Below are 144,179 nucleotides of genomic sequence, written 5' to 3'. Positions count from 1 at the left end.
AGTCATTTGAAGAGAATGGGTATTTGGGGAGTACCATGACGGGTTTAACTTGGATTTGGGAGTGACTCCACTGCTGCTCAACCGCCTGATCGACAACCAGTTCATAATCCAGAGAGACCATTTGGGAATTTTCCCGTCCACCTCTTGAATCCCACAATTGACGGTCACTACACTCACGGAAGGGAAACCAAACACCTTTTCATTTTCGTATGAGCACATTCTGAGCCGAATAGTGCTGTCTCCTAACCTCGAAGAAGCTCTAGGCCTAAGAGCCATCATAGAGGTGAAACCCATGTTGGCTGATTCAGTGGAACCTGCATATTAAAGACTGATGCCTGACATTCATTAAACATCGACACTAATCACACATGACTTTGAGAACATGTCTTTCGATTATATCTGTTCATGAATGGACGAAAGCATAAGGTACTTCATAGACACACATCTGTGGGATATGCATCACCTGTGCTCTCAGCATTGTCTCTTGCTAGATGTTAGAGCTCCCCTAACCTAGATCGGATGTACAGTCAACCACTAATACACAACACTTAGTACTGGGTGTTAAGTGAGGGTACCTCTGTGGCCAATAGCCCTTCTCCTCCTTAGAATACCCCTGCACATACAGCACAATCATGCGGACGGTAGAGGTACTTGGATGTTTCTGGGTAGACAAAAGTACCTTTCCAGTAAGAAACAACATATAACATAAACAGAACACACCAGAGAGAATACACAGCAAACGTTCAGCAAGAATAACATAGTCTAGAGATAGTCAGCTATCGACGAGTTAACTGAACTCTGACAGCACTGACAGGTCATACTAATGTTTATACAGACCTCTTCGTCATTATACTACAAATAGATCTGTTCAGTGTGACTGGAATTTAATTTTGTATTATGTTTATTTTGGTGATTATGAGATGAGTTCTCTGTAAATCTCTCGAACTCTCGTGATACTGCTAAAGCGCTAAGTGTAATACACTCGCCGATATTCTGCATCTGAAAAGCCACCTTAGTATTATAGAATACTGAATGACTCTAAATTGTTTAAAAATTAACACGATGAGCGCAGAATAATTACAGTTTGCTCCCTGTCACTTTTCAGTATTACTTTCAGGATGGGGTCTCAGCGTTGCCTTCTGACTGACTGATCGTTTCAATCATTAGGTTTAAAGTTTGAATCAGCTCAAAATTGTAACCGAAAACACGTCAATAAACTGGTTACTGGTTAGTAATTTTCTGCAGCTTTTAATATAAAACTAAAATGTAACTTTTTGCAAGTTACTTTATGCTATTCGACCAGGTATTGATTTGTGTCACAGCTGGAATATGAAAGCCTTTCTTTTCGGATCCACTTGCCGCCACTCTCCAACCTTTTAAAAACAACTTTACGTGCTGCTGCTGGATTGATCTCTGGACCATGCATACATTACATGGCCCAAATACTGCGTACTCTCTGAAAGAAAGTGGCTCCCTCTGGAGATCAGACTTGCTTTTAAATCATTTTGTATTTTTTCAAAGAGTTGACATTTCTTCTACCTAGCTATTCAGATGACCCGCTTGCTGTCTTTGGTGAATCTGGCGAATCCCAAGTTATCATGAGCAAAGGCGTGTTCCCTTCAGATATTTGGATTTTAAAAAGACCAAAGCCACGCCTCGGGCCTTCCAAGCGAATGCTGTTCGCATATGGATTTTGCTTCTTGTTGCCTTGCGCCGGCTTCCACATCTCGTGTAACTAAATTAATTGTTGAAACCTCACTTATGCAAACATTCGTATCCCCAAATGTCTTATGTGTTGAAGTGAAGTATTTCTGTTATGGAAATCAATTTACTTTGTACTTAAGGTACACAACTTCTTACTTATGGACCTTCGTTTTGATAAATGTACAATACTTTGCCACACAATCACGATTTAATTTTTAAGGTGTAATATAAATCGAGTAACAGGTGTCGATAGATTTTTACTGTTCGACTGTGAAAAAATATGTTTTGAAGCTTTTTTAATTACAATGTACCGATTTGTGGATTCAATTTGTAATGCTTTTAGGGATATTTTTCTTTCCCCCAAATAAAGATTTTTACACAATCACGATGCACTTCATACATATTTTAAAATAAAATAAAAAAAACACAATTCTGAACGCCAAATATTAGTCACTGATATGAATAGGAAACTTTCTAGGTGCTAGGGGCTTGACTCAAAATACCACAGGGAGAGCTTGTTTACAAACGTGTCCACTATCTGCAGCAGAAATCTGAAATAAAGGACAAATATTTCCGACGTTGTTAATCTTCGAGGACAAGGTTTGACAGCATTGCGAATCCCCTGCTAATTGTGTTCTTAATGATGGGCGCGCCCAGAAGATGGAATGAACAAATTACAAACATTGACTTTGTGTAGCCCTCAAACTAGTGCCAGACTGGCAGAGTCTTTCAGTGGCTTCGTTGCAGGCTCACATTTTACCAAATGCCCTCACTTAGGTTCAAGCTGATTCTTCCAAAGGGCCCCTTGCGATCACCGTAGCCTATGAACAGACATTACACTCCAGTGCCTTACGGGTGATTTTTATATGTAAGTGTGCTGTCTACTTTCACATGCCCCAACATGCTTTCTACATAATACTTGAGAGGAGGCATTATTCTATTCCTGAATGGCTACAGTGGTGTACCATATCCCCATCTGACCCCATCTGATAAACAGTGCAGGGGAAGGGGAAAGTGGACATGATAAGGGACAGTCTTAGAGAGAGCACCTTCCCAAAAGCATCAACTGGACTTCTCTGTAGTGGAGTGGTTGAGAAGACAAACCGTATATATATTTGTTACTAATACCATCACATTACAGTGCATTTCCCCCCACCCCCCAGCGCTTTGAGACCCTCACGGGTGTAGTGCCCTTACAATCCCCCTGATTGATTGATTGATATATTTGCAATATCAATCCCAAACAGTGCCTGTTATACCATCTGAACTTGCACATCTTCAAAATGCAACAATTTCTTTCAGTTTGTATAATTTTAAATATTGATTCAAAACGGATTCTTACTGGTTAAGAAACTTCTTTTACCTGCTCATATATTTTTATTCTTTTGAAGATAATATTTCATAACCACTAAAGGCATTCCTTTCAGAAAAGGTTGCAAGGACAGAGAACTAACCACAATGCCACCCTGATTAGGAAAGAAGCACTGAGGCGTAGGAGTACATCCGGATTGTTCAAAGGACTTGAATCCCCGAAGACATGAGCGACTCCATAACTCATAGGCTGACTTTCTCGGACACACACTGACTTTCACTTCCTGTTGCACAGATTGCTTCAGAGCCCTGCACACAAGATAGAGAGTCTAAATGCTATGCTGTCATCATACATATGTGTCTTGTACAATGACGTTCTATGCATTGGGATGGCACTTCTCCATGATGCCATGGCGCAGACACTTAACAAATCTTTGGCGCAACACCTGCGTCCATCTTTTTACTGCTTCCAGTTTGAGCCACACAAACCCATAGTTCTATTAGCCCTGACTTTCACAGGAAGGGTACTGAGAACGGCTTATGTATTGACAGTGACAAGGCCACTTGATCAGAAAGTAATTTTGAGGTGGATTGGCTTTCAAGTGTGATATACTGTGTACAGTGACAAGCGACAACCAATGAGATGCCATCTTCTGGTGCCAATTTTGGGATTCTGTCAATTATACCCAGCAGCACAATGTTGCGACATACATATTAAGACCCACAATGAATTAGAGCCCACTTAGGATTTTGATGCTAGTTTAAATCAATCAATCAATCAGGCTTTTGTAGAATAGAATGCACTACTCACCCCTGAGGGTCTCAAGGCACTGTGGGGGCGGGGGGAAGTTGAGCAGCTCCATTGGGGTCATTCGAAGAGCCAGGTCTTGAGGTCCTTTCTGAATATGGTGCAGTGTCGGGCTACGCCGGAGGTGAATGGGGAGTTCGTTCCAGGTCTTGGCTGCGAGGTAGGAGAAGGATCTTCACTGGCTCTGGTCCTTTAGAAACGAGGGACAGTGGCTAGTGCGAGGTCGGCTGAGCGAAGGTTTCTCTTGGGAGCGTGGAAGGAGATTCGGTCATTGAGGTATTGGGGTCCGGTGTTGTGGAGGGCTTTGTAGTCGTGTGTGAGCAGGTTGAAGGTTATTCTTCTTTCGGCGGGGAGCCAGTGGAGCTCGCGGAGGTAATGGCTGTTGTGATCATATTATGTTATCAGTTTATATTTTCTCTGTTTCCTATAAATCCTCAGGTAGTTTTCTAAACTGTAAATGAACAAACATTTGTCAGGATTATATAGTGTGTATTCACACTAATAAATTCTTCTCTTAAGCAGATATCCCTATCTGATACCAATATATACATCATACATCATAATATATCAAACATCTCTAAATATGTTGAGAATCCTTCCCCTCCTCAAATAGTTGTAATTGTTAACATGTAGAATTTATTCTCCATCATGTTTGTTTGGAGAAGTTCTTTAACTCAAGTTCAGTTTTAAAATATGACTTAATTTCTTGGAATACTTTATGCATTGAGCTTTAAGTTCTTTGTCATGGCTTCAAGAGAAAGACAAATTCCAAGGTTTTCCAAAGCTGAATGCTGAGTAGCACACAAAGCACCAATGAAAAGTATCAGTTTGTGGTTGACATGAACCTAGGTGTGGTTTGAGGCTGACAATGATGGAAAGTTGGCCTGGTAAGCCAAGCAGATTGCACTGGTAAACATGTTTACCTTATGATATACTATCTTTTTTTAAAGATCTAAATCCTCCAGCAAGGGATTGGGTAGGGTCCCTCAAAGTTTGTTATACTTTTGCAAGCTACTAGGGCAGAGCTGGATTCTGTAGTTGCTGAGGTTGCTGGGATTGTTTTGCCACCTCCCCATTTAAGCGTTGCCAAGGACCAGCTATGAAGGCCATCTATTGTAAGCCCTTCTAGATTGCCAGAGGAAAATACAATGCCTCCTACTAGTTACAATACCACCTAACAGTTTTCAAAAACCTTCTAAATAAATTACTTTGAACAAATCCAAGTATATGTTGACAGGATCCAAACATTCTACTTTTTTCTGTATATGAACCCCATTGTGTTGTACAAAAACTTCTGAAATACATAGGGTGAGGTTCCTACAAAGCATATACTTGTCATATCAAACATAAACAAGGGAAACAGGATCTGGGACTATTAAGCAGTATGCATCACAGATGATACATTTTCCAAGAGTAGACACCCAGGGCCAATCAATAGAACACAATTTGTTGTGGGTTAGAGCCTGCTGCTGAAAAACACGAACCAGCAATTTCTTTTGACCTGATTCAGGCTAAATTTGATCCATTGCCTACTGGTGGTTCTGAGTTGTTGGCATGAGGCCTCTAGTTTATCCCCTTGTGAGTGCGATTTCACTTTTGTACAAGACACACTGCATTTTATATTCTTTTGTAAGTTCTTTTCACACTTGAGGAGCAAATTCATAGCCCCACTTTCAAAGGATTTAGATTTTACTCAAGCAACACCAGCGTTAGTTTTTCTACAATTGTTACCCAGACATCATATCTGTTTTCATGGCTTATATCGTAAACACAAATATTGGAAACAAAAATATCGCTATATTTAAAAAAACGTATAGTTAAAAAATATTGCCTCACACAATAGCAATGACAATAATATCATCAAAATAGTTAATTATCACTAATAAACATAAAAATACCTTTTGCGTTAAACAAATAATTGCAATAACACGTTTGAATAATATAACATTACATTCTGTCTTATAACATGACAGGGCTTTTTATGGTATATGGTTTATTGACCATGTTAACAGTATTTTTGGCATGCATCTTTTTTTCTAATTGTGTCGCGAATACTGCATTATAGGACACAATAGTTTAAATAAATATTTTAAACTTCCTTTGTGTTTCTCGTTTATCTTATTGTGGACGAGTACGAGAGAGTATGCCAAAGTGTGTGTTACCGCAATACCTGAGAGGGACAGGAGTGTTGTGTTCTGGGGTGCCAATTCACTTGCCTTTTTGGTAAGGTTTGGAGGTAAAGTAAGGCACTATAGCTAGTCAGACTTGGGCTCATAGGTAATGAGGTGGATGGTGACATAGTCCCTAAACAAAAGACGTTGGGTGCGCACCCAATTATTGACAATAGTTTTGTAAAGTTGGTGCGTGCTCCTGGGGTATCACCCCCTGACTGGGGTGTCCTTAACTAGTAATGAAGCTGCGACACCTGATTAGGCATCGGCCCCCTGGGCACAGCGTGTGGATACACAAATGCAGTGTATTAAATAATCGTTCCAGACTGAATCACGAGTCCTCCAAAAGATGATCAAGGCAAATTAAAGGCATTTATTCATGCTTTTCCAATCGGAATGATCCAAATCATAATCCAATACTTCAAAAGATCACGGTGTTATCATCACAGCATCTTGACAACCATTTACATTCCCTGTGCATTTCGGGCGTGTAGCCCATCATCAAGGAAGTGATCTGTAAACAATAACATGCATAAGATGCCAAACAGTATGCACACACCTAAAAGCTAACTGTGTAAGATTTAGTCTGTGTATAGAAAAATAGACACATCAGAACTAAACAAACAAACAAGATTCCATATGTGAAGAAACCATGTGTTTCGAAAATAATCGGTGTAACTCAGACAAGTGCAAGTAACCGTCAGCAACAGTATGAAGGCGGACAAAAGATCCCCTATATCTCTTACAACAAGAGAATCATTGGATCACATATTTGAACTCCATTGTATTGTATTGTATTGTATATTGTTCTTGTATAGCGCAGCTGTCACCCTGCGGGTATCCTGGCGCTTTGTAAAGAAAACTAGTCAGATGGAATTGACAGATTGAAAAGCTGGATGATAGACGCCGAGATTTCAGACTTTGGCAAATAGCCACGTCTTTAGGCTCTTCCTGAAGCCTATCAAGGAGTCGGCTTGCTTAATGTTCTGAGGCAGCTCATTCCATAGTCGGGACGCTACTGTACAGAAAGCTCTGCCTCCCATCCTGGAGCGTCTGACTCTGGTGGTGGCTGCCAGGCTTAGGCTGGAGGAGCGCAGAGACCTAGTGGGCTTATACCACGTAAGTCTTTCCTGCAATGGAAGAGGACCCGTACTGTGTAGCGCTCTATAAACAATACATAAGGATTTGAAAGTGACTCTATCTCTTATTGGTAGCCAATGTAGATCTCTCAACGCCATTGTGGAAGAAGAGCCACGGGGTCTGTTAAGTGCCAACTTGGCCGCAAACGACTGGACTCTCTGGAGCCTCTGCTAGATGTATAAAGGGGCACCCAGGTATAGCGAGTTACAGTAATTGAGTCTAGCCAAGATTACACTCCTTACCACCAGAGGTCGGGTCTCTTCCGGCAGAAGAGGGAGAATCTGTCTGAGCGCTTTTAGCAGGCCGAAACAGACACTGATTGTTTTATTAGTTTGCGATACCAATTGAAGGTTTTCGTCAAACAATACTCCCAGATTGCGCACGGTCTTTACTGGGATGCAGGGGTCGGCTCCCGGCGAGAGCCTGATCTCACAAAATGGTTGCTGACTCAATTTAGCCGGTGAGCAATAAACTACCTCTGTTTTCCCCTCGTTGAATTGGAGGGAATTTGCATTAAGCCAGCCAGAGACCTTTCCCATGCATCGCTGGAGAGTATCCATGGTCACCGCATGCTTCCCTTCCAGGGAGAACACCAACTGGGTGTCATCAGCATAGTTAATTAAATCGATCCCATATGATTTTATTATAGGGATCTGGGGCCGCAGATAAATATTAAAAAGGATTGGGCTGATCGACGAACCCTGTGGCACTCCATGGTGGACCTGGGATTTAGGGGAAGCAAACGGACCCAAAGTCACTACCTGTTGTCTGCCTAGCAGGTAAGATTGTAGCCATTTCTGAGCCTTACCTTTCACGCCCTGATTCTCTAACCTCCTTAACAGAACTGCATGGCTAACCGTGTTGAATGCGACCGACATATCCAGCAGTTCTAGTACTGATGAATTGCCACTGTCGGCTCGCATTCTCAAGGTGTCCAGCATGGTTGCCAATGCAGTTTCTGTCCCATGGCCTGGGCGGAATCCAAACTGGTCCTTATCCAGTAGGCAGTTCTCTTCTAGGTAGCTTGACAGAGATCTACTGACAGCCTTTTCCAGAATTTTTATGGGATAGGGCAGCAGAGATATGGGCCTAAAGTGGGCCGGAATTGTTGGATCCAACGAGGGCTTCTTTAGTAGGGGGGTTACCACTGCCTGTTTCCATATCTCTGGTACCACTCCTTCCTCCAGGGATTGGCGGCAGATCAAATGCAGCCAGGGGAAAAGTCCCGGGCCATGCTCCTTCCAGATCCTATGAGGGAGCGGATCTAGCGGGGACCCTGAGGATATACCAAGCGCCAAGCTAGTAAAGAGCTCCTCTGTAAGAGATGGAAAGCTCTCCAAAGATGGTACTGCCCGTGGTTCCTCCTCAGCCATCTGAGATGATAAATCATGGCTGCTAGCCTTACCCTGGGCAAGTCCCCCTACAATTTTAGCAATATTTTCTTCAAAAAAGACGGCGATATCGTCGCACAGTTTTGGGTTGCGACCACCTCATTGCTCATGCAGGCCGGGTTAGACAGGTCTCTTATGATGTTAAAGAGCATTTTAGTGCTATTGAGTGATTGAAGTATGGTAGTGGCATAAAAGAGCGCCTTTGTTTTAGCAATGGCCCCTTTTATATATAGCCTGCTCTATCTTTAGCAGCCGTTTATCAGACTCTAGATAGTGTCTTTGCCACTTCCTTTCTGCCTGTCTGCACCGGTTGCGCAGGGTTTTCAGCTCTTCGCTAAACCAGGGGGCTGAGGGTTTCCTTCTGTTCTTTATATTTTTCAGAGGAGCAATCTTATCCAGGGTGTCTATGATATGGTTGCAGTAGACCTGATAGTTCTGGTCCACAGAGCCCTCGGGATCAAAGGGAGTTTTACTGGTGAAAGTTGGATTTATTCTATTTATAGATAGTTTAGACCAGTCCCGTCCCTCCATGAAACCCCATGGTCTCAATGAACGAATGGAGTTTTCTTGCTATCTTTAATTTTTCATCTTTTAGCTTTACTCTTTTTCACCCTCTCTGACATATGTTTCCTTCCCCCTCCTCTGTTTCACATTTTATTTAGATTTGTTTTACTTTATTACACATCCACTTCCCCCCTATTCTGTTTTACATTTTATTTAGCTTTGTTTAACTTTTTACCTTGTTTACTTCCCATGGTACACTTTCCCTGTCCCTCAATTTTACTGCCTCTATTCCTCTCAATGCATTTCTTTTTTGCTATTTTGCATCGTTTTAATATGGCGCCCAATCTTGCAATGTTATATGCTTGAGTTTACACAGTCCGTTATTTGTGTTTCACTCCTTATGGACTCCTATTGGGACACAACGTCACCCGTTTACTAACCACATCGCACTACGAGATCTATGAGATTCGGTTTTACCACAGCATTCAGTAAGTTTAAAACTTGTCATCCGCCGCTTTATACGGCGCGTTAGTGCTGCACGTTTCTTATATTTGTGATCACATTCCGAATGGAGTTGTTAACTGTGCTCTTTCTATACTCAGTTAATTGCACCTTTCCTTTTGGTTTTACCGACCGTTGACGGTCACGCTGCTTTTACCTTTTAATACGCATGCCGCAAGCACGTTTCCGATTCCCAGCACCTTTAACGTTCACACTATAGGGGATCTTTTGTCCACCTTCATACTGTTGCTGACGGATACTTGCACTTGTCTGAGTTACAACGATTATTTTCGAAACACATGGTTTCTTCACATATGGAATCTTGTTTGTTCGTTTAGTTCTGATGCCTCTATTTTTCTATACACCGACTAAATCTTACACAGTTAGCTTTTAGGTGTGTGCATACTGTTTGGCATCTTATGCATTTTATTGTTTACAGATCACACCCCTGATGAAGGGCCACCCGCCCGAAATGCATAGGGAATGTAAATGATTGTCTAGATGCTGTGATGATTACACCGGGATCTTTTGAAGTATTAGATTATAATGTGGATCATTCCAATTGGAAAAGCATGAATAAATGCCTTTAATTTGCCTTGATCATCTTTTGGAGAACTCGTGATTCCGTTTGGAATGATTATTTAATACACAGCATTTGTGTATCCACAAGCTGTGCCCAGGGGTCCGATGCCTAATCAGGTGTCGCAGCTTCATTACAGTTCCTAAACACCAATGTTCTATGGTCTCAAGCATAGTTCTGTTCCTGAGGAGAATCACTGCAACATGGCGGTGTCAACGTTTTGGTCAGATGTTTGCAGGAACTGTCAGTAGTACTTGTGCTTGTCCTTGCACCATTTATTGGAGACGTCCATGGTGTAAGAGATACGTCCTCCATAGTTTGTAGGGAACACCTAGATCTGTTGGTTTTTCAAGCTTATATATTAAAAGGTTTACATCCTGTTTGTTCTACACATTGAATCCATTGCAAATTAATTATGGCTCCATCCATTGCTATTGCTGTTAACTGCCGCCCTGCTGTACCTCAACATTTGACACAACATGGAGTCCTCACAGTGGGAGCACCTGTGAATTTTGTTGAAAAAGGCGACACAGCATTCTGATTTGAGGTTTTTTATTAATGAGTCACATTTCCGGCTCTGGACGCTAATGATAATGCTTTTCATGAGTATACAAACCCCGAGGCACCTGCAGCATATCGCCCATATGCACTTGTTGAAATTCCTCTTATCGTCTAGGAACACCGGACTTGGTTCAATGGCACCCTTCCCCATATGCCTGAGACTGTTCAAATAGGCCCCCTTAGTGAAGAAAGGGCCACATGGCCGGCATTAGAAGGTTATACCCTAAATCCAGATCTAGGTAATTTGAATTTGGTACACATTTGTGCTTTGAAAAATATTCTTGTCATCCTATATAGAAGTCTTACTCAGTATATTTCATCTACTTTGCTGGCTGGTCCAGCTACACTTGGCCTGCATGCGCAAGCCCCGTTGCCTGCAGCCCTTGATTAATGTCCTGAAATTGTTTATTCAACTATGGGCAAAAGACTCACAAATTCTGAAGAAATTCCATTTTGAGTTGCCCAAAAAATTGATCATCTTGAAGCTGTATTTTCCCTTACAGGACCACAAGATAAGCACAGAATTCTCACCATGTACTTACCCACTTGACTGATTCACACTCTAACCCTAAAAAAAAACAATGAACATGGGGCAGGTCCTGCCCTAGATTTGGGGGGGATGAACTAATGGGTAATTGTCCCGTTGTCTCCAAAATTATTCTTACTAATGTTAAGGGGGAAGCAGTGTCTTTGGCTATATGCCAGCAACTTGTTGTGGTGGCTGTAGCCAACTGCAAACGCGAGTTGCCTGTCATAATTGCTACTGTATATACGTCTTAAGAGCATAATAGTTTCGGATCGTCATTGGCACTCCATCAGATGCTGTTTTTTACCCCCAAACGACTCCCACACAGTCTCTTGGAGACTGCACTGCACAGTTGGCTTAAATGAAGGCTTTACTTCTTGCACTTGAAAATACGAATCTTGAATTCCCCACACTTATTGTATGTGCTTCGTTTAATGACCTTTTACATTTCTGGTGACAAAATGACTTCAGAGATTCAAAGGGTAGCACAATCATGCATAAACTGCTTTGGGTTAAAGTGGCAAATCTTAAGCATAGGTTACCACAAACTCATGTTATACATACATTGAATCATTGACATGTGGTAGCACATTCTGTAGGGAATTCTCTGGCTGAAGAAGCAGCCAAATATGTAGTAGCCACAGCTAGAATAGCACTGGTGACCAGCTCTAAAACTCATATCAACATTGATATCTTGGCTTCCGTGAATGCTTTAAAGAATGCCCCCCCTTTACCGAAGGGCTTATCTTCTAAATATTCTTATCACTGAAATGACCAGAATGTTCCTTTTGTCACTATTTCAGGTGTTGGCAATTGTGTGATACCCAATGCAGATCACAGACATGATCTGATTGTAGCTGCGTACGAAGGTGTAGCTCCAGCTTCCGCGGGAGTGGCTGCCACTATTTCACTCCTACAGAAGCCTTATTGGTGGCGGGTTTTAAACCAACAAATTAGAAAATATATTTTCTGTTTTGATATCTGTCAACAGATTAAAAGCTATACTGTGTCTTGTCTACCTCAAAGACATCTTTTTTTATTTTTAATAAACCTTTTGGTTGCATTTATCTGGATCATTGTGGCCCAATGATTTCATATACTGCATTCACCTTTATTTTGGTTGCAATTAATTTATGCTCTTGATTCCTTTGGGTGTGGCCTCAGCACTCAGCTTACGCTCTCACCGTTATTATTGACTTGCAGGTCTTCATCTGAACTCATGCCTGCTGTGCATTCCACTCAGCCCAAGGTCTGGCTTTTGCTTTTAAAGCGTAAGATGATTCGATGAAATCCATGGGTGTACACATGAAATGTTCTTCACCATATAGGCCCAAGGCAATTCTGTTGTGGAAAGAATAACTGTAACTTAAAGTTGTCCTTAACAGCAAGGGTATTTGGTACAGGGTGTGGATGGTTGGACCATCTACATGGGGTTCAACAAGCATTAATCCCTAGGTGGGTGGACCCCGTTCAAAGTGTTTTTGGCATCTAGATGTATGTTCCAGACCTTGACGGTCCAGACATTGGGGCGGCATCCTCATCCATTGACATAGATAACCATTGTGCTGTCTTACAGGATCTACAAAAGTGTTGTGAATCTCAATCTTATAAATATTTGCCTCCATCTCTTTCGTGAAGTACTAAAGATCAACTCCCGGTTTCCGGCTGACTTCCAAAAGTTAGAGATCTTGTTTGGGAATTAAAAAAGAATTTGGCCCAGAGTACAGTGCTCCTGTTCCAGTACTTGGTGGACAAGGTGCACACACTGTGGTGGTTTTGCCACCACTTTCGGGCTATAAAGATATATGCTTTGTCTCCATTGAACATGTCAAATTACACTGTGTGCCCCAGGACACTCCTTGGAGTAGCTGTGTGCCGTACCGTGTGGCCGATTCTCAATAGGATACCACAGAGTGGTCCACTGACAACTTAACTAACAAGGTACCTGTTTCTATCATCACGTCTTTTACAAGGCATGTCATTTATATGGATCCAAAATTGCTGAAACCTTCTGAATGGGATTTTTCAAGTCCTACTACTGAGTCACAGCCTCCTGTTTTCCAGCTGAGTACCTCTGGGTTCTATAAGGATCAAGATAATTTTTCTTCAGGCAGTTCTTCTGTTTTACACCCACCTCCAGCATGGATTTGTGTTTTAATTTCATTGGTAAAACACACTTATCTGGCCTTGCCTTGGATCTATATGTGGATCATCTTCATGTGGATTGGATTTGTGACTGTTTTCTTCTTGTTAATCAATGACCATTACCCCCGGAATGTTCTGCTATAAAACTAGTCGAAGGGTGTTGGCCCCCCATTCTTCATCGCATAAACTGAAAAGAGACTTGATCGCCGTCAACATTTCAGCCATTCCAATGACTCATGGAATTGTTTGGGATAAGGTTGCTTTCAACATATTTGGCCCTATGAAGATCCTGCAGGTACCCTGTGTTCAAAGTTTCTAGGGGTGATGTGAGAGTACCGGGGTTACATTTGGATGATTGGGATGTTGACACTGTAAATTCTATGCTTTCTGAACTAGAGTAATATACTGTCTTTGAATCAGAGGATCTATATCTTAATTCTGCTAATTATGCTGATAAGTTCTGTTATCATCGATAAAGACATTCTTTCCTGCACAGCGCCAGCGGTCAACATCCACATTCTAATTATATACAGTTAGAACATTGTCCAATTCCCCCACAAGGGAGTTGCAAAAAACAAGTTCACATATTTTACGGGATATGACACTTCAGATCCCACGTCATATTATTTCATATTAGTTCCAACCCCACCAAAAGAAAATATGCTTACTCAGATTAAGCTCATTTACACAGCTTCGTTTGTCAACCAGTTAGCCCTTAAAGGCTATGATTACTGGAAGAACAACATTGATTTGAAATCGATTTGGGGGACAAAGTCCTGGCAGGTTCTGGGCACAGAAACCATATTTTGAGCCTGTGTAAATTCCACACAAATGATTTTCTTGAATGAAATGATCTAACAGATTACTTGTCTGGGATTAGTAAAAATGTAAGAAATGAATGCCCCATCATTCCCTCTATTGCCTGCTTTGATAATTGGCAGAATTTGACAAACTACATTGAAGAATAATAGCATGGTACAAAGTGGTACATATAATTCTTCATTTTCGGGTACTTGCAGGAGGTTGCTGTGACCAGTGGACAAAAAATTGTCATGCTCATTTTCTTAATCCCACACCTGGGTTCAAATCAAGCAGACCTGATCCCCGACACTCACAGTCAACACATTCTGGTATCATTATCACCTTTTCGGTGGGACACTTTTGTCAACATTGGTTGGAACAGTCCACACTGTCTGCATTAAAACAACATCCTTCTCTCCTGTCTGAAGACATACATTTACCAGATCTTTTAGGTCCCCAATCCTCATGCTCTAAAACAGATTTATAGATCATTCCCATAATGAAATTTAGAAATGATCCCAGATGGAAGCTGCTGCGTTTTTAGGACAAATTGACCAAGACAATTTGGATAAAGTGCTTGCTGTTGTTGACAATAGTATTAATACGCTGTTGCCTTGTATTTACAATTTAGACAATGTTGTATCATCTGTCATCATTATTGTGCAAAGTGACATGTCAATGTTGTATCAAGGGCAAAGTCAGTTGAGATCTATTATGCTCTTTGGCTCAAGGCTTTAAACACAAAAATAAATGGTGCGCTCCATGGCATTACTTGAACTGCATTGAGTTGTTCCTGGGTTTTAATTTAACACACAAATAACAATTGATGGCCATGAAGGATGCAACATACACAATGCTGCATTGAGAGAAATTAGTACAACTCCCATTCACTATGGCTGAAATGCCTTCGGTGCTGTGGTTAGTACACAGTGTTATTTCACTGCCCATTTTGACATTTCAATTCACAGCTTGCATTAAACATTTCCCTGTTGGTTGATATGAACCCCTTGGAAGCAGCTTAATTCATGAATTATGGTCACTTCCCTTTACATATTGTTGTGAATGTACTCAGAAGGAAGTTGTATTACCAGAGAAGAATGTGACTCTACTATTGGACATTCACTTGTTTGTAAACAAGTTAAAATTAATTGCGCATGTAATACTTCAGTACCTAATTTAGCTTGTTATTTGAAAGCAATTTTGGTCCCCGCAATTCTCTCTTTCATTATGGTACTCTGATAGTTATCTCATGCCTAGCGATCAAGACTGTTGCGGAATAGTCACTTTTTGCAACAACGTCTTATTTCCCCTCCGCATGGGATTGTAGATAGCTCATTGTGGTTTTCCATTCCAATTCTGAAGGCAGATTTGAATAAGCTAAGCAGACTCAAAGCCTTATTGTTCTAACAAGAAGCAGCACTTACATCTGCAGTGAGACCTTCGAATTGCAGGTGCATAGAACTTCTAGTGAGATACAGTCACAGTTAAATACAAATCTTCCTCTGCATTTCAGAGAATTAGAGCATCACATCTTTAATGCCTACAGTACAGCTGGCGTGGCCCACTTTTTGTTTAAGGTTGTAGGCTCCGGCCTCGTTAATTCTTTTCAAATCATCTTTGGAGTAATACTGGCTTTTGGAAACTTATTTTTTTCTATTTTGGAAGATTCCTGTAGCTGTTATTCCTCATTTGCAGCATTTTCATCCTGTTCCTGCTTCTTCACAATCGAGGCTTCTTTTGAGGGTGCTCTGGAGCGGGCACCACTCCAACATTACTGTGAGCATTTGCTTCAGATATTTGGAATGTCTCTACTGCAGGAATTGGATCTTGATTGGTGCTTAACATTTCAACCTCCCTGATTTACCTGTGTACAACCCATGTTCCACTGTATCTGGTGCCCCATTGAAAGGGCACTGGGCATTTGCCTGGCTTCACAGACATTCATAACCTTGGACATTGAACTGCAAATGAGTCCCTTAGTGACCCATTTTCAGGACTGTCCTTTGGGCTTGTGATTTGCTGGATCAAGTATTCTCCAATGTCACTTCGGACCCCATTCCTCAAGTATGGACGGATCATTACCTGATTAATTTCTCTTGGTAGGCCCTAAAAAAAGTACATCCTCATACGGCCAGGGCGCCTTACACTGTGAAAGCCTTTCATAAAGTCCAGTCAGTGGAGTTTATGAACTCCCTGGAAGAAAGTGGCCAGTCTTTCTCAGGCTTGGTTGAGGGTGATGTCAACCTCCTTCATAATTGGATTCAAACTACTACCAATAAGCTAGCCCTGGTCATCCAACGGAAACCTGGCAGAAATAAGCCATCCAGCCCAAGGTATACAGACAGCCACAAGGTAGAAAAGAAACAATGTAAAACAGTGGAAAGACAATGGAGAAGAAGCTCTTACAACAAACATATCAAGAAGGCAAAATTTAACTTTTTCGGAAGCCAACTAGATAATGCTAGGAACAGACCCCAAAAACTTTTTGAACTGATCAAACTCCAATCCAACCATATTGCCAACCTTCTGCCATCGCAGGTGCCTACGCAGCCAACTTGTGAAGTGTTCTTCCTTCAAAAAACTATTAAGATTGAAAATGATCTACGATCTCTACAAAGCAAACAACCTACTTTCCTTCGCCTGACTAACCCTACTTCCCCTCTTCCACCTCATTCTCTGCCCGCCATTGTTCCCTCATCCAAAACTATCTTCTGCTGGAGCCAACCCACCCCACTCCAGCCTCTGCCTGACATAGGACTTTCATCCAAAAATAACACCTGCTGGAGCCAATTCACTCCCTAAGATGAATGCTCTATTCTCAACTTGCTTATGACTCTCAAACCCTTAACCACTTCAGTGACCCTCTACCCTCAAGATTCTTCAATGAGGTAAAAGGGCCCTTAGTCCTCCTCTGAACCAAAATAGTAAACGCCTCCCTATATCAAGGTATGATTTATGACTGTCTGAAGGCAGTGCAGGTTTCGCCCATTTTCAAAAAACCCGCGGCTGACCAAGAGGACCTTAATAACTTTCGTCATATCACTAGCATCCCAACTCTAGCGAATCTCCTTGAGAAATGTGTTCTTGTCCAACTCTGTAACCACATTGATCAATTCCAGCTCTTGGATGAATTCCAATCAGGTTTTTGCCAGGGCCATATTACTGAAACGGCTATTATTCATATAGTAGATGACGCCCTAAAAATGCTCAATCGGAACGAAGCTTTCCTTCTAATCCTACTTGACTTATCTTCAGCGTTTGATACGGTCAAGCATGATAAACTCCTTGACTTACTAGAACGAAGGATAGTGCTCTCTGGCCAAGTTATGAACTAGTTTGCCTCCTTTCTCAACAACAGAACGCGAAGATTTAAAGCCAATCACTCGCTTTCCAACTCCCTGCCATCCACTCATGGGTTTCCTCAGGGATCTGCTCTCTCTCCCATGCTCTTCAACTTGTTCATGGAGCCTCTTACGATTTTACTAAATTCTTCCAACATTCAGTATCACATGTATGTCGATGACACCCAACTTTACATGAAAATCTCTTCCCCAGACAATATCAATTCACTGAACTCTACCCTTCTCAAAACTCAGCATTGGCTGACTACCCAACATCTTAAGCTCAACTCCTCCAAAACGGAATTCCTCCTGATAGCACCAACCAAAAAGACAGCCATCATCGCTGAGTACTTGAAACACTTAACAGCTCTCAACTGGATCCCTCACATTATTGACTATGCTAGATCTCTTGGAATTACACTTGACAAGTCATTGAGCATACAGGAACACATTAGCTCAGCCACCAAAGGGGCCAACTTCCACATGAGTATTCTAAGAAAGATAAAACCCTTCCTCCCCCCGGACGACTTCAGGTCTGGTGTTCAAGCTCTAGTAATCTCCAGGCTAGATTATGGCTGTGCAACTCTATGTGGGCTACCCAGTTACAAGTTGGCTCTGCTCAGGGCTTCCCTGAATTCAGCTTCAAGGCTCATCACTGGTTGCAGAAGAAATAGCCACATCACGCCGATACTGAAATCCTTAAACTGGCTACTTTTGGAGGCAAGTTTGATCTCAAGATTGCTTGCATGACGCACAAGGCCCTTCACTTTGACACCTCGATGTACCTAGCCCAAAAGCTGGAACTCTCTGGTGGGAGCCAATCTTCCACCACTCTGCTGCGGAAACCCCAAAAATTCCAGAAAAGAAATCTTATAACCGAGCGTTCTTGGGTATTGCCCCAAGAATCTGGAATTCCTTGCCTCTGCACATCAGACTGATGCCCTCCATGGCGTCTTTCAAAAAAGAAGTGAAAGCCCTGTGGATGAATGCTCTTGTTTGACAGTACCTACCTCCATTGACTCTGCCCACTCCGCTGGTTTATGTTCAACCCCACTATTTGTTTGTTGCACTTATATGCTACACTATTTCCTCTTGCATATTTTACTTCTCCTCTATCATCTACATTACCTTGCTTATCATTGTTGTTTTACCTGCAACCCTGTTTGTACCTCTGTACATCTGTAAAGCGCCCTGATACCCGCTTGGGTCACGTTTGCGCTATAAAAAAACGTTATAAATAAATAAAAAAAAAATGAAGGAAAGAATATAATAATAATAATAATATTCCACATTTGTATAGCGCACAATCACCCGTAAGGGTCTCTAGGCTTGGGGCCGTCGGGAAGATTAAGCAAGCGATTGCCCAGAGTCACATGGTGCTGGGCTAACCTGCCGCGGAGCCGGGGATCGAACCGTGAACCCCAGATTCCAGCATCAGTCGCCCTGGCCGCGGCGCCACACCTCTCCCCTCACCTCTAATAGTAATGACAAGAAAGTTTACAAGGCAGACCTCAAGAAATATTATGCTGAAGTTAAAACAGCTAATCAATCTCATTTAGAGGATAGGATTGAGGGAGCAGGGAATAAAGCAAGGGAATTTTTCAGTCATTAAAAGCGGTTTACTGACACAACATCGATTCCATAAATATCGACTTAAAATATTTGGGTAAAAAATATAGATGTACAAACTATTGATTTATACACATGTTAATAAATAAATACAATAATATATGTTAATTATATTAAATATTATAATTAATTTTAACAAAATAAATTACATTTAATATACATTTTAACAAAATATAACAAATAAACTTAATTTAAAATAAGATGAACCCAAAAACATAATAAATTACACACATATATTGTTGCAGGGATTCTGCACATAAACAGAACTATGCGCAGGAAAACAGGGCCTTAGTGTATAGGTGGGTACCAACCTACCACATTAGTACCCAATGCATTTCAGCAGCAGTGTATAAATGTGATTTGTATGCACTAGGTATTGTGTCTCCCTCATTGAACGTCAAGTAAGTGAAACCCCCCGTCCCTGGAACTATATGTATCACCAGGTTTGTGGTGTTATCACACGTCAACAAGTAATTAGTTGCAAGCATGTCAGATTGCAAAGAATGAGGATAGAGGCATGTTACGGAAGCCAGCTGGCAGAAGAATATGTGGGTTGTATCAATGTAGAAAGTGGTTTGAAATGCTGGGCATAATCGGGAATATTTGTCCTCCCGAAATTAAAAAACCCCACCATAGACTGAGTTTCTTCAATTGCAATTGTGCAATTTTCTCCAAGAAGCAGGGGGCTAGCCCCTTTCCTTCATTATTGAGCTCATAGCCCAAAAAGAGCACCGCTAAATGGTCGATGTGTGATTTAGCAAAATTGAACTTGTATCCATAGTCGGCAAAGGATGAAATAATTCTGTTGACTTCGACAAGATGCGGCATAAGTTTGTTGTCCATTAGATACATGTCATCAATGTACGAGAACGCATCTGGGTCAAAGCAAAGCAAAGAGACAACACGTGCCGCAAATGCCCTGGGGCCATTCTTAAACCCGATAGGCAAACACGTAAGTTTTACTGATTTCCGACAGCAGTAAATGCTGTCAAGTCACAGCTCTCAGGTGTGAGATTATGACTGTAGAAACCATTGGAAATATCCAGAGTAGTTTCATATTTTTTATGAAAAAGATTGTTCACCAGCGCAGAGCTGTGTGTGAGCAGAGCTGTGTGTGTTCTGCACTGCAAAAGTGCGACAACGACTATTGAAATTTCAGTAATCCAATATGAACCATCAGGTTTTGATACCGTAAAGAGAGGAATATTCACTGGTGATGTACATAGTTCAATCACTCCTTGATACTCCAACTGTGTTAGAATGTCACAAATGTGATCTTTCGCTTCACATCTTATTGGATATTGCAGTTGTGGCTGTAGCACAGAGCCCAAAGGTATTTCATGAGCCGGTGAATCAACATCCCAACCCACCTGATTAGGGTACACAGTCAGGCCTAGGGCCAAAGCCCACTCTGCTGCGAGAGTCTTTGCATGCTCCTCAGGGACGAAATGGGAAAAACTCTGAAGTATTACATCCTCCCCTCTAGAAGCGGCTAACACAAAGGGTGGAGGCCAATCTGCCTCCGCTAACAAAATGTCATAGGGGGAGGTTAGATTCTCCCAGAAAACAGCCTTGATTGGACGCAGTATATCACATTCAATTTGGAAAATAATCTTATAGAGCCTATCTGGGGGGGGGGGGCAACCCGGGTGACTGCCGTCCCTACTGTAATGAATGTATTAGTCGCTGTCACCTCCAGACAGGGACCCTGAGCCTCCCGCAATATGGTGACCTCCACCACGCTGTCGACCAGAGTCACTGCCCATCTTCAATCCAGGAGTCGCGTTCTCATCATCTGAGGCATATCTCGCTGTGAAAGCGGCAACCATTTGCTTTTGAAACTGGGGTTGAAAACGAGGCAAATCCTCTTGTTTTCCTTTAACGTCAAACTGTTGTTGACTTCTGCCACTATCCTAACGTTCTCCTCCACTGACTTGAGCGTCTGATGTGTCCTGTAAAGAAAGAGGAGAGCGCTGATCAGGGATTTGAAATCTATCAGGAGTCTTAATTTTCACGCGATCGCGCAAGCCATAAGTACGCTCGGAAGACTCAGGTGTCGGTGAACCAGCACGCGAACCTTGCTTCTGCTTTTGCTGCCCTTGTTTTTATTTTTCCAGTTCTTTTTAGGAAAGGACGGTCACCTGTATTTATCAGACTGGGCTTTTTGTTGAGGCTGCGTTTGCATTTGAGCAAAAGGCTTAACTCCCAGACTATTGTGGCCTATGGTCTTATAAGCCTTGGCAAAAACCTTTGGTAATTTGCGTGGCCTGTCTGCATCTGGGATAGCCTCCAAGCGGTTTGCCACTTGAAAGTTTACTGCATCACCCTTGACATTGCCAAGGATCATATCAGCAACCATGTGGAACACCCCTAACAGTCTCATCCCCAGCTCTACAGCCGCTTCGGCTCCGTGTTCATCTTGAACACGCTTTACAACGGAGTATGGTCATGGAGGGAATGCTGAAACATTTTGAATATACCGCTGCAAACACCTTGCCCCAGGTGTCACAATTAGCTAATTCGGGAAGCAAAACCACCGCGATGCTAAAAAGTGCATGTTGTGCATTTCACTGCACTACTTGGCAGGCACTACACTGTGACTGCCACTTGGTGCAGTGAAATGTTGGGGGGTACCATGGATACCCCCCAGTGCACCCTCACCCCGCCAACACAAGGGGGGCCAGCAACGGGCCCCCAAAACCAAACTCCGCATGCCTTTCAACGGCGTTTGCACCGCCGCGGAAAGGCTGGCCGAAGACCTCATCATAACTTGGCAGACGGTACTTGCTAGGCACTGTTACCATTTTACGGATGCAAATCGCTCCGCAGGGCAATCGTGATGTTGCCTGTGGCTGTTCCGTGGTAGACGGGCTTTCCCTCCGCCGCAGTCGTGGTCTGGATCCCACCGTCATCATAATCAGGCGGTGGGAGAATTAGCGGTCCACAGGGCTGGCTGACCTCACCGCTGGCCCGGCAGTGCTTCCGCCATCGTAATGGGCCCCAAAGTCTTTAGGCAAACTTATACTTAAGATTCAGTGTTTCTCGAAAGGAGAGATATTTGGAAAACAGCCTCTAGTTGGCAACATTTTTAAGCAAGCCAATAAGGGAACTCATCCTTATTCTATGGACGCTTGCCCATCACTGAATTAAGGGAAATGATGGTCAACCCACCAGGTCCAGCAGGTTGCACAGCAACACCAGGTGGTCCCACCTGGAAGTTGCGCAACATGAACTGTATAACAGCCCTATGCATGCGTATTAGAATCGTATGTAACACATGGAGTTCTGCAAGCGTTGCTGTTGTCAGCCAACATGGGTGAGGGCGATACCCAGCCAAAAGGGGCCAAGTGGCTCCATCTATCGATAAAGGACCTATACTGACCGGCGTCATTGGGTGAGGAAGTGCGCCATTAAACCAAATTTGGTGTTGCCAAGTTGTGGGTGGAATTTTGAGAGCCCTATAAGGCTGATAAACTTGAGGAAGGGCAGTGGCAATATATTCATGAAACAGATTATCCATTCTATCCACCGCTGGAAAAGGTGATCCAAGAATAAAATACCTCGAACCGGTAAGCAGCATCCACTTCAACTACAAAAATGAGCAAAACAAATCATTAGGGACTCCATTTTGAGTCAAATTAGCCGTGAGTGCAGCCCGACTAGGTGCGACCGCCATAATAAACAAGAGAGTATGACAACTTAAATGGCCGCAGCGAAAAAACGGGGGGTTAAAAGAAAGAAAAATAACCTTTTAAAATTTCAATCTTGAAAGAACCTATAATACATCAATATAGGAAGTTACACTGTTACAGCTGTCTCCGGAAACAGAAGTGAGGGGATTGTGGACACGCAAAAGCACTACTCAAGAGTCTCTCAGATAAGAACCGAACAAAATGTTGGTGGTGCCATGTTGCAGGGACTCTGCACATACACAGAACGATGTGCAGGAAAACAGGACCTCAGAGTAAAGGGGTGTACCAACCTACCACATTAGTACCCAAATTCCGAAAACTGACTAGCTATAGTGTCTCATTCGTTCTCCTCCAAATATTACGAAGCTACAAATGATTAGACAACCCAGACCACAACACTCCCGACTGTCCCAGGAATCGCAAGAGCAAGACATACTCTTTTGCTCTCTCACTCGTACTTGTCCACAGTAAAATTTGGCAGAGTCACTGAAATAGTTCAAAATGTTTATTTTAACTTTTGTGCTCTACAATACTGTATATGAGCCACTACCAGCAGCAAAATGCATAAACTTAAATCAGTTAGCATTGTTACAATGCCATAGAGTACAAATGGGGAAGCCATTATGTAAAGACTGTGGAAAAAGGACCATCAGGCCTAACCACCCTCCCCTTGACTGAAAAGAGTTTAATTATATAAAGGAAGCTCTCTGGGCTTTGACAGCAGACCCAATGCCTTAAAGCCTGGATGTAAGGTTTACATTATAGGAACAGCGGAGCTCTTCTCCATGGAAAGGCTTTCTCCAAGTGTGTTAAAACAACATGCATCCCCGTAATATCAAAGCAGTAGTCTTCAGCATTGCAGCTGTGTTTAGCATGTTATGTCTAGGTGCTACGGACTGACCAGAACAGAATAACAAGGGGCATTGTTTATCAACCTTGCAAATCGTGTTCAGACTAAAATCCAGGAAAGGCAGAGACCGTGAAAAGCAGCCCGTTCTCATGTGAAAGGCACAAACAGAGTCTTGCAAAAACAAAGTCATGTAGAAACATGCGCAAAAGCAGCATCATGGCAGCAAAACTCATGCTAACTTAGCACTGGTGACAATGTCCCTAAGGGCCATATAACCATATATATTTACTTTAAAACAATTAATATATTATTTTTATTCTATTTTAAAACTTTAAAATTATATTAAAAAATATATAACAATAATTTAAAATATAAGAAAAAAACATTCTATAATAGATTAAAACATTAAATACTAAAAAAAATGTACATTTACATTTCCCCAATGCAGTAAGTGCAAAAGTAGGGAAAGTGTTGGATAGCAAAAAGATAAACATTACTATTCCAACTCCAATGAGTGCAACAGTAAAGTATTTGTTTGACAGCAGAGAGATTACATTAACTATTCCAACTCCTGTTAGTGCAACAATACTGAAAGTATTGGATAACGGAGGGGTAAAATGTACTATTCCCACTCCAGTGAGTGCACCAGTAGGGAAAGTCTTGAATGGCGGAGGCTCAAAAAATATTATTACCACGCCAATACCTACAACAGAAGGGAAAGTGTTGAATAGTGAAAGGGTAAACATTACTATTCCAACACCAATCAATGCAACAGTAGGTCAAATGTTGGATAATGGAGGGATTACATTTACTATTTCAACTCCAGTCAGTGTAACAGTAAGGAACGTGTTAGATAGCGGAATACTAAAATGTACAATTCCCACTCCAGTGATGCAACAGTAGGGAAAGTGTTGGATAGCGGATGGGTACAAATTACTATTCCAGCTCCAATGAGTACAACAATAGGGAAAGTGCAGGATAGTGAAGGGGTAAAAATGACTATTCCCACTCCAGTGAGTGCAACAGTAGGATAAGTCCTGGATAGCGAAGGGATTACATTTACTAATCCAACTCCAGTGAGTGCAATAGTAAGGAAAGTGTTGGATAGTGGAGGGGTAAAAATTACTATTGCCACTCCAATGACTGCAACAGTAGGGAAAGTATTGGATAGCGGAGGGGTAACAATTACTATTCCAACTCCAATGAGTACAACAATAGGGAATATTGAATAGCGAAGGGATAAAAATTACTATTCCCACTCCAGTGAGTGCAACAGTAGCGTAAGTATTAGATAGCGGACGGATTACATTTACTATTCCAACTCCAGTGCCTGCAACAGTGGGGAAAGTGTTGGAGAGCGGAGCTGTAGAAAATTACTATTTCAACTCCAATAAGTGCAACAGTAGGAAAAGCGTTGGATAGCGAACAGATACAATTACTATTCACACTCCAATCAGTTGAAAAAATAATAAAAGAAAAAAGAAAAATATATTTTTATAAAAATGAATAAATGAATACATCTAGAATTAAGTTAAAAACTAAAATACCAATATATTTAATATATAAAATAAAAACATACTATAATATTAATTGCAAATAATAAATACCTACAAACGTTATATAAAATAATATAAAAAAATAAACTTCCCAAAAATAAATATATTATACCAGAAAATAATTACTATCTAAAACATTATTATATAAATGTATTTTCTTAATTTGCTACCCTCTAAAATCACACAAATCACAACAAATTGTAAATTTTGAAACAAAATATACTTCCATAATTGACATAATGAATTACCAATTAAAAAATATTACTAATAAAAAATAATTAATAACAATTACTTAACTACCCACACTTTAACCCTAAAATTTCCATAACACACACCTAAATTAAACTGTAAAATAATAAATTACACAATTAAAACTTATTTTAAAATTACAAACTATTACTATTAAACAACTTATTATAAAGTAAATAAAATGTATTTAATATCCACCCTACACCCCTTTAAAAGTGAAAAGAACACACCAAAAAATAAACAATTACACAAAATAAATATACAATTAACATTAATTAACAACTATATATTAATTCATTAAACACAAAATACTTCACACCCTTTACCCCTATAAACACCACAACACACACCAGAAATTAATTTCACAATGACCATAATTAATTTGTAAAAGAATTAATAACAATTAACAAATAAATAATTATTTAAATCCAAACAGAGCACATGTCATTTTATGTTATCCTGTAACTTTTATACTTCTTTTAGGACATTTTGTCTGAAACCCATCTTTTTAAAATACAATACGCGTGATATACAAACAGCGATGCAACTGATGTTTAATTTAGAGACCCCGGATGTATGTTTTCATGTGACAACTTATATTTTAAAATGTATTTCTGTACGAAAATCAATCATCGTATGAATTCAATCAATGATGCTTTTTTTTAACTTTTTATTACGTTGAAATTGAACACTTTTACCACTTATACCATTACAGCTAATAGAACGTGGTGAGTTAGATTGTTAAAGTATTCGGACTTGTACTGTCTAATGCATATTACACTTTAGGAAGGATGGTATTGTCACTCGCACTTTATTATGCTAATTTGCACATCTACTAATGCCGGACAAATGCTGCTATTGTATATTGCAGACAGAAAGAACTGTATAGTTGCTTTGCACTTTATCTTGCTATTTTGCACATGTTCTAGTGGAAGTATACCCAAATGGAAGCTATGCATCTGTAAGGATGACATAACTATCTTTGCACTTTAATATTGCTAAATTTGCACAGACATTAGTAGACAAGTGTACATGTATTGGTAGAAATTCGCCCTAATGTAAGTTATACATCTGTAATTGTCCTGCACTTTGATATTGCTAAATTTTGCACATACATTAGTTGACAAATGTACCAAAAAGCACTTTAAAGGTTGTCGGATATGTGTCGTAAATGTATAATGTATTCAAGCAACCACAGTATTTGGCAAACCATATTGATACATATGTATGTTGTATTTATTTTTTATGTATGTTGCTATATGGTTGTATTTCTACATACCGAATAAAGCATCTTTGAACGAACGAACAAATAAATAATTAATTAACATTAATTATTATCCATTAATTAATTAATAATACATTAATTTACACATTTAACACTTTAATATTTCAATTAAATAGATATTAATATGTACAAAATAATCTTTAATTTAAAATCATTAAATTACTTCCCAACCTATTCCCCTTTAAACCCACAACCTGCTACGGAAGTAAAAAATGCAAAATTCAAATAAAAAAATGAATAACTACTAAATATTCAATACATATATTCAAAAATATAAACAATTCCTATACAAAAAATGATATCCCACACATTTAAAATATATATGAAAAACACATAACATTAATTAAAAAATAGGTATTTTTAACAACTATATTTTTACAAACGATATTAAGCACTTCAATATTTTTTAAATGGATATTACTTACCTTAACTCAATATTCTTGACCACAATATTCTTGCTGTCGATATTGCTCACTCACGATATTTGTGACCAAATATTTTTTCCACTCAATATTATTTACTCGATATTCTGTCTCATTACCATTAAAAGCCTTATTTGTCCCCGAAAGCCTGCACTAGATCCCATGATCCTTCAGTGGATAGCTGGCAACTAAATTTCATAACAAGATTTTATTCATTCAAACCAGCGTGTCCACTGGCTCCCAGCTGTAAGAGGATCTGCTGGATAATATGCAATCCAGTACTAATAACTCACTCAAAGCTATACTCTCTAGCTTCCAACATATTTTTCTGGAGAGCTCTTTTAGAGCCATGTGTAACCTTTAATCAGGGCCTACATCAGACCTTTGTCTGCCCAATTTGCTAGCTAAAGGGGCATCAACCATTAACACTCTAGCTAATAAGGTACTCATTGCTTCTCTATTGACAGATAATGTACCCACCCCTGGAAACCAGCCAAAATCCTGCCCCTGTTTAAGAAACAATCCGTGGACCCAGGAGACCAGACTAAGTACAAGCCTATATCGCTACTTCTGGCCCTGTCTAAAGTTCTGTAAAAGCATGTTAATCAGCAGATTTCCCTATATTCAGCAACCAACAAACTGCTCCATCCTAGCCAGTCTGGCTTTAGACCTAACTTTAGTACAGAGACAGTGCTAATGGAGGTGGCAGAATTCTTTAGAGGCACCATTTACGCCAGGGGGAAGGCAGTGCTGATCATGTTAGATCTATCAGTGGCCTTTGACAAGGTCCCTCACTCCAAACGTTTAGCGCAACTCCATTAAATCGGAAGAGTGGGTGTTAGAAACGGGGTCTCCAGTTAGCAGGGGTAAGTTACCCTAGTCCAAGTAGGGACCACCAGTTCCGACAGGGTAGGTCCAAGAGCACCCAGAACCACCCTCGGGTAGCTTGGCACAGAGCAGTAAGGCCTAACTTCGGGAGACAATGTGTAAAGTACCATCCACCCACCATAACACAGTAAAACCCCACAAATGGACAGCACACCGGTTGCTTATAAAAATATAAAATCATGATCTATATTTTAGGCAATGTCAAATCAATAACAATTGCACGTATATCATGAGTTTCCTTTTAGGGGTGTCTTTGATGGGGAAAAGAAGAATAAACTTGTAGCTCCAGTAGGAATACAACCTTAGTCCCAGGCATTATAGGAAGTCACTTGCAAAGGCAAATTAATTTTTTTGTAATGTTGGGCACGTGTCCCTGGGGCGTGGAATTCCTCTCACCCCTTGATAGGGTTTAGGCCAAGTAGGGTGTTTCTTAGTTGAAATATGGCTGCAAAGGTTTGGGCTTCCAGGACTACTATGCCCCTGCTGTGCCAAATGCTACTGCCAGAAAACTGGTGTGCTCAATGCTGTTATGCCTCCGATGCGCTATTTCAAAGTTCGACAGTCCCTGGGGGCCCGGTATCGGCTTGAGGCAGTCTCCGGCAGTCCCACCGAAGGGAGACTTCCCCACAGCCTCCGTCCTGCAACCCGTTCAAGGCAAAGCCTAGGCACAGCAACCCAGCGTGCAATGCAGAGCTTGTACCAGGGGGGAGAAGACCGAGGCCGATAGCGGCTCAAAGTTCCATACACAGCGCTTCCCCTGCAGTGCTTTTAAATAATGCAGTGCTACACGCAGGTCCCCAATGGGGTGCAGATACCCTTGCGCACAGCATTACAGGGACAGTCCGGGTAGACTTTGTGGTTCTTGTGAACCCCCCAGTGACCAGGGGATTAGTTAGTCTTTTTGTGGAGACACTCTGGAGGGGATTTCTTTAGTTTCCCTCCGGCAGGGCAAGATCAGCAGGCAGGCAGGGGAACTCAGCTAGCTTGGGGCAGCAGTTCCTGGGAGCAGTCAGCCTCAGTTGATAGTGGCAATCCTCCTGGCACAACTGTTATCACTCCAGCAGAGTTTCTTCTTGATCCAGTAGTGTAACAGAGATGTGTGGCGAGGACCCTCCCTTTTATACCCTGGCACCCAGTCCCTAGAAGGCGGTAGAAGCATCTGGAAGGGTCTAGGGGTTTCTAGGGTGTTCCCTGTCATCCCGGATCTGGCTCCTGGCTCCTGGCTGTCTACAGTGACAAAGGCAGGCTTGTTAAGCCTATTGTGGGGCAGCCAAGCCCAGCTTATTCATGTGTAAAAGGTGTGAAGCTCCACTCCCTCCTCACAGCCCAGGAAGGCTATCAGCATGCAGATGGGAACGGGGAGTCTGCAGTGCACAAACTAAGTTCAGGCAGGAAATTGTCCACTTTATAAAAGTGGGATTTCTAAAGTAGTAGTGCCCAAACCCCATATATCACTAAAAAGGGTTCCCCGCCACGATTCTAACTATACCAAACATGACATACCTATGAAGTCCCAGTTAGAAGTTATCCCATAGGAGGGGTACCCAATGTTAGCCTACAGAGGGGTAGGCCTCACTGCGGTAGCAGGGGCCTGTGTCAGGTATGTCAATGTCACCATGTTTTTAGGGGAGAGCACCTGCACCTTAGAACTGTTTAGCAGTGGTAAGATGCCCAGATTCCTAATTCCAACAAAAATGTGCGGTCAAGTGGGAGGCAGAAAGGGCAAAAATATAGGGGGAGACAGCCCTTAAGCTGACAAGTCTAACACATGTCCCCCCCAGCTGAAAGTTGGGAGAACAACCCAACCTCTAGGGAGTTCTCGTCACTATGGCGGAAGAACCTAAACAGACCGTCAGCATTGGCATGGTCTACTCCAGGTCGGTGTTCCACCCTGAAGTCCATACCCTGTAGGGAAATGGACCACCTCAACAATTTGGGATTCTCGTACCTCATTTGCATGAGCCACCTGAGCGGCCGGTGGTCGGTCTGAATCAGGAAGTGGGAGCCAAACAGGTATGGCCTCAGCTTCTTCAGAGCCCAGACCACCGCTAAAGCTTCTCTCTCTATCGCACTCCACTGCTGTTCCTGGGGGAGTAGCTTCCTGAAGATGACTTGCGAAAGTACTGCCCCTATGCATACTCTGAGGCGTCTGTTTGAACAATGAATTCTTTGGAGAAGTCAGAGCCCCTTAGCACAGGAGCTTTGCACATGGCCTGCTTGAGGGAGGCAAAGGCTTTCTGGCAAGCCTCAGTCCAGATCACTTCTCTAGGTTGTTTCTTGGAGGTTAGCTCGGTCAAGGGGGCCACAATGGTGCCATACCCCTTGACAAATCTGCGGTAGTATCCTGTGAGGCCCAGGAAAGCCCTGACCTCAGCATGGGTTTTGGGGGGCTTCCAGGCCAGGATGGTTTCTATCTTGGCCTGGAGGGGCTGCACCTTACCCCTACCCACCGTGTTTCCTAAGTACCCTACTGATGCCTGCCCTATCTGGCATTTGCTGGCCTTGATCGTCAGGCCTGCCTGCTGCAGGGCCTCAAGGACTTCCCTGAGGTGACACAGATGGTCTTGCCAACTGCTGCTGAGGATGGCTGTGTCGTCCAGGTAGGCAGCGGAAAAGGCCTCTAAACCGGAGAGTACCCAGTTCACCAGCCGCTGGAAGGTGGCTGGAGCGTTTTTTTAGTCCAAAGGGCATCCCCCTAAACTGATAGTGGCCCTCTGGGGTGGAAAAGGTGGACCTCTCCTTAGCTCCATCCGTTAGGGCGATCTGCCAGTACCCTGATGTGAGGTCAAAGGTACTCAGGTATTGGGCAGCCCCCAGCCGGTCAATAAGCTCATCTGCCCTAGGGATGGGATGAGCATCAGTCTTGGTCACAGAATTTAGTCCTCTGTCGTCCACACAGAACCTAAGTCCAGGTGTGGTGCCCGTGGGGCAGCATTTGGTACCAGAACCACCGGACTGGACCAGGAGCTGTTGGAGGGCTCTATCACTCCTAACTCCAGCATCTTAGCGACTTCGCTCTGGATGCTGGCCTTCACCTTATCTGACAGCCTGCAAGACTTGGTCTTGACAGGGAAGCTGTCCTCTGTGTCTACAACGTGGGTACACAGGCGGGTAATCCTAGGGATAAGGGAGAACACAGAGGAGTCCTTTGTTGCTCAGGCATCAAGGATGGAGAGAGGACCACTCCCTCCACAGATCTATCCTTCTTTTGGGAAACAAAGAGGTCCGGGAAAGGTTTGTTTTCTTCTTCCTCGGCCCTATCAGTCACCATCAGTAAGGTGAGCTCAGACCTCTCATGGTGGGGTTTGAGGCTGTTTGCTTGTAGTACCCTGTGGGGTTGCCCTTCTTCTTAAGTATCTCATAGGGGCCCGTCCAGCGGTCCTGGAGGACACTGAGCTCTCCAGGCTCCTTGACCCATACCTTCTGCCCAGGCTCTAGCTCCACAGGGTGAGAATTCTGATTGTACCATTCCTTCATTACCGCCTGACTGACCTCCAACTTGTCAGAAGCCTGCTTACACAACTTAGTCATTTGGCTGCGGAAGGCCAGCATGTAGCTCACTACATCTTGGGGAAGCCTCCTCGGAGTCTTCTCCCACCCATCCTTCATTAAGCTGAGCGTTCCCCTGACAGGGTGACCTTATAGAAGCTCAAAGGGGCTGAAGCCCACCCCCTTCTGCAGTACCTCCCTGTAGGCATAAAGTAAACAGGGCAAGAGGACGTCACACTTTTTCCTCAGGCCCTCAGGCAGACTCCTGATCACGCATTTTAGGGTCTTGTTAAATCTTTCCACAAGCCCATTTGTCTGGGGCTGGTAAGGGGTAGAGAACTTATAAGTAATTCCACACTCCTTCCACATGGCCTGCATATATGCAGACATAAAGTTGGTGCCCCTGTCAGACACAACTTCTTTGAGGAAACCCACTCTGGTAAAAATCCCCATCAGGGCCCAGGCCACCGCAGGTGCAGTGATGGTCCTCAGAGGGATAGCCTTTGTGTACCGGGTGGCGTGGTCCATCAGAACCAGGATAAACCTGTGACCAGAAGAGGTCGGCGAATCGATAGGCCCAACAATGTCAATGGCCACATTTTCAAAGGGGGTGCTAACCACAGGTAGTCGTTCCACGGGAGCCTTCAACTTGGTCCCGGTCTTCCCACTAGCTTGGCAGGTCACACAGGTCCTGTAGAAATACTCATCCTGGGCCAATAGAAATGTGGGACAAGTCTAGCAAAGGTTTTGTCTTGGTCCAAGTGTCCTGCCAAGGGGATCCTGTGAGCCAACTCCAAAAAGAAAGGCCCTGTATGATTGGGGTACCACTAAGACCCTTGATGACCCATGCACAGGAGCCCTGGGCTCACTGTAAAGGAGGCTGTCCTCCCAGTAAATGTGATAGTTCCTGGAGGTACTGCCTGCTGCCTGGGCTTCTGCCTGTTGCCTCATGCCCTCATGGGTGGGGCACTCCTTCTGTGCCTGACAAAACACCTCCCTGGTGGGTCCTCTTTCCATCTGCCACTCTGCAGGGGTAGGTAAGTCCCCCAAGGGAGCAATGTTCCCCTCCATGGACTCCGGTGCCCCATCCATTTCACGGGATGTGCTTTCCGGTGCAGGTTCCCCACGCCCTCGGGCTTTTCCCTTTTTAGCGGCTGGCTGGGCCCTTGTTCCAGGCTCCAGCCCTGGTTGACTCCCTTTCCAGGCAGCCATGGACCGTGTGGTAGCACAGACCCACTCTGGTAACCCCATCGTCTCCACATGTGCTTTGAGCTCTACCTCCTTCCAGGCAGTGTGCTCATGGTCATTCCCCAACAGACAGCTGACTGGCATGACATGGCTTACAACAACTCTTAGAAGGCCTAAAACCCCTCCCCACTCAAAGGGAACCTGGGCCATGGGATAGTGAGCCTCCCTGTTGTCAGACATCACAACTGGATGGAGTGCATCGGGAATTACTTGCCCTGGGGACACCAGCTGACTCCTTACCATAGTCACGGTGGCACCTGTGTCCCGCAGGGCTTCCACGCCTTGACCATTGATGGTGACCCACTGCCTATACTTGGTAGTATTTGAGGGCACATGGATCTTTGGAACCATCTCACTGTCTCCCAGGGACACTAGGGTCAGCCCTGCACACTCACCCTCATTATCTAGGGACAGCTCCTCTACCAATGCTACACTAGCCACCCCAGGGTTTTTACGTCCAGTAGGAGGGGGTGCTCTCTTTTGACACTTGGGATCCCCCTTTTAGTGTCCAGTTTTACCACACTCGTAGCACCGGACAGTTTTAGGTAGCTGACCGTTGTCAGGATAAGTAGGCTTTTGGTGGCCAGATTGGGTCTGGCACCCAGACTCTTTCCCTTGTGAATTGTTTTGGGGGCCTTTGGAGAACTCCTTTTTATCTCCCACTCTCTTTCTTCTGGTTGGAACCCTGACCACTCTTTTGGGAGTCCCCCCTGATCCCTTGGTGGACACCCTGGTACTAACCCAGGTGTCCGCCTCCTCTGCAAGCTTTCTAGGATTAGTCAACTTGCGGTCAACCAGGTGTTGGCGCAGCTCTGGAAAACATTTCTCTATAAGGTGCTCTCTCAAGAACAAGTCATACAACCCTTCATAATCATTTACATTGCTGCCCCTCACCCAGCCTTCCAATGCTTTACTAGCATAATCCAGGAAATCTACCCAGTTCTGTGTGGGAAGCTTGCAGCTATTCCTAAACTTCTGCCTATACCTTTCTGGGTTAAGACCAAACCCTTTGTGTAACGCTGCTTTCATAACAGAATAGTTGGTCTAGTCTGCCTTCTCTAGGTAAGGGACTGTATCCCTAACGTCTAGAGGTATGTACTTGTACAACCCCCCACCCCCAGTAACTCTCTGGGACCCCATGGGCTCTTAAGGACACCTCATAGGTTGCCAACCACTTATAAATATTATCCCCCACCTTAAAACTGACCATCACATCTTTAGGCATAAAGACCTTGAACTCACTTGAAGCTTCAGTAGGTATGCTGCCACCATTCGTGTTGCTGTTGGCCCCTATTTGTTAGGGCTCGGATTTCCAGTTTCGTCCAGGCTGAGCTCATGGGCAAGTTTCCTTTCCTCCATGGCCAACCTTTCCTTCTCACGATTCCGCTCCATAGCCATCCTTTCTTTCCCACGCTCTCTCTCCAACTTTGCAAGCTCTTGTCTAAACTGTCTTTTCTCTCTCCTGTCCTCCAATTCCTCTAAGGACAGGCTCCTTGCTGAAACCTACTGCCTGCCCTGGAAGGTACTCTTGTACCTGGTAACAAATTGCTATTTTCCACTGTGGGCAGTAGTTCAAGATCTCCTGTGGCGTCATGCTCTAATCCCTCTTGTCCGCTTCTCCTTCTGGGTGGGCCAGTGCCAATGCTCTCAAGGTTTTTTGAAGCTTTGCCTTCATGGCATTTCGCTTGAAGAACACCCCTTTCTCCGGGCAGAAATCTTTGAGGTGCGCCACTGTGTAAGCTTACAGGTTGGCCAGCTCAAACTCCTAGGACCTCAGATGTTCGCAGAGAAAACCGGCGGGACTTAAGGACTTTGAAAAAGAGCTACTCACAATCGCCAGTCAAGGAGAATTTTGGAAAAAAACAAAAATGCCAATTAGGAGAGGACAGGAAAAGAAAACTCCAGTTTAAGATGCGTCAGGTGTAGGATTGTGGCACTGTAGGGTGTTACACAAGCACAAGTCCTATCCCACCGTTGATCACCAGTGTTAGAAACGGGGTCTCTAGTTGGCAGGGGTAAGTTACACTAGTCCAAGTAGGGACCACCGGTTCTGACAGGGTAGGTCCAAAAGCATCCATGACCACCCTCTGGTAGCTTGGCGCAGAGTGGTAAGGCCTAACTTCGGGAGAAAAATGTGTAAGGTATTTGTGTAACACCCGTAGAAGAGTAGGGTCTGCTTCCTATGGTCACACCCACTTTTTGCTGTGATTCTCTGTTTTTTTTACTTTAATGTGGCTGTGGGCCTGCTAATCAGACCCACAGCCCAGCTGTTCTCTCTGTAAATTGATACCTTGTACTTTAGGTACATACCAGATTGGGTATTGGGTCACCTTTGTGAGTCCCTGCATAGTGTACCATAGGTGCCCAGGGCATAGGTGCATCCAAAGCCTACCAGGGGCTGCAGCATGTATTATGCCACCCCTGGCTGGCCCTTCAAACAGACACCACAGGTCTGTTCACACAGCCTGGGTAAGGTGGTGTAATCACCCCTTACTTACATATAGTACATCTATATCTACCTTATATATAGACACATATGCACCTATAAGTCACTCCTATGGTAGGCCTCGACAATCCTAGAGGCAGAGTGCTTGGTTTTATGTGAGAGGGTGCACTAGCATGAGCTGAGCCCCTCTGCAGCTTTCGGATCCATCTCCTTATAGCTGTTCTATGATATAGCCATACCATATACTCTTAAGTGCATCATAATCCTCGGAGTTAATGCTAACTTTGGTTTGGCTTTATCAAAACATGTTGTGTAAGGTGTCAAACACTTTGGAATACTACCCCCGCCAATTCTGGCGGCGGGGGTAGCATTCCACCCTTTTACTTGGCTTTTTATTACATAGAGGGCTAATGGTAGTAGCTGGTCCCATTCTTTGCCATTCACCTCCAACACTTTCTTGAGGGTGGTCTTCAATGTCCCATTGTATCGCTTCACCAGTCCGTCTGTCTGGGGGTGATATACAGACGTCCTGATGTGCCGCAGGTTCAGGTTTGGCAGACCTCTGTCATTAACCGAGACACGAAGGGGGTGCCTTGGTCTGTTAGGACCTCTTTAGGGAAGCCTACTCGGGAGAACAGCTCCAGGAACCTCTCCGCTATGTTGCGAGTAGAGGGTGCACTTAATGGATAGGCTTGGGGAAACCGAGTGGCATAGTCCACGATCACGAGCGCATATGCATTCCCCTTCTTGGTACGGGGTAAAGGACCTATCAGGTCCATACCGACCCGTTCAAATGGGACTCGTATTACAGGCAAGGGCTGTAATGGGAAGGCTTGGGGCCTATGGGTGTTCTTCTTTTGACAGATCATACATGTCTGAGAGTGTATTTTTATGTCTTTGTAGACCCTGGCCAATAAAAATGCCTCAACACATTCTGAGTGGTTTTCTCTGCCCCTTTGTGCCAAGCTGTGAGGTTTGAATGTGAGAAAAACATGACTTGTTCCCTGAATGACATGGGTAATAGGAGTTGCAGGGGTTCAGAAGGGGCGGCTTGCCGGTGCAATAATGAATCGATAATAATTAATCTGGGGTAGGTGGGGTTGGGGTTGTCCTGAGAGCTATGGGCCTGTTCCCACGCATTGTAGAGGGAGGTATCATTGGCTTGGGCGAATTTAAAACTACGATTGAGAAGCCATGGCCTTGAGGTGATCAGGGCGGGGGATTCAGGGGGTTGGTTGTTATCCTGTTGATAAACCTTTTCTCCCGTACCATTCAATAGCACATGGAACAGGTCAAGAAAGTCAGGGTTGTCTGTCCCGATAATAAGATCTTCTGGGAGGTTATCTAGGACTCCTACTTTTATGAAACTCCTCTTACCCGGGGTGTGAATAAGGGGAATGACTGCTGTGGGATAGGGTTTCACATGCCCATGCACACATCTAATGTGTACCTGGGCCTCAGGCACTATTTGCTCGCGGTTGACCCACGTAGTCTGTACTACTGATTGTTTGCAGCCCGCGTCTAGGAGGGCTAGTATTGTCTTACCATTCACCTGCACACTTACATGGAACGCTGACCCCATCACAGCAGTGTACAAAATAGATTTGGGGATGTACCCCTCCTCCATTGGTTCCTCCATTGGTCTTTTCCTAGGACAGGCATGGGCGATATGTCCCCACTCCCCACATTCGAAGCACTGTGGGCCTTTTACATTGGGTAGCTCATATTTTGGTTATCGGGGCTTCAGTATATCGATGGGCTTGGGTTTTTTATCCCCTCAATTGATTTGGGGTCGTAGTTTCTCTGTTTCCCATCCACCCAATTTTGGCTGGGCACGCGAAAAGGTAGTCGCCATTTCTATGGCCTGTTGGGCGGTCAAGTTAGTGTGCAGTCGTAGCAACTTCTGGGTGTTGTACGGTAGCGTGTCTAGGTACTGCTCCAGATAGATCTTTTCCATTATCTCCTCTTTGGAGCTTGTACCAGGGGTTAGCCATTTATCAGCCGCCATCTTGAGTCGCAAGAACAATATTTTGGTTTTTTTTCCAGGTGCGCCCCTCTCCTCCTTAGGAAGCGCACCCGGTAAGCCTCAGAGTCCAGGCCTAGGTGGTCTAAGATAACCATTTTTATCTCGTTATACGGCGTATCTCCATTGGCGTTGGCCACCTGGTATGCCACCTGTGCCTCTCCCGTCAAGAGAGGAGCCAAGAAATATGGCCACATTTCTAGAGGCCAACTGCATTCCCTGGCTACCCTTTCGAAGTTGGTGTGGAAGGCATCAGGATCTTCCCTGCTTATATATTTCTGCAGAGAGACACCAGCCGGGGTGGGGTGACTGGGGCCTCTGACTTCATGTAACAGCTGGAAGGAATTTTTGTTACTGCCTTCAGAAGGCCTTCCAATTGCGCTGCCATTGTGTCCTTGAAAACGTCCCTGTCCGCTTTGGCAGAGGCCATCTGATGCTCGACTGCCCATTCAAGCTTTTCCTACCCCTTAATAATGTGTTGAATTAGTGCATCCATCTTGGTATCACAGATGGGGGTACCTATGCCCGCATTCTCCACCAGTGTAGCGGGGTCCGAAGGAAAATGAAGTATACTGCGTCGGGGTAGAGATGGTTTCATTTTTAAATAGTCTCATCTTTTGTGAGTAGCCAGTTTTACCCCTCAGTACTTGTGGTTAGATTAAGGGTGAAGGAAAACAAACAAGAAAAAATAAACAAGAATGCCACGAGGAATCCTCCTCTTCTTCTGGGCTGGTTTCGTCCTGTACTACACGTCTGGTCAAGGCAGGGAAAGTTCTCCGATTACCCAAAAAAAACCACAAACAAATCTGGATCAGTATCTCCTCCCGGTCGTCTTAGCACTCACGGGGGAGGGGTGTGAGGAATCACTCTCCTGTACCGGTGAATAGGCAGCGAGGACGCAAGGGTGACAGAAGTGATGGTGAGGGAGGGATATATTTACAAAATATGTGCACAGGGATCTTAACCCTCTGGTTTTTCCCGCCTCCCGACCCAGCCTGAGAATCTGTCCCGTACCTGGGTCAGCCACGCTCCTCCGGGGGCGTGGCTCGGCGATACGTGTTCCCATTGGCCTTTTGGCTTCAGCTCCCAGTCTTGTTGCGGGTCTTCTCCCTCCCGGCTGGATACCTTCTCCGGTCGTCTCGGGTTCACTTCGGCTGTACTATTCCAACGTCCTTCTCCTTCCGCACTCTCCAGACTTCCTCCGGTGTCGACGCACCCCGCGTTCTGTATTCTGGGACTCCTTATTGGGCTGCAACTCATGACATCACAGGAGGGGGCGGCATCTTCCCAGTTAAAGGACCGTCCTCATAAGTAGAGAGCTCCGTATTTGAGGCTGGCCATGTTTCTTCCTGGCGTGGAGAAAACAAAGGGGTTGAAAGTTACTGGGCTTCCCACCAGTCACCCCATTGGTTTTTCGCTTCCCTTCTGCCCTTGTGACACATGAGTACTCCGGTGCTCCCATGGGTCTTGACTCTCGAAGTGTCCTAGTTTAAAAGGGTTCCATCCTAGTCCATCCGGAAGTGTCCTTAAACATTAACTTTGTAACTTCTTCGTTTCCCATTATAAGTCAATGGTAACTCGCGACTGTGTTTAGGCACTGCACGCATCTCCCGTGGGCCTCCTACTTCCTAACCTTCGGTTGTTTAGTGTAGCCCCAGCGATTCCCTAGGCCCTAGGCCTTCTCTCTATTTCCAACATCGTTCTTATACCACTTTCTTAGTATATGGTTCGTGAGGCCCCTAAGGCATTACTGTATATTGTGCAACTTATCGTATGCTAATTGAGTAACTTGTGATGTACTTTTACCTCTGACCTCATAAAGAGTGCAGTGGGGTTGTGTTTGGAATAAATACATATATATTTGATATATACCTTGTGTCGTGTCCTTTCATTTGGTATTCAAGGAATTATAATTGGTCAAACAGCTGGCTTCACTTGCTCTCTGAAGTCTTAGCCTATTGACTGCTGGTCCATGCTACCACTAGGATAGCTTTCTATAAGGTTGACTTTACAACCACCTTCAATAAAGGCGATTAGGCTGGTGCAAGGTGCCCACTAGAACTAGTGGACATCATATGCCAGGCTAACTTCTCACATTGGTTTGCAGTGGATGGGATAAGAGCTTGCTCTTGTTGTACCATATAATCTTGAGCTATCATTTGAAAGATCACATTAAGGTACCTGTAGGTACCTATAAATCAAGTTCTTATAATATATAAGTTCTACTAAACTTAGCATTTATAGGTGGTAACCCTGACTACAACTCCTGGTGAGGTTCTAGTAGGAAAAAAGTAGTGTAGGTAGGTGCTCACACCACACCTCACTAGCAATGTCCTCGGAAGCAGGGCTTAGTGGGCCTCTGCCAGAAGAGAACCTAAGGGTATCTTCTAAATATGACACATTCACTTTTCAGGAACTGAGAAATTTGTGTTCAGTCAGGAAACTGAGACAAAGACAGAGGCCAACCTGTAACCACCTGGTAGATATACTAGTGGCTCATGATGTAGATAATGCATCAGACCCGGGTAACCAAGGTAGTAGAGAGGGGGGCCATCCTTCTACTGAAGAGGATAACAATGGGCAAGACCCATTGGACACTGAAGGATAGGATGTGAACCAGGTAGAGGTCAGGGAACTGAACCAGGTTAACCTAGGACTACATGGGACTGGAGAAGGAAGGATCCAATCCAGACCCCCAAGTAGGCCTAATGGTGAGTACCGAAGACCCAGATCACTTTCCAGTGCATCTGACCATTCTGATTCATCAGTGGGGTCCAATGCCTCTGCTCTGAGGAGATTGCCTTCACCTCAGAGAAGGGAGCATAAAGCTAGGATGAGAGAAGCCAAGCTTAGGATCAAGAGGCAAGAAGTTGCCCTTTCAAAAGAGACCCTAGCTCTTGATAGAGAGAAAAAGTTGAGTGGGTTAGAACCCACTGGTGGCAGCATAATTCCTAGAGATAGGGAAAGGTCTTATGACCATAAATACCTGAACAAAATTGTCCCTCCCTACAAGAGTGGGGATGACATCCAAAAGAGGAAAACTGCGTTGGAGAGGGCCTGCAAAGTACAGCAGGTACCCCAGAGTCAGTGGACAGCAATTTGTGTGGCTCTCCTATGCAGACAAAGGCAGAGATAAGCTCCTGGCAGTTAGTGAACAGTCCTGAAGAGTGCTCTGATAGATGGATTTGGCTTAACCACTGAGCAGTACAGGTTGCTGTTCAGAGATACCCAGAAGACACAGACTCAGGACTGGACTGACTTTGTAGATCGTGCTACTAAGGCTCTAGAAGGCTGGTGACTATACAGGATTGTATAAATTGATTATGAGAGAACACATTCTTAACAACTGTCACAACCAGTTATTGCATCAGCACCTGGTTGACTCTGATCTGACCTCTCCCCAAGAATTGGGAAAGAAGGCATACAAATGGATCAGAACCAGGGTAAAGCAGAAGGTACAGAACCAAGGTGGTGATCAGAAGAAGCAAGACCAAAAGGGTGGGGGGAAAGCAAAAGACCAGAAGCCTTCTCAAGGTCCCCAAAAAACGTCTAATGGTGGGGGTCCCCAACAATCAAAAAGGAAAGAAGGTCCTAAGAAATCATGGTGCAAAGTATGTAAGGTAAATACTCACTGGACCAGTGATTGCACCAAGAAGGAGGCAGCTTCAGCCACCATTGCCCCTAAGGCAACTGTTCCCCCTAGTACAGCTAATAGTGGTGGTTCTCAACAGAAGGGTGTAGTAGGGTTAACCCTGGGAACTGAGATGGATTCTGGCCTAGTCAGAATACCAACTCTAGCTGTTCTTGTCTGTGATGTGGACATGGCTATCAGCTAGATTCATCAAAGTCCTGTTTTGCGAGTCTGTAATAGCGATTCATAAGGAATGGCTATTACAGACTCGCAAAACGGGATTCATGTAGGAATCGCAATTGAATTTGCGATTCCCACTGATTCCTTATTTGCGATTAGCTAATATGCTAATCGCCAATAAGGAATGGGGAGTCATTCCTTATTTGCGATTAGCAATTAGCTAATCGCAAATAAGATTGCGATTTCAAGGGTGCCAGGGTGTCCAAAGGACACCCTGTAGCACCCCTGAAATGTAATCTACATTGGTGTTGCGCACACACATGTCCTAAGGACATGTGTGTGTGTAACATGCAACTTAGAAAAATGCATTTAAATGCATTTTTCTAAGTTTTTGCTATTTACCACTAGGTTTGACCTCGCGGTAAATAGTGGCCCAAAATTGCGATTTCGCAATTTTAAAATGGTTCATGAATTGCATTTAAGGCATCTCAAATAGAGATTCCTTAAATGCAGTTCCTCGCAAATGTGCAAATTCTTTAATAGCGAATTTTGCATTTGGGATGATGAATCCCAAATGCAAAAATTGCACTTGCAAAGGGCAAGATTCTGAGAATCTTGCCCTTTGCGAGTGCAATTTAGCTTGATGAATCTGGCTGTATGTCCTCTATTGTGAGTCCTAATAACTTGGGCAAGTACAGACAGACTCCTTTAATTAAGGACAAAGTGGCTCAGGCCTACAGGGACACATGTGCTAGTGTCACAATGGTGACGCCTGGCTTTGTGGACCCTGGACAGATCATTCTAGGTGAAAATTACCTAGTGACCAATGCTAGCAATGTCACTACCACTCACAGTATGGCAATTGTTAATTTCTCTTGGGAAGGGGTAACTGGCCTCAAAAAGGTTGTGGTTAGCTCAGACCTCCCTGTAGAATGTTTGCTTGGCAATGACCTGGAAACTTCAGCTTGGGCTGAAGTGGAGTATACGACCCATGCAGAAATGTTAGGGATATCAGCACGTCCTTGCTGTGACCAGGTCACAGGTCAGAAATAGCAACACTGAACAGGCACTGGATTCTGGAACAATGGACCAGTTGCCTATCAGGAGGAGAAGCAGTAGGGTTAAGGCAGTGCCTTCCCCCTTGCCTCAGAATGAGGATCAGACTTCTCAGGAAGCTGATTGTGAGACCCAGGGGGAAACTGTCCTAGAAGTGCTTGAGCCTGATCAGGTTGAGTTTCTTGGGACAGGGGGACCCTCCAGGGCAGATCTGAACCCCTCAGACAGAAAGCTGCTGCTGAGGCTGCTGGGAATGCTAGTGGGACCCACAAAGACTATTGGGATGGTGGGCTCTGGTATTCAGAGGCTAGAGACTCCAAGCCTTTTGCTTCCAGGAGGTTGGTCATACCATTGGCATTCAGGGGTTTCCTTCTCACACTAGCCCATGATATTCCCCTTGCAGGACATCTTGGCCGAACAAGACTTGGGACAGGCTTGTACCTCACTTTCACTGGCCTCATATGTCAGAGGATACAAAGGAGTTTTGTCGCTCCTGTGTCACCTGCCAAGCCAGTGGCAAACCAGGTGGCACCACAAAGGCCCCCCTAATACCACTACCTGTGGTGGGGGTTCCCTTTGAACATGTAGGGATTGACATTGTTGGACCAATGGATCCCCAAACAGCCTCTGGGCTCAGGTTTATTCTGGTGGTAGTGGATCATGCCACCAGATACCCAAAAGCTATTCCCCAAAGGACCGCAACAGCACCTGTTGTGCCAAGAGCCCTCCTGGGAGTATTCTCAAGAGTGGGTTTCCCAAAGGAGGTTGTCTCAGACAGAGGTGAAAACTTCATGTCTGGATATCTGACTGCTATGTGGAAAGAGTGTGGAGTGAACTACAAGTTCACCACACCCTGTCATCCACAATGCAATTGTCTAGTTGAGAGATTCAACAAGACCTTAAAGGGCACGATTAAGGGTCTCCCTGAAAAGCATAGGTGGAGATGGGACATTCTGCTTCCCTGCCTTTTGTTTGCTTATAGAGAGGTCCCACAGAAGGGGGTTGGCTACAGCCCTTTTGAACTTCTGTTTGGGCCTCCTGTAAGAGGACCCATTTGTCTGGTGAAGGAGGGATGGGAGTTACCTCTCAAACCTCCCAAACAAGACATTGTGACTATGTATTTGGTCTCCGCTCCAGGATGGCCGAGTACATGAAAAAGGCATCAGGCAACCTGAAGAATATTTTGGAGGCCCTGCAAAAGGCAGGCCTAACTATCAAGGCTACCAAGTGCCAGATAAGGCAGAGTCAGGTTGTATACCTGGGCCACCTTCTAGGTGGAGGTCAGTTTCAACCATTGGAGAGCAAGATCGAGACCATAAAGGACTGGACTGCTCCCACCACCCAGACACAGGTCAGAGATTTCTTGGGCCTGGCTGGGTACTACAGGAAATTTGTCAAGGGGCATGGTTCCATAGTGACACCCCTTAATGACTTAACTTCCAAGAAAATGCCAAAGAAAGTTCAGTGGACAGTAAGCTGTCAAAAGTCATTTGATGACCTGAAGCAGGCCATGTGCACTGCTCCTATTCTGCAAAGTCCAGACTACTCCAAAGAATTCATTGTTCAAACTGATGCTACTGAGTTGGGGGTAGGTGCTGTTCTTTCACAACTAAATAAAGATGGTCAAGACCAACCAGTAGCTTTTATTAGCAGAAGACTGACCCCTAGAGAGAAACGTTGGTCAGCTATTGAGAGGGAGGCCTTTGCTGTGGTTTGGGCACTGAAGAAGCTGAGGCCATACTTGTTTGGTACTCACTTCAGGATTCAGACAGACCATACGCCCCTCTTGAGGCTAAATCAGATGAAGGGTGAAAATCCCAAACAGTTTAGGTGGTCCATTTCCCTACAGGGGATGGACTTTACAGTGGAACATAGACCTGGGACTGACCATGCCAATGCAGATGGACTCTCCAGATATTTCCACTTAGAACATGAAGACTCAACTGGTCAAGGTTAGTTTAATGTCCCTGCGTTTGGGGGGGGGGGGGGGTTGTGTAGGAGAGTAGGGTCTGCATCCTATGGTCACCCCCACTTTTTGCTGTGATTCTCTGTTTTTTTTACTTTAATGTGGCTGTGGGCCTGCTAATCAGACCCACAGCCCAGCTGTTCTCTCTCTAAATTGATACCATGTACTTTAGGTACATACCAGATTGGGTATTGGGTCACCTTTGTGAGTCCCTGTGTAGTGTACCATAGATACCCAGGGCATAGGTGCATCCAAGGCCTACCAGGGGCTGCAGCATGTATTATGCCACCCCTGGCTGGCCCTCCAAACAGACAACTGTAGGAGCGAAGATACGCCCCAGCCTAATGCACATTAGCAATCGCCCGATAGGGTGTCATTCTTTTAAACCAATATATCACGTTATTGCAATGTGATCCATATTTCCAACGCCATGCTTTTACACTTTCACCACAATTATCTCAATCCACAGGCGGAAAGATGTTTGTCAATTTTCAAAGTTTCTAATGTTGGTGCTGGGCCATCCGAACCTCTTTGCACAAACACGACAGAAGCAAATTCGTCTGTAGGCAATGTTGTTTATTTTAGAAGAAACTCAATGCATTTCGGGCATTAAAGTGCCCTTCGTCGGGGGTTACTATAATAACAAGTACAAAAAAACGGTATTACCATTGGCATATTTTCACATTAAATCTCATCAATATCAATTAATTTAATTTCTGTACATAACTACAATAATTTAACATAGTTCATTGAGGTTCGGACATAAACAGTAAGAATACCGTCAACCCAACAACTATAAACTAACAGGAATCTTGACCTTTAATCTATTCTGTGCTCACTCCAAAACACCCCCAGCCCTTGTACCCCACTCACTCATCCCTTGTATTAACACAGCCACCATTCAACTTTTCATTCATTCACTGTGTCTTTCACTCATAACTCCATTCACAAGCCGCTCAGTGCGCTCTTTATCCACAACCCGCAAATACCCCTGTACGACACCACTCACCTCTTCCTCTCCCATTTCCTTACTCGCTCACATCAACCTCCAAACACCCCATCATTCAGCATTTTACTCTGTTATAATATTGCTTCGTACCTGCCATAACCAGGAACTCTCAAACATCCTCAGTTTCACTTCACACAGATGGTAATCCCCTCCCTGTACCCAGCCCTTCGCATAAATACAGAAGTCTCTTCCTATTGGTCTAGAGATTTACATTTCCCGCCAGCAACATAACGCAAAAACTTACTGATTATCTGCAAAAACTCTGTTAACCATAATCCATTAACATTGCAAAACCTCAATCTGCATGTTATAAACCAATGGTACTCTAGTAACTCGTAGTCTATTTGACACCACAGGTCTGTTCACACAGCCTGGGTAAGGTGATGTAATCACCCCTTACTTAGATATAGTATACCTATATCTACCTTACATATAGACAAATATGCACCTATAAGTCACCCCTATGGTAGGCCTCGACAATCCTGGAGGCAGAGTGCTTGGTTTTATGTGAGAGGGTGCCCTAGCATGAGCAGAGCCCCTCTGCTGCTTTCGGAACCATCTCCTTATTGCAGTTCTATGATATAGCCATACCATATACTCTTAAGTGCATTATAATCCTCGGAGTTAATGCTAACTTTGGTTTGGCTTTATCAAAACATGTCGTGTAAGGTGTCAAACACTTTGGAATACTAGCGCCCCCCCCTGCCAATTCTGGTGGCGGGGGTAGCATTCCACCCTTCTAGAGGGAAAAGACATGTATGTTTTACCAGGTTAAAGTTAAATAGAGCCTCAGCATCACAAAATGGATGCTGCTGCCACAGACACGAGTCTGACCTCCTGTTGCTGGGGGAAACTCCAGCAAGGGCGGCCTGGACAATAGGTTTACTGTCCAGGGGTTTTGTGTATTGGGGCAGGGAGGGCTGCATTCAGTGAATGCATCTAGACACTGCCTGGGGCACACAAGGTGCCCAGTTCAAACCAGTTGCTGGTTCACTCCAGCCCCAGCTCTGGCGTGAAACTGGACAAAGGGAAAGGGGTGTAACCACCCCCTTCTCAGGTCCACCCATAGGAGGGACCTAGTCAGGTAATCCAGCCCCCAACCTTAGTATAAGTATAGGAGCTGTATCCCCAGGACTTTAGATTATCCTGAATGAATCTTTGAAAGACATATCTTGGACCTTCGACATTCCATTCTGACTGGAAGACGGAAGACATCTCCTTTGTGGTCAAGGAGTGACCACCCTGTACAAACAGGCACCAACAGCAACTTCGCCGGTCTGCAGTTTCAAGGCTCCCGTCGGAACCCGAAGACTCTGCGACTCAAGAACTGGACTTCCAGACTTCTCTGACCCCGATCCACATCCACAGCAAAGCTGAGACCCATGGCAGACATGAGAGACTTGGGACCGGACATCTTGGACATCCTGCAGTTTGCTACCTGCACTCCTCTCCTGAAGCCTCAGTAAGTTGTGCATTGGGTTATGAGAAGCCCTAGCCCGAGCACCATTTGAACCAAAGCTCAGGCCCCCACACTCCGTGAGTGTCCCGTGGGCCACGCCTTTACATTTGTGCTCGACGCGTCTTCCCAGTTCCTTGCCCATTCGCTAGTGAGCCCCCCTGAAGATGCCATCTTGAATCTAACTTGCAATCCTGGTTGCTCCAGGATTGCTCTGGCTTCCCTGAAAAGGAGAAGCGCCAACAACCTTGTTGGTCTAAAACAGAGCCAATCTCGACATCCTGCGTGAGTTGCGGTTGCCAAGGCTTGTTGGGTCCAATCCGGATACCGACACCGCAGTCATCTAGATCCTTTGTGGGACAGCTTGAATCCAGTGCCTGGTCATCGTTGATGACTCGTGGACCTCGTGGCTGAAGAGACAAACTCACCTTCTTCACCTTCAAGCACGCAACATCGCCTGGTTCCTTCCTGGTCACTGGCTAGTGACCCAGACTCTGTCCCCTCTGCTTTCCGGTTCTTCACATCACCGATCCACCCTTGGATCCACCCGGACACTTTTCCTCTGGTCGCCTGCAGCATTTCTTTGCAGATCTCCATAGAAAACAACGATGAAAGCCGACACGAAAAGACACCTATGCACCCGGTTTCCCTGGGTGAGGTAACACGAGTACTCCGGTGCTCCCGTGGGTCTTGACTCTCGAAGTGTCCTAGTTTAAAAGGGTTCCATCCTAGTCCATCCGGAAGTGTCCTTAAACAGTAACTTCTTTGTTTCGTAACCTTTGGTTGTTTAGTTTAGCCCCAGCGATTCCCTAGGCCCTAGGCCTACTCTCTATTTCCAACGTGGTTCTTCTACCAGTTTCTTAGTATGTGGTTTGTGAGGCCCCTAGGGCATTACTGTATATTGTGCAACTTATTCATATGCTAATTGAGTAACTTGTGATGTACTTTTACCTCTGACCTCATAAAGAGTGCAGACGGGTTGTGTTTAGAAAAAATACATATATATTTGATATATACCTTGTGTGGTGTCCTTTCATTTGGTGTTCAAGGGATTACAATTGGTAAAACAGCTGGCTTCACATGCTTTCTGAAGTCTTAGCCTATTGACTGCTGGTCCATGCTACCAGTAGGATAGCTTTCTATAAGGTTGACTTACAACCACCATCAATAAGGGTCGATTAGACTGGTGCAAGGTGCCCACTAGAACTAGTGGACATCATATGCCAGGTTAACTTCTCACAACTCCCACCCACCGTAACACAGTAAAACACCACAAATGGACACCACACCAGTTGCTTATAAAAATATAAAAATGTTATCTATGTTTTAGGCAAGGTCAAATCAATAAAAAATCTACATATATCATGAGTTTCCTTTTAGGGGAAAAGAAGAATAAACTTGTAGCGCCAGTAGGAATACAACATTAGTCCCAGGCTTTATAGGAAGTCACTTGCAAACGCGAATGAGATTTTTAGTAATGTTGGGCACGTGTCCCTCGGGCGTGGAATCTCTCTGACCCCTTGATAGGGTTTAGGTCAAGTAGGGCATTTCTTAGTTGAAATATGGCTGCAAAGGTTTGGGCTTCCAGGGTTGCTATGCCTCAGCTGTACTTACAGCCAAATGCTACTGCCAGAAAACTGGTGTGCTCAATGCTGATATGCCCCGATGCGCTATTTCAAACTTCGACAGTCCCTGGGGGCCCAGTATCGGCTTGACGCAGTCCCCGGCAGTCCCACCGAAGGGAGTTTTCCCCACAGCCTCCTTCCCGCAGCCCATCCAAGGCAACGCCTAGGCACAGCAACCCGGCGCGCAATGCAGAGCTTGTACCTGGGGGGAGAAGGACGAGGCCAATACCGGCTCGAGGTTTCTTCTGTCTACGGGGCTTCCTACTTTGGGACAACGGTGCATGGAGGGTGGGCCAGCCCTCACAGAGGTGAGCATAGCTCCTCTCCTTCTTCAGCGATGACGCGTCTCGGCGGAGCCGTGGTCGCTAGGCGACGCCTCCTGCCAGCACCAATCCCAGCGCGGTGCTCTCCTGACGTCGCTGGGGATTCTTCACAGTGCTTCCTGAGGTTCCCGGGCCGGCGGCAGTGATTTTTGGGCAAACAGTGCTTTGGGTTATAATGCGGTTGGGTGCCCGGGCCAGCAGCGGTGAAATTCACTAATGGCACTTCCCTTCCAGCGCTTCCAGGTCACAGGCACACAGCACTTTCCTTTGCAGCTCGTACTGGTCACAATGCAGTTAGGTGCAGGGTCTGACAGCTGTGACTTCGGCAAACAGCGCTTCCCTTTCAGCGCTTCCTGGTCACGGGCACACAGCACCTGGCAAAATTGGCATACATTGCGCGATGTGTAGATCTCGAGTCTGCGACGGTGATTTTGGCATACACAGCGCTTCCTATGCAGTGCTTTTAAATAATGCAGTTCTACATGCAGGTCCCCCAATGGGGTGCAGATACCCTTGTGCACAGCGTTACAGGGGCAGTCTTTGTGGTTCTTGTGATCCCCCAGTGACCAGGGGATTAGTTAGTCTTTTTCTGGAGACACTCTGGAGGTGATATCTTTAGTTTCTGGCAGGGCAAGATCAGCAGGCAGGCAGGGCAACTCAGCTGGCTTGTGGCAGCATTTCCTGGGAGCAGTCAGCCTCAGTAGATAGTGGCAATCCTCCTGGCGCTGCAGTCTTCACTCCAGCAGAGTTTCTTCTTGATCCAGTGGTGTAACAGAGATGTGTGGCCAGGACCCTCCCTTTTATACCATGGCGCCCAGTCACTAGAAGGGGGTGAAAGCTTCTGGAAGGTTCTAGGGGTTTCTGGGGTGTTCCCTGTCTTCTCTTCCCTGGCTCTTGGCTGTCTATAGTGACAAAGCCAGGGACGGTAAGCCTATTGTAGGGCGGGCCAGGCCCAGCCTATTCATGTGTAAAAGGTGTGAATCACCACTCCCTCCTAACAGCCCAGGAAGGCTTTCAGCATGCAGATGGGAGGGGGGAGTCTGCAGTGCACAAACTAAGTGTAGGCTGGAAAATGTCCACTTTCTAAAAGTGGGATTTCTAAAGTAGTAGTGCCCAAACCCCATATATCACTAAAAAGGGTCCCCACGATTCTAACTATACCAAACATGACATACCTATTAGGTCCCACTCAGAAGTAATCTCATAGGAGGGGTTCCCAATGTTAGCCTATGGAGGGGTAGGCCACACTGAAGTAGTAGGGGCCTGTGGCAGGTATACCAATGTCACCATGGACATGGGGAGAACACCTGCACCTTAGCACTGTTTAGCAGTGGTAAGGTGCTCAGAGTCCTAAGTCCAATATAAAATGTGCGATCAAGTGGGAGGCAGAAAGGGCAAAAATGTAGGGGCTGACAGGTCCAACAGTGGGTCAGGCATTTGACTGTCTTGCCTCCTTTCTGGAAGGTAGAACTCAGCAGATTTGGATTCCTCCTTTCTCCTTAAAGTTACTTGAGCTGACAGCAGGGGCCTCCAGAGCTCGGTCCTGAGCCCAACACTGTGTACCTCATTCCACTTACCCAGATAGCTGAAGCCTAAGGGGGCAAAAGTTAGATCTTATGCTGACAGAAGTTAGCTGTTGCTCTCGTGTGGCAAGGGAGAAGAGATCTGTGACAACTCTAGTAAGGCCTGAAATTCAGTTCTTTGGTAATCCTCCCCCTGAATCTTGATTGAACTTTTGGCCTCAAGATGCCCATCTCCAGGCCAGCAGGGGGGCACAGTTAAGAGCTTGAAGGTCAAATTTGATAATTGTCTGTCATTTAAACCACAAACTAAATCAGTGGTTGGCACATGCTTTAGAATACTGCGCTCTCTAAAATAGTTCCTGCAGTAACTCTCATTAGGGCTAAAAAATGGTTATCCAGGCCCGATAACCCCAAGACTCGACTACAGTAATGCCCTCTACCTTGGACTTCCTGAATACTTACTTGACAGACTGCAGGTGGTCCAGAATGTGGCAGCCCATTTTCTATTCAACCTACCTTGAAGAACGCATATGTCCCCTCACCTACGAACCCTACACAGGCTCCCAATAAGGAAAAGAATCACGTTCATGCGGCACTTTAAAATACAGGTGTGAACTATCTCAGAGCTAGGTTCAGCTTCTACACCCGTTAGAGAAATCTCCCTACAGTTGACAGCCTTATTGCTAGATTACCAGAATCTTCCACTCTGGAGCTGGGGGATGGTCCTTCTCCTATCCAGGACATGCGGCTTGCATATGATGATATGATATGATAGATAGATTTATAAAGCCCAAACTGTCACTCTGTGGAGCATCATGGCGCTATAGTGGGAAAACAGAGAGGCACAGAGCGGAGGGGATTCTGAAAAGTCAGATGAGTGAGAGGACTAAAGTGTCTGAAACTCTGAAGATCCAAGTTTTCAAGGATTTCCTGAAGATAGATTCTGTCTGAGAGAACTGGAGATGGATAGGTAGGGAATTCCAGGCTTTTGCTCCCTAGGACTGCCACTTGCTTGCCTCCTCTGGAGATGAGATTAAAGCTAGGTGGCGTAAGGAGGTTTGCTGATGAGGATCCTAGGACCGTTGCGCCACATACAGTTTGACTCTGACTCTAAGGTACTTAGGTCCTGATGACCTAAATGCTCTGTAGTTGACAACCAACATCTTGAAGAGGACTCTTTTATGTATGGGTAGCCAGTGTGAAGATTTTAGCGCTGCTGAAGCTGAGGAGCCTCGAGGTAATTTTAGGACAAGGCGAGCTGTCGCATGTTGAACTATCTGTAGTTTCTTCAGGACAGAGTTATTGGCCCCTGCATATAGGCTGTTACAGTAGTCTAGTCTAGATGTGATCAGTGCGACTAAAACTGCCTCTTTCGCCATACTAGGTGGTAGGTCAAAAAAAGTTTTTCGAGATTTTATCAGTTGGAGCATGTGCCGGACACAGGGAGAGCTTGTTGGTGGAAGGATTGTGCAGTATCGAATTTTACTCCTAGATTCCACACTACTTCCACTGTGTTTGGCGGAGGGGGAGTGTCATTAGGCCACCAACGACTGGGCAGGAAGGTGTTAGATTTTCCAAGCTGGTTGGATTGAATCCAATGAAAGAGGGCAATGAGGCAGAGTTTGCAATTGTCTTCCGCATTGGTGGAATCTTTGTCTAGTACTAGGATTAACTGAGTATAATCTGCGTAGGAGATAGCTTCAATGATAAATGAGGATATCAGATTTATCAGGGGGACTATGTATACTTTAAACAATGTAGGGCTTAATGCCAAGCCCTGTGGGACCCCAGAGAGCAAGGGTTTCTCCACTGATTGATAGTGGCCAAGGGTGACTTTTTTTTCTATTGGATAAAAAAGATTTTAGCCAAGCCAGAGCCAGGTGGGAAATGCCATTTGATTTGAGTCGGTTTCCCATGAAAAACAACTCAAATGCGGCCAATGGATCCAACATAATCAGCACTGTGTTTTTCCCTGGATCTAGGGCAAATGTAAGCATTTAAGTGGTGTATAGTAGTGCTGGTTCTGTGGAGTGCATGGTCCTAAAACCTGATTGACTTGGATGCAGGATATTAGCCTCTTCTGGGAAGGAGGTTAGTTGAGTGTTGACTAATTTTTCAGTGATTTTACTGAGGCAGGGTGAGAGGGAGATAGGATGCAGATTTGAGAGAATTGAAGGGTCAGCTGATTGTTTTGGAGGGGTTTGACTGCTGTGATTTTCCTGGTTGATGGTACTTCTGCTCGCTTATTTATTTATTTTTTATTATATTTTTATTTGTTTATATCAGCAAGCAGGCAATACATCAATAGTAATGGCATTTGACAATCAAGATACATCATACATCGATAAATAAACCTTCTTATAAAAGAAAAGAAAGACACAAACTGTCAATTCCCACTAGTACTACCTCTTAGATTCATAACCAATTAGTAATAGGAGCCCACAGTTTCAAACCCTGCGTTTTTCTTTTCATACTTTTTGCCTTATAGACTGCAATCTCAAGATGGTATATAGACAGTAATCTTGATTGCCAATTAATAAAATTAGGTGGCTCAGCATCTAGCCATTGGGATGTAATACATAGACGAAAAATAGACATACAAATAAAAATAAATCAGTTTTCAGCCTCTGATCGAAAACTAACGGGGTTGTCTTGGCAACCGAACAGAACCAAATCTACTGACAATTGCTGTCGAATACCAAAACTATTTGCCAACATTTTTTCCACTTCCTTGATAAACTTGGAAAGTTTGGGACAGAAAAAGAACATGTGGGGGGCATCAGCTAGCTGTAATCCACAACGATTACACGTATTCCCCCTTGTGGAGTTCCATTTAGCGAGTTTCCCAGGCGTATAATATAAATCAAACATCGCCATAAAATGTTGACTCCTTAAAGGGCCATTAAATAAGACATCAGAAGCTATTTCAATACTCTTGCCCAAATTAATTTGATCTATCATCAATTTATTCTACCATTTAGCCTCCCACATTTTAAGATCATCCTCCGCCTTTTCCATAAACAACAAATATAAAGACCCCATTTTAGATCTTACTTTAATTGCTTCGAGGATTTCCACTCTTTTTAATGTAATCTGATTCTGAATTATTTTCTGTTCAAGGAAGCTACGTAGCTGAAGATATTTTAAAAAATCAGTACGAGGTAACTTAAATATGTTCTGCAGGAAGTCAAAGGAAACCATCTGGTCCCCTTGGAACAAATCTCCTATCTTACAGATTCCAGCTTCATGCCACCTATCCATCATGAGATCCCTAAAAATTACTGGAAGTAGGGGGCAGTTCTTAAATGGGGTATAACAATTCAGGTAAGGGCCAATACACATCCTCTTTTTGGTTCTCTTCCATATTTCATAAGCAGCTAAAATAACTTTGAATTTTGTTTACTTGTAGTAACTGGGTTCTATCATTCGATTTAAGCATTGCCTAGCCTCTGCACCCAATAACATCTCATATATTGAGAGAGCGGCGAAATCTTCAGTTGGATCGTCTTGCAGGGTTAAGACCCCCATATGTTGTAGTATAGCAATCCAATGATATAGTTGGAAATTAGGAATGCCCCAGCCTCCTCTTTCTCTGGGCATCATGCACCATTTGAGAGCTCTCCTAGAGCGTTGATAACTCCACAGAAATCTCGAGCACATTCTCTCTATCCGAGAGAAAAAGGAGGCTGGGATAAGCAGTGGAATGGAGCGGAAAATGTACAAACATTTCGGGAAAATAAGCATCTTTAAAACATTGCTGCGACCATAAAGAGATAGATGCAGGTTATTAATTCTTTCTAGTGTTTTATTAGAGGCGGCAATGATTGGGTCCAAATTCAGGGATATTATGTCCTCTACTTTAGATGTTATCTTGATACCTAAGTAGGTAGCCTCTGCTTGAAGGTTGACCTCAACTGGGCACCCTGCTTCCGAGTGAATCAGTTGCGTCTTAGAGATGTTCAATTTATAGCCCGAGAAACATCCAAATTCCTCGGCTGCTTCAATAATCGCAGGTAGGGCCCTACTAAGATCAGACGTAGCCACCGCGATGTCGTCGGCATACGCGAATACCTTATATGCCCCATTATTTATCTCAACTGGTTTTATTGCCGTGTTATTCTCCAGGGCGATTATAAAAGGTTCTATACAGAGAGCAAATAACAAAGGGAGATGATTCTTTTAATATGGTCTGTGGTATCTCTACGTTGTATAAATCCGTGTTGTCTATGTGAGACCAGGCCAGGCATGACGTCATTAAGCCTGTTAGCAATTACCTTTGAATATATCTTACTATCTGTGTTCAAAAGCGAGATAGGCCTATAGGACCCCATATCTGTTTCTTTTTTCCCTTTTTTTTTAAAAACCACAATCGTTGCTTTTGACCATGACTCAGGAATATTACAGAGAAAGGCTTGTTGGCAAACTTCTAATAATTCATCCTTCAAAATACTCCGAAAAATTAGATAGAATTCAAGCAGAATATTGTCGGGACCCATAGCCTTTCCTTGAGCTAGAGCTAACAGGGCCGTCTCGATTTCTTCCCAAACCAATGGAGCAGATAGCGTCGTTTTCTGAGTGTCTGACATTTCATCGAGGGGCAGAGTTTTCAAGTATTCACCCTCTACCCCTACATGAGACTCTGCCCCAGAGGTACTATATAACGTTTGATAAAAACCTTGAAAGGCTTCCAAAACCCCCTCTTTAGTTTCTCGCAGCACCCCATTTAAATCAGTAATTTTGACAATATCATTAAAAACTGCTTTCTCCTTTAGCCTTTTTGCCAGAATTTTACCTGGCATTTCGCTAAATTCACAAGCTTCTTCCTTATACTGTAGATATTTCTCCCCTATCTGGTCAGCAATGTTGGAGTACGCGATCGCCCTCTTGGTGACAAGGTCCCTTTGAGCTACAGTGGGATCCAGACCCAGACTCATCATTTCTGCTAGTTTCCGATCTGCTCTTATAACCAAACGAAAATCCTTCTTATGCTTGGCCCATATCTTTTTGCATCTGTAGTTGGAAAAACTAAGCGTTTCCCCTCTAACAACTGTCTTAAAAGTATCCCAGACCACTTTCTGTTCAGCTGTTCCTTTATTAAGTTAAAAAAATTCCTGAGTGACCTTAGTCATAAATTGACAGTACTCTTCTTCCATTAATAATTTCCTCTCGAAGGTCCAAACCTGGATACCAGCTTTTACCTCGGGCCGAGAGTTAGCTCCAAAATTAGTGTATTCTGATCAGATACCAATTTTTCAAATAGCCCCTATTGGCCCAGGAGATATGCGTTTCCTGTAAACATAGTAAATCAATACGTAACAGTTGAACTAATCTCGCCAATACCTGTCTTTTCCTAGGAACGTTAAGGCCACATATGTTCAAAGTGCAGATTTTTATTTTCTTATCCATTCTTGGAATCAGAATTCAGAACTTGAAAAAAAAAAACCTGATCTCCGAGACATTTTTGCATACATCCTATCAATATTAAACATCTTCTAGACAGAGAAAGCCACCTTACCATAAATCTTGCCTTCTGCTGATTTTTCACCCCCCACCACCTACACATCAACACCAACACCTTAACCCAGAATCCCAACCCCGAAACCCACCCAACCACCCCCCCTCCCGGGCTACCCTTCCCACCAAATGAGGCCCAGGGGTTATCAGTCCCTGCAAATTATGGAATGCTGTGCCCCCCCTCCCCAGAGCTCAGAGGAGAGAATATGCCAAGCCAGAAAGAAAAAGAAGAAAGAAAGAGAGATCCCCTATACACAGGCTACTTATTCCAGATATACCCCTCTAATAACAAATCATTTCCTATAAAGATCCCAAAAACTCTTTGGCCTCGATTTCAGAGAGGAAAAACCTTGTTTGCCCTTTTATAATCACTTTAAGTTTTTCCGGATTCTGTAAAATATACTGTGGCCCCTTTATTTTGAAAGCCAGGTATCAGGTGGCGTAAATGCCAGCGTTTAGACACAGTGGCCTGGCAAACATCCGGCCTAACGAAAAAAGAACAGTCCTTGGCAAATGCTTTTTTATCTGGCCTGGCTAGAGAGAATATGGATTCCCTTGCTAGAAAGTTATTAAAGCACACCAGGATTGCTCTAGGATGTTCTTCCTCTCCTTGCCAAGGTCTTCTAACCGTGAACGGGAATCGATGAGCTCTTTGAATTTCCCTAGACCAGTCCCATAATGTCAGTTCTGGAAAGGCTTCAGCAAGCATTTCAGCAACAAATTTCCGCACATCAGACCCCTCCTTTTTCTCAGGAATTCCCAAAAAACGTAGATTATTTCTCCGTGCGTGATTCTCTAATTCAGATAGTTTATGAGAGAGATCATCGCGATTAGCTTTTATAGAGTCAAGCTCTTCTTTTCGGATAACAGCCTCGTCTTCTAACACGGAGATTCTAGCCTCCGCTTCCGTGACTCTATCAGCTGTATGGGAACTGATTTTTATCACTTTACGCACAGCATTCTTAACTCTGCTACAAGTTGCCTGAGTGCGGACATTTTCGGCTTTGCTTTCCGCTCTATGAGTCATCATGGTATGATAAATTGTAGCCAATGTAATCTCCTGCGCAACAACTGTTTGGTTTTCCTCGGTTTCAGGATTTGTGTTCATGGGCACAGCTAACTCTGAGCCTGACGCTCCATTTACATTCTCTGATATTAGTTCTTCCGTTTTAGATTAGCGGTGTGATCCTCTTTTTTAGTCTCTTAACTGTGGACACACTCGAATTTGGTGAAATTGGATTAAGCCTTTCCTCCCCTTGTGAGCTGCTTCCATCACTAAGGTCAGCCCATTCTTTACTTAAATTGGTGCTCCCATCTGAGGATGGATCTGAAAAAGAAAAAAAAATATCGGCAGCCTCTTGCGCTCCAGTTACGTTTGGTTGAGGAGCCCCCTCCGTCAGATCCATCATATCTATCTCTGCTGCGAGATTATCCGAGCTGCCAGTCAGTAACCCATTCTGAGCGCTGACCCCGTTGTCAGGGACTCCATTTCCCAGGATACCCCTACTTCTGCTCGCTTAAGTGATGAGTTTATTAATTCATTGATGGTTGGATTAATGGTGTCAATGATTGCATGAAGTAGTAACAAGTAGGGGTGCACAGTTCACAAAGTCCAACAGGCCACTGTAGGTAGAAAAGTCACTTCTTTATTTGAAAATATTTCTCTTAAAAAACATTCATTTGAGATAATCCAGCCAACGCGTTTCGCTCCCACATAGGGAGCTTCCTCAGGGCTGTAAAGATACAATGAAAACACACATAACTGACAAATACAAGAAACCAAAACACGTAGAAAGCACAGAAAAGGCACAAGAGCACACAACACAAAGTAAATATTAATTCACAAATCACATACACAATACTAGGCCACAAATACACAAATGGGCTACAGGAACACAAAAGAGTAAATTACTTTTTACACAAAAGAACAAAATATATTAAACATCTTGACTACACACCCTTACATAAAGAAGATTAAAAAAACAACACATCATCTGTTAAAACCGAATGAGCACTTATTTTACAACAATGATAACACTGAAGTTCAACAATTTTAACTCATGCACCATAAAAGTGATGTTGTTTTAACAATATGCATATACATTTCATACATCATGATAGCGATATTGTTCAACCTAAAGCGGGCATGAAACAGAGAATGAACAAAAGGGGAGAAGAAAAAGGAACGAGACACACATAGGAGGAAGAGAGGACTGCCTATTCTCAAATCAGAAACATCATTACACACTGCTTACCGAAAACAGTATAATATGGAAATGTACCAATCACAAAGTGTATCTGCCAAATTTTTAAGAGCTCGTTGTCATAAAGAACACCGATCGCCGTTCTCGAAAAAAGTATGTAGTGCTCACAAATGATCCTAGGAGGCAATATGAAACAGAAAGAGGACCAAAACATATGGTGAGGCGCATCAATCTCAGAAATGCAAAACAGCACAGCAATGAGATAGTAGCACAGAAATGGGAATTAAGTAGTACCACTGTGTCATAAAACAGTGGACCAAAAGGCATTTGAACATATCTGTTTAAGGATAGAAAGGAATATCCAATCTACAGCTCAGAAATAGAAATAGATCCAATGGTGATCTATTGGACCTGTCGGCCAAAATCAGTGGTCTAGGAATAGCTGTGAAGCCATATAAAACAAAAGGTTTTTTATTACAAACAAGCTGAGTATGTTGGCCACACGGATCAAGATCATTTATAAACTCAATAACACACCTGAACTCGAACCCGAGCCTCTCCAGGAAAGGAAGACCCAAGTCACTCCGGAATAAGAAAATGTGTCAGATCCATGTGGCGACAATGAGATACAGCTCATTTTCGCCAGTATCTGGTGTTAGGAATAGACACAAATAAACAAAGTGTATAATGCCAACTAAGGCCTGATAACAATCCCAGAATATTACTAAAGAGGTTATAATTGGATAACATTAGAATCTTCAGACACACTGATAATCCCCAATAAAATCACTTCAGGGATAGTGTTTCCTTATGAACACACCCGTAATTATGACCAAACCACTCCAAGTTAGGAGGGCGTAACAGTTCGGTATGGCGATAACAATGGAAAGCTTAAAATACGGCGAGTATCTAAAGTGAGAAAGAGAAAGATGTTGCTAAGTTACATAATGCCTTCAAAGGTAAAAATACTAGTGAGTAAAAGAAAATGAAAATCATCAGCCTTAGGCCCTATCAGCACAAAAGGAAAAGCCACTCCCCACATCCGGAGACGGAAGATACACAACAGCCTAAAACAGACCTTCACCAAAATGGCAGCTGTTGCTCGATGTTACCACAGTTGAGAAACAATCCCGTTTGATAATTCAACATAATTGTACTGGAAAGATTCATGTTGCCACGTCTCATTCCTATGGCAGATTCATCTGGTCATCATAGCGTAATCCCCAAACGATGACTATCAATCAAAGCATGTGTATTGCATCGGGGCTCAAGAAGTATATTAACTGTATGCACAGAGTTCCTGTCGAACAATGGAAAAGAAAAAATTTATATATTTTTTAACACAAATCGAGCGAGACAAGCTGAATCAACCTCTGGAAATTGTAAGTCCATCTAGTCGATTCGGACTACATGTCCAAGAAGTCAATAGTACCTGGACATGAAAAAGTTAATCTGTTTGCACAATTCGTCTAACCCGCCTCTCCGGACCACAAACTGGAAGCAAGCGTCCTGCCAAGGATTAGGTCGGCTGGATGGCGAGATAAAGATCAAAGTTGGCCACATAAAGCAGGGCAATGAGTGTGACGGCCATCGCAAAGAGCAATGCTAGCAGGCTGTCTATAGCCCCATTACTTCTTGATACACAACTGAGAACTTGTTTTGGGAATATGCACCCCCAGAAACCCAAATTTCTACGCTGTCTAAACAGCCATCAAGTCTTGAGAACAGGAATCGCGCCTCACTACTCTCAAGAAAACGCCCCGTGTCCAATTACCTCAAAATCCGGAAACGTGCCGCATATCGTTCTCCTATTCAATCCGGACAATCGTAGCGGCTGAGTTTAAATATACGAGACTCCGCCCTCTCTCCCCGCAAGGCGCCCAATCGGATCCAATATGCAGCGCACACCTATTAAGCCTATCTTAAACTAAGTAGGAAAAACCACCACCACTTTAGACTGATCAACCCATCCTGCCCGAAATGGGCCAAAAGTCGAGTGCAAGGTCCAAACAACCATAAGTGCGTACACAAACCCAATTGTATGCCATAATAAATACTAGAGGTTGATTAAGCTTGTCTTGCTCGATTTGTGTAAAACATTTTTTATATATTTTTTCTTTTCCATTGTTTGACAGGAACTCTGTGCATACAGTTATTATACTTCTGGAGCCGCGATGCAATACACGTGCTTTGATTGATAGTCATTGTTTTGGAATTACGCTATGATGACCAGATGAATCTGCCATAGGTATGAGACGTGGCAACATGAATCTTTCCTGTACAATTATGTTGAATTATCAAACGGGATTGCTTCTCAACTGTGGTAACATCAAGCACCAGCTGCCATTTTGGTGAAGGTTTGTTTTAGGCTGTTGTGTATCTTCCGTCTCTGGATGTGGGGAGTGGCTTTTCCTTTTGTGCTGATAGGGCCTAAGGCTGATAGTTTTGAATTTCTTGTGCTCACTAGTTTTTACGTAACTTTGCAACATCTTTCTCTTTCTCACTTTAGATACTCACCGTATTTTGAGCTTTCTATTGTTATCGCCATACCTAACTGTTACGCCCTCCTAAGCTGGAGTGGTTTGGTCATAATTACAGGTGTGTTCATAAGGAAACACTATCCCTGAAGTGATTTTACTGGGGATTATGTGTGTGTTTGAAGATTCTAAAGGTTATCCAATTATAACCTCCTTAGTAATATCCTGGGATTGTTATCAGGCCATTGTTAGCATTATACAGTTTGTTTATTTGTGTCTATTCCTTACTCCAGATACTGGCGAAATTGAGCTGTATTTCTTCGTCAACACATGGATCTGACACATTTTCCAATTCCAGAGTGACTTGGGTCGTCCTATCCTGGTGTGGCTCGGGTTTGAGTTCAGGTGTGTTATTGAGTTTATAAACAGTCTTGATCCATTTGGCCAACATACTCAGATTGTTTGTAATAAAAACCTTTTGTTTTCTATGGCTTCGCAGCTATTCCTAGACCACTGATTTCGGCTGACAGGTCCAATACATCACTATTGGATCTATTTCTATTTCTGAGCTGTGGATTGGATATTCCTTTCTATCCTTAAACAGGTGTGTTCAAATACCTTTTGGTCCACTGTTTTATGACACAGTGGTACTACTTAATTCCCATTTCTGTGCATCCATCTCATTGCTGTGCTGTTTTGTATTTCTGAGATTGATGTGCCTCACCATGTGTTTTGGTCCTCTTTCTGTTTCATATTGCCTCCTAGGATCATTTGTGAGCACTACACACTGTTTGAGAACGGCGATCAGTGTTATTTATGACAACGAGCTCTTGCAAATTTGGCAGATACACTTTATGATTGATACATTTCCATATGATACTGTTTTCGCTAAGCAGTGTGTAATGATGTTTCTGATTTGAGAATAGGCAGTCCTCTCTTTCTCCTCTGTGTGTCTTGTTCCTTTTTCTTCTCCGCTTTTGTTCATTCTCTGTTTCGTGCCCTCTTTAGGTTGAACAATATCGCTATCATGATGTATGAAATGTATATGTATATTGTTGGAACAACATCACTATTATGGTGCATGAGTTATAAAGTGTCATAAAATTGTTGAACTTCAGTGTTATCATTGTTGTAAAATATGTGCTCATTCGGTTTTAACAGATGATGTGTTTTTTTAAAAATCTTCTATATGTAAGGATGTGCAGTCGAGGTGTTTAATGTATTTTGTTGCTTTGTGTAAAGAGTAATTTTCTCTTTTGTGTTTCTGTAGCCCATTTGTGTATTTGTGGCCTAGTATTGTCTATGTGTTTTGTGAATTAATATTTACTTTGCGTTGTGTGCTCTTGTGCCTATTCTGTGCTTTCTGTGTGTTTTGGTTTCTTGTTTTTGTCAGTTAAATGTGCTTTTATTGTATCTTTACGGCCCTGAGGAAGCTCCCTATGTGGGAGCGAAACACGTAGACTGGATTATCTAAAATGAATGTTTTTTAAGAGAAATATTTTCAAATAAAGAAGTGACTTTTCTACCTACAATGGCCTATTAGACTTTGTAAGCTGCGCACCCCCACTTGTTACAATTGTCTTTTGATCTGGAGCACAGCGATGCCACTCAACGGCTGGTGTAGGGGTTGGTTGCACAGCGCCTCCACATATAGAAACTGGTACGAGGTGTGGCATAGGAGGTCCGCTGTTGCTGTCTTTCTGGTGATTGCATGCAATACTGGGCATGCGTCAAATGGGGAGCCTGACTTGCAGGCAAGGATAGCTTAGTGTGACTGTTCTAGACGGATTTCCTTAAAGAATTTGAGGGCTGGTTTATCATCAAGTGCCAAGTGGATAAGTTCCACCTGGAGCTTTGTGCAGTAAACACTATCTCAATGTGCAAAAAAAGGGTTGAAAACTTGGCTTTTAATGCAGGAAATGGGGAAGGTGTTGGACATTAAAGGTGTAACATGTACTATTCCCACTCCAGTCCAAACTAATTTGGGGAAGATATTGGGTGACATTTACTATTTCCACTCCAACCTAAACCAATTTGGGGAAGGTGTTGGACACTAAAGGGGTAATACTTATTATTTCACCTCCAATTTAAGCCAAATTGGGAAAGTTGTTGGACTCTAAAGGGGTGACATATACTTTTCCCACTCCAATCTACACCGATCTGGGGAACAGTGGGACACTTAAGGGGTTTCATTTACTATTCCCATTCAAATTTAACCAATTTAGGGAAGGTGGTGGACACAAAAGGGGTGACAATTAGTATTCCCACTCCAATCTAAACCAATTTGGGGAAGGAGTTGGACACTAAGGGGCCCATTATGATGACGGGCGGACTTAGTCCGCCCGCCATCATACCGGGACCCGGGACCGCCCGCCAAAAGGGCGGGGGTTCCGATCAGGGCATTAGGATATGCCCGCCACACAGGCCGGCGCATCCTGTATATGTACCATTGCGACGGGCGGAGCAGAAATCTCCGCCCGCTGCAATGGTAAAAGTGCAAGTTGTGCTTTTCTAAGCGCGACATGACAGGCACCGCGCGGTGCCTGCCATGTTGCACTTAGAAATGTGGGGGGTACCATAGGTACCCCCATGTGCACCCCCCAAGCAACGGACTCCCAGGGGACCCGCAAGGGGCCCCCGCAGGGAGTCTCCGCATGCCTTTCCGTGGCGGCATTGCCGCCATGGAAAAGCATCAGCAAAAGCCCATTGTAATATGTCAGGCGGTGTCTAACAGACACACCTCCATATTAATCATTTTCCGCCCCGGCCGCAAGGCGACCGGGGCGGAAAACAGGCGGGCGGTGTTTCACACCGCCACGGTCCCCTCCGCCATCCTAATATGGCGGGGGGGGGGAATTGGGCAATAGATGTCAGGCGGATTTCCTCCGCCAGGCTGGCGGTGGCCACCGCCAGCCTGGCAGAGAAAATCCGCCTGACATCGTAATGGACCCCTAAAGGTGTTACATTTACTATTTCCACTTCAATCTAAAACATTTTATGCAAGGTGCTGACCCAAAAAACTTATATACTCAAAATCAATACTCCATACTCGCACCTCATTTTTGGATCTATAAAATAAATTAAAAATCACTTAAAAATACAATACCCCAAACTAAAAACCTATATATTTATACTTAAACATTAAAGTTATATGTTTATCACTGTTAATAATTACTATATGTTTATAAATATTTACTAATATGCCAAAACGTTGACACATAATGTAACAAAATTCATACTCCAAAAGTAAAAACCATAACATTTAAAAAACATATGAAATGAATTTTCAAAATAAATATTAGAAATATGTTTTATCATTAAAATGAATGCATTTTAGAAAATATACTCAAACAACAGAACATATTCTAATAATAAATATGTCACATATTAAAAATTTCATTATTACAGAAATAAACCTATAACATATAACTATATAACAGAATGTACAATTACACTTCATAAATAATACATATGCATTCTGTTTCCATAATATAATTAGACATTTCAATTTTTTTTTAAAAATAAATGTAAATATAAAATGACAAATTTTTCCAACAATTTAACTGTGACATAATCATTTTAAAACGGATCCTGAAAACTAGTTTAAAATGAAAAAGAAATTGAATTAAAAAATATTAAGTGTAGCATTTTAAAAAAAATACATCTACAAATATTTTACATTTTTTTTTTTTTTAACAGGTTTTATTGTTAACACAACAACACAGACAACACAGATGTCTTAGCCTACATCCACAAAGTGGTCGGCCGCCGAGCAAAAAATCAAATCATATAAGGTGAAATAATGACATTGTGATACACCGCAAGTCACCTACAACCATAACTGGCCGGCCACGTTTATCAAACATTTAAAAAGAACCGTTAATGGAACATGGAGCATTTGAGCATGAACTAATGATATGTTTACATTTACCCTATGTGGACATAGGCAAGAAGGAAAGAGAAAAAGTAAACAAGAAAAAGAGAAAGAAAGAAAACAAACACACAGGTGGTCAGTGGTCATTGCTCTCTCGGATGTGACCATGCAAGCTATTATAAAAAGAGAGGGGGGGGCTTCCAAGGACTGTCACACGGGGGGAAAAAAGGCATCTGCCAAAAGCCCAGGGCACGGGGGGTCCCCCATAGTATAGGAGCTTAACGCCTAATCTCAGCAACATCAGTTCATGCAGTCGTATGTGCAAATGTATATCCGGGAATGAGGAACATTGCATAAAGCGCTGTGGAGCAACGTCGTAAGAATTTGGCCATCACCAGGGACGATCTGCCATATCTGTTGTATCAGTGTCTGCTGCTCTGGCTAGGAGGTATGATGTCAGAGGTGACCAAATGTCGCGAGGCCTAGAGAAGGTAGGTAATAGTTCAGCATAATTGGAGAGCTGTTTCTGACAGAAAATCATGTCATCCAACCATTCCTTAAATTTGGGCGCTCTCCCTCTGCCCCAGCGGCATGCCACTCGCCTCTTTGCCATCAATAATGCTAACGATATGTACTTACGGGACGGCGGTGGAACAGGTTTGACATATCCGAGTAGCGCCATAAGCGGTGTGTTGTCTAATTGTATCTCAGTCATCTGATGCAGAGCAGCCAAGACTTGTTCCCAGAAGGTCCGGACAACCGGGCAGCTCCAAGCTAAGTGTAACATGTCCACATTGGTCGCATGGCATCTATCGCAGGCATCAGAGTCTCGTAGCTGATACCGGTACATCTTGGCTGGTGTGTAGTACAGCCTATGGAGGTATTTGTAGTGCACTACGCGCAGTCTACTACTAGCAGATATGCGTTCAGTCTGGAGGCAACAGAACTCCCAGTGGTCATCAGTTAGCGCAATCCCCAACTCCTCACTCCATCGCGCTCGGGACTGCGTAGGTGGTACAGTCTGCTGTGCTTGAACAGTACGGTACAACAAGGAGACCAATTTTGCGGGCGTGTCACGTTGCAGGAGTAAGTGGAGGGGTGCAAGCGTGCAAGCATGGGGGGCTCGCGCTTGGTAATCAGCATGTATAGCTCGGATCCCATGCTGGAGCCATAAATATAGAAATATAGAAAGTTGTCTAGCAGGTCACAACAGTAGTCTGCGTTGCTGTAGCGCTCCTCCCCGGGCAAGGCTGGAGGCGGGGGGACCCGAGGGTCGGACCACACCGTCACATGGGCCGGTAATGCCACAATGGTCGCAGCGAGGCCTGGTCAGCAATGGTCACAGGTGTGGACTCACCCCTACGTATGTTAGGAGGCAGCCTCGTGCAGAATCACTTCTGGTGGGGGGTGGTCAACAGCCTCAGCGTTGCGGGCAGCAGGGCCCGATCCCCGCAGGTCGCGGAGCAGGTGTGTGATCGATGCGGCCCAGCTCGTCGTGCCGCAACCCCGTCGTGGAGTAATTGCCGCGACGGCGCAGCGTCCCTCCCAGGTCGAGATCGGAGATGGGGGCGCCCCACTGGCCAGCGGCACCCAGGGGTAGGCGGCACCGTCGCGCGGGGTAGTGATCCCGCGAAGGCCGCAGCTAGGTCGGGAGCAGCAGCGATCTAAGGCGTGTTTCCCTTCCGACGCTCACCCGGGGGGGGATCGGCCTTGTCCAGACCCACCTCCGCTGCTGCAATCCCTCAGGTCGCTGTGGGCAGCCACCGCGACCGCGGTACGGGAGCGCGGCCCGCGCGGCTCAGTCAGTCACGGCTCAGTCAGCTGCGCCCCAGCCCCGGTGCAGAGCAGCTCACGAGGCCGGGCCGCCAGCACCGAGAGCGTAGCTATTAGGCAGGGCCGCCTCTCCTCTCAGATTCCCGGGGCAGCGAGCGGGCAGTGAGGACGATACTTGGTCTGAAGATGCTGCACGGTGTCTTCTGTCAATTGAGGGTGTCAAACTCAACTAGTTCGGTCAATAAGAGGATAATTGATAGGATAAAATACGCCGGGCGGCAGGAGCTCGCTACAGAGCGGCCATCTGCTAGTGCGCCACCTAGCGCCCCCCAAATATTTTACATTCTTACATTTATTTTTGATATATTTTAAATTTCACCCCATTGTTTATAATTTAAATAATTATCATAATGTTTACAATAATTTCTTTCAAACATTTAATATATTTTATATTTACACTTAAAATTATTATAAACTGCTATTTAGAAAAATATTAATGTAAAAACATACATTTATATATTTAAAAAAATTAATATGCATGCCATTAAAAGAATTAACATTAAGGGGCTGATTCCGCTCTGGGTCGGAAAGCACTCCGACCGAGCCGGATCCGGAGTGTTTTCCGACCGAGCCGGAGTCCTGTAGTCCGACCTGCTCACTAATAAGAAGTAGGAGAGAACACAGAACATAGCGAAATTGGAAAAGAAACAGTCAGTTAAAAGTACAGACACAGGTTCATCAGAATAAGAAAAGTTGATCTGTTGCAATACACTAGCCCCTTTAGGATCAGCTAAAGCTGGTACCACTTCCAGGCCATTAGAGACAGTGTGATTGTAGGATTTGTCCGAGCAGCTGTTGAAAACAGCGAAGGCAGCATTTAAATGTCCAGGGACATCAATAAATATGTGAGAGAATAATGAATCCTCAATAGAGGATGATGGTTCTCCATACAAAACAAATGTTGCTTGTTGAGCAACCAGTAGTGAAACTCTACATCAGTTTCATACGACTGGAGCGCAGATTATAATTGTTCTACTATGTCTTACTTTTTGCTTTTTGGATTAAATCTAGGGATAAACCTATAATGTATTTGTATAGCAAGCAGATGGAAAAGGTAGTCTTTGCATCTCTGCACAAGGAAATGGTTCAAGTAAGAGAGAAATGATTATGGACGGGACAGGTGGTTGATTTGCGTGCAGATACATTTTGCATTCCTCAAGAGTTCTATAAGAAGTTTTATGCAACCACATATTTTCCTTTGTGACACCATTACTTACAGCAAAATCATCATCTCTAGAGAATTAACTTATTGGCTAGGAGTTGATCATAGCAAATTTGTTCTAAATATTTAACCCCACTAACAAATGGCTGCTATTGAATATCAGGTTACAGTTGCGAGAATAGCTCCCATTATGACCTATTCTACAAGGAGCTCTGATTAAAATAACTCTGCAGTTGTTTGCCTCTGGGATTAAAAGTCAGGATAAGGTTATGGGCTATGTTTAGTGCAAGCTGATCAGTAAAACCATTGCAATTCAAGTTAAGAAAAAAGATGATATCAAGATACTGGAATCTATTGTACCTCAGATGGGATAGGTGGTAGCCTCACATGCAGTCTTAATTCATGTTATAGAAGACTTTATGAAAGCATTACTTAAAGGATATTTATCTCCCTACTTTTGCTGAGCCAATGCCAGCAGATTCAGAAAATATGTTTCGTATTCAATAATGGACTATGGTAATCAACCATTTACAAATATTCAAAAGGCAGCCAATATAGATTATTTTCTAGTGCTGATTTAGAAAAGGTTTTGCAAAAATGTAGGCTCAGTACAAATTTCTACTGATACATGCCAATCAGTTGACCAATACCTCCCACATGTACCTAGAGGAAAATAGAGTGCTTTGGGGAACAAATCACACTCCCCTGCCCCAATAGCTTCACTCAATACAGGTTGAAAGATGTTATGCTATGTATAAAACAGTCTTTTCTACATGGTTCCCCCAGATTTGTGGACTGTTGCTGACCCTATTTTTGCTGCTTTTAGAACTCTGTGCAACTTACACCTGCTAACCAGTAATAAACTGCCTGTGCTCTCCCTTTGAAACATAATTACATTTGCTTAGTACTAATTGGCACATTTAACTTATCTGTAAGTACCTAGTATATGCTGTAGAAAGTACACACGGGACCTAGAAGTTAAATGCCACTTGTAGACTGTTTCACCTATTGTGCCATCCACTATAGTGCCAGTGCAAACATGGCTACAAGCCTACTCTGTGTCGCCTGACTACTGCAGTTTAAACCTTGCAGTATGGCCTGTCAAAAAAACCTTTTTGACAGGTAAAGCCTTACTTTTCCAATATTATTAAGTCACCCCTATGTAGGCCTTGTAGCCCGCAAGACAGGATGCGTAGTATTTAAAGGTGGAACTGGTAGGAAATTAATATTACTATCCCCTAGATTCATCAAAGTCCCGTTTTGCGAGTCTGTAATAGCGATTATTAAGGAATCGCTGTTACAGACTCGCAAAACGGGATTCATGTACAAATCGCAATTTATTTTGCGATTCCTACAGCTTCCTTATTTGCGATTAGCTAATTGCTAATCGCAAATAAGGAATAACTCCCCATTCATTCCTACGGGCCTAAAGGCCCATAGGAATGAATGGGAAGACATATCAATGTGCGAATCGCTATTAGCGATTCGCATTTTGAGTTTGCGATTTCAAGGGTGTCCAAAGGACACCCTGTTGCACCCCTGAAATGATATTGGATGCTGGTGTTATGCACACACATGTCCCAAGGACATGTGTGTGTGTAACATACAACTTAGAAAAATGCACTTAAGTGCATTTTTCTAAGTTTCCGCTATTTACCACGAGGTTTGACTTCGCGGTAAATATCGGCCCAAAATTGCGAATTCGCAATTTTTAAATGTTTCATGAATTGCATTTAAGGAATCTCAAATAGAGATTACTTAAATGCAATTCCTCGCAAAATTGCGAATTCTATAATAGCGATTTTTGCATTTGGGATGATGAATCCGAAATGCAAAAATTGCGCTCGCAAAGGGCCAGATTCTCAGAATCTGGCCCTTTGCGAGCCGATTTTACGTTGATGAATCTGGCCTTATGTCCCTACAGTGACAAGGCTCTAAACAATGTTTTCACATTGGAAAGGATAGCTGTCCTATGTAGAAAATTAGAGTACAGATTAAAATGCTAATTCTGTGTCTTGGAAATGGGATTAGTTAGAAAAATAATTAAACAACAATTTTTTAATAGTTATAAGAAATCCAACTCAATGGTGAGATTGGATTTGTAATTAATATTAAGGAAAAGTAACTTTTAAAACTTTACATTTTACCTGTCTTCATTTACTGGAGGCTAATTTGCATTAACTCTCCAGCAAAAACCAGCATGTGGGCAGCCTGGGAAGAGGTATAAAAGAGGAGTGAAGTTCCCCTACCAGGAGAAAACACTTGGCTGACCTGAATGAGCATAGATGCCTCATCTGAGCTTAATAGAAAATGCAGAGTGGTGTCTTTGGGCATTTTATTGACATCATAGTGTCAAATCCTGCCTAGCAGGTCTGCTGGTCCACATATATATAATCCACATTTGTAAAGCGCACAATCACCCGTAAGGGTCTCTAGGCGCTGGGGGCCGTCGGGAAGATTAAGCAAGCTATTGCCCAGAGTCACATGGTGCTGGGCTAACCTGCCGCCGGAGCCGGGGATCGAACCCTGATCCCCAAATTCCAGCGTCAGTCGCCCTGGCCGCGGCGCCACACCTCTCCCTGTAACATGTTGGAGAACCTGAAAGGAAGAGAACAGGATGACAGGACAGTTCTGGTGCAACTCCTGTGTGGTTGCTAAAGACCCTGCACTTGTCCTACCAGACACGTCCCTGGGTTTGTTGTGGGTACAGTGCTGCTTCAAACTGGATTTTAGTGTTAGATGTGGGACAAAAGTGATTGCCATACTGCACTATCTACACACCTTTAACCCTCAGAGCACAAGTTTAGTGTGGCCGAAGACTTTTGCCATCCTAAAAAATGCCCTGACACATGGCATTTTGGGAATGTTTACAGTGAGGCAAACAGGAACTACTGAAAAAGTGGGTAGGATTGCCTCTGGGCACTTTTAGTATATTGGTTAGGGAATGCCACCCCAGCCACAAACTGGTGGCAGTCATAAATGTAGGGAGAGGTGTGGCGATGGGGCCAGGGTGGCTGACGTTGGAATCTGGTGATCACGGTTCGATCCCCGGTGCCGCTGGCAGATTAGCCCAGCACCATGTGACACTGGGCAATAGCTTGCTTAATCTTCCTGATGGCCCCCAGCACCTAGAGACCCTTTCTGGTGATTGTTCGCAATTTACAAATGTGGATTATCCCAAGGCACCTAGACAGAGCACTTTCTGGATTTGTGGAAGAATAGAAGGTGACTGGACCTGCTGTCTGTCATCTGAGAGGAGCTCTGAATGAATGAAGCTGTTTCCTTGTGTACCAGGACAAAAACGTGGCAACCATGGGTCAGTTTCCTGACCTCCTTTATGGCTACAGGGCCACAGCAAGCTTCAAGAGGCCTTTTTCTTAAAGTGTCCAGCTGACCAGTGGTAACAAGACGTTGACTGGACTTTGCTGTTATCCTCTGCCTGGTACCCTGAGAGTCTCGAAGTGCTATCTTCTGAGGTCCAGGCCGTCTTAGAAGGGTACCTCTGTAGGTGTTGGCCACCAGCAGTAGCTGCCAGGGGTGGGAGTGCTGCGGGCGTTGGTGCTGGGGAGAAGGGAGGGTGTGGGGTAGTAAACTACGGCATACGTCCGAACAGAGGTAAGTAAACAAATAAATAAATCAAATTTTATTGCGCTCGCTGCATTGCCAAATGCGATGCAACACACGCAACGAAATTAATTTTATTTCTTTATTTGTTTACTTATCTCCGTTCGGCCATATTCCATAGTTTACTACCCCCCACCCAGCTCCACCCCCGCCCTGCCCCACCGCCCTGCAGCACTCCCACCACCAGATGCTACTGGCCACCAGAGCAAAAGTTTGGACATTTTATACAATTTTCCTCAAGAGCCTTGGTGGTATCCATCACAAAAGGTATCTGACTGGCAGTTCTGTGTCATTCGATTGACTTTCAGGTTTGTCTGGCATGGAGATCTACTCACTCCTAAGATAACAAGAAAGTCCCTATCTCTGTTAGGACTAATAAAACACTTTCAAACAAAAATTTTAAAGATCCAGTGCATTAGCAGTGCCAAACTGCTTCCAGTATCTGACCTATGGTTCCATGGCAATGGTTAACAGTTTCAGATTCGACCCAAGAGGAGAGGATTGTCAACTTAAAAGAGCTAAAGTCTCTTTTTGAATTAGGACTTAGAAATGTATTTGAACGTGTTCTTCCATACTTTTCAGCTGGACTAATCCATGTGTTGTATTCTACCATGAGCCCCATTGGGTCAGCCTTAAATCGCTCCTAGTTCCCGATATACCTCGACCATTGACTACCATTGGTGCTTTGTGCTTTTTGGCACAATTTTTCACTTACATCTTTAAAAACCATATCTCTGGTTCCCCTTAGTGGGTTTTTGGTGTTTTGGTGTATTTTGTTGATTACATTTTTCTCTGTTTTTTTTGTTTGGTATATGATTTTTTTTGTTTGTTGTTCTGACTTCATTACTGCGTTGGTACTGCATAAACAATTTACATATTGCTCTAAAACAAGCCTGTCTGCTCTGTTCCATAGCTACCAGGGGTTGAGCTCTATTTAATTTACTGACTTTGAGGGTTCATCCTGACAAGAGCACAAGGCTTCGACCCGTAACCCACAGCAGTCCTCAGCATAGCTATCTTCATGGCGGATGTCTCCTTGCACACGGGGCTTACCAACTCAGCCCTGCACATGGGAATTGACCTGATCAGTGCATCAGGTGTTTCCTTGCACATCGTACAGGGAGCCCACTCGACAAAGCTCCCCACTGGACTTCGCTGCCTCCAACGCTCTCTTCTTCCTCACAGAGCAAACTAGTCTTGGTGAACAGGCAGATGCTTGTGCTCCAGGCCAGTTGGTTTGGATTCCTTGTGTGATGTCCCCTCCCCCAGCAGGGAGACTAGCAGGCCTTAGCCCCCAGTCCTGGTCACAGGTAGATGTCTTGCATAACTTCCCCTCCTCACACTGCTTGGCAGATGACCATTTTTGTGATATCAGACTATCTTTTGTATGGTCCACTTCCAAACACAAAATGTGACATGCAGTCTGAGTTCTTGAAGTTTTATGTTGGGGCTCAACTTCTGTCAAAGTGCATACTCCTCTGCCCCTTCTTCTCCCTCTGAAAAGCAGTCTGTCACTAAGGGATGTCTCCAAAGCTGATAGTCCGACACTATAGACCATGGGAATGACTAGAGTTCACACCTCTATCTCAGCCACAGTGATATGTGCGTCAAAAAGCTAGCTCATGGCTCCCAGCCCTTCCCTTTATGATTCTCTTATCAGCCCAGTCTCCTTCCTGAGATGTGCCGTCCCCTTCCTTGTGACCTCTCACTGAATCACAGAGCATCCTTTGAAGTATAAAGGGGAGGCCTGGTCCCACTCCCAGCGTGTGTCCCACCCAGCTTATAGAAATGCAGAAATCCACAAATCATTCTGAGGGGGATTTCACCAGGCAAAATTGAACTCAGGGCCCTCCATGTATTGTACCACCCACAGGCACACATACACCCAGTGCATGTGTACAATTTACATGCATTGCATGGTACAGTTTCCTCTATGAAGCAATTCATGTGAAACACTAATTATTCAATTTTAAAAAGGCTCACATAATGTTCAGCAGCTTATTTTGTGCAGCACTCACTCATATATTTACTTTGAACCCCTTCCATGCTGGGCCGATTCTGCTCCTGTGCTGAAGATTTCAGCGCGGGTGCGGTCATGACGGCCCCCAGCCGTCATCAGCACACGAGCACTGTAGTGCATGACGGTTGGGGGCCGTCATCAGCATGGAAGGGGTTAAGAAAAGTGTGAGAGGTTCCAGAGTGTTGCTTCAGGCTTGTACATGGGGAAAGCCTGAAACCAACCCTTTGTATCCCCGTTTACCTGTGTGTTTTTCTTGTGTCTCACATGGTCAGCCCCGCCCTGTACATTGCACACATTTTGCACATTCTTGGGGCTATTTCAGCATCATGATTTGCATGACATCGCATATTGTTACTTCGATAGGCGAGTTCTTTCTATATGCACATCAGGGTATTGTGGCCTCTTGCAAATTAGTTAGCTTTTTCGGCCTTCCATTTGCTTCTGTCATTGAACTGGCCACAGTGTATTAAAATGCTTTGGAAACACCGTCATCTAAAACGGGTTGTTTTCGCGTGTCTCAAACAACATAACATTATCTTTACCTTTCTTGTCCTCACCACTGCCTTGCGTCCTCCTGCGTGTTCCCTGGTCCACTGCTGAATATTCAATTTGACTGGAGGGATTGATCGCAAAATCCGGAAGTGTTCCCCACACACTTCCGGTGACAATGGAGGTCAGCATTCTAGCTGATTTACTTGCACCACCATAAAAGCCACATGCCTTTCACGACGCGCAGCGGATGCATACAGCGGGCGCGCCGCCGGTGCACCAAAGACAAGCCCGTCTGCGCCCGTCCGCAGGGCCAGGGTCATTCTCCCTGGCCCTTCCACACCTTCAACTGGAAAAAAGTTATTAGCCTACACCACCTCTCAACTTATGGACATTAACAGCATTAGTAACACCCATCTTTGCCCCTGCTTCAGTCTGGACTCATTCCTCAACTTACCTTCCACCCGCTGTCCCAACTGCCCGTTCGAACTAAGTCCGCCCATTCCAATAGTACTCTCCAAACCATGCCACCGACCCTCCAATCCTCAATACATCTTCGCTGCCCTCATAAATGCACACTCCCTCCCCAAGCACAAATATGAAATCGCCAAATTATTGAGCAACCACAACCGTGACCTCCTGTTCATAACAGAAACCTGGGGTGACCTATCTTCTGGACCTGACTTTTGCTCCGTAACTCCTGACGGCTTCTGTCTACTCAGGCAGGATAGACCCTCAAAGCGAAAAGTAACAACCAAGGCACTTGAAAGACAAATTAATAATGTTGAAAAGGATTACATAAATGAAAGAGGGATGTAGGTAGGTCTGAATTCAAATTTTATTACTAATCGGATTAAAAAAGAGATCACAGACATTGGTACACATCATATATATAAACAGGTATTTTTAAAAAAGGGGAAGAAAGTATAAAATCAACAAATTAGCAACAAAAAACACATTCAAAACATTTTTATAAAATCTTACAGAAATTAATTCTCAGACATAAAATGGAAAAATTATAACACTGTGGCATTAACAAATAAGTTCTCTACGCGCGTTTTGGCGGCCAGCGCCTTCTTCTGGAGTAGCCACGTATATCCTGTGCGATGAAGAGAAAAAAAGAAAAAAAAAGGGGGGGAAAAATAGCCAGATTTTAAAAATAATACTAGTCTGTAACACATTCATAAAGAAATAACATCTCTAAACAATTTATAAAATTATATGAATTGACCTACATTTTACATCACTTTCATATTGTCAAACAAATATACATTTTATTCTTTGCCTCTTCATTGAGGACCTTCATCTCTTTGTGCATTTCACGCCTAACATGGGGGGAATAGGAATTAATAATACTTGATACTCAACTAAAGCTTACATATGGGGTTTCGGATATCTTATGGGGGGAGAAGGGCACCCAAATCTTCAGAATATACTTACATAAATAAAGCAAAAGCGTCACAGGATAAAGTAATCAAAATGCAGACTTGTTTTTCTGTGTGACAATGATCTAGATAAGAACATAAAGAATGAGACACCAGATTTCCAAAATTTATAAATAGAATATTTACTGACACGATGTTAAAGGATGATTGGACTATGTAATTAGTATTCTTTACCTAATAATAGTTCAAAAAGATTCTGTAGCCGTGGATAATTGCTTCAAATTTGTGGCCAGGGAATCTTTATTACTATATCGGACAAGAGAAAAATATTATAGGCGATATATTACTGCATGGACCTATTTATTAAAGGCTCTATAGTGTAACATATGATACAAGCTCATTTATGGCATATGCTTATGTTTAGATGAGTATTCTGACAAGTATATCTCTACCCTTCCCGGATGGATGGATATTAAATAGGCTTTACTCCAATTAGCAAAAAATAGGGCAGTTTATTAATGGGGCAGATAGTTAAGGAAAGGATTAATACACATATTAGTACCTGGATAAACACACTGTATACTGTGGTATTTTATCTTCTTTGTTGACGGTTCATATAAATTTAAAAGATCAGTCATAATCCTATGGCAAAACATAACATAAGACTCAGAGTTCTGAATAATCACAAGTTAGGAAAATGAGAAATATTTTAAATAAATACCTTATTCAAGAGTTTTCTCAATAATAACTAAGTAAGTCCTGAATTTGCCGTGGTATAGGAGGCATAAAACATACCTCATGAAGTTAAAAAATGGTTCCTGGTTCATAACTAACAGAGGAGCCAGGAACCATTTTTTAACTTCATGAGGTATGTTTTATGCCTCCTATACCACGGCAAATTCAGGACTTACTTAGAAAACTCTTGAATAATCTCTTGCTTCATTATTTATAGATTCCGATAAAATGTTTTGAAGAGCGAGTGTTGCAATTATATATACTTGATCAGGTATTTATACAAGAGCGCCTTAGCCAAATACAAGCTCCTTATCATCACAGAGAAAAGCACATTTTGCCTTGCGCAAATCGAATCGGCTCAAAACTCCACCAAACAGCTTTTCCAGATAGTAACCAAATTATCCAGCCCTCCTGTAAGCGCAACCATTGATGCCTCTCAAGCCCTCTGCAATTCCCTTGCGAACTTCTTTGAAGACAAGGTCAACCAAATCTACTCCAATTTCTCAACCTAGGTCACTTCCGACCATCCTAAACATATCTCTATCACCAATGCCCCGACCACCGTGCTCTCCGAATTCAGTCAAGTATCACCCATACAGATAGCAGAACTTATTTCCTCCACCAAATCAGGATCCCCCCTTGACCCCTGCCCCCTTCCATCCTAAAACTCATTCCAGACTTGATAAGACCTTCCCTCACCAACATCTGCAACTTAATGTTCCACTCAGGTTCCTATCCATCAGTCTGGAAAAAGGCCATAATGAAACCTTTACTAAAAAAATCCAATCTCGATCCCTCAGAATCAAAAAACTACCGACCCATCGCATGCCTCCCCTTTCCATCGAAAATCTTCGAAAAAATCATGAACACCCAGTTATCCCAATTCATTGATCTCAATACCCTCTGGATGACACCCAATGTGGGTGTAGGAAGGGCCGCGGGACCGAGACAGCCCTCATTAAGGCATCTGACGAGATCAGGATGATCCTTGACCAAGGCGGCGTGGCAGTCCTCATATTACTGGACTTGTCTGCGGCTTTTGACACGGTCGATCACGCCACCTTGATCGACCATGTATCCTCCATCGGCATTCATCACAAGGCCAGAGCCCTCCTAACCTCCTTCCTTTCTGACCGCACCCAGTCAGTCAAACTCGGTGACTTCTATTGCCCCGTGTTCACCCTTCCCTGTGAGGTGCCCCAAGGATCCTCCCTAAGTCCAACCTTATTTAACATCTATGTGTTGGACTTAGCCCGGGTCATCAAAGCCCACGGGATGAGACTAACCTCGTACGCGGACGACACCCAACTGGTGCTGGTGATCCAGCGCTCTCACCAAAATATTGCACAAATGACACTATTTACTACCACAAAACCTATACTACAACACTAGGCCCATAACAACAATAGAGCGCTTGAATCATGAGGCGATAAGATCTAAATATAGTTGTTTAAACCATCTGCAATAATCAAGACCAGCTTGTCATTTTAGAAAGTTTATTTTAACACATCTAGAAAAACGTAGGTTTTGGTATTTTATTAAACAAGCATTAGAAAATGTCATAAAGAAAGATTTATTCAGTATTAATAAAAAGAGCATAAATCAAGAATTATTATTCATTAGCAGGAATAAGTAAAATTAAGCATTTTCCAAAATCCTAACTATATGTCTGTCTCTACCCTCATCACCTAGTAATAAAGTAATTAATAAAAACTCCTGTCCTCACGTGTAAAGTCCATCAGCATAACATCGTCCTCCAGAATTCTCGAGCGTAAGCCAACTATGTGTTCTCTGAACCTATTCTTATACCCTAAATTAAGCTGAGCTAACTATTTTTCACATTCCAGCAGACGAATTCTAGTTCTCCATTGGCTGAGCCACCTCGTACCACAGTAAACTGTGACACCTCCTTCTTACATGCCCGGGCAAATTCACTAGTCCATTGTTCATTTAGAAGTCTTGGCAGTTCTTCCTTAGGCTGCTACATTTTGTAGCAAAAGCTTCCTTTTAACCTTGAGCCTGTCAGCTCTGAACTCCCGTGGCACGTTAGCAAACGTTAGCAAATTTCTCCAAAAAGTCATCTTTTTAGCAGTTCAATCCAAAACCTTTCAAAATAAAAGCTCAGAGGCCTTTTCCATCCTTTCAGAATTATTTTCACTTGAGCCATTTTCATCATTAGGCCTCTTTTCAAAGAGCGTCAATTTTCTGCGCCACCTTCCCTGCGCCACTTTTAAAAGGGTACTATTTTTCTGCAGCCATCTCTAAACTTCACTTGTAAAACTATTATATAAACAAACACAAAGAATAATTAGTGAAAGAAATACAATTTGTTCTGTTGCCTCCCATCATTGCTAATAATTAACCCATTAGTCTAAATTACCTAGCAGTAGAGCACAAATAAAGCAGCATTTTATATCTACCAGTCTTCATGAATCCATAAAACCTTATGTGCACCTAGAATAGTAGAAATGACATCACATAGACAAGGGAAGCAAAATAAGCACATGCCATTATTTTAAAAACAGCTGCTATTAGTTATGACATGACAATAGACAAGATTAATTTATTATTTTCCACATACATAAGAATGCAACATAATGCACATTTATGAGCACACATGTTAGTTTCCCGCGTGTTCTGTGAAAATGCAACTTTAAACTAGATTGAATTAGCATACACATAGCACAAATTGTTAGCATTATTAATTTATTTATGGAAGTGTGACTTCACGGGTTTAAACAGATTTCTGTTTTCTATCCCGCTCCATCAACTCCCTCATCTGGTGATTAACAAATCACCACACCACCACCCAAAATTTTGCAAAAATTTTATCTAAGATGAACACGGTTCAATTTCACCTGTGTTAGTATTTCTAAAGACTTATCTCATCAGTTTATCTACAATTCTCATATTGAGTTTTAAGAAACCCCTCTAGTTCTATTTCTTTCTCTTGTGTATCATACAACTGAGCTTCAATAAAAGTGTTGCAAAAACTATAACTAATAAAGTGTCAGTATCTTGCTTGTCATATTAATCTTAAACTTCCCCTTGTTAATTTCTCAAAGAACAATAACAACCTAAATTAACCAAAGCAGAATTTTTTTTTCTCATTAAGCTTGCAAAGAAAAATAAAACAAAAATTTTAAAAATGTTACCTAAATTTTCGAAAAATTTCTAACACCCCCCTTTTTCAATTTTTTTTAATTTTTTTTTATACTCTTTAAACCTTCTAACAGTTTTTCTTCAACCTAATGTCACAAATTAATTTTTCAGCTGACAGAATTTCTTCGACCTTGTGTCACCTAACAAGATTTCTTCAGCCTTATGCCAAAAACAGAAAACCTAAAATTTAACAGGTATGTACTTCAATCATTGTCACTTTTGTTTTCAATCTCTTTCTGACTTTCATCATTTACCTCCACTACACGTATCACTTCTATTTTCTTTCCTGCCTCACTTTTCTTTTCAGAATCCTTTTGACTTGATTTTTCATCAATCTGTTTCTTTGATCTGTATCTCAATTTGAATTTTAGGCCTTCATTTTCTTCTGGCCAGTTATCACTTTTTCTTAGTAATTTCTTCTTTTGCTTGGTCACTTTACATTCTGTTCTCCAAGCTCCTTTTCTGAATTTTCTTATTTGAGAATCTTCATCATTCTCATCAGTTTCAGTGTCAGAAATTTCAACTTCAGACTCAGGTACTTCTTTACTCGGCAGCTTCACTCCGTTAGGAACGTCATCTTTGTAGTTGGTACTTGGCAATTCAATTTCCTCTTCAATTACCTTCAACTTCCCAGTTTCAGAATTCCTGTTCCTGCTTTCAGAGCTACTCTTCTGCTTTTCAATACTCTCCTGGTCTTGAATCACAATCTGATCACATTCTTCTTCTGCTTCTTTTTCTGGCAGATTTCCATCATTTTCTGAGTCTTCAGTCACAACTTTCAAGTCTTCTTCAATCAAGGCTTGTTTTCTATTCATGTTCTCCAGATGTCGACCAACTTGTCGATCTTCAAGATCTGGATTCTCTTCAGGCTCTTCTTCAGAATCTGAATCATCAATTGTGACACTATCCTCATCAGGATTTTCAGGTGTAGTTACACGAAAAGTATGGCCAGTGTCAATCCACCTCTTCAGTCTTTTGCACTTCTCTGCATTTGTTGTGACAAGACTGACTGGCCTCCTTTTCTGCCACCTTGGCACTAGAGAATTTCTTTTTAGACGAACCTTTTTCCTGATTCTTTTACCTGGTAATAGATCAAGTACTTGCTCTTTTTCTCTTGTTTGTACTTCAGTTTCATCTTCATCAAACACAGAGATCATTTCATCTGATAAATTCCTGCAGTTTTCCAAATTGATGCTATCATTGATAGGCATCATTCTTTTCTCTGGTATGAATGTCTGTCTCATGACCTTGTCTATCATAATCTCACGTGGACTCTTTTTATCAGTAGTGTTTTTCAGAAACATCAAAACAAGTGGAAGAATATCTGTCCACTTTGTACCTGCAGCTAGGCACATTTTTGCATCTCTGTCTTTTATAGTACCGTTCTCTTGTTCCTCAACATCTGAAATTTCTATTCTATCTGTACAATGGAGCAATCTGTTTTCAATATGTCTTTTGCCATCTGAAAATTTTTCAGCAGTAATTTCATCATTATGTCGCATCTGAAATGTTTCAACCCATTTTGAAAACAAACAGTAAATCACAAAAATGTAGCACAGTTTGTCATGTAGTGACATCTCACAGAAATCCATTTGTAATCTGTTCAATGAACCACTCTCCTGTAATTCTGTTCCCATTCTCACAACTATTCTCTTAATTGTGTTCACTTGCTGATAAGTCAGACACCTCTGGTAAAGAAATTCTGCAATTTTATGGTACATATTGTCCATGTCAGTAATTATGCTATTTGGTAAAACTACTCTACCATCTTTGTGTGACAAAATCTCATCCTCATCTCGCTGTCTAAATTCTGTACTCAACCATGTGTTTTTCTCTTCATGAGTTGCATCATCTTGTAAGTCTTTGACCCCTTGCCATGTTTCAACTACGGATGTTAGTATTAGTGAACTCAAAGCATGTTCATCATTCATTTTGTATGCTGCACATATCACGACAGCAAACCTTTCTGCCAATTGAATGTCATCAATCAACCTTTTAATTAAATTTGCATTTCTGAAAAGTGAACCTGCAGAAGTCAATGTTTCAATCTGTTGATCAATTGTATCCTTTACTTTGATGTCTTCACTTAAAAGAACATTATTTTTATTCCAACATTCTGGAAGTGCATTTAATCTTTTTGGACTGTTTTCCTGTTCTTTAATTAATTCTGTATCTGTATTCTCTGTCTGTTCATTAACAAAAATATGTAATGGCAATGAAGCCATGTCAATTTGCTGAACCATTACCTGTCGCTGTATTTGTAGCTGTTCATTCAGCTCATTTATTTCAATCTCCTTTTCCTTTGAACATAATGTTGACTCATCAGACTGTGTCAATTTAATCAGATCAGTATCAGACTTCTCATTTGCTAAAACTGAAGTCATCTCTGTTTCTTGCTGAGTTGCAATCCCTACTAGTTCAATCTCAAGTACAATACAATAAACTTTTTCAGTTAATGGGACCTTTAAAACTGCGGAACTAATTTCATCTTTTCTCAGCACAGGGACTGTCACTGTTTCCATAATTTCCATGGACCGTATCAAATCATTTGATGAATTCATATGATCAGGAATATTAATTCCAGATGTATCAAACATCTCATTATGTTTTTCTGTTGCATCATTTTCAGAAGAAGTTTGAGCTGGCACTTTATCAGTCTGATCTGACACTTTTGACGTTGCATTAATCTGCTCTGGGGTTCTTCTTGGATTTCTGTTCTGATCCATATTTACAACATCAATTTTACACTGCTCTACATTTTCTACTCTGACACCTTTATTATTTATTTTCACTAATTTGGGAATCTTTAATTTACTCTCACATTTAGCTATAACCTTTTTCATTTTCTTGTATATGGAAGACATTCTCTTTATATAATTCGGTAAACGTATTTTCTAAATTTGCCTTGCAGCGCTTGCTGATCAATTAATTAATTAATTTAACACTATTAGGTATAGAAAACTTTATAATTTGGTCAATCTAATATTTCTCCTAATTTGCCTGTATCACTAATTATAATTAACCTGTAAAGAAAAATATCAATTTGCAAAAACAATAGCAACGCAAAATATTTATTTATAACAATAATATAATCACATGTGTTTTAATTGTACTTATTTTTCACTTACACACCTTCTGCAACATATACCTGTGGAAAAAGAAAACCTAAATTTGCTTGCCTTATTTTACATATAATTTCTTGCTGCTACCTTGAACACAGCGCAAACTTCCTAATTACACCAATAATTACAGTAACTAGCAAAATGCTTGGAAATATTTATTTATTTAATTATGTTGCACTACTACTTAATATTGTATTAATTAATAATTAATGTCCTCACTTTAATCACCTTTGATGCTATTATCCTAATATATCTACTATATTTATTCACTAATTACCAAAATGTGTTGTTTTAAATTTCAAAAAACAATTAATAAAATGAAGCTTAAAATGAAGCTTTGGGCATTTATATTGTGGAAAAACTAAATCTCCAGCAAAAAGTAAACAATGTGCATTAGCACAAGTGTTTCAGCCAATCAGCGTGTCGCTACCCAATGCTCTGCTAATCACAGTGCCTGCCGGAGTTTTAACCAATCCAGTCGCAGCTTTTGTATAATACTACAGTGTTCCTAGCTAATCAAGACACATCAAGCTTGTTCTTAATGAATTTTAGACAAATTAAATTTTTAACCAAGCCAGCCCCCTTAATCAGAGATTAGAAACCCTCAGAGTGTAGCACGATTTGTTTATTATCTCAGATTCAGCACTTGGCAGCAAGTCATTAATGCACGAAGCTCTGACCAATCAGGTCGTGGCTCCTTTCTCGTGACAGTCTACGTCACAGCCAATCAGTGCACTGCTCCTCCGAGATACTCGGGACCAATATTTTTCAATGGGGAAGCCTTGCCCAATCAGTGCGCAGCTCACGGAGCCTCGCCCAATCAGAGCATTACTTTGCGTGACACTTTGGACATTTCTATCCAATACGACTGAAATGAGGACAGAAATCAGACTGGGGACATTCACAAAATACAATCATTTATTTTCGAAGTGGTTTCAGCCTATTTTAGCACTGCCACGATACTTTAGCCAATTAGAGCACCGCCTTGTTCTGACACTGCGGACGCCTTAGCAAATCAAGGTGCACCTTCCCTCGCGTTCCAGTCTCAATTATTACAATACAGCGCGCAAAGCTCCGTTTTCACTTTAGCTGCAATACACCCTGTCTTAAACAATAGCGGACCTGAAAGGAAACCAAAGCGGAGACATTTAATTCTATAAACTCGGTAAGCGAGCCACAACTAATCACAGCACAGCTCTGCTGTGATGCTACAGTCCTTCAACCAATCAGGATGCGACCCTGCTATGACGCTACGCATCACCAACCAATGGAAGTCTCTGCTATGACGCGCTGAAACAATCTCGGTCAGTCTCCTTCCACACACGCTCCTTTCAATGCGTGTAACATACACATCCCGAGGCAACTACAACTATTTAATATATGGACATTTGCAATTACTAAACTACCTACGGAGCCTCGCCCAATCAGAGCGGGGCTCACGGAGCCTCGCCCAATAGGAGCGCGGCTTTTCTATGACGCGTCGGCCTTTTGACCAATGGGAGCGCGGCGGCTGACGTAGACAGCCGCTGCAGCTCGCAGCTCTCCCCTTGCGCTTCAAACACGATAAACCGCCCCTCCCTTCCAAAATGTATTTTAACAGAGCGCACTATGCTCTTCTTTTAAATGATAGCGTTTGGGAGGAAGTAATTTAAATAAAACGGGCATTTAATTTAAAGACGCTTGTTAAGACCAAAATTCTCGTTAGAAGACACTCCAGTCACTTCAATTAATCGGAGTGTTGTGACACGTTTGATTGCTTGACAGCAGTTGTTCTTATTCTTTAAGCAACGCGTTTACTACACGCATCTATGTTTAATTCAGCAGTATTATTGAAATAAAGGGAACAAAGTGGAGGCTTAGCTAGTTATAACATAGCGACGCCTCAGCCAATCAAGGGGCAGCTTTTCATTAACAATGCTGACGCTCTAGCCAATCCGAGCGCGGCAATTCTGACGTAGGCAGGTGCTGCAGCTTCTGGCTCTCCTCACACAGTTTCACTCGCAAAACCAGCCCCTCCCTTACAATTTTCGATCGGGGCACATTTTAATGGTTTTAAACTACGGAGAACAATATAATACTATATTTAAAGCGAGGAATGTTTATAAAATTAATTCTGATCACTTTTTACTTACTTAAAATTGTTTAACAACGTGGAATATCTTAATTATAGCCTAATTAACACAGAACATTCTAAAATGCTCCTGAATGTTTTAAAATAGCACAGTTCACCTTTTTATACTTTTCAACTATGCTGAACACCTTTCAATTGAATTTTATTAACGTGCAGAGCTTTTAAATGTATTTAAACACTGCACATCATCATAAAAGTCTTAGAATGGTACAGACTTTATCCTAAACTTTCCTAAGTACCTTAGAATTACTTTTGGTACATTTTAGTGAATACATAAAACGAAACACATCTGTCTGCTTCTCTAATTAGGATAGTTTACATACATTCAAGTATCCACACTTCGGAATAGTCGGCGCTATTCACACTAAGGATAATTTCCATTTGCCAGTAGAGCAACTCTTACCCTACCCTTCTAACACGTAAAAATATGAACCAGTTTTCCTCTGAACGCACCGCGAAGTGACAGTTCTAAGAGTTCCACTTGAACATACCTTACAAAACAATCACGCACTTTCACACTGAAAATTCCCTAACTTCAGTCACACATGAAATCCGTACAGGACTCTCACCTGTTTATAGAAATCATGCACCGTTAGCAAAATAACACCGTTATCCGTACAGGACTCTCACCTGTTTATAGATATAAAACATGTACCCGTACAGGACTCTAACCTGTTTATAGATAATCATGCACCGACATTACTCTGCCCTTCACTCAAGCTTGAATATAACTAATACTCTTATCACAGTGAGTTTTATGGAAGGCGCTTTGTCCCTATTCTCATGCTGCTCTAATTTCTTAGAAAACCCTCACTATTACAAGATTCACACCTAGCCCTAAAACTGTGTTGCACGGCGACAACACTGTATTGCACGGCGACAATACTTCTGGTACAGGGCGATACCAACAGTGATACTCGGCGATATCACAGAAACAGATCAGATATTCTGCATGACTACCTTCTCATCACACAGTTTTTGTACCGGTACACACATAGCACAAAATAAACAAACTCAACATGTGTTAAAACTTAATCCTATGAATTTACCAACATATATGTATCATGCATGTAACATGTATGTCAAAAACAACATATATAAACCGTCCGATGGCTACCAGAAATTGATCCAGCGCTCTCACCAAAATATTGCACAAATGACACTATTTACTACCACAAAACTTATACTACAACAGTAGGCCCATAACAACAATAGAGCGCTTGAATCATGAGGCGATAAGATCTAAATATAGTTGTTTAAACCATCTGCAATAATCAAGACCAGCTTGTCATTTTAGAAAGTTTATTTTAACACATCTAGAAAAACGTAGGTTTTGGTATTTTATTAAACAAGCATTAGAAAATGTCATAAAGAAAGATTTATTCAGTATTAATAAAAAGAGCATAAATCAAGAATTATTATTCATTAGCAGGAATAAGTAAAATTAAGCATTTTCCAAAATCCTAACTATATCTCTGTCTCTACCCTCATCACCTAGTAATAAAGTAATTAATAAAAACTCCTGTCCTCACGTGTAAAGTCCATCAGCATAACATCGTCCTCCAGAATTCTCGAGCGTAAGCCAACTATGTGTTCTCTGAACCTATTCTTATACCCTAAATTAAGCTGAGCTAACTATTTTTCACATTCCAGCAGACGAATTCTAGTTCTCCATTGGCTGAGCCACCTCGTACCACAGTAAACTGTGACACCTCCTTCTTACATGCCCGGGCAAATTCACTAGTCCATTGTTCATTTAGAAGTCTTGGCAGTTCTTCCTTAGGCTGCTACATTTTGTAGCAAAAGCTTCCTTTTAACCTTGAGCCTGTCAGCTCTGAACTCCCGTGGCACGTTAGCAAACGTTAGCAAATTTCTCCAAAAAGTCATCTTTTTAGCAGTTCAATCCAAAACCTTTCAAAATAAAAGCTCAGAGGCCTTTTCCATCCTTTCAGAATTATTTTCACTTGAGCCATTTTCATCATTAGGCCTCTTTTCAAAGAGCGTCAATTTTCTGCGCCACCTTCCCTGCGCCACTTTTAAAAGGGTACTATTTTTCTGCAGCCATCTCTAAACTTCACTTGTAAAACTATTATATAAACAAACACAAAGAATAATTAGTGAAAGAAATACAATTTGTTCTGTTGCCTCCCATCATTGCTAATAATTAACCCATTAGTCTAAATTACCTAGCAGTAGAGCACAAATAAAGCAGCATTTTATATCTACCAGTCTTCATGAATCCATAAAACCTTATGTGCACCTAGAATAGTAGAAATGACATCACATAGACAAGGGAAGCAAAATAAGCACATGCCATTATTTTAAAAACAGCTGCTATTAGTTATGACATGACAATAGACAAGATTAATTTATTATTTTCCACATACATAAGAATGCAACATAATGCACATTTATGAGCACACATGTTAGTTTCCCGCGTGTTCTGTGAAAATGCAACTTTAAACTAGATTGAATTAGCATACACATAGCACAAATTGTTAGCATTATTAATTTATTTATGGAAGTGTGACTTCACGGGTTTAAACAGATTTCTGTTTTCTATCCCGCTCCATCACTGGCAGTACATAACGATGGAAGAACAGTTGCTGCCAGCTTCCAGGAGGGAATGTCAGCCATCAGCTCCTGGATGGCATGTAACTGCCCAAAATTAAACCCCGAGAAAACGGAAGTCATGATCTTTGGCAACCTCGCCCCTAGCTGGTCCCCTACCTGGTGGCCTACCGACTTGGGATCTCCGCCAGGACCTGTCACAAAGGTTAGGTACTTAGGTGTAATATTCGACGTCAAAATCTCATTCATACACCATGAGAACGCAGTCGTCTCGTCATCCTTTTACACCCTCAAGTGCCGGTAAGACCCTCATGTGCACACTAGTTATGTCCAAGGTGGACTATTGCAACGGACTCCTCCTGAATGCTCAGGAGAAAGTCCTCAACAAACTGCAACTAGTTCAAAACTCAGCAGCCAGAATTCTCTCTGGCACCCCTAAATTCAAATCAATCTCCCCAGTCATTCACCATCTCCACTGGCTACCTGTCAGAAGCCGCACTAAATTCAACAGGTATTATGTAGAGACAATTTCAAAGATGTATGCAATATGCATTACAAAGAAGGAAGAAACAAGGAGTCAATTAATTTTTAGAGGAGGTAGTATTATTTACCAAGATGCAAAGGGAAAGATCTTTCATATGCCAATACAGTTAAAGCAGCACTGTACAGAGCGGATCTTGTGACAACCCAGTGACACTTGGTGCAAGGTGCTATATACAATTGGTGATAGTGAATGTGCAAGTGCTAAAAACAACAGCATTGGCGACGCATTAACCAAAGTATTTACATCAAATAGTGGCTTTGATAGTGGCAAATAGTGGGTTTGCTTACATGATACACCCATCCCAACGAGGTCTATGGGTTTCCTCCTGTTGTTCTTATACATACGCACTAAATTCAAGGCACTATGCATCGCATATAAAGCCATTAACAATACTGGCCCAGAGTTCCTAAAAAGAGGACGTAGCCCTTACACTCCCAAGAGATCCTTGCACTCTTCCTCCGCTCACCTACTCTTTATCCCTCGCACAAAGAAATCTTCCTGGGGAGATAGACAATTCACAGTGTCCACGGCCAGATTGTGGAATACCCTCCCTCTCAACATTAAAACCTGCCCTCTCTCCTGACATTCAGGAAACAATTGAAAACCTTGCTCTTCAACCAGTAGTCACCCATCGCAGCGACTCTTCCTCTACCTACAGCGCCGAGACACTCCATGGTATTTGCGCGCTATACGAATTGCACAACATAAAATAAATAAATTAAATTGAAATCCCATACTGTATTCCTCAATGCACTGCGTATATTTTTTCTAAATTTGAACGGTAGGTGGTAAGTGGTGTTGAGTGAACACAGCGCTGGCTCATACAACCTGAATTACCCCATCTTGTATTTTAGGTGATGGAATGTCTATTTCAGTAACATCTTTCTTTGTGTCATCACCTTTCCCTCGTCTTCCTTCCTATTGTTGTGCACCAGTTGAGGTTGCATTTCTTTCATAATTTCAGATTTAAAATATATTTTAAATATGTCAGTTTCATTATAGTAATTTGCAACACTGTAGTACTGAAGAATTACGAGAGGTAACCTCGCCAACAAGTCGTCCACCCATGCTCTTTGCTACTAGCGAGAAATAATAGTCCTAAACCAGTCACTGATAATACACAAAGCCGTAAAAATAATTTCACATGAGGCTGAACATTATTTATACACTGGACACCAGATTTCTTTTTTTTAAATTCTTTTAACATTTGGAAGACTGCTTTTGGCCAAATTTTGACAACGTGATATCGACCATCTGGAATAATTGTTAGCAATTCAAAGTTATTGTTCTGTTTCAGAACTAGATTTTCTGGCCTGTAACACATTGCATTCTCATTTTCAGCAGAAACAAGCTTGCCTGACAAACTCATCTGGGTGGCGCATGGAGTTGCATTTTTTTCCATCAACAGGTCTGTTTTTCTGTAGAAAGGCATTGAAAGCAAAACAGGAATAATTGGGAAAGTTGACAGCTGTTTCGAAACGCCGAGTGGTTTTAGGTATTCATGTCTAGTCTGGAATTAAAGACGCTTTTCAGGTTGTACAATGGTTTTTAATTGGATGAGAATGCCAATACAGTTTGAATGCAATAACATATTGTGATAAATGTTCTGCAGCAAGTCGGTGACGTTTATTAAAAATAGAAATTGTCGTTTTTGTTGTCTTTTACTGCTGGCTGGTCAGGGGTGAGCGGAGGAAAATAGAAACACTATTTTTTTTTTTTAGAATAGCATACAATTGCGCTTTTCACTCCCTCTTAATATTTGTGTCTAGCAAACACACCAGTTCAGATCTTATATGTATTGACAGCTCCGCTGTTCGTCTCTTGCTGTCCTGCATAATTGTGTTGCCACTTGGCTGCCCAGGTAAACATTTTACCGAACCAAGCAGAAATAATCTGGAAAAAACTGCACGAGAAGGAGCAAACATTCAATGTATAAAGGTAGACTGTCCTCGATCGTCTAGGTGATTATTGGCAAACAATAGGAATAGATGAAGGAATTTGGAATTACTTAATGGAAATTCAGCTATTACTGCTATATCTGTCGCCCATACCACATGTCACAAATAAAATAGAATAACAAATGTGACGGTTGTGGGTATTGATAAAATAAAAAATATGGACTAACAAGCATGTCTAGCCATTATCAAACCTCTCTTATTAAGCAATACAAATCCACTAAGTATCAGGTCACTATAAAGAGGAAACGTCCAATGGCCTTAGAGGGTCAGTTATTAAAAAATATGCATTTCAGACCTTTGTAAATGGCTTATGTGATTCGAACAATCTTAGATCGCCCTGGCAATTCTTTCTACATTGAATATGTTTGAAAATGAAAGAGCTTGTGTGGTGGCCTAGCAAGGTAGCCCATTGCATGCATTTGCAAAGAGCTCCCGGAGCCCCGTCATATTTGACCTAATCCTCGCCTTTACTCAGCTGAAAAACAAAAAACTGAACAACAACATGATACTCGGCAGGCTACGGAAAACCTGCTTCTTGGCCCTCGGTGCCTGTATCTGTACGAGTAACACACATCTGTCATTTGTAAAAACAGTTCTCTTTTCTTCAGCTCACTGCAAGTCTAATATGTAGCATATTCTTTGGAGTACTGTTTAATGCCCCCTGTTTGACTCTACCACCCCCTGAAGTAGACAAACGAAAATAGAGCTATCTGGACCTGCAGCTGTTCTCTTTGAACTACCCTCTTACTTGTCTGGTTTGGAGTCAGGGTTTGGGAATAGGCTTCGCTTCATTCCCAGAATGCACACCTAATATCCAAAACCCCTTTTCAAGGCTATGGGGTGAATTATCAGGCCTGTACGTCCACCTTACTGCACTTTTCTTGCCATGGTTTCCTTCACTGCTTGTAGCCTTAGGAAACACCTTTCAGCAATAGTCATCCAGTCCCTCCCTTTGAGTCAATGACTGTTTACCATGGGTAAAGAGGGTGTCCCAGTTTACGTTTTAAGCTTTTTAGTTTTAGTTTCCACAACAAGGTCAATTAAACATCTCTCTGTAGGATACCCTACGTTCTAGACCATTTTCCTTAGTATCCCCTAAATTGCTACTAATTCACCACAAATCCTTGCCTGAGCACTACTGTCCTAGAAGATATCGTGTAACCCCCTTAGTTACATTATCAATCAGTATGAAGCCTGTAAAGGGTAAGGGTTAGGATATGCATCGATAGGGGCGAAGAGCATACACCACTTTTGAGTGTGGAGATCTTCAAACTGCCACAGGGGAGAGGACTCCCTCATCCTCAGCTCTCTGGCTCATCTCCCCCGGGTAGGAGAACCAACATCCCAGAAGACAACTTTCCTTATTGCAGTAACTGCTGGACACACACAAGTGCACGTTTCCTTGTAGCCTGTGAACTTTTCTTTTGGTTCTACTCACTTCATTGTCAGGTGAGAGAAACATAGGATAGTCATGTCAAGGGCCTGTAAAACGGAAAACGGAAGAGTTCCAAAGTATTTTGATTTAGAAAATGTGAGAAAGCAAAAGGTCAGAATGTTTGAGTATGGTTAGACCTACAGGTTGATGCAAGTGTGGTGAGCCAACACGACCATGCAAGACATTACATAGAAGCCGTAAAATGTCCCTTGCACAATATATTAAGCTGGTCAGAAAATCCTTTCATGAGTTATATTAAAAAGATGAGACCCAGCCACCCAGCCATATGTAAAATCAGTCTTGATCCTGCTCCTCATGGGAACAGTCCAGTCCAAACTACTACTTGTCGCTCTTAGTGGGAAGAGTATGCCCAGATGTGAGTCCCATGCTCACCATGCCACTGGAGTCAAGCTAGCCTGGCTTATGAGGAGTGACACCCTAAACTGGTCCCAGGATGCTTGTTTATGGTCCAAGAAGGGACTGGCCTGGCAGTGCAGGCTGAACTGATCCCATGAGGAGCAGGGTCAAGACTGGTTTGCACATGGCTGGGTCTAAACTGGAATGGCATGGTGTGCAAAAAAACTGATGGATTTAGGCCCAGAGCTTTGTACTGGGGTGAATGTTTGACCTTGTTCAGCATTTCGTCCATCAATTTTACAGAAGGCAAAAGCAAAAATACAGTGGAAACCCATGCCAATGATGCCAGGTCTAACAGTGGAGTGTTGTAAAGTGGAATGACATACAGTGGAACAGTGTACAGGAGATTAGCGTACAGTGGAGTGGCATACACTGAAGTGGCATAGAGTCGAATAGCGTTAACTGTAGTGTCATACAGTAGAGATGCTAACAGTGAAATAGCGTAGAGTGGGGTTAGCATAGAGTGGAGTGGCACACACTGGAGGGATGTAGAGTGCAGTGCTGTAGAGTGTAAAAGCATACAGTGGAGTGACGCTAAGTTGATTGGCACAGAGTAGAGTGATACAGCGTTGAGTGTGTTACTTCAAACATATGAAAGTAGGCGAACTAATGTATGTAGATGTAATGTGCCAGGAATACAGATTATGAGGTGTAAATAGTAGCTTTTGGTAGTAAGCTTCTTTTGGGCCTGGGGGTCCTTATGGGACCCCCTGAGCAGGCCTAGGGGTCAGGGTGTTTCTACCCTGCCCCCTTTTCTTGTTTTATACTTTTAAAAAATCTTTTCCTTGTAACTCGTTTACCGAGTCACAATATGGCTGCCAACACTTTCTGGTTTGGAATGTTGGCAGCCAATTAGAATGAAGCTCGTGCTCCGGATATATACATTTTGTAAAAAATTTCTCTGCAACTACTGAACGGATTTACATAATTTAAAATAAGCACTCTTTCTACAACAAGACCAAACTGTTTGCCAAACTTGGTGTAATTCTGTTCCGCAGTTCGAGCTGTAGCCTGTTTCAAAATTCCTATGGAAATTAACATGGAGCAAACGTGTTTTGGGCCCTCCCTTTTTTCTCAGCCCCCGCTGAAGGCGAAGGCCGCAACCCTTTTATAGGTCTAGAGGCCAAAACATGTCGATCGTTTCCAGATGCAGCTGTCTCTAATGTCCGCAGCTACATATTTTTGTGTGTTTTGACTCCTCCACACTTCACAGCAGTATTGGCCACCAATATCACCTGATATGTTTCACGCCGCAGGGAGTCAAGACAGTTCTTCTTTACATGCTTTCGGACAAGCACCCAGTTCCCGGGGCTCAGGTTGTGATAATGGTCTTTCGATGCCAGTGCAGTCGTCGCTCCAACCTAATAAGACACAGAATAAACCACACCAGCCAATCCTTTACAGTAGTCAAGGACCAAGTCACCTGTGATGTTTATTTATTTAGGTGGCCGCTGACACTGCAGGTAAGCGCATCGCCCTTCCCATCCGAATTTCGTGCAGTGATATCTCAGTTCTCTTGTCAGGAATACTGCCTAAGCTCATTTGAACCAAGGGCAATGCATCAGGCCATTTCAATAATGTTGAAGCAAATGCTTTTGTCAGCCTCGCCTTTAAAGTCCCATTAAACTGCTCTAGAATGCCTGATGCCTCTGGCCTGAAGGTGGTACAGCTTCATGATTTCACTGTGGAAGTGAGTTCCTCTATCGGACACCAATGGAGTTGGAAATCCGAAATGAGGTCAAAGCTCTTTAACAATAACTTTGCTACTGTGAGACTGTCACAACTTCTAGTTGGATATTGTTAGATCTGGGGGTCTCTAGTTGGCAGAGGTAGGTACCACTGTCCAAATAGGGACCCTTGTTTCTAGTCAGGGCAATGAGATAACCCTCTGAGATAACCCCTGCTCACCCTCTAGGCAGCTTGGCACGAGCAGTCTAGGCTAACCAGAGGCAATGCGTAAAGTATTTGTACCAACACTCACAGTAACACAGTGAAAACACCACAAACTGACTCCACAACAGTTTAGAAAAATAAAGGTATTTTAATCTAACCTACACAAGACCAAAACGACAAAAATCCAACATACACAGTTCAAGAATATGGTTTCAAAAGAGTTCTTAAGGTTGCGTTAAAATTCTTTAGGTTGCGGATAGAATTCTGTACGTTGCGATAGAATTCTCTACAGATGCGTGAAAAGTTCACAGTTGCGTCACGTTTACTCACAGTACCTTTTAGTTGCAACAAAGTTCCAAAAGCAGAAGCTGGTGCGGTGGAAAACAAGCGATGCGTTGCTCCTGAGACCCTGGGGAGGCGATGCGACAGCCCCGCTGCAGCAGCGGGCGTGTTGCGACGAATCCAGTCTGTATGGGGAGGAAGGCCACTTGTATGGATTCCGGTGCGTAGGTTCCGTAGGAAGTTTGTTCTCTCAAAGGCACGATGCGACGATCTCGTAGGGGCTGCGACGATCTCCGGGGCGACGATGCGTGATCCAGCGGTGATCCTCTCTCTCGCAGCTCCTCGATGCGATGGTTCTGTGACGATGCTCGCAGCGACGTGATGCGGTCCGCAAGCAAGCGGTGCGGCGATCTCACCCAGCGGCGACAGGCTCTGCGACGATACTCGCTGCGATGTTCGATTCGACCGCACCGGTCTGGTGCGTCCCGCAAACGAAGGATGCGACGTCTCTGGCACCCGCGTCAGGCGCTGCGACGATCTCGACCTCCGTAGCGGCGGGAAACTTCTCGCACTGTCAGGGATGCGCTCTGCAAGCGAGCGATGCAACACTTTTCAAGTTCAAAAGTCTCTCAAGCTTAGTTTCAAGCTTCCCAGCACAGGTACAACTTCCAGAGGCCCCACAACTGGATCAAGCACTCTAGGAAGGACAGAACTCTCTCAGCAGAGTTCAGGGAAGCTGGGGGTGAAGTCCTTTTGTTCCTGGGACTTCAAAACAGGGAGCCAGCTCTACTCAGGCCCTTGGAGATTCCTTCAAGACAGGGGACACAGCTCAGCAGCAAAGTCCTTCCCCTCTCCTTGGCAGCAAAGCAACAGCAGGTCAGTCCAGCAGAGCAACAGCAGGACAGTCTTCCTTCTTCAGTTCCAGCTTTCTCCTTGGCAGAGGTTCCTTCTTGATTACAGGATGATCTAATTTTCTGTTGTCAGGGGTCCTGTACTTATACCCCTAAAGTCTTTGCTCTCTTGGTGCATGTGGGCCCTGAGCCCGGTCTAAACCAGTTCTGGGTGGATCCTGAGCACTTTGTTTTGCTGGCTGCATCTTTCCTTTCAGAGTGAGGGGTAGGGTCCTCAGCCGCCCAGCAGGAGGTGGAGCCAGCATTGTGGAAGGCAGGCACAGCCCTACTCAGGCCCAGGTGCTAACTCCTCCCACTACTCCAGTTGTAATTGCAGTCATTCAGCCTAGTGCTGACTCATCCAGCCTCCGGGGGAATTCCCCAGCCCCTGTCACTCTCAAACCAGACAGTCAATACACAAACAGGCCCAGGCACACAGAAGGGTCAGACAAGAGAACAGCAACTTTCTAAAAGTGCTGTTCTCAAACACAGGATTTAAAAACAACCTTTCCTAAAAGATGTGGTATTAAATTCTGAGTTCAGGGATACTAGATACTTATGTCCTATCTTGTTCCTATGGGAAGAAATGCTGTTAACCACTGTAGCCAGCATCCCCCATGTTAACCTAAGGAGCAAGATAGCCTTACAATAGTGAAAAACGAAAATGGCTGCCATTCACTACCAGAGCATGTCACCTGCACCAGTACATGTGGGGACACTGACCAGGAGGACATGGCAGTTCTAAACTGCACACAGGCACTGCAGTGTCAGGCCTGAGACATCATTTTAGGGCTACTCCTGTGGGTGGCACAATCAGTGCTGCAGGCCCACTAGTAGCATTTGTCATCACCAGCCCTGGCACACCCAGTGCACTTTACTAGGGACTTCATGGTGATACAAATATGCCAAACATGTATATTCAATCAGAATAACAATTTACACAGGGAGCACTTACACTCTGGCACTGATCAGCAGTGGCAGAGTGTCCAAAGCATCTAAACCAGCAAAAGCGAAATCCAGCACAGCATCAAAAAATACAGGAGGTAGAGGCAAAAAGATAGGGGAAACCACGCCAAAGATGCCAGGTCTAACAGATATGTTTCCACCCACTGAGAAAAGATGCACGTAACAACTAAGATGTATCTCTATCGATTCCACACATGCATCTCAACAACAAAGTCCAGTTGAAAGGACCCCCTGATCTGCCAATGTGACTCAGAGCAACAACAGTTTTCTTCCCAGCATTCATTTGTTGACACGTAACACACCAATGACACACTCCTGCTGCAATCACACGAAACCACCAATTGAGCCAAGTCTGCCTGATCAATCTCACCATTGCATCCCTTTCTATGTAAGCTGCTCCATCAATCTGCCTTGCCATTGGATTCAACAGACAATCCGGCAACAATCCTCTACCATCAGTTTAAACCCATATGTAACTTTCTCCTTTCTCGGAACCTGCTCTGTTCCAACTCGCTTTCTCCTGATCTGTTGCTTCCATTTAAAAATGCCTAACTTCATCCCATGTGTTTGGTCTCTCTGCACTCTCGCCAACATATTCCCCATTGAGAGTACATGCATTTGTAGCACAAAAGCGAGCAAATTCCTCCCCATAGGGGTTTCCCGTGATGACAAAGTCACCCCCCTTCCAATTGGCAGCGTACTTAACAACCAACACTTCCTTTCGGGTCTGCAAAGCTTCAAACAAATGTCTCATATATTCCCCATTCATAATGGGAGAGCCTAATTACGTTAGGAACATTTTCTGAGACAACAGCTGTCCGAAGTCTGAACTACACCAAAACCATACTGGCTATCGGTATAGATGGTGACTTGAATCTGCTCAGAGACAAGGCATGCAAGGGTCATAGCAATGATCTTGGTTACTGGCGCGGAGTGTACTCCCTGTAAGCAAGCAGCTTCCACAGCTCCAGAAATAGTACAAACACCAAATCCTGATCTCAGATTACCTTAATTGTCTCTTACATCTGAACCATCAATGAAAAGGATTTGGTCAGGATCAGACAATGGTTCATCGACAATGTCAGATCTTGGCTTGGTGCAAAGATCAATAACATCCAGACAGTCATGTTCTTCACAATCTTACCCATTAGCATTTGGAACAGGTAACAAGGTAGCAAGATTTAACACAGAACAGTGCTTCAGAGTCACATTCTCAGCTGCAAGCATCACTTGTTCATATCTTATCAGCCTGTTGTTAGTCAAATGTTGTCTTTTGGTTCTCATCATCAGGAGCTCAACTGAGTGCGTTACATATACAGTAAGTGGATGGCCCATCACAATGCTTTCACATTATTCAATACTGATACCTGTTGCAGCAAAAGACTTAAGACATCCGGGCAACACTGAAGCTACAGGATCTAATGTAGTTGAGAAATAGGCCAATTGTCTACAGGCACCTCCATGTGTCTGGGTGAGTAGAGAAAGAGCACAACCCTCCCTTTCATCATTGTTATAATTAGGCATTCCTAAAGATGAAGCACGACAAAGGCACTTTCTCAACTCCAAGAAGGCAAGTAAGTGGTTGTTATCCCAAAGTACCAGATCACTCAAATCCTTGTGGGTCAGCATCTGCAAGGGCTCTGCCATCAAGGAGAAATTCAGAATCCATTGTCGACAGAAGCCAACCATTCCCAAAAACATCCAGACCTCTTTCTGGGTAGCAGGTGGGGTCATTTTTATGATCACCTCCACTCGTTTTAGTGACACCTTCCTCTTGCCTCTCTCAAATCGATGACCCAAATACAGAACTTCAGTCAGACAGTACTGAAGTTTGCTCAGAGACACCTTATGCACATTGTCAGCCAGATAGTTCAGTAAGGTGACAGTATCATGCCTACAAGCCTCCCGTGTTTCAAATGCAAAGAGGAGGCCATAAATGACCTGAAATAGCACTGAGTTTCACAGCAAAATCCAGCTCTCAAGGTTCTTCTTCAAGACCTGATTGAAGATGGATGGACTTTCAGTATACCCTTGAGGGCTACGACACCACGTTAAGAAACAAGTCTCCTGACAGAAACCAAATAAAACTTGGCTTTCCTCATGCAATGGATTGGGGAAAAATGCCTAGCAGAGGTCAATCGCTATGAACAAGACAGCTCCACAAGGGATCTGGAATAGGATCACAGATGGATTCGGTATTACAGGATAACACGGAATCACAATGTTATTCACCTTTCTAAAGTCCTGAACAATGCAATACTTTCCGCTTGGTTTCTACAATCCCATGATGGGCAAATTGTATGGACTTCCTTTGATCTCCTTCGATATGCCCTGCGCAATCATGGACTCAATCACTAGTGTAATCCCTGTCACCGTTTCCAGGGTCAGGTTTTATTGAGGTGTTCCTGGGAATTCTGTATTTGGCTTGATCTGAATGCGATCTGGCTCGACTCTGTGAATCAATACAATTTCCTCTCCCGTGAAGTCATATACCACTGGAATGATGGTGTCTCTCAAGTCCAGCGGCATTTATTGAATTTGCATAAGAGATCACACCCTAACAAACATACTGGACTCAAATCACACACCACAAACTTGTGTTGATCCCGAAAAGGTCCTGATTTTTACCACACCTCTTCTGTTATAGGGTTTGTTGTTCTTTTGTTAGCAATTCCCGAAATTTGGATCGATTTTCCAGAGAAGGTAGGTTTTGGACTACTGTAGATTTCACAGTAGAATGGGTAGCACCAGTATCAATCAGGAATGGAATGGGATGACCATCTACATCTGCCTCTACATATGGTCCACTCTGGTCTATCTCTAAGAATGCACCAAGTGTACAGTCTTCCTCCCCCCTCATAAGGACAGGTCTTGATCAAATCCATCCAGCTCTTCAATTAGGGAGATCTGATGAAAGGTTTAATTACTCTGCAAGATTCTCGGAGGTTGTGGCACTTGTACTAACAGGTCTGGTTCCCCCGCATTAGGGGATCTCAGCCTCATCACTGTCAGTAACTGAGTTACGACATCTGTAACTTGCACAAGTTCTCCCTCCTGCCCCTGATTCGCCGGATTTAAGTGGCACTCGTGCTTCCAATGCCCAATCTTTTCAGATAAATGTATACCCCATGTTTTAGGATCCAAACCTCTTCCTCTTCCCTGTCCCGCCAGACCTGATGCACCCTGAACACCTCCTGAGATATTTCCTCGATTGTGAACCACTGTTCTTCCGGTTACCTGTACTTGCTCTCACATCTGTGCATTTCACATTTGAACCAACATTTACTTTTTTTTATCCTTCTATGCTTTGAATCCACCTCATCACTGAAATACCTGTCATACCGTAACATTTTGTCCACTGACCTTTTTTTTACAGAGTTTTATATAGCGCAAACTTGACCCATTATCGCGTATCAGAGCGCTTTACATAGCACCAGTTGCGTTACATGAGGACATATTCATTTTTGTTAGGCACAGGGAGATCAAGTGATTTGCCCGGAATTACATGATGTTCAGCGTCATTGCTGAGACTCGAACCCTGTTCCCCAGATTAGATGTCGACCACCCTAGCCCTTAGGCTAACTCATCTTACACTTGTGCCAGGAGATCAGATGTTGCTGGATCATGCGGCTTATTTCTGGCCTCAGTCCTGTCACACATTTTGAGATTAATTGGCCTATGTCTGTAGGATTGAGTGTGTTTAACCCATTGTACTGCTTAAAGTCTTGTAAGAGCCTTTCATAATAAGCATGCACTGACTCTTTAGGCTCCAGGGTCGTTCGATCTATCATAACCCAATCAATGTCTTGGGGAACTATTTTGGACTGCAACCATATGATCACCTCCTCATACTTATTCATAACCAACGGCGAAGGATTATGAGTTACAGGATCCATCTCTGGCTCACCAGCATGCCACTCAATAGCAATTTTACATGCAGACCATAGATCACTAGGAACCACGATTTCAAACAAGGTGTTCAAATCAATCCACAACACTTTCGAGATTTTAACTAAACAATTGACTTGCTTGTACAATTCACCAGGTTTCTCTCTCAATCTGGCAACATCATTTATAAATAGGCTGTCCTGTTTTCAGTTTCTATTTTCGGTAAATTCTGGTGGGGTTTTTTCAGTGTTTTCAATATTTTAAAAAACTGTTGTTATCAGTGGTTACACATTTTCACGCCACTAAAAACAACAGAAAAAAGTGTTTTTCCGGTGTTTATGGAACGTTTTGCTTTTATCATTGCTTGCTTTCTGCACTGAAAGAACATGGTATATAGACAGTGTACGAACAGTGTATATGAGGTCCAAAGAGATTTTAGCAAATTAATCTTATTGTCGTACACCATACAATACTTCTTCAGTGAGTCTTTGGTCATGTGTGCTCGAGCTTTCCTTCCCTTGTAAACTTCTATGAAAAGGCCCTCTCAGCATTCATAGCCCCTTGGGCTGAGAACCGTCAGCTAAGGGGCACAGTAGGGATGACTCTTTCTTTGATGCCACATAAAGCACGAAATGATAAATATTTGCGTTTTAGTTCCTGGGCATAAGAAAACAGTGCACCAGAATGGACTAAAAAGTCAATAGCATCCCTCATTAACTCTGAAGATTGTAAAGATGCTTCCAGCATAACATCTAACAAGTGGCAAGGATCTCCTACAGGGAATCACTTCAACTCGGGTATCAATTATGACAGGTCATGACACAAATGTTTTATATACGTAGCTGAATCACTACAAATACAAACAATATCACTCCAATCTTTGTTGAACTTGGAAAGAATCTTTTTTGCAGAGCTTAACAAGTGACACTGCGTTCCATGTTTTCCAAAAGTCTGGTGTCACGTTTTCACCACTATCCCAGATGTTCGGTGATATATATACTTGCCACTATACCTTGCATTTAATGTTTAAAGCCTGAGGTGTTGGCAATTCACCTACTATCAATACTGACCCACTAGAAACTAGGGTCCGATGTATTAAGGGTTTTTACCCAGTCTCTGTGGGCAAGTGTGATGACACATATCAGGAAAGATTTTTATGAAACTAGCCATTTTACCTAACAAATGCAGCCAAAATATCAAATGTGAGTTTGATATGTCCTGATTCTCTACAGTTTATAAAATATTTAAACTAAACCTAAAACGTGAAACTAAACCCTGCATCTTTAGACCAAAGGCCATAAAACTGAAAAAAGTAAAAGGAAGAAGAAACAATATTTTAGTGGCATCCCTAAAGAACAAAACTCAAGCAGAATAATGTTAACCAGTCTTTCTTACTGCTAGCTTGTATAACAAAGTTACATTTTATTGACCCCTTCAGTAAGAACAAAATGACTCTTTCACTTTCTTTTTCCTTTCTTTGAATGGCATTTAGTTTGTGGTTGTGCAGGTGTTTTTTCAGTGTTTATATGTTTTCACCGGTGAGGGCTATTTTTCTTTCAGTGGGGTTTTATCAGTTATTATAGGTTTAAACCTAAAACCCCACAGCCTATTTATAAATGAAGCATGGTCACCCCTAGTTCAAGGGACATGCAGGTACCCTACACTAGGCACCTCCCATAATGAATATACCTCAACTCCTGGTGTTACCCCTCCTGGAAGTGGTGTTTCCCCTGTCACCTTCCTTGTACTCTTCTTCTTTGACCACCTTTCCTTCCACTTATCCAGCATGCTCCAAGCCCTTATTCCTACAACCAACTCTCGGATATGTGTTTTCAATCCCGCCACTCTCTTTTCCTCCAGCGCCTGGTCACTGGAGTTAAGTCTATGATTTCCCTGTAAAATATTTGTTCGACACATGTCTACTCCATACCTCTGGGCTACTTCAGATACCTTCTCATGTGCTCATCTTACTTTGCAAGTGACATCCTATGCTATAAACAACAGGTCATCTGGCTCATAGGTCTCTATTCTTTCCAAAGGTAACTTACCACTGATGATCTCGTCTACCTCTGCCTTCAACCTTACCACATCAAACAGTTTCGCCTTTACTGCAGCCTTGATGATTCCTTTACTTGATGTACTGCTCTGACTTTCCTTGCTGTTATTGTGATCACTCAACCAAGTCTCTAAGTCTGCAACATCTAAGACATGTTGATTTCCAGCAGCTCCCTGACTCGCCCTCACTTCTGAAACTGTGCCCATCGGTCCTCTCACTGGTGTTTCCCACATCCTCAGGTCTGAACTAATGCTTGCCATTGGCATAGACCGTATAGTACTGGAACCAATGCGTACTCCTGAAGGATCAGCAATAGCTGGTAAAGGGGTACTGGATTCCACAGGCACTAGAGACGGGTGATTTCCACTTGTGTCCCCTGACCTCCCAATCCAGTTCCTTCTACCTGAATGGACTGTCGCTGACCAAGGTTTCCCACTGAGCTCGGGTCATACACAAGAACAACAGGACCAATAGTTACTCATATTGTTAGAGCTTCCAGTAACTGGGAAGCAGCTCTAACTCCATACCTCCTAAGACAGACACTTCTATTTCCCTACTCCTGCGGACATCCTTTCCACAACTCCAGTACTAGGACTTGTTTGTGGTGCTGACACACTTTCACTGCATTTGCCAAAACTCACCTTCCCTCCTCTGATTGCGGATTATAAGGTGGAGGATGCAGAGATAACAACCCATCCAACAAGCTGTCATCATTATCACTCCCAACATTTCCATTTTCCCTACTATTCAGATTCTGGGAATCCCCCTTTCCTACCAGCATTGGAAATAACCTTTCACCCTCAATGGTAACCCTAAAACAACTCAGGATTCAAATGCAAGTTGTTCAAATTTTGACGATGAAGCAATTCTTTTCCAACCATAATTTCCCGATGACTACCAACCAATCCGAGCACGCCGTTACCCCAACCAACCTATCGCAGTGCAGCACACTCTGACATCACCTTCACTCCTTGCAGCAGCTCAACCTCCATCACAATTTCTCTGTACACATTCACTGTCACATTTCCTTAAACTCTGTAATTGTCTACCATCTAAAAGATCAATAGAATTCAATCATCCAAGAACCTTCACACACAATGACCCTCGACCTGCGCTGGTCACTTGAACCAGTATAGCTCACCTCTGAACACAAGGTTCACTAAAGGATTCCCATACTTCCCATTCACACAAAGTTCCCTGTCTTAGGTGAAACTGTCAATGAAGTCTCACAACAACGCCTCAATTCTTCAGTCAGACAATCACAATCAATTTAGGTGTCTTCTACACTATTTAATATATCTCGGGATCTTAGGCCACTTTGGGAGCTGAAACTCAAATCTCAATCTTGGAACACATCTGCCCTGAACCCACATTCACTCGACTCTCACACCAGCTCCGCAAGGCATCACACAATCAATACAGTCCCACAATCTAACACATGACATACACCCTATTGATGCTCACTCCTCCGTTTGCTGCTGATATCGCGGCACCATCAAACTTTGTCAGTCCCCGCCGGATTCCGTCGCCTTCCGTTCACGGTCATTGGGCTCTATTTTGAGACTTTGGGATTCTACTGTTCTAGACTATTTCTGAATTATTTATGTGTTCATTTTGAAAGTTTTCTATAGCGCGAACATAACCACCAGGGGTATCAGAGCGCTTTACAATTGATACATCAAGTGGAATACAGATACATTCAATCAAAACAGCACCAACAAAGCTGAGGATAAAGTCATGTAGAGCAAAGAGAATCTCGTGACGATATCAGCTGGGCAACAGAACTGCGACAGTGACCTCATTATCCACTTGAAAAGCCAGTTAGAGGCAGAAATTTCTTCATCAAGAGCACTTTGATTTCCTTTTTGAAGAGGACAAGGGAAGGGTTTACCCTGAATTCAGGGCGGAGGGAGTTCCATATCCTCGGTGCTATACTGGAGAAGGCTTGATTATAGGTTTTATTCTTCTTGAATTTTTGTAGTTTGAGCAATAGAGTGCTGGTGCTTCTGGGGGCTCTCTCACCACATGAGAGCTCCAGTTTCTGAGCGAGGTACAAAGGGGTATTGAAGTGAATGGCTTTGTGTGCCATGCAAGCAATTTTTCATTGTCTCCAAGCTTCATATGGCTGCCAGTTCAAGGACAAAAGGTCCGGGGTAATATGGTTCTATTTTGTGGTGCCTGTTAGGAGCCTAGCAGCTGAGATGAGTGCAGCCCTAAGAGGAGCAGTCTTCACTCTAGGTAGGCCGCAAAGGTTTGCGCTATCATAGTCCAGATTTCATATCGCTAATGCTTTCACTGCCACCTTTAGGTCATGAGCAGGGAGGTATGGTTTGGGTTTCCTTAGAATGCTAAGTTGGAAGTTCGCTCCTTTTGAGAGGGAGCTGATGTGCTTCTGCATGTTCAGACTTTTGTCTAATATAATTCGCAGAGAGGTTGCAGAATCAACAAGGTGCATTCTACAGTTAAGAGCAGTGAGATGGTTCAACCATTATTCGATGACCGGCGATAGCTTGTGTGTTGCGATTAGCAGGAATTCTGTTTTGAGAGCATTTAACTTCAAGTGGTTGTGTGTCAGCTAGCTTTGAGTTTCCAGAAGGACTGAATTGAGGGACCAGATGTCATCAAGGGAGTATATCATTAGGTATAGCCTGGTGTCATCCGCATACTTGTGATAGTGAATTCTGGATGATTTCAGAATTTCTGTCAGTGGCTCCATGAACAGATTGAAGAGCTGCTAATTCTGTCAGGAGAACCGCTGTTCCAAGAATTACCTCCAAGGCCATGCAAGGCCCTGTGATACCCCTACTGTTTCCAGAGTTACTACCTGGAACACCAAATTGACTGATGAATCACTTATTCAAGTTTTGAGCAAGAGCCCTGACGAAGTTCTCATCTTGAGAACGAAACGCGTTGGCTGACCGTAAGATCACCAATTTCGAGAGAACTAACTGATTGCAAATAAAGACTTATTTGAAATCTAAATATTGACTTTTTGGACTTCATCACTTGGCGCAAGCCCAACGCCTTCACTGTTTAGGATCTCATTTACAGAGGCATCAATTGACGGCTGGGGCCAGGGCTTGTTGCGCAAGGACATCTGATATAATTGAAAGTATTGTGAGGTGCAGATACAGCAGTCCGCCGTCAAAGTATCTCTGTTAACTTCCTTTTGAGAGGGAGCTGATGTGCTTCTGCATGTTTAGACTTTTGTCTAATATAATGCCCAGAGAGGTTGCAGAATCAACAAGGTGTGGTCTACAGTTAAGAGCAGTAAGATGGTTCAACCGTTGTTCGAATACCGGCGATTGCTTTTGTGGTGCAATTAGCAGGAATTCTGTTTTGAGAGTGTTTAACTTCAAGTGGTTGCGAGTCAGCTAGCTTTGAGTTTCCAGAAGGACTGAATTGAGGGACCAGATGTTATCAAGGGAGGATATCTTCAGGTATAGCTGGGTGTCATCCGCATACATGTGATGGCGAATGCTGGATGATTTCTGAATTTCTGTCAATGGCTCCATGAACAGGTTGAAGAGTGTGGGTGAGAGCGCTGAACCCTGGGGGAACCCCAACGTGACCAGCAAAGGATGAGAGAGGGACTGGTTCACATTGAAGCTTTGGAATCTGTCATGAAGGAATGAGGAGAACCAGTTTAGTACAGGCCTAGCCCGCCCCTTCTATGTTCCAGGAGGTCAATTAGGTTATCGTGTTTAACGGTGTCAAATGCTGAAGAAAGGTCGAGAAGGATCAAAAGGCAAGATTAATTTTGGTCCAACATTCTTAGCGCATCATCGACAATATGAGTTAGCGCAGATTCTGTATTATGACCCAGGCGAAAAGCAGATTTGCACTGTCCAGGAGTTAGAAGTGATCGATGTGGTTGCAGAGTTGGGCGAGAACACATTTCTCTATGAGCTTTGCCAACGTGGCGATGTTAGAGATTGGGCAAAAGTTGTGAAGGTCAGTGTGATCCTGAAGCTGGTTTCTTTAGGATCGGGGTGACTTGACCCTCGCTTCATGTACTACTCATCCTACTCTGCCACAAACTGAAAGGGCAAGGGCCCATAAGTCCTGGACGCAGCCATCGCACCACAACTACGGAAGGTCATCAACATCTCCTTTGAGACAGCTACTTTCCCGGAAAGCCGGAAGAACACCGAAATCAACGCTCTTCTCAAGAAGCCCAAGGCAGACCCCAAGGACCTCAAGAACTTACGGCCCATCTCCCTGCTCCCGTTCCCAGTGAAGGTCATCGAGAAAATCGTCAACATGCAAAAGACCCGCCACCTCAAAGACAACAACATCTTAGACCCATCCCAGTCTGGATTCAGAAGAAACCACAGCACCGAGACAGCCCTCATCGCTGCCACAGACGACATCAGGCGCCAACTAGACAACGGCGAAACATCAGCCCTCATCCTCCTGGACCTGTCAGCCACCTTCGACACAGTCTGCCTCTGCACACTAAAGACACGCCTCCAAGAAGCCGGAATCCAAGAGAAAGCCCTCGACTGGACCACGTCGTTCCTCACCGGCAGAGCCCAGAGCGTCCGACTCTCACCCTTCCGATCCGAAGCCACCGACATCATCTGTGGCGTACCCCAGGGCTCATCCCTCAGCCCGACGCTGTTCAATGTCTACATGGCCCCCCTCGCACAAGTGGCCTGCTAGCACGACCTCAACATCATCTCCTACGCCGACGACACCCAGCTCATCCTCTGCCTCACTAAGGACCCGCACACCCCCAAAACCAACCTCCACGAGGGAATGAAGGACGTCGCCGAGTGGATGAGGAGCAGCTGACTGAAGCTCAACTCAGACAAGATGGAGATCCTCATCCTCGGACCGACCCCCTTAGCCTGGGACAACTCCTGTTGGCCGACCACGCTGGGAACAGCACCAACACCCACTGATCACGCACGCAACCTAGGAATCATACTCAACTCCTCCCTCCCCATGTCAAAACAGGTCAACGCCATCTCCTCCTCCTGCTACAACACCCTCTGCAGGATCTACAAGTGGCTCCCCCCTGAAACAAGAAGAACAGTGACACAGGCCCTCGTTAGCAGCAGGCTGGACTACGGCAACACACTCTACACAGGCGTTTTCGGCCAAACACCTGCGACAACTGACAACGCATCCAATCCTGAGAGACCTACACTGGCTTCCCGTCGACAAGAGGATCAGCTTCAAGCTTCTCACCCATGCACACAAAGCACTCCACAACACCGGACCAGCCTACCTTAACAGCAGACTCAGCTTCTACACCCCCACCCGCCAGCTCTGCTCCGCCAACCTCGCCCTCGCCGCTGTCCCCCATATCCAACGAACGACCTCCGGTGGCAGATCCTTCTCCTTCCTCGCCGCCAAGACCTGGAACACCCTCGCTACCCACCTATGACAGACCCAAGCCCTACTCACCTTCAGAAGACTCCTCAAGACCTGGCTCTTCGAGCAGGAGCGGCACCCCCTCCCCCAGCTCCTTTTGACCCTCACGGGTAAGTAGTGCGCTTTACAAGTACTGATTGATTCTAGAATCACAATCCGATGGTTCTTTCAAGCAGCATGTAAGCGTAGAGGAGAGAAAGTCGTTAATATTGCCAATCAATTTTACCAGAATCTCTCTTGGCACACAGTAACCTAAGACAACTATGATCGTTAATTTATTAGAAAGCCAAAAATAACTGAACATAAAGAAACTTCATGATGAGAGTGTAGAAATACATCAGCATATCTTTATAAAGCCAAACCTGCGCATCCAGGTTAAACGATTCAGCAAAAAAAAAAAAAAAAAAAGCAGAATATAGAGGATCAGAAAGCATAAGTTCAAGTTTCCCTGCATCAAGGGTTGATGAATATAAAGCATTAATCTATCCCTACGCTAACTCTAAAGTGACATCCCTATTTATGCATCTTCAGGAAAAGAAATAAAAGGTTTCAGCATGGGGAGTCTTCCTAAGAAATCCCTCCAACGTCGATGGGTCAAATAGCATAAAGCTACTGAGACAGAGCTTGCTCTAAGATGCTCTCTCTCCGAAGGCAGAGAAGAAGTGGGGCACTTTCCCTACTCTCAACATTGCAATATTAGAGGTATCTTTCTGAAGAGTTTTTAGGGGGGTCACACTATCTGCTCTAAACATGACCTCAAAGGTAAGGTAGTTTTCCATGGGATAACAGTGTTTTTGATTTGCAAAAAGCTTTGTACTCTCTACCATTCTTATTTAACTCTTAGAGTATATCCATTCGTATCCCTTGCTTATGTATATAGAGATAACTCTAATCACTAGTATATGCAGTAGGACTGTGTACTATCTACCATTCCTATGTGACTCTTAGAGTATATCCATTCATATCCCTTCCCTTTGTATATAGAGATAACTCTAATCACTAGTATATGCAGTAGACCTTTGAACTATCTACCATTCCTATGTAACTCTTAGAGTATATCCATTTGTATCCCTTCCTTGAATATCTCTTCCTTGTGTGACATTATAACTTGTACATTTGCAATTTTATTCTGTTTGTCTCTTTTATGTAACGCATGTAATCCTAAATCCTTATGTATCGCAACTGGTTCTTGTGTAAAGCGCTCTAACACCTTCGGGTAATGTTCGCGCTATATAAAATCACATTAAATAAATAAATAAAAATTTCCCAGGTCTTCTTAAGTGTTAAACACAACAGCTTTCCTTTATTTACAACATAACTCATTTTCTCCTAGCCTGACTAATAAAACAAAGACATTACTCTAGCTATCAAGAGTGCTTCTTCCACCTAAAACACAAAAGTGATAAAGAACATATTCCACATAGCACATGAAATTCAGCTATTAATTCTAAAGCAAGAGTTTCCAGGAAAATGGATTTCTGGCCTAGAAGATTCGGCTGACATGAGAAAATGGCATGTGAGCTTTACGAAATTGCATAGGAAACAAGACACATTTGATTCATGCATTTGTCCACATTAAAACAACGCGATTAATAAACACAATGAATACATGAATGATAACCAGTAACACAACACGAGTGTCTTCACGTTAATAATTCTGCTAGTTACATTCACTTTCTACATCAATTCTCCAAGTTTCTATTCAATGGCCCAAACACTTCACGTTTCATGTTATTACATTTTGAAATTCTAACACTTCACATTAATACAACAAAGGATTATATGCGGGTGCGCTCTATATGTGTGATTATAATTCACCCCTACAAATAAAATATGATTTCCACTACATCAGGTGAAAGGATGGGTCAAAAGGTGATGAGTGAAAGGGTGGATGAGTGAAAGAATGGATGGATGATGGATGGATGGATGGATGGATGGATGGATGGACGGATGGATGGAATGGTGAAAGGCTGAATGATGGATGAAAGAATGAATGGATGACAGAATATAACAGCGAAATGGTGGATATCAATGAGTTGACGGAAGGGTAAAATGATGAATGGATAGATGCTTGGTAGGAAGAGACATGGGAGCTCTTGTAAGGAGGGTTGGGCTCACTTGCTTCACTTGTTTGTTGCCCTCAGATGTTTGGTTCAAAGTGGGGGTATTTTAATTTTCCTTGGTATGCACTCTTACAATACCTCACTCACTAGTCTCCGGGGGCTGTATCGCATAAATTAAAAATAAAGTGAGACATAGTCACTCACACATTTTTGGGTTGACTGTTTTCTTAAGTAGATAAGGAGCATTAGCAGTGCCATTTTAGCACCTCAGACAGTGGTAAATGGTTGCTTGTCACAGGAACTTCCAATGCTTGTGATGCTTTGGTTGGTAATGTAGCATTATCTGTTTGCACATTTAAAGTAACTACACAACATAACAGAATAGTGTACTAAACAGAATGAAACACACACATTTCAGCACAAAGAACAACAGAGCACATCACCATTGCAACAAAATGCCACACATCAAATATGCACAAATGTTCTTGTCACACATGCCCACGTTTAGAATCATAGTATGTGTTTAAAGGTGTTTGGAGCAATCACACTTTAATTACCACTAAGGACATGAAATAGCGCGAATCAAAAATATTTTGAGATCATGTACCAGAGCAGCGAATTCTACACAAATTTCACTAAGAGAGACGATTAAATTAACTCTCAGTTGGTCCTCTGACAAATGTGACTGCACCGATAATTATTAAGTGTAACAAATGCTCCGGACTGTATGGGTTTTTCCATAATAGGGCGGCAGAAGCTCGTGAAAACATCCATCGCACAACCCAGAGAAGCATAACGTTCTTCTGATGACAACAACTAGATGGTGCTGCGCTGCTGTGGAAGGAGTAATAACTGTGAGATGCCCAAGACATGGAAAGAAAACGGAGTCTGCACAAAAAACATGTAATCAGCGTATTTCCGTAGATTAATCTCCACAAAATAGTCACCTGCTGTATCAACACCATTTGTATAACGTTGTCATTTTTTAGACTTATAGTAAGATTTGCAGGGAAAAAAGAAAATAACCACTGAAAGTTCAGCATTATTTTTGTGTTTTCAATAGGGATGTCAAAAAGATGCATTTTGTATTGTAATAATGCAATGTACTTTTGCTATTATCAGCAGGTTTAAGCAGCCATACCAGCGCATGCGTTGTGCATGTGTCATGATAATCGGCTCTCCTATGGAGCAGAGCTGATTGCGCAACGCTGTACAACAACATGGGGTCTAACAATAGAAAGTAAAACCCTCGAACATGGCTGCAAACGCACAGGCACTAGTCATTTCCAGGTAAAGACCTAACTACTTTCAATTGGTGAGCCCAGCTGCATTACTGCACGCACCCTTGCGGTGAGTGACCTGCACGTGCGCTATCATAATGTTGCCAGTTGTGGGTTTATGGGTGAGCAGGACAGGAAGCATGCTGCGTTCTGACAATGAACACGGGGACTACTATATAACGGATTTTGCTATAAAAAAAAGTCATGAGTAAAATGGCTCTGTTTCCATATTTAACTTTTACTAATATGTAGGTATGGTGAACAGTGGCAGCTGGCAACAATCGGCTGTGGCGGGGCAGGGGGGTGTAGAAAAAAAATCACTTACCTCTTCTATGGTGGCGTGTATCTCCTCCGCTTCTCTTCCAACGAGTCCCAGAACGGAAGTAGAAAGCACACAGGCACCCCTAAGCCAAGCACAACGCGGCTGTCACCAAGACAGCAGCATTGCAATTGGCCAGAGCGGCCATGGTTCAGCGCTCAAACGGGGACTCTGAGCCTGTGCATTTGCTCCACCCAGGGTGTAATACAGCCTGGGTGGAGAACATGCAAAGTGCGCATGACTGGCCGGACCAAGAAGGCCCGCCAAACCATCATGCTCGCCTACAAAGTGTCCCAAGCACTCCTCCCCCTGTTCTATGAGCAGCTGAGCCGCACCCCACAAAACGGCCTCAGCAGGGTAAATAACATGATAATAACATTGTGTTATTATTATTTTATTTTTCCTTTTTTGCACTGTTGAAATCAGTGGGACGATGCTCCTCAGCCTTAGCGGAGTAGTCGCTGCTGATGGCGCAAGTAAATGGTAACCTTAAAAGATAGATTTTTTCTAGTATTTTAATTTGAATACAAACAAGAAAAAAAAGAAAACAGCAGAAATACACAATAAATAGCCCTGTGTAGTATAAAACAGTCTCAGTATTGCGGTACACAGGGTACACAGGGCAGTAAGGGAACAACTCTAGGCTAAGAGAATAATCCTCGGTTATATTACAACAGATGTCAATACTGATTTACATTACATACAGCTGACACTCTACACATCTGATCAAGGACAGCTGGTCCATGGTCGACCAAGGGTCTGTACATTTCTGTAAACTTTCTCAAACTATCACCAAGTTTCCTTATATCTTTTCCACATCTGTCCATTTGCACATATTGGTGCGCCAGCAATTTCTTCATGAGGGCGGGGGAGAGTCGCTAGCCGCGTCCACTGCAAGCCACGCGCAGATGTGAAAAATAAAATGGCAATTAAATAATTGAATTGCCATTCTATTTTTCACCGAGGCGCGCCACAGCTGCCGGCCTGCTCCTCGAGCTGGGAGAAATGTGTGATGTGTCCTCTGATGCCGATTGGCAGCAAGGAGGACTGAAGCAGTGGCTGGCCAGACACTTCAAAGTGCACAGGTCAGTTTGGCCGGCTGTATTAGGGCTGCCGCTCTGACATGTGCACTTTGAAGATAGACAGTTGGGTGGAGAGCAAGTAAAGGCCCCCAGGCCTGAAGGAGCTTCCAGCCAACCCACTCCATCCAATCCTGGTGCTTCTCTCATGCTGGTTAACAGCATGAGAGCAAAGTCTGGATGGCTTAGGGGAGTACTTCGTGCCACAGACTGCATGAGAACACCGAGGAGTAGCACAACCCATCAGTAAGTACTATTTCATTTATTACAAATGTGTAATGCATCTCAGTGTAGTGATTTAGTTTCCATTTAGGTTTGATTTGGGGCTTTGGAAGGGAGGGTTTTATTTTATTTTGGGCTTTTGGAGATAGAGTTTGTTTAATTTTGATTTTTGGGAAGCAGTGGTGCACTTCACTTTTCCCACCACTTTCAAAGGTTATATGCCGTCTCTGCCATTATTTTGTGGCTGGTTATCACTAAGCATCTTTTCTCCAATAGTACGCCCATCACAGCCAGTTTACAGTGCATTTCACTTTTTGTACATTTTATTTGACGGCCTAACCACTGTTTCAGGGTTAAACACTCTTCTTAGTTGCTCCAAACCCAGAACTCTACTACCTACTAATACATCCAATCAGTGTGAGTACCACATCTGTAGGTACCAGGGAGATCAGGATACAGTTTACACATTAATAGCCCTATGAAGGAATTTAAACTGAGTATGGTGGAAGTGCGCATTGCTAGTTTATTATATGTCAAGATGCTTTTCCACACCATATCTAATATCTGTGCCACACACTCCCTCTGTTCTATAGATAATGACCTATACTATCCTCCCACAGCATCAAAAAGTACTCAGTGAAGATAGGCTTAAAAATCACTGTCCCACACTCTCTTAATACCCAATTTTGAGCCCTGCCTCCTGACACTATCTAGCGAGCCGATCTTGCTTCAAAGTACATTTTCTGAAATACTCTCGGAGTGGAGCATCTCTATTGAAAGGTAAACACACTGTTCTATCCAAGATCATAGGCATCAACCCCATAGGATAAATGTCAGCTTATCTGTATTGGAATAAGAAAGTTGCTTTTCCGATCCATGTTCTCTGCACACCTCTCAAATAATCTATTTTCTTGAATAGAATCAACCTAAAGCGGTCCAGAGAGGAGCTGCAACTGGGAGACCAAGTAAAAGCATTCTGTCAGGAATTTCCATCCCTCTGCTCATCAGACAGTTTTAGCATTTTCAATCACATCTTAGGTCAAGCTCTTTCCTGCATTAGGATGAACATCAACCTATCCAGTTCTCAGACTATACATTACAGCAGTAGGCAGAAAATAATCTGGAAAATAAAAAGGAATCTGAGAACAATCCCTTTGTTATGTATGGCTCTCACGGAGAGCCTCTATCATTTATTTCAGTTTCTGAATCTCATAACCCACTGATGTGACATGGCAACAGTTGATAAAAAAACTGTTAATCCACTGTTGTGATATCATAAAGCTCTTCCAGGCCAGGCTGACAGGGCTCTCTGAGAGCCTCTGAGCCTGGCAGTGCAGCGATACTTGTCGGCTTTGACTAAAAGCAGAAAGCACAGCTGCAGAAGGGGTATTTATTTTATTTTGAAGGATTTATATAGCGCTAGCTCCACCCGAGGGTATCAGAGCGCTTTACATCAGCAATGGAAGTACACAATAAAACAATATGGTATTTGGTCGAAACGGGTTATACAGGTGTTCAAACCAATAAAAATACAGGGAACAATTTAGGGAAAACAATAGTGATAAAAGGTACATACAGGAAAAGATAGAGAAGCAAGTTGCAGGAACCAGAATGTTATTATAAATAGTAAATGTAATAGTATGTCAAGGAGGATTCAAAGGACATAGTAGGTAGTGAGTGGTAAAGAAAAGGGGGGAGAGGGAGGCGACAAGAGAAAATTGAAGGGGTGAATTGGGGAACGGGTAATAGTCTAAGGAGGGAGGAGGAGAGGTAGTCAGAAAGGTGATCCGGTATTTAGTTTCCCCAAAATTTAGTTAGCAAATGAGTTTTAAGGTCTTTTTTGAATCTGGAGTAAGAGGGGTTGCATCGAAGGTCTTTGGGTAGGGCATTCCAAATGGTAGGGGCCTTACCAGAGAAGGAGCGGGATTTCGAAGCAGCTTTTTTGAGTAGGGGGGTATGAGAAGAAGAGTGTTGTGCTTCTCAGTGTTCGGGCACAGCCAGCTTTTTAAAGTTTAGTTGAGAGGTAGGATGGGATCTTCTGGTAAAGGGCTTTGTGAGTAATACAGGCAATTTTATATGAGGATCTGCCTTCAATGGGGAGCCACTTGAGGGACTTGAGGGCAGGGGAGATGTGGTCCAAGTGTTTACAGTTTGTTATTAGCCTGGCGGCGAGGTTGAGAACGGATTTGATGAGGGCCAGGTGAATTTTGGGGGTGTTAGAGAGAAGAGCATTACAATAGTCTATTTTGGATAAAACAAGAGACTGGATAAATAATTTGAAGTCTACAGCTGGGATAAAAGGTTTGATTTTTTTGAGATGCCGGAGAGTGAAGAGTTCACTTTTTGCTGAGTTCTTGACATGGGAATTTAGTGTGAGTTTATTGTTGATGGTGATGCTGAGTGATTTAACCGAATCGGCGAGGGAGAGAGAGCAGTTTAGCGCATTAAGGTCGGCGATCCAAGTTTGGATGGGGAGAGGGTTGTTTTTGGGAGAGAAGAGGATGATCTCAGTGTTGTTAGGGTTGAGTTTCAGATGATTGTTGTGGAACAAGGTTTGGATCTTGGTTAAGGCTGTGTTAAGGTGCAGGATATCAGCATGGGATTTTATTTTATAGTACAATTGGGTGTCGTCAGCATATAGGTGGTAGTTGATTTTTTCTTGTTTGAGTATCCGGGTAAGGGGTTCCATAAAGAGGTTAAAGAGAGCGGGAGAGAGGATGGATCCTTGAGGGACACCAAGGGAGACAGGGGTTGGGCTAGAGAGGCAGTTATGAATTTTTATTTGTTGGGTTCTATGTTGAAAGTAGGAGGTGTACCAATTAAGGACAGTGCCACCGAGGCCGAAGCGAGTTTTGACTCAGTGTGTTGAGTAGGGTTGGGTGGTAAACAGTATCAAATGCCGCAGAAAGGTCAAGAAGGATAAGTAGGTATGGCTCGCCCTTGTCCAGGGCAAGGTGAAAATCATCAACAATATTGAGAAATGCGGTTTCCGTGCTGCACCCTTTGCGGAAGCCAGATAGAAGGGATCAAGTAGGTTGAATGTGTCAATGTGTTTGTCCAGTTGGAGGAGGGCACATTTTTCCAGGACTTTGGAGAGGAGGGGGCGGTTGGAGATGGAGCGGAGATTATTAGGGTCGTTGAGGTCAGCTTTGGGGTTTTTGGGGATGGGAGTGATTTGCCCGAGTTGAAGGGAGATGGACACACTCCCTGTTGAGAGGGAGGCATTGATGATGTTGGTCCAGTAGGGAACAATGACATGTTTGAGATCTTGGATGAGTGCGGAAGGGAGAGGATCTTTGGTGCGGGAGGAAGGTTTGATTTTGGCTAAAATATTGAAGACCTCCTGTTCAGATACAGGGTGGAAATTATGCCATGAGGCGTTATTTTTAAGCGGAAGGGAAATGGGTTCCGGAGGGGTAAGAGAAGGGAGGGGGGGAGAGGGGGTCAGGAAAGTGTTCAAGGGGAGAGGTGGAAGAGGTGCGGTAATCAGGGGTGGTTGAGAGGTGAGCGAGGGTAGAGTATCGATGAAAGAGCGGTCTATTTTTGTGATTTTTTTCACAGAAAAGTTGGCAATTTCTTCGCATTTGTTAGTGGAGGCTACCGGGTTAAGGGGTGCCATGGCGGTTTGGTTTCTAATAATGTTGAACAGTTCTCTAGGTCTCTTTTTGGCACAAGAGAGTTGAAGACGGAAGAATGACGCTTTCTCTGAAACGATGTGTTTTTTGTAAGAGGATCTTGCAGTTCTAAAGAGGGCAAGATGGGATGGGGAGGGGTGTTGTCTCCATGTTCCAGTCTCAGCGAGCGTCTTTCTTTATTAAGGTCTAGTGTGAACCATGATTTAGAGGGGGCGTTTTTTAATATTTTAGTTTTCAGAGGGGCAAGTTGGTCTAGCACCTCCGTTACAGTTTTGTTAAAATGCTCAGTAAGATCATTAACATTTGAAGGGGGGGGTGAAACTAAGTTGGGATTGGAGTTTATGTTCCAGTGTGCCAGGAAGGATTTGTTTAAAATTTCTAGCTGCAATAGTAGCTTTATTTATTTTTGTAAGGGCAGGAGGGGCTGGGGGCGATATTGTGAACAGAATGAGATGGTGGTCAGACCAGTCGAATGAGATGATGTTGGATAGGGATGTAAGATCTGGGTTGGAGATGATTTCGTCTAGAATAATTCCTTTGGCTTGGGTAGGGAGAGGCAAAGTTGCTTGAGGTCGCTAATCTCAAGGAGATTATTGATGAGGTTGATTGCCGGGTCATTAGGTTTGTTCCAGTGGAGGTTGAGATCTCCTAGGAAAAGGTTTTTGGGCTGGAAAGTAATGATTTAGTCATGAGGTCGGAGAATTCTTCTGCAAAGGGAAGGGGTTCACCGGGGGGATGATAGATGTTATGCATTCGTATAGGGGGGAGCATTTCATTTTCGAAGGTTGTGTAGTCAGTGTTATTAATAGGGGAGAGTTGAAGTTCTTCTTTAAAAATGATTGCTAGGCCACACCCTATTTTTTCAGGTCTATCTCTTCTGAGGATAGAGTAGCCAGTAGGGGTCAGAAGGTCGATGATGGGTGTTGAATGGTCTTTGAGCCAGGTTTCAGTGAGGAAGGCGATATCAGTGTCTTCGGTAAGAATGGTTTCTGAGATTTCAGTCGCATGTCGGACAGCTGAACGGCAGTTGACAAGCATGCAGGTCAGGGGTTTGGGTTTGGCAATAGGGGGGGAGTAATTGAATACTAGTGAGTTGGGAGGCAGGTTTCGGGGAGCTCAGAGGCTCAGGGATTCTGCTGGTCCCCAGAATAACAGGGATTCTCGAGTGAGCGGGGGGAGGAAGGAAGGAAGGGAATGTGGTGAGGTTTGGTCAAGGACGGCAAGTAAGATTATTTTAGACAGGAATACATAAAAGGGACCATGTTATGCATAGCTTCCTTATTAATCCCCTGCTACTGCATAGCAGTTAAACGCAGGGGCAAATACATTTGGGGGCCATACATAATATAAAATTATACATGGGTATAAAGTAAATTACGGAAATATTTGTCACCTTCTGGTTCTGAGTGACATCATAGACAATGATGTCACTCAGACCCCCTTAGGGAATAACCCCTCATGTTACCCCATCTACAATTACATATTTTAATATTTTAATATTTAATATTAATATTTATATGCCCAAAGCCATCCCCGGGGCTTCTACCTTGCTGTGCCATTGTCGGATCTAGGATGACGTCGGGAATGAACCTGGTACATAGTTATTATGCAGGAGATGGTAGTCCTGCTGAGTTTCCAAGAATCCTCATGCATAATGTATGAGGCTATTGTTCAGGGAAAACCCCACGTTTAGTAAGCAGTACCATAACTAGGTAAACGGTCAGTCTTAGCAGCCCGTTATGTATGCAGTATAGGGACAAATATAGGTGAAAGGCTGGGATGTTCCCTGGGACTTTTTTGGGGTACCTATATGGAATATAACAACTTCAAACAGTAAAACTGTGAAAACATCACACAAAAAAGGGTCCCATACCAGGCTGGAAAAATAGACATTGATTTAGCAAATAAAACAAGACCAACATGTCAAGAAGTCAATCAGTAGAACTGGAGATATTGTATTTTAAAGTTTTTAGAGAAAATATTGCCATAAAGACATAATGCGCCAACTGATGTTAGCTGGTCGCACCGGACCGGTACAAAGTCACAGATTTAGGCTAGCAACGATGGAGCACAGGTCGGCTAAAAGGACCCAAGTAGGCCTGCTTGAAAAGAGTACCTGGTTTGTATAGCAATGCCGTTCCCGAAATTTGGAAGGCTGTGGAGCAAAGTCCTGCTGCATGATCTTCGAGGATCCCATTGATGAGTGCGTGCGATGTGCAGTCCGGAATCTGGAATGCATTGTGCAGTCAGAGCAATGCGTTGGTTCCTAGGTGCTATGGGGCTGTGATGCAGAGTCATCATTGGGGCTGCCATCGATGGGGCAAGTGAGGGTCTGCGTTGGGGATGTGAGAGCAGCAGCCCTTCCACAAGTCTTTTGTAGTGGCTCTGATCCACACATTGCGGAGATGCTTTGGTTCTGCTTGGGTTTGCACCGCACAGCATAGGAGACACATTGATTCCACAGGATCCACACAGGGTGCCAGATCACCTTATGTCCCCTTCCAAGGTCCAGGAAAGGACAGTAGGACACTACTTGGAAGGAAAGACTCACAGATGGCAGAGCCAAGTGCAGATGCAAGGTTGTCGGAAGCCTGTTATGTCCCTGAGACTTAGGATCAGGAGATCAGCCAACTATCTCCCTGTGTCACTCAGGGTTCTGGGTTCAAGTGATACAGGTCCAGTTCTTCTCGCCCAGCCAAAGAGCAGCAGGTCAGCACAGCAGGGCAGCAGTTAATTTAGAACAGCAGTTAAAGCAGAGTGGCAGTCCTTGAAGCAGCAGAGCAGTCCTTCTTCCTGGCAGAGTAGCCACTGGTCCAGAAGCGTACTAAAGTGGTAGTGTCTGAGGTTCTTCCTTTAGGCACAGTTGTGCCTTTAAAGTGGGGAGGAGCTTCTAGAAGCATGCTTTTGTCATTCAGAAATACCCTACCCTGGCTTCAGACTAACTGCGGGGGTTATGCAGCACTTTGTGTGGAGAATAGATAGTAGAGTCCAGGAGCTGGGGTGAGGTTGTTAGGGCCTTCTCTCCCTGATGCTCAAGTCAGCAGGCCAGCCAACTAGAACTTGTAGTCACTCTGGGTCCTGGTTCAGCAGCTGTAAGTCCAGTCCTTCTCATGCAGGAAGGAGGGCAGGGGGTCAACACAGCAGGGCAGCAGTCCTTCAGATCAGCAGTCAGCAGTCCAGCAGAGTGGCAGTCCTTTTAGCAGCCAACAGTCTTTCTTTCTAGCAGAGTAACCACAGGTCCAGACGTGTACTGAAGAGTCAGTGTCTGAAGCCCAACATTTATACCCAGTTGTGCCTTTGAAGTGGGTTGAAGCTTTTAGAGGCATTACTTTGAAGTGTGCAGGTGTCCTGCCTTCCCTGCCCTGGATCCAGACGGTCTACAGGGGGTATGCAGCTATTTGTGTGGAGGCAGGACACATCATATTAAAAGTGTAAGTGGGTTGTGCTCAGCTACTCCCTCCCATCCTGCCAGTGATGGCCCATCCAGGCACACCCAAGCTCCGCTTGTGTGTGGCTGTCTACTAAGAATAACAAAGCCTAACTATCAACTACACTCAGTCATGTGACTGAGAGACAGACTGCAGGCACCAAATGGCTCAGGCAGGAAAATGCCAAATTTCTAAAAAAGCAGCCTTTTCAAAGTTGTATTTTAAAACACGAGCATCATCAGTTTGGATTTTTCTTTACAATTTCAAAGACACCAAACATTAATTGGTCACCAGCTCCCATTTGGAAATTATAGCTTATTAAAGGTAATAAGGAAACTCAAATCTTGTCCTAAGGTAGCAATTGGCCTTCCAATAGTGAAAAATGAATTTAAGAGCTTTTCACTATCAGAACATGTAAAACTAAAAGTACATATCGAACTTTTTTAACACACCACACCCATCCCCACAGGGTCTACCCTAGGGGTGCCTTATATGTTTAAAGAAGGTTTGGGCCTCGTAAAAGGTTTATTTTTCCTGGTAAAATGCTAGTAATTTAAAACTGCACACACAGGCTGCATTGGCAGGCATGAGCCATGTTTAAAGTGCTACTTAAGTGGGTTGCAAAATCAGTGCAGCAGGTCCACTGGTAAAAGGAGAAAATGATGGACGGAATGCTGAACAAGGCAAACATTCACCCCCAGTCACAAGGATCTTAGTTTAATCCATTGTTCTTGTGCTCACCACGCCACCCCAGTTTTGACCCAGCCACATGCAAATCGTTTTTGACCATGTTCCTCATTGGCACAATCCAGCCCGAACTGTCAATCAAGGTCCGCCCTGGACCGGAAACAGACATCCGGGGACCAGTTTCAGGGCATCACATCTCATCAACCAGGCTAGCTTAAACCCAGTGAGCACAAACCCACATCTGGGCACACCCTTTCCACGTAGGGCAACAAAAGCAAAAGGAAGAAATGATGAACGGAATGCTGAACAATGCAAACATTCATCCCCAGCCACAAGGATCTGGGTTTAATCCATTGTTCTTTTGCTCACTCCGCCACCCCAGTGTGCAGTCTTAAGGTCAGCAAAACAAAGTCAACAAAACAGGAGTTTGGTCTGAAGGCAAAATCGTTAGGGGGTAAACCATTGCCAAGGATGCCAGGTCTAAAATGTATAAATACAAGATATGTGCAGAATGGTATCTTAGTCTATAGCCACCTTGTTGAAATTCATGGTACTCTATTTTGTATATGGCGCACTTTCCCTGTTTGTGCCCTGGAACACCTTAAGCCAGGTGCACGGGGACAAACAGGAAAAATGTGCCTTATTTCATAGAATGTGCCGCCCCCAAGGCAGACACGAACTTGTGATGCCCTGGGTGCAGCGCATTCAAGTGAAATACGGAGCAGCTTTCAAGCAGCCGTTCCATTTTACACTGTTCTGGCGGCAACTCACTTGCACTTTTAAAGGGGATTAGAGATCACCATCCAGATGGCTGCTATCAGGGGTGCACTGAAGGTAGCGCACTGTTGGTACGCCTCCTGAGAGCTACTTTGTCTCTCCCCTGCATCTGTAATAGGGCACTGGCACAGATGCAAAGAGATTCCCTCATTTGCATGGGGCACCCTCCCATGCAAATGAGGGAATGCCATCTTGAGGAAGAGCTGGTGCTGTATGTGTGCCAGTGCTTTCAGTATTACAGAAGGGGCAGCACAACCATCTGCAGCCTTTTCCGTACTACCAAAGTGGTCCGTGGTGCGCATAGTGGGCACAAACACCTGTTGCACCCCCGGGGAACTTTGTGTAATACAGCCCATTGTTTATTTTAGGGAGAATCGTGGTCTTATTAAGTTTGGAACTTTAATAGCGGCGCGCCTCATCGCGGAGACGCCCCGCTGCTACAACAAAGCAGACCTCAGCACTTGAAGTTTTGGGTGCTTACAAGGTGATGGTAAATCCGACATTTCTGGTGTGAAAGAAGCAGGCACTTTAGGCAACTCTCCTCGTAACCCACTGGGGGAGCACAGATTTTAACTTTTCACGAACATTGCGCAGCAATCAATGTTATTTAAGAATGGAATTCCATACCCAGAATTCATTGAGAAATATGATGTCCTAAATAGGCGGGCGTATGATTTATAGTCCACATGGCTGCCGTGAACATTGTGAAAAATGCCAGTGAACAAGGGCAAGGTGCCCGAAATGCATATGGCAATCTTTGGGGGAGAGTGCGATGTGCTTGAAACCTCTAAGAAAGCAATGGAGTTACTTACCATCAGTGCTGGTGTCTCTACAAGGGCAACCTTTTCGTGTTTGGAACTTTAATAGCGGTGCGCCTCGTCGCGGAGACGCCCCGCTGCTACAACAAAGCAGACCTCAGCACTCGAAGTTTTGGGTGCTTACAAGGTGATGGTAAATCTGGCATTTCTGGTGTGAAAGAAGCAGGCACTTTGGGCAACTCTCCTCGTAACCCACTGGGGGAGCACAGATATTAATTTTTCACGAACATTGCGCAGCAATCAATGTGATTTAAGAATTGACTTCCATACCCATAATTCATTGATAAATACGAAGTCCTAAATAGGCGAGGCGTATGATTTATAGTCCACATGGCTGCCGTGAACATTGTAAAAAACGCCAGTGAACAGGGGCAAGGTGCCCGAAATGCATATGGCAATCTTTGGATCGATCTTTGGCATTGATGTGCCTGAAACCTCTAAGAAAGCAATGGAGTTACTTATCATCAGTGCTGGCGTCTCTACAAGGGCAACCTTTTCGCGTTTGGAACTTTAATAGCGGCGCACCTCGTCGCAGAGACACTCCGCTGCTACAACAAAGCAGACCTAGGCACTCAAAGTTTTGGGTGCTTACAAGGTGATGGTAAATCCGGCATTTCGGGTCGGGAAATACAAAGTCCTAAATAGGCGGGGCGTATGATTTATAGTCCACATGGCTGCTGTGAACATTGTGAAAAACGCCGGAGAACAAGGGCAAGGTGCCCGAAATGCATATGGCAATCTTTGGGGGAGAGTACGATGCGCCTGAAACCTCTAAGAAAGCAATAGAGTTACTTACCATCAGTGCTGGCGTCTTTACAAGGTCAACCTTTTCGTGTTTGGAATTTTAATAGCGGCGAGCCTCGCCGCGGAGACGCCACAACAAAGCAGACCTCAGCACTCGAAGTTTTGGGTGCTTACAAGGTGATGGTAAATCCGGCATTCTAGTGTGAAAAAAGCAGGCACTTTGGGCAACTCTCCTTGTAAAGGTGATGGTAAATCCGGCATTTCGGGTGTGAAAGAAGCAAGCACTTTGGGCAACTCTCCTCGTAACCCACTGGGGGAGCACAGATTTTAATTGTTCACGAACATTGCGCAGCAATCAATGTTTTTTAAGAATGGACTTCCATACTCAGAATTCATTGAGAAATACAAAGTCCTAAATAGGCGGAGCATATGATTTATAGTCCACATGGCTGCCGTGAACATTGTGAAAAACTCCAGTGAACATGTGCTTGAAACCTCTAAGAAAGCAATGGAGTTACTTACCATCAGTGCTGGCGTCTCTACAAGGGCAACCTTTTCGTGTTTGGAATATATATATATATATATATATAAAAAACAAGTTAAACAATGAGGGTTAAATTATAGCTCTGTTGTGAATTGGTATTGTGGCCATTGTTGGGCTATAGACAAGAAGTGTGAAAGATACAGATGAAGATAGACACAAGTGCTGTTTGAATTGAAATGTAGAGAGAAAAGAGGAAGATCTGTAGTACTCACAATTTTGCAGAGAAAGAAATGATGTGTGAATAAAGGATAGAGATGATATTCACATTTGTCACCCACACAAATAGATAGATCAAGCCTAGATTCACCCTAAGAGGTGCCATTTATTGAAAACAAAATATCTATAACAAGATTTCTTATATCACATATGATATAACCCATTAGTGTTTAAACACATATATTGTGTTGATAGACCAACCGATTGCAAATCAAAAGTCCAGACGTTTCTGACATCTATATTCCTGCAGCAATGTCTCAGAATTGATGAAAAGAACTAGAGTCTCCTAAGAAGATCTTTTGTGATGAAAGAGTATCATTATTAGATGACTGTCTTAGTGACAAAAACAGGAAATTAAAAAGTATGGTCAATATCTATTTAAGCCCCACTCTGAAATTACTAAATTCATGTACTGTAATAGTAAAGCTTTGGAACAATATTCCCTATGCCCCCTGGTCTACATGCATATAAGAAGGAAGATTGTTTACTGTTTCAACAGTCTACATATACATAGTATCTGTATCCTAATGCCACCAATTGAAATGGTATAATTTCTAAAGAATCCTCAAGTCGACGATAGATTTCTGATAGGCTTTCTCTCTATAACGACCAGTTTTGGGTAGCAGTAGCAGTGAATCTATATAAGATGTCCTGTACAAAGAGAATATATTTACAGATTTCCAAGTATCTATAAGTGTGCCAATTATAAGAATGTCCCACTGGCTTCTATTATGGAACCACAGTTCCAGGAAACCACAGTCCAGTCCCAGGGAGGTGACTAGTGGATTTCCTCTCTAAGATGTAAAAGAAATGAATATATGTGGCCACAATGCTGTAACAATACCTATATTTTTGATTATAATTGAAATAGGGACCCTGGGCTCGACTTACCCATAAGACATTAGTCTATGTTCACAAGGACGTAATTCAAAGTAACCGTAACTAGTCATTACGTTAGGATCCGCGGTGGCTGCATATGTGTTCTCCACTTGCAGGGAGATCCCTGATAAACTCCCTCACTATAAAGTAAAAATGACCAGTAAATACATCATAAGAACCATCGTCCAGATACACTAGGTTCTCCAATGAATCCCAGACTACAACAACCCTGTTGGTCCTTTTACCAGAGAATCAACCGTCTGCAAGCCTGACGACGGTTCTGTGCTGCCTGAACTGAAGTCCCGTGTTGGAACGACATGTTGATTTTTTGAACCGCAAGCTGAGGTCACATGACCAACCTGCCTGTTTTCAATCTAACTGTGGGCAGATACCTCCGTCGTCCTCACTAGTGTCCGGCTAGAAATTATGTTGAGGGATGTTTCTAAAATATTTTAAAAAATAGTAATCACGGATGTGTAGTTTCAATGACATATCTTTCTGTCTGTTGTATGGACTCTCTTCTTTTTAATTTGTAATTGTTTTTAATGAGAATGTATTTTTCTTGAATGTGCCCATAATATGCACCTTACTTTGAATTAATTTTAATTGTTGTTTGACAAAACTGTACAATTGATGGTCGATACAATCATAGACCAATGTATTTTTATCCCTAGTAATAAATTGATGTATATTTACTTTATATTTACTATATTTACAAAACTATATTACTTAGTTTTGATTTTGAATTGTTTTGAATTGCTTAAAGGCTTTCACTTATGCTGCTCAGATTTTAAACGCTTTTAAATGTATTAATGTATTAAACTGTTTGTGGGCAGGGCGGAGGCGAAGTTTTCGTTATCCACTCCTCTCGGTGTTATTTTAATGTATATCCTACTCACCGTTCTAGTGTAGCGTGATCGGGGATCTGTTGCCTGTTCTCCTAGATATGGGCACGTTGAGGTAGTGCTGGCTGGGGCCGTCTGTGCGAGCGGACCCGCCATTTTGGCTCTCAGCGCTGAGCGCTCTAGTCTACCATCCTGGGAGCACATAAAGCCGGAAGCTGGCGCGAGCGCGCCGGCGGCGCGCCAAAGGCAAGCCCGTCTGCGCCCGTCCGCGCCAAGGACGCGCTCAGCGCCAGTCAATATGCCTGATTATTTAAGCACCAGGGGCTAATTATAGAACACTGCCCAGGCCGCTATACCAGTGAGGAACTTCACACTATTGGTGAGTTGGGCAGGGGTAAGGGAGCTTTTGTCTTTGCTCAGTCAGCCCTACCGCTCTCCGATTTTCTTGGTACTGGACTACTTTCGTGTGGACTATTGAATGTCAGGTCTCTACCTAAACACCATACGGAAATTCCGCTGCTGCTGGAATATCATGAACTTGAGATCTTGTTCATGACCGAGACCTGGACCTCTCCCGATTGTGAGGTTGATCCAGGTTGGGCTTGCCCTCCTGGTTATAACATTCGCCACAAGCCCCGCCCGCACGGGAGAGGTGGAGGAGTGGGGGTGATTTTTAAAGAGAGTCTGAACTTGACCACTTTCGATGTGGATGTAATCGTAGGATTTGAACTACTTGGCTTCACCATTAAAAATAATGATCGCCAGGCTCTAACTGGCATTATTTGTTACCGCCCTCCTGGGGTGTTTAGTGTTCTGCAGCAACAACTCTTGATGGAGTTGCTGACAGATATGGTGGTTAGTCACCGCCGACTTGTTATCCTAGGGGACTTTAACCTCTGGTTTAATGGATCACTTGACTCCGCCTACACGAATGTTCTCCAGTCCTGTGAGGGCCTGGGTCTTTTTCAGCAAGTGCCCAGGGCCACTCATATAGGCGGGCATATGTTGGACTTGATTTTCTCAGAGGCTAATCATCTTTTGATCGGGGAAAATTTGCCAATGGAGTGGTCTGACCATTCGTTGATTAAGTTCTTCGTTAACGATGTTTCCTGCCATGGTCGCGGCACTAATGTGACCCTTGACTATGTGAGTAGAGACTGGAAGTCTCTCGTGCGATCGAAGGGTGTTGTCCCTATGTTTAGGGTGGATGATAGTTTCTCTCCATCTCAGCCTGTTGCTGAGAACTATGCTTCTTTTTGTAGTGAGATCAAATCTACCCTGGATGTAGCAGCCCCCTTAAAAAATCACTGCGGCAGGGGTAGACCTTCGGCTGCATGGTTCAATGAAAACTTAAAAAGTATGAAATTGGACTGTAAGCAGGCCGAAAGGAGATGGAGGCGCAGATATCTTGACTCCGATAAAACTATGTGGAAATCTAAGATTTCGAGCTACAAGAAAGCGATAAACATGGCTAAGGCGGAGCACTACTCCTCCCTGATACTTAAGGCACCTAATAGCTCAAGGAGCATCTTTAACATCTTAAATAGCCTGACCAGCCCGGAGTGTGTGAAGAATGTGATACCTCCCTCCCAAGAGCTTTGTGAAGATCTAGAAAGGTTCTTCAAAGAAAAAATTAATATCATTGTTAACGATTTGGGAGGTGGCCAGCATTCTCCGGGGACAGTAGACTTGGAGATAGGTGGCGGCGATAACGCCTGCTGTGTAGATGATGAGGTCCCGCACTGCCTTTCTGAGTTTGTGCCCCTAGGTTTGGCTGACTTTGAGAGGGTGGCCGGTGGTGTCCACTCAGGGTCTCCATTAGATCCTCTGCCCTTTAAAATCTGGAGTGAATTTAAGGCAGAGCTGTTCCCCACTCTTCAAAGGATCTGTAATCAGTCATTGTACAGTGGGATGGTTCCAGCACAGTGGAAACAAGCAGTGGTGACACCTCTGCTAAAAAACCCTCGCTTGACCCGGAATGCCTTAAGAACTTCAGTCCCATCTCCCTCCTGCCTTTTCCAGCTAAAGTCGTGGAAAGAGTGGTGAGTAGCACTCTCTCCAAGTATTTGGAGCAATACAACTTGCTGGATGAGGTACAGTTTGGGTTTCGACCAACTCATGGAACTGAAACGGCTCTGGTGACCGTGATGGACGAACTTCGGACGCGGGCAGACAGGGGACAGTCAGCAGTATTGGTACTGCTCGACCTGTCTGCCGCTTTTGAGACAGTCAACCACGGGATCTTGCTGAAGAGGTTGAGGGAGGTTGGGATGATTGGAACTGCCCTGAGTGGGCTGGGATCAATCTTAGGGGATAGACACCAGGCGGTATCCCTTCCTCCTTTTCTATCTACCTACTCATCTATCTCACATGGCGTTCCACAGGGCTCGGCAATCAGCCCTATTTTATTTAACATCTACATGAAACCTCTGATTGCTGTCATCAAAAAGCATAACATCAACATCATTAATTATGCCGATGACACGCAGTTGATCTTCTCCCTCGAGGGAGATCAATCAATATCAACAGAAGTGTTTCATGACTGCCTGCGGGAGACGACTTCTTGGCTGAAGGAGAATGCGCTGCAATTTAATGCAGATAAGACAGAGGTGCTTTACTGTCTGAGGGACAGAATCCCCTCTGCCTTACCCTGTGCCTTACCTCATAACTTTTGGCCAGCAAGTTCCACGACCATGGTTCAACCGGTAAAGTTGGTGCGTAATCTTGGCATCTTGTTTGATTCTAAACTTACTCTTGAATCACAGGTCAGGAAAATGGTGACCTGCTGCCTGGCCATTATTAGGTCCCTGCGGAAGATCCTCCATCTGCTTCCATCTTACGCTCGGGCTTTGATAGTCCGCAGCACCATTCTTAGCAGGCTCGATTATAGTAACGCCCTGTTTCTGGAGTCACCTAAGTTTCTGCTTGAAAGGCTGCAGAGGATCCAGTCGACAGCTGCCAAACTGGCCTTGGGGTGGCCTAGAAGATCTGCCTCCTCAGTGGCGATGGCGGAACTACACTGGCTTCCTCTTGCACAGAGAGTCCAGTTCAAGTCTCTCTGTATAGTGTTTAAAGCCCTACACAGGGAGGGTCCTGTGTCTATGCAGCGTAAGTTCAAGTGGTACGTGCCTGCTAGATGTCGTTGCTCCTCGGCGGATAGATTGGTGGTAATGCCGAGAGTTAGGAAAGTCAGGTCAGGTGGGCGAACCTTTGGGTACGCTGCTGCTAAACTATGGAATCAACTCCCCTTGGAACTAAGACAACTTAATGACTTGTGTTCCTTTAGAAGAAGTCTTAAAACTTGGTTGTTTCCTAAAACTTGGTCGGTCGACCGGTCTCCTGTTTCTCCATTACCATGTCCCTTTTTGTGTTGACTCAACAGCGCCAGGATGCCTTTTTGGTGGTAGTGCGCTCTATAAGTTAAATAAATAAATAATAAATAATAATATTTTTCCATAAATATGTTGACTGTAGTGTTAGCCTTGGGCATATGGTTATATTCCCCATTTTCTTAATGAGGTGGGCATGAACGAGTGAAGATTTTGTGTTGTTTGACATAATCAGTTTATTCGACTACTGGTCCTGATATTAAGTCCCAAAGATCATTTTTCTTTGATACAGTTGTATAGTACCCTATTCCATTGGTGTAAAAGGTTCCCTCTCATTTTTTTTATAGGTTTTCTAGGAACTACATGACAAAATGTTGCACAAATGCCTTACGCAATACCTCTAAGTTAAGGCTGACTGCTCTGTGCCAAGATACCACAGCTCATCACTTATACATCCATCATTTGTGATCTACAGCTACATAAAAATGTGTTGGCTTCCAATTTTGCACGTAGTAGGAAGGAAAAAGTGCCAATAGGTGCAATGCATGTCATGTAGAGAGGGTATTGTGTATCCATACCATGCATTATTTAATTAAATTAAATAAGTAATAGTGGTCCTAAATTCTGTGCCGCTGGCGCACTTGAGTGAGTTTTGGCCTGCCCATGCCCCATCGTGGTCTGCCTGAGCTTGTGACTTTATCATGATCCGGCGTGATCAGATTCCCACAGTTGGCGCTTTGTACTTGGAGGCATTATTTTTACTTAAAACGTTATAATTGTATATCTCCGGTTCTACTGATTAGATTTTTGTTGTTTTGATCTCAAATAGTTTATTAAAGTTTACTCTTTGTATCCTGATTGGTGTGAGATTTCTCGTGTTGAATTTCAACTTCATTACTGTTTGAAGAGATTCATAAATATGTACACATTGCCTGTAAGTTGAGCCTGACTGCTTTTTACCAAACTACCAGAGGGCTTAGCACAGGTTAATTTAGGAGTTGCTTGTGTCACCCTGATAGAATTTGTGATTGCTGCTTGGGTAGGGTTACACACCCTCAACCAGTAACCCCATTTCCAACGGACGGAAAATCTGTCTGATCCGCTAATCAACCTTGGGGACTTTGAAAACCAGCTTGGTGTTGGTGCCAAATCTGGAGGCTTCAGCTGGAGTGGTATGACTTTAAGGGACCCTCGTTGGCCATAGCCTTGGTCCTTGTCTCCCTGAAGTATTTTGTCTTCCGCTAAGGAAGAAGATGTATCAGAAGGTATATTTGAGACCTGCTTCCATCGTGGTTGGCCTGAAATAGTGAAAGTTTTTTCTTACAAAGTCCCAATACTTTAAAAGCTTTCCTCCATAATTTTTAAAAGAATCGTATATCTGGTTGCACTTACCTATATTGATGATCTTGGAGCCATTTGCTGATTATTTTCTTTATATTTAAAATTGTTAGTACTCTAACGTAATACACACTTCTTTGGGGTTTACCTGCTGCTTGTGTCTTAGCTACTGAGGGTTGAGCAGAAATTCCCTAAGACCTGTGTACTTGCCCAACCAGAGTGTATCTATTAAGTTCATTTGGGCCATCTCTTTTCAACACAATAACGCAATTTCTAACTAATGCTTTATGAAAGAAATCAACAGTTGGCCAGAAAGTTTGCCCCAAAATGTGCTCATGAAACTCGATATTCCTGAACGGATCTCACTGTCCATAACCTCAGCTAGTTAGTAAGTATGGGCTGAAAATCCATTACGCTTGCGGAATTTGTGAATTTTTGACAATTTCGCGGTCCGCGAATTGCGCGAAATTGTCAAAGAATCTTGCATGCGCGGGGTTGACTTACTGTGATTCTGAGTTCACCAAGTTGTTTTCCTCCCGGTTTGCGTGGGCTGCGCCATTTTCGATCTTGCTGCGTGATCGCGCAAGACTTTTCGACCGCGAGTACGTAATTGCGTGATCGTGCGAGACTTTTCGACCACGAGTACGTCATAGCGGCCCGCCATCTTGCACCGAGAGACGCTCAGAACGCGAATACATCATAAGGGCCCACGATCACGCATCGCGAGAGTAAACAATTGCGAACACGTAGATGCGCCGCGCAGCTGACTTCCGGCGGGAGATTCGAACTTCTCGCTTTCCTAAAATAGCAAAAATTGCAATTCTGCACAAGAAATCTATCGCTGGCAGCATAAACCTTTAGAAATTGATGATCTGGATCAGAATAACTCCTCAGATTGATATTTGGCTGCACTTTTTTGTGCAAGGAGTGCATTTTTGGGGTTTTGGAGGAAAGAAGTGCCCCAGAGTGTCCAACTTCCTGTTCCTGTCCAGCAGGCTCCTCCCAGTGCTTTGTCCATGTCCTGGTCACTTTTCATTTGGATCTGGAGCTGGAAGGATTACTCTTTGTGGCTGCTGCTGGATATTTTTATTTGAGGACTATTTGTTTGGATCACTTTTGGAGTTGAGATTTTACAAGTAAGTTGGTGTTGTTTGGGGCATTGCAAGTGCTTCAACTACAATTTATAAACTTTTTCACAACTTACATTTTTTTTTAAAATATATTGTGGGTTGCCACAGTATCTAGTAGGCCCAGAGTTAGTCATGGGTGCACGATACAGCTGTTTCTGTGAGTTTTGTTGTACTTAAATATCATTTACGGCATGGATGGCATGGAATTGAATAGCTGACTGTTATTATATCTATGTGGATGTTTTTTGTAATTTTGGGGTGCGTGTTAAAGCCACACTAGCCAGTAGGCCCAGGGGTAGTCAGTGGTGCATGGGCCATGTCTTTCTGTGGGGTCTCTTGAATTTAAACATCATTTAGGGCATAGATGCCATTGGATTGGGGTGACTTTTTGTGTGTATTTTGATTTTCTGGGTGTTGTTGGGACCTGGTCCAGGGCCTGGCCATGTGGGTGGGGGGCATTTTTTTTAGGCCTTGTCTAGGGCCTGGCCATGTGTGTGGGGGTCTAGGGGCCATTTTGAAGCCAGGCAGTGTGCTTTGTGCCATAGGCCTGCAACCAGTCTGCCTTGCTTTCATCCATTATTCCCAGGGGTAGTCAGTGGTGCATGGGCCAAGTCTTTCTGTGTGATCTCTTGATTTTAAACATCATTTAGGGCATGGGTGCCATTGGATTGGGGTGATTTTTTGTGTGTATTTCGATTTTTTGGGTGTTGTTTGGGCCTGGTCCAGGGCCTGGCCATGTGGGTGGGGGGCATTTTGAGGCCTGGTCCAGGGCCTGGCCATGTGGGTGGGGGTCTAGGGGCCATTTTGAAGCCAGGCAGTGTGCTTTGTGCCATAGGCCAGTCTGCCTTGCTTTCATCCATTATGCACAGGGGTACTCTGTGGTGCATGAAACAACTCTCTCTGTGTGGTCTCTCTCTCTTCTATTAATTTAAACATCCATTTTGGATTAGAATTGCAATTTTTATTTTGGGTCTTTCCGTTTTTGGGTGTGTTGTGTTAATAATAATAAATGCCTAGTTGCAAATATTAATTGAAGCACGACATATGCAACAATTATTTAAAAGAGGTGTGGCGCCGCGGCCAGGGCGACTGACTTCGGAAGCTGGGGATCACGGTTCGATCCCTGGCACCGGCGTCAGATTAGTCCAGCACCATGTGACTCTGGGCAATAGCTTGCTTAATCTTCCAATCGGCCCCCAGCGCCTACAGACCCTAACGGGTGATTGTGCGCTTTACAAAATGTGGATTATAAATGATGCTCCTCTGGCTTCATTTGCTTTAGGTGCAAAAGACTGACAAAATCATCCTCATCATCATCACTTGCTGTAGTGCCAGGAAAAAGTCCTGCTGCGGTGTGTGCACAACGTCACGTGACGTCACGTGTGGTGGCCACAGACAACTCTGCAACTCATAGGCAACAGCGTCCTGCTGTTCTGACATCTGAAAAAGATGGGCCCAAAGAAAGGTGGCCGTAGCTCCTCTACTAAGAAAGTTGCCAGTAAGAAGGAGCAGAAGAAGCAAGTGGCGCCACTTACCAAGGAGACTGGTGTGCCGACAGACACTTTTTTGGGGGAAAAAAAACTACGCCTGCAGCAGCGGTGTCCGCCGGGTACCAAGCGGGGAGCAGCACCTCCGCTTCATTGGTCTCAGTGCCACCACGGCAAGCTAGACCCAAGTCCATGAGTGCCGCAGAGGCAGCCTCTTTAATTGCTCTTTCACCATCGACCAGTGATGTTGGCGTTGACTCATCGCAAAGTAGCGTCCAATCAATGCAGGGTGTGACCCATCTGACGAGTGTTCAACCACAGCCGCAACGACAACCACAGGTGCAACAAGGAGAGGAGCAAGGAGAGGCGCAAGGAGTGGCGCAAGGAGTGGTGCAAGGAGTGGTGCATTGAGAGAGGGGCAAGGAGTGGCACAAGGAGTGGCACAAGGAGTGGCGCAAGTAGAGGCACAACTGCCCACAAAGCTTGTTCCTCCAGAAGTAGGGGCACATCAGGAAATCGAGATTCAAGCGGAGGTATCATCCAAGCAAGCCACTCCTCCTGATGATCCATTGTCTTCCAGATCCCCTGCAAGAAAAAGGTCAAGAAGGGCTAGTACAAGTTCTTCTTCAAGCCCCCTTCCTTCTGATGATCTAGATCTTGATTGGAACCCACCAATGCAGTCTGAGAGGGAGGTATGCCATGAGCCGACAAAGGTAGCTAAAAGGAAGGTTCCCGCAAGGCTTTTACTTATGGGTGATGACGACGAACAAGAAGTGGTGTATTCTGCTGCTGATGAACAGTCTGACGATGACGACCCAGTCATCACAGTCGTCACTCCAGCCCCAGCGGGCATGCAGCAGACAGACATTTTTACCCTATCCCGAATTGCTGCTGAGTGGGATGTGGGTGGCATGGCACTGGTACCACCATCAATACAGGTAACCACTACACCAACACAACCTACAGCTGCCATATTTTCTCTTCAGAAAGGCCGGCAGGGACGTCCATCCAGCTCGACCTCCTTTACCTCAAGTAGTGGTGCTGTAACTGTAAGTGCACAACAGAGTTAAATTCAGCCATGCCCATCCTCCACTTCATCTGACATTGAAAGTAGCACCTCCACCACCACCAGAAATATCAACTCCCCAGTTTGGGACTTCTTTAGTATTAGCAAAAAGGTGGAAAACCTAGTTATTTGTTCGATTTGTAAAACTGTAGTTAGTCGGGGTAAGCTTGGTACCAACTATGGTACCAGAGGCCAGAGAGGTCATCTCCAAAAGCACCACACTATCCAGTGGGAGGTGCACCTAAGTAAGATCCGGGAAGCCAAAAGTACAACAAATCCAAATGTATCCATTGATATTGCATCTGATGATGACGAGGGGCTGATCGTGCAGCGGGAGGTGAAGAAGCGACAGACATTTTTTCTTGTACACACAGTACCCCTGGGAGCAGCACTACAGTGGTAGCACCCACACCCTCTACCCAGCAACATCTATGAGGCACACTAAGAGTCCTAAGACACCAATGCGAAAAAGTACATTAATGAGCCTAACTGGGTTGAAGAATTCTGGATCATCATTATCACGTATGAAAACGGTCCAGACCAGCATTAAAAGCATGTTTTGGTTGGGGGCACCATTTGAAGGCAACCACCCAAAAATGTTAGTGCTGGACCTTCTCCCTTTTTCTTTCATGGAAGGGGTGGGTTTTCTAGAATTTGTGGCAACAGTCTGCCCTAAATGGAAGATTCCTAGCCGGTCATATTTTGCCAGAGTTGCGGTTCCAGCACTACATCAAGATGTGCTGGAGGTGATTGAGGTAGCTTTGCAGAAGAGTGCTGTTCACACTATCCACCTGACAACAGACATGTGGACCAGTTGCCAAGCCCTTGATTACATGTGCATCACTGCACACTGGGTCTCTTTGGCAGGGGTTAGAGACAAGATATCTGCAGGTGTTGACAGTGCCACAATTTTTCAAGCTAGTCGGACACATGCAATAGTAGCCATGTTTGCCATGGAGAAATCTCATACTGCAGTAAACATTTTGGAGGAGTTTAACAGTAAGGTCTTTAAATGGCTGCATCCAAGAAAGCGCATGATTGGTTATGTTTCCACGGATAATGGCAGTAATATAGTTAGGGCCATGAATGATGGTGGTGGCTATTTCAGAGTGCCGTGTTTGGCGCACAGTATTAACATTGTTGTTCAAGATTTCTTGATAAAAGAAAACAAAGTCAGCAAGTTACGAACCACCTGCCGAAGAATCTGCACACATTTCAGCCATTCTTTTAAGGCCCAGAAGCAGCTGAGGATCATTCAACGTGTCCGTAGAGTGCCAGTCAGAGGACTCATCCAGGAGGTGGCAACACGTTGGAACTCAACCTTCTACATGCTTGAGCGTCTGTTTGAGCAGTGCTTGGTAATCAATGAGTATGTCTTTGCACTGGGTTCTTCTATGAAAGACATGAGGCTAGAGGTGGAGGAATGGGACCTAGTTAAAAGCCTGACAGACATGCTTCGTCCTTTTGAGGTCTTCACGCGTGAAGTCAGAAGGTAGGACTGTACTTTGGGCAAAGCTATCCCATTGTTGCACATGCTAGAGCACCAACTTAAGGCGGTGTCTTCAACATTCAAAGATGATACTGACAAGCAAGACGCATATCAGTTGGCGGAGAGCTTATTAACCCGCCTAGTTGACAATGAAAGGCTTAAAAAAATAGATACAGAACAACATTACATTTGTGCCACTATTCTGAATCCACGGTACGAAAAGGCACTGGCCAGCAATACATTCATTCCTTTTACTAAAGCAGATGTTTCAAAGTACAAACATTGACTAGCTCGGTCAGCCACTCGTTTCGAAAAAGAGCGGCAGGAAATTGAAGGAACACCTCAAGTACTACTGAATCAGCAGGCCATCTGGCGTCAAGGTCCACTTCTGTGGCCGAAGGCAGTCACTTTCCCTCAGAGCTGTTCCAGACACCAGCAACCATATCATCATCATCCTCACCTGCACCAGGCCCAGCCATAATATTGTCGGAAGCAGATTGGATAACTCATCAAGGGTTTGTTCGTTCCAGTGTTGATGCAAAGGCCACAAATGGTACTCAAAGTGGAGCACCCCTGGATGACCTTGAGTGGATGGTGCAGGCCTATCTGGATGACACAACAGAGGTCTTCATTGATCAGAACCCATTGCTGTATTGGTATGGGAAAAGGGGTCAATGGCCACTGATCACCAAGCTGGCTCTAAATTATTTGTCTTGCCCACTCGCAAGCGTGTCTTCTGAACGTGTTTTCAGTGCTGCTGGTGCCAATGTAACTTCAAAAAGGACCCGCCTCTTGCCCAAAAATGTGGAGAGGTTAACAATGATCAAGATGAATCAGCACTTCATACCACCAGATTACAAAATAAGTGAATCCACGCAGGAAGAAGAGGACACCGACTTAGGTGACAGAAGTTCTTCTCTGTTAGCTGACCTACTCCAGTCTCAATTCACAGAGTTTGAGGCCGAGCTCTACTTCCCTGACACCTAGGCCTGAAACTGACTTCCTTTTTTTCGTCCTTATTCACTTTTATTCCTGTGTGTCTTTCTTTGTTTTGCAACTTTTACCACAACAAAACTCTAATCACCACAAATCCATCAGCAGCACTGTCTTCGTTTTATTTCCTTATTGAAGATGCCGCTGTCTGCATTCCTGAAGTTCACAAGTTCACAACTCAGTCATGCTCCTCAATCCCAGCTCCTCCAGACTCCCCCTATCCATTTCCCTCAAGGTAGATGGCTGGATTATGCAGAATCAAGAAACTGTCGCTTCGTAGACGAGTCCCCTCAAAAGAAGTGGGACTGGAATTACTGACTATATGCTGATTGCTGACAGTTACTTCTGAAATTGACACGAGAGGCTGCCCTGTGGGCCTACACTTTAATAACAAGATGCGGACAAAAAGTGGAACAGGTAATGAATAATGAGATGGCATGCAGTGGACAGCACTGGCTGTCTGGCTCTGATGGAAGCAATTGCTGTTTGTTTGTTGTGAATGTAATGAATCATATGTCTTCTGTTATTATTTAATCTTTTATATACTAAATGTAAATCAAGTGTACTCTGTTTTTACCTTGTTTAATTCAAATTGTACTTCTACTGCAGGGGCCACTACATTGCATTTTTTTATATGCAAAATGTCCTTGGACTCACTGTGTGTGTAGACTGTGACTGCATGAACAACATTGAGTTTGCCAATATACCATGATGATGATGAGTCTTGATGATCAAAGTTACATAATATCTTTTTTCTTTACAGTCACTCACTGGGATGGATGGATCATCATTGTCGGTTTACGGAAGAACTATGGCCATTTCGTGAGTGGCAAACAGGTAAACAAGTCAACAACAACTACAGCAGAACTACATGTCTGTCTAGTCGTGGTGTGGAGTGGTCGAGCCAGTGTAGTGTTGTTATGCCAGAGTCCAGACAGCAGTTCAAGTAAAAGTGCGGCTATGTGGCTTGCTGCATACAATTAGATATGCTTTGTCTGTCTGTGTCAAAGAGGTATGCTACATCAGGTTGCTTCACTCCGTGGTGCCTGCCTTGACCGTCTGCATGGCCCTGGCCTGCTGTGTGCTAATTACTGTCCTTGAAAAGGAGACTTAGAGTACGCACTTTAGAAATGATGCTTGTATGTAATACTGTCGCCTCTGAAACTGAAAGTGTTAGTCAGGCTTACCATTAGCGATCCGCAATTCCGCACACTGTCCACTGCCAGGCAGGCAGTGGACAGTGTGTCTGGTCACCAAGATTGATTGACGGCGGGTCAGATAGAATGGAGGAGTACCGCGAATAAGAGGAATGGCTGGATGCATGCAACTTCCCAAATTGAACAGGACAACTGCATCATACTGTTACAGTATCCTCTTCACTTCTCCTTATCTTTTAAATAATGTTATTGTTGTGAACTTCTCTGAGTGTGAATCTGTGTGTTTGTTTCCTCTCTGCTTCAAATTCATCCCTTCAGCTATTTGATAAGTTTCTTTGCTATTTTTAAAACTAATTTAATGTATCAATAAGTGTTTATTCTCTCTGAGGGCAGATAGGCAAGTGAAATTGCGTAATTACTGAAGCCCTGTACTGTCAAATTGTTTCTTCATAGTTAGTAAGTTGTAGTAAGTACTAATTTGCAGTAACCTAACCATCCATTTAGCAAACAACTGCATGCATGCAGTAGTGCACTTCCTTTATGTCCCTTAAAAGATTTATGGATATCTTTGTATCCAAAGATTTTTTTTCTTCATTTGTTGTTTGTCCATGCTGTGTTTTTTTCCTCTCTCCACAAAACATTCCCAAAACCCCCCATTCCCATCTAATTTTCAAACCCTAACCCTCTACCCCCGGGCTGTGTGGTTTTCATTGAGGTGTGACTAAATGAAAACAATAATCCCACACACTTGCTGGGGAGGATAAGGTCAAAGCAACAGAAAATCAATTTCAAGGCTGGTGAAGGAATCCGAGGATATATTCCTATTCTTATTCTGCTTGACACACACCCATGAGTATTTGCAAATCAAATCAGAATTTCATGTGCACCATCAAGTGGATTGATCATCAACAACATCCTCTTCCTACACGTGACAAATCAAATGCTTAAGCTGCTGTGTCCTTCACCTTCAGTACTATTTCTTGTAGTAGCCATACTGTAGGCAACTAGTACTTATATTTTGAATACTTTAGCATTGCTTAGGCTACAATTTATGGCACTGTTCTTGTGTACTGTACTATCAATCGTACTGTTCTAATGCTACGCTCAGGCCACTCAATGTTCCATTTCCTTTTTTGTCATATGCTGCTACTGCCAGTGTGTACCACTACTACTACCACCACAACAATGAAATTTCATCCGTCCAGGATTCCATAGCCAACCTTAATCGCCATTTTTGCTATGCAGCCAGCCCTGTTCCTAGCCCTATTCTCCAACACGAATCACAGGTAAGATAAGCATTTTGGGGGAGGAAGAATAAAGGAGTAGGAGGAGAGGAGAGACTGACGGTAGTACTAGTAAAGTAGTAGGACAATTGAATTCACTGTCAGTGGCACTTTTGTACAAATTTGGGCAATTAGACAATTTGAATCAACCAGCCAGTTAAGTTTCAGGAAAACAAACGTACAGTTAACCCACCCCTGCCTCCCTCACAAAACAGTAAAAAAACGTGGAAGCTATGTTTAAGTTGAAATAAAAAATTATTTGAACCCTAACAAAAATAAACCACCCCCCTCCCTTACCCCAACCAATGTCCATGAAATCAATGTCCCCAGTCCAAAAACCCCAACGCCCAATTCCCACCCCCCCAAAAGTCTTTCAAAAAAGGGCAAGGGACAGTCTCTCTACTTCTGCCGGCGGTGTCCTTTGGCCAGGTGGTCACGGTGCTCTCTCCGGAGGTCCTTGAGCAGGGCTTTCAGCCTAGCCCCCTCCTGCTCAAGGTTGGACACTCTCAGGGTCAAGCGGTGCACACAAACCTTGCCCTTGCAGGTACTGTGTGGGGCAGCTGTTGTTTTTGCCGCTCGGCAGTGAAGGGTGGCTGCCAGACCGCGTCTCCATACCGCTGGAGGATTTTGCTGACCGTATGACCCAGGGCAGCGGAGGAAAATGCAGCTGTTGTCGATGTCGACTGCGATTCCCCCTCCTCCTGGGCCACCAGCCGCCGATATTCAGCAACAATTGCCTCCAGTTTCGGTTGCCGGGCCCGTCTTGCCAACTCCTTCCTTGTTAGTTTGGAAGGAGTATCTATATGAAGAAAGAAAAACATACTGTAACCAATGCTCTTTAAGATGAACACAAAATAATTCAGAAGAAAGTTGTGTCACAGTAGCACTAGCAACTTGCAAGCACAGTACATGACATTTGTGGCACGTATCTATCTAACCTCCCACTTCGTCCCCCTCTGCTCTAACATTAGTGGGAGTTTCAGGAATACTACTAGCACTATATGGACTCACTACATTAGACTCAGACAGTACAACAGTCTTCTTCTTCTCTCTTGTTTAGCGAAATTGGTACGTAAACTTGTGAAAGCCGGCATAATGCCAGCGCAGTCAACTTGCACCCGAAAAAAACAGACGCAAGCCATGATGACACAGACTTGTGTTACTGTTACCAGTCCAGTACATGCAGGTGGTGAAGCTCTTACTTTTCTATTACGGGTGGCACTGACCATACTCTGTTACAAGGGCTACTGCTTAATTAATTTAACTTTCACCCTGCCCTGCCCCTGACTACTACAAAAGGAAAATGAAGAAGATAAATAATATGATCATCTATCCCTTAACAGGATATTTGCTTACATATGGGATGAAATTTAGGTGCTTTGTTTTTGATTGAATAAACACTGATAAGCCACACATGAATGACAGAGTTGTAAAAAAATTATTAACAGAGGTAGTGAGTGAGTGGTGACCGTAATCGCGGGGTATATGCTGTGCTTGCAAACTACTGTTACTAGTCATTGTAGTATTCTGAAAAATTACAACTTCTACTTTCCTCGGCTTTGCTACTTTGGCACGGATGTGCGGTGTTACATGCTCTTCAAAGTAACACTCTTCATCCAGTGACCGTCTACTCTGTCTACATACACCTATGCAAACTATGAGGAGGATACCATCCAGGCATCTTTCCATTCAAAGTAAATGTCAATCATTCTTCTTAATGTCTGACTCTCAACTGGACAAACCTTGATTTTTCTCACTGAAAAACAACCTTTTTATTTTATTTTGTAAACCGCCAGCCATGCATCCGTGCTTGACTTGCATTTGAATTTGAACCAAAGGATTTATTGCGCACACATACAGTTTCTGTTTCACCCACCTAAGCAGTCCTCTTTTCTTTCTCCTTCCACCCATCCTTGCTTCAGCCTTCAACCGGCCATGCATCAGATTCCCAGCCACCTCGGGCAGCATTCAAAAACAAGTATCTTTCTTTGCCAGTCATTAATTTTCACTCGCTTGTCCTTCCTTACACCCTTCTTTCCCTTTTCATTCATCCCACCCATCAAGTTCATCTCTGATCTGACTTGGCTTCTCGATAAAACTTTCACAGCTGAGTTGAAGTCAAATTTAGAGGAGGCCATTGGTTACTCGACAACTCCTGCGGCTAATGCTATTGCTAATGAGAAGTCATGGGTGACTGTCTTCTACCTGGTTGACAAAAACTTAGTTCTAAATTTGTAAGTCTTCTTAACAGTAAAGTGTACTTGTACTGTATAACATATACACCTTGCAGAGAGCCCACTCTGCAATCTCAATAAGTAAGGAATATAATAGCTTACCACTGCCCGCCACTACCGTGGCATCCCCCACAGCAGTTCCTTCTGGCTGTGGCACCGCATCTGCCCCTGGTGGGACCACCTCTGCGCTGGCCCCGGCACTGGTGGTTGGCTGTGCCGATGGTGTTACGCCTAAAAAATACATTTCATATTTTTAGATGCCATATACACCACTCCCTATTTTGTCTAGGAATGAAAAAAAGTTGCTAGTACTAGATAAACAAATGTAATAATTTGTGACTCTCTAGTCTAAACTAAAAAATTCCCTTTCTTCAGGGAAGGGTGTTTTTTATTCATGCTTAGCCTTAACATGTGATGCTACACTTTTTTACACAACTGATGAATGCTTGCTTTTTAACACGCACCATTTTTCTCATAACAGACAGAAGCTTCCCTTCTACGAAAAAGAGCAAGATCATCATCATATGTTAGTCGGAGTCGTCAACGATTCATCCCCACCAAGACTTTAAGTTCCAACCAGGTGAGGGCTCTCCTACAATTAGTGTGTGAAATGAGCCACTTTTCAGTCGTTCACCGTTTGTTGTATGACATTGATTTTAATAAATGTTTTTATATAATGCACAATTTAAATTTTTACAGAGTACGCACAGAGCTAGTTGTTTTACTTTTAATAAAGCTTTAAAACATACATAGACTCTGTGGTTTTTGGTCATGAGTGAGTGAGCGAAAGGGTTTGCAATTTGCAAGCATGAGTCCGTGACTCTGAGAGGTCGGGACTCTGACTCCATAGTCTTATGTTCTGGGTTGTATAATCATCGATGCATTCGGGAGCTAAATAAAGACTCTGACACACTAGCTAGTCAGTAAGGAGATTGGGGGTTCAACTTCTGTTATGACTGAGGTATGTGGAAAGTCTAACTGCGCCTATTATAATTTATAACCAATGCCCTATTTCTTGTCCATAGTTCTGTATGTGCAGAATAGTCCCTGCAACAGTAGTAGTATGTCCTTCTATCCATTCAAGAAGTAAACTAGTATCTTATTCTTGGTGGCCATTGACATTTTATTGTTGGGAATTGTCAAAGCATAAACATTTAGAAGACGTCAATAGACATTATGGACAACCCAGAGGACTGCACTCAGTGCCTAGAGCTATTGCTGAATAGGAGTTTTATTTAACAGTACACCTTTTGCCAACTGTGCAAGCTTAGCTAGCTACACAGACAGATTAATAATAATCTAGTAGTAGCACAGAGAGTCATATTAGAGGCAGGATGCAAATTTAGAAACAGTCTACAAGATCAAAGACGATTTAGGAAAAAATAGAATTATGAGGAACGTTTGGAATAAATAGGTGCTGTAAAAGATAGGGAAGTATAATTAATAATATTAACAGGAAAACTTACTGGGGCCAGCAGAGGAGCCCTCGGCGGACCTATCCTGGCCTTCCTGTTGTTCCTGCTCTACCGGTGCTGCTACCTCCTCCTCTGTCCTCTTGCCCCTGGGGGAAGCTGATATACAACATGAAAGAAAGACACAAACATGGATGATTGTTGTCAACCAAATCAAACATTTCAAAAAAACAATAACAAATTATTTCGGGGAAATCGACAACAATTGCACTGAATTTATTGACCTATCTGATGTGGTCTACTAGGATATTAGTATTGCTGGACTCGCGGACCGTCTACTTGGAAAGTTATGTAACTCACTAAACCAACTACAAAAAGGTTCTACTTGGACTGGCAGGCAGCACTCCGCAGCACGCGAAGTGACAGACACAGTCCGTCATGTTTGCAGACCACTAAAAAGTTTCCTACTAAATAACCCGTCATTATATACTCAAACTATCAATTCACCACCACTATCTCTTCTTAGTGGCAGGAGTACAAAGGAAGGACTGGACTTGAGTCTCTAGTGTCTAGCATTACGCAGTGCTGTAAAGTACACTCATACATAATCACTCAGGCCAAATGAGCACATAATTGAAAACAAGTAAGCATAGTAGAACCGCCACCAGTGAGCAGGCGAGCACCTGCAATCACAGAAGCTTTTGAAACTTAATTTACCTGCAATGTTATGTAATCTCTAGTGACTAGCATTACGCACTTCTGCAAAGTACACTCATACATAATTAATCACCCAGGCCAAATGAGCACAAAATTAAAAACAAGTAAGCATAGTAGCACCGCCAGTGAGCAGGCGAGCACCTGCAATCACAGAATCTTTTGAAACATAATTTACCTGCAATGTAATCGGCAGCATTCTTGCTCTTCAGAAAAAACAAATTGCAATATCATAAAACAGAGCAGTTGAAAACAAAGTAGTGATTAAATACTAGCTACTACTACTCACCAAGCCCAGGGATCTCGACACCAAACAGGTTGAGCAGGTCTTGTTCCCGGTCCAGGATGTCGGACCACCGGTGCGTCGCCTGATTGTAGGTGCGCCGGACCCCAGACTCCCGATATATGGCCCGGCTCACCTTCCCCCATAGCTGGCGACGCTCCCGGAGCCCGTACCCGGTACCGGGCCAGCCGCCTGCCGCCTGCCGCGACGGTGTTGGGGCGCTGGACAAAGAAAACGAGTGCGCCCACCTCCACCGCGCTGAAGATGTCCTGGGCAGTTACTGCCTCCCCCCTTAAGTGCCCGCAAGGGAGCCGGGTACGGGGTGCGGGACACTTCCCCTTCAGGTCCTTTGCATGGTCCTGGACAGGAAAGGAAAATAAAATAGGAAAGAATAGGGGAAAAGTAAATAAGAGAAAATAGTTAAAATAAAGTAGTTTTAAAGTAACCAAAAGTAGAAAAAAAACACAAAATATAGATGTAGAAAAATAAAGAGATAGATAATGAGTAAAACATTTTTTTTAAAAGTTCAAAGAAACAAAGGATTGCAAAGATTAAGGGAAGATTGAAAAAGCATGCCCAGAACCATAGCAATGAATGAAAAACAAGATGGCTGTGCCCATTGCAACCGCGTGGGTAAGTTTGCGTGATATTTCCCTCGCGAGCACACAAAAACGGACGCGAACACGCAATTGCTGCCCGCACGTAGGAAATGCACAACGTGAGCATGCAACTGGCGCCCGGAAACGGAAATTCACAACGCAAACACTGAAAACAAGATGGCTGCGCCCATGTACGACCGCATGGGTAACTGCGCGGTCGTCGCGCTGAAAAAAAAACCCACGAACACGCAAAGCGCCCCGCGAACAAGGACAAATAAAAAAATCCACAAATTGGCACAAATTTGCGGATTTTGCGGACCACGAATTCACGCGAAAGCGAATTTGCGGTCTCCAAAATCCGCGAGTTTTGCCCATACTTACTAGTTAGTAAAACATGTAAAAACTAACTTATGAGTATATTTATTAGTTCTTATGGATATATTACACATCAAACCATCTGATGTGAATTTTGTGCTATCTAACTACTATTGATGGGAGATGAGGTATTTCACTCCACCAGCGGAGTTTGTGGAATTTTGCTCACTCTGCGCGGGGTGCTGCAAAACTCTGCAAAGTGACGCAGGACAGTGTTTTTTCTCTCAAACAGCTCGCCAACATTACGTTGGCAAACGCTCAAGAGAAAAAAATAATGTGCTAAACCCCCTAACAGTGAAATTTCTCAACACGAGTGGTCCTGGCAGGTCATGACCGCTCGCATTGAGAAATCTGTTGCTCGCGTTGAAGAAGTTGCCGCTTGGGAAGAATGTCTATTCGAGTGGCAGAAAACAGCAGTGCCCTCTGGCGTGACATGTAGTGCCATTCATGCTAATTGTATGGCACAGGACAAGCTCCCAGTGCTGAAAATCAGTGTTGGCAGTGCAATTTAACAGACTCTGGTGCTGGAGTAGAACTCTGCAAACCTCCGCCCAGGCCTACAAATTACAGAGATCTGACAGTTGCAAATGTTTACTCTAGGTCAAATGTAACACCTTCCAGACCTCAAAGTCTTCCTAGACAGCTCACAATTTTGGTAATCTTTGAAAGAAATGCAAAACCTTATTTCATCATGGAAGTTTGTTTCATATTGTTATCTCTTTTAAAAGTAAAAAAAAACAAAGGTATGCTTCCACAACGGAGACTCTGTGAAAGGTGTATGTCCTTCTACATTATGTGAAGTTAAACCTTTTTTATAAAGTGCCGGAAGCCTAACATACCTTATGGCACTACCCGGGAGATATACAAATACTAATTTTGTTGTGAACCCCCTCAAGTGAGACTCCATTTTTTAAATGGTAAGTTAGCCTGCCTGCCTCATATGCCACAGCAGCAAGCTGTTATCTTCCGAAGATCTTGTGGAATCGTAATTTTCACCTAAATGCTGATTTATTATAACATCAGGTGACACAAGTCTAATACAATTTCCTTGCTAGAAACACCTCAAAGTTTAACAGAGGATATAGAAGATAAACATGTTGTCCAAGGTTGCTGTATATTCATGTCACTGGTTTAGATTGGTTGCATCTTTGATTTTGGAACCGCGGGCTAAAAGTCAGTGGTCAGAAACCCTTTAAAAAACCCTTGAATTGAACACTGAGGGTGGCTGGCCTTCGCACCAGGTTATCATGATCAGATTTTCGTCTGGCCCGCGGTGCGGCTGTACCCTGCGACCTGGCCTCTCCCACCTCAGGCCTCCCCCAGAAGTGATGGACACCTGTGGCATTGCATAAAGCTCATTCACGCATCCAGCGGAGACAATATAGCATGGTTTATCCCCAAAACGCCAGCTATTGATCTTTGAAGCACTCATTTTCTTTTTTCTGTATTTAAGTATACATCAAAGACAGTGCAACATCATTACAGTAAACAGTGAAACAGGACTACACCCCCTGAAGACTACTTAACTGAAAGAGGACTTCTGCAAAGAGTACTACACTCCCCCTCCCGAAGACCACCTAACTGAAATCGAAAGAGGACTTCTGCACAGGGACAGGTCTATGGAGTAAACAGGATGGCCATCTTTAACTGATGCCTTCCTAATGGATTAAGCTCCCCGGAACTCAGACAACCCCCTCATATTCCCATCCA

The sequence above is a fragment of the Lissotriton helveticus genome, chromosome 6 (assembly GCF_964261635.1).
Source record: "Lissotriton helveticus chromosome 6, aLisHel1.1, whole genome shotgun sequence".
In the NCBI taxonomy this organism is placed as follows: domain Eukaryota; kingdom Metazoa; phylum Chordata; class Amphibia; order Caudata; family Salamandridae; genus Lissotriton; species Lissotriton helveticus.
The sequence above is the reverse complement of the archived record's forward strand: the minus strand, read 5'-3'. Positions refer to the sequence as shown.